At 50.7% G+C, this 143,521-nt stretch overlaps 5 protein-coding genes across 5 annotated transcripts; 2 read left to right on the forward strand and 3 right to left on the reverse strand.

Annotated features, from left to right (window-relative positions):
- Window positions 1-2,884: 2,884 nt before the first annotated feature.
- Window positions 2,885-30,446, forward strand: LOC122394031 (alpha-1,3-mannosyl-glycoprotein 4-beta-N-acetylglucosaminyltransferase B-like; the record flags this gene model as incomplete). Its single annotated transcript, XM_043390569.1, has 12 exons — window positions 2,885-3,096; window positions 4,192-4,416; window positions 5,423-5,469; window positions 8,090-8,308; window positions 8,690-8,781; window positions 12,363-12,493; window positions 13,549-13,656; window positions 21,818-21,916; window positions 22,267-22,361; window positions 23,942-24,078; window positions 29,046-29,161; window positions 29,441-30,446. Coding segments are annotated over 12 exons (1,502 nt in total), but the record flags the coding sequence as incomplete, so codon positions are not given.
- Window positions 30,447-30,804: 358 nt separating this feature from the next.
- On the reverse strand, window positions 30,805-91,159 carry LOC122394040 (F-actin-monooxygenase Mical-like). The gene is made up of 28 exons (XM_043390591.1): window positions 90,932-91,159; window positions 87,180-87,413; window positions 78,748-78,849; window positions 75,378-75,585; window positions 66,594-66,800; window positions 64,425-64,681; window positions 63,531-63,788; window positions 62,284-62,489; window positions 60,966-61,213; window positions 59,873-60,135; window positions 57,772-57,909; window positions 56,109-56,249; window positions 55,820-55,966; window positions 54,468-54,775; window positions 54,118-54,127; window positions 52,089-52,242; window positions 51,546-51,682; window positions 50,951-51,123; window positions 50,310-50,494; window positions 49,846-49,982; window positions 39,453-46,044; window positions 39,006-39,226; window positions 38,630-38,750; window positions 36,726-36,822; window positions 36,215-36,327; window positions 35,769-35,948; window positions 34,888-35,002; window positions 30,805-32,272 (listed from the first exon to the last, which is right to left on the reverse strand). Exons 2-28 carry the CDS (start codon window positions 87,351-87,353, stop codon window positions 32,182-32,184), a joined length of 10,983 nt encoding a protein of 3,660 aa, XP_043246526.1. The 5' UTR covers window positions 87,354-87,413; window positions 90,932-91,159; the 3' UTR covers window positions 30,805-32,181.
- Window positions 91,160-98,664: 7,505 nt separating this feature from the next.
- Window positions 98,665-106,789, forward strand: LOC122394024. The gene is made up of 5 exons (XM_043390562.1): window positions 98,665-99,275; window positions 103,773-104,010; window positions 104,361-104,540; window positions 105,478-105,588; window positions 106,375-106,789. Exons 1-5 carry the CDS (start codon window positions 98,817-98,819, stop codon window positions 106,593-106,595), a joined length of 1,209 nt encoding a protein of 402 aa, XP_043246497.1. The 5' UTR covers window positions 98,665-98,816; the 3' UTR covers window positions 106,596-106,789.
- A 3,214-nt stretch (window positions 106,790-110,003) lies between these two features.
- LOC122394026 (myotrophin-like) lies at window positions 110,004-117,888 on the reverse strand. Its single transcript, XM_043390563.1, has 5 exons — window positions 117,731-117,888; window positions 111,683-111,764; window positions 111,397-111,507; window positions 111,125-111,208; window positions 110,004-110,662 (listed from the first exon to the last, which is right to left on the reverse strand). Exons 2-5 carry the CDS (start codon window positions 111,749-111,751, stop codon window positions 110,576-110,578), a joined length of 351 nt encoding a protein of 116 aa, XP_043246498.1. The 5' UTR covers window positions 111,752-111,764; window positions 117,731-117,888; the 3' UTR covers window positions 110,004-110,575.
- A 1,896-nt stretch (window positions 117,889-119,784) lies between these two features.
- On the reverse strand, window positions 119,785-132,100 carry LOC122394027 (proline-rich protein 36-like). Its single transcript, XM_043390564.1, has 8 exons — window positions 132,038-132,100; window positions 129,038-129,154; window positions 128,509-128,757; window positions 123,142-128,442; window positions 122,350-122,893; window positions 121,895-122,001; window positions 120,688-120,816; window positions 119,785-120,262 (listed from the first exon to the last, which is right to left on the reverse strand). The coding sequence occupies exons 1-8, from the start codon at window positions 132,098-132,100 to the stop codon at window positions 120,113-120,115; spliced, it is 6,660 nt and encodes a 2,219-aa protein (XP_043246499.1). The 3' UTR covers window positions 119,785-120,112.
- Window positions 132,101-143,521: the final 11,421 nt, after the last annotated feature.

Raw genomic sequence — 143,521 nt, forward strand, 5'->3', positions numbered from 1 at the left:
GGTGGCTGAATGGTCGGTCCGACTCGGTGGTGACTAGTAAGGTAAATAAAACATAGGAGAGGCTGGGCTGCCTCTACAGCCTGTGGCAAAATTTGGAAATGAAAATAAGTATGCAGTACGGGCGACCTGTAACTTCATCCCAGCTCAGTACTACAAGGGGGGGGGGGGCGGACTACGCACGCACGCACAAGTCCGAGCCAACCGGCTGTTACATAACCATTGAAAGTGTCTGGCAGGCATATGATGCATCACACATGTGCGTACTTTTGTCCAAAGTGCAGGAACCATTAGATTGGTCTATTGTTAGTGGCTGACTCAGCGTCTCTGTTTCCGGCCATCTGATTGTGTTGGCAAGCCACGTGCATTGTGCGTGTGGCAATAATGACATGAGTTTGGTAGGTCTTTATTCACTAATGATTTAAATTAGTTCAATATTTCGCAAGTTGAACTGTTATTTGGTAAAGCTCGGGTCACTATTTAAATATTTGGCATGGGTTAATGAATAAGCCTTGCAATATATTCCGCTTTTTAGTTGTACTTTGCATTTGAAAATTTAATTATCTTTTCTTCATTTTGACTTGCTATTTTCCCAAATATTTTGTTATTTATGCTAGTTTTCTTCCTTTGTCGAAGTGGTAGCGCCTACATTTTCGTCGAGCGCTAATGTCGAGCAAGCGCAATGGCTTTGATTCCGTTGTTTTGTGCTGTCTGTGTCGCAATATGTTATCGTCCTGCATTTTCTGTTTCTACCGTTGTTTTTCCTTGTGCAGCTCACCATGCTCAATTAACTTAATCTGCCCTGTGTTTGCCATCATGCTTCCAGTGTTTACCATCACCAAAAGTGGTCGGTATTTGTAGGACAGGTGTGTCGTTGGGCGCTCGATACCCTGGGGATCGGCCCGCTGTGGGTCGGGGGGGGGGGGGTCGTACGACGTGCGTGTGGAGGTATCCGGGTGTTGGGGGCGTGGTCCCCCTGTTGACCTTCAACCGCTGACTCGTTAGTTATTGGTGCTGATGGTGGTGATTGTAGGGGGGGGGCGTGAGAGCCGAGGGAGGGCGGGGCTGACGCCAGTGACCCGGGATCGACCAGGCTCCAGTCGACACGTCCCATGCGCTACTACCCAACCCGCCCTACAAATCCTGGCTTAGTACGAGCGCCTCTGACACGCCGTGGGTAGTGCACCACGAGTGCCTCCGACGCGGCGCAAACGGCGCGCCATGGTCGTCTCCGGCGCGCCGGAAATGGAGCTGGCCTGTACTAGCGCCGCTGGGGCTCGGCTGAGCCGCGCTCGATCGAGTGAGAGGAATAAAGCTGCCGCCCAGCCGAGCTCAGCTCCGAAATAAAACGGCGACGGGAGCGGGACGGCGCGGCTGTAACTTCAGCCGTGGCGCGTCAGCGCCCCCTCCCGTCCCACGTCCAAATGTAATTGCTTTTTATAGTTATTAACGAATTAAACCTCAGATCCTATCGAAGGGATACTCCTTAACGAAATTAAATGTTATTGGTGCCACACAATTACGGAAAAAGTGATACTCTGTGTGGGCCATGGCACTGAGCTGTGCTATGTTATTGTCAACCATTGATCGATATGTCGGTACTATGTTGCACGGTGCTCGTCGTGATGTATTGAGGAATTGGAGTAGGTGTCAATCATAGTTGATTGCTACATTTCGGTAGGTGTCAATTGATGTATTGATGCATTGGAGTAGGTGCCAATCATAAGTAATTGCTACATTTCGGTAGTTGTCGTGCGTGTTTTATTGATGGCTTCAAACATGCGATATTTCATTTCCTTATGCTTATGCTGCTAGTCTTGGGAGTAGGATGGTGATAGTAAATTATGTGCTTATTTTATCATTTACTTAATGGGGAGGGTTTAATGTTAAATTGAGCACTGCTATTTATGGTAGCAACAACTTGTGATCAGTGTTTCAAAGAATGTTATCCGCGCGTTCTCCATCTCTGTTCCCATAAATGAATGTTTGAAATGGTCACTCTGAAGAAGCCACAAGAATGAAATGTCAGTCTCTTTTATATAAATTCTGTTTTCCTTCATTTTTCTAAGAATTTTGAGCAAAGTATTTCATCGATCTCACTATAGTTTTATAATTATCAATGAATTAAACCTGAGATCCCATCGAAGGGACGCTCTTTTACTAAATGAATTGTTATTGGTACCACACAGTTACGGAAAAAGCGATACTACGTGTGGGCCATCACCTACCTACTGTGTGTCATCACCTACCTACTGTGTGTGTTGACACAATTATGAGCTACTTATCTGTCGTACCTGTCTGTCCCTTTTCCCAATGCCTTTCGACGAGTAGCTACGGACGACACGTATTGATTCTTCTCATAATCGTGGGATGGACTGTGGGTCCGTGTATATTGGCTGAATACAGATCGACTGAATACAAACGAATTGGGCGGGCGGGCGGCACTGCCACTGTATTGTAGTAATGCGAGGGGCGAGCCTGTTGTTGGCGTGTCGTCGTCATACATGCCGTGAGGCTATTGGCGCAATGGCGCGCATAGCTGGGTAGGTGTATGAATATGTCAGGGCTCACATTGTTTGGCGTTGGTAAAGTCGGGCATTTTTAATTTGTTTCCATTGGAGGTGTTATTTTAGTTTCTTTGATTCTGCATTATTTCGGTAAAAGTGAACCTTTGCGTGTAGCCTGACGGATTAGTTTGCCTACTGTGGCTGGTGCAGTAGGGTTGACATTGATCAGCGCTATGACGCTAGCCCATCTTACGTTGTTTGCTAGTGCGAGTGGCCCTTGCTCGTGTGTTCCTCCCTCATTCATCCCGATGCGTCAGCCCGCCGTCATACGCAATCATATCCGCTGTCGCTGTGCCAACATTGCCAATCTCCTCCCTCAGCTGTGAAAGCGCCGTCCCAGCAGCAGCAGCGGCAGCAGGAGGAGGGACCTCCAGTGCTACCTCCGTCGCAGCAGCAGCTGGCGCAGCTCGCGCCGCCACATGAGCTGAACGACACGACGACCCCGCGAGGTCGGACGGTGCCCGGAGCGCTGCCAGCAGCTGTTTCCGGGGTGCCGCTCACTCATCTGCAGGAGATCAACAGCGATATGGAGGTAGGCAAGCTTGATGTGACACGGGAAGTGCACGATATATAGGACGCGGTGCGGCACTTCTGGGACTTGTCTTAAAATTTAAGCGACTTCCTGTAACATCAATAATTCAAGCTGGCATTCACAGTACCTACTTGTTATGGCCGTGACACCGTCAGCATTTTCCGAAACTTCCAGCAGGCACGTACAGCCCACCGCTAAAGTAATGTAGGGTTTTACCAATCTCAACGATTGGCTTTGACTGGCGATTGTTTAATGCGGAGTGATCGAAAAGAAGATGTCAATAGCTAAAGTTGCAGCTGCAAGGGTGACGATACATATAAGCTACATTCAAAGTTTCATTGTAGTCTGGCTAATCGTTCCTAAGCTTCAGAAGCAGAACATACCCATGACTGAAACCCCACATTACTTCTGCTGTGGACTGTACCTAGGATTTGGCCAAGGGGGGGGGGGTGGAGGGAACGGAGGAATCCCGGGGGCCTCCCCTCTACAGAGGGCCTCCTTTCTATTGAGAGCCTCTTCTCTAAAGGGGCATCCTCACTACAGAGGACTTCCTACCTACAGAGGGCCTCCTCTCTACTGAGGAGTTAGATGGACCCTAGCGGTCAGACACAGACACTAGCGGCTATTTACAGGAGGCCCAGAAGGACCCTAGCTGTCATGCTGGTCAGAGGGCTCTGATTGTCCTGACGCGATTTTTGGGATTTCCGTGAATTTCGTTCGCCTCGGACGTGATTTTGGCCAACGTAGGCCTTCGGCCCGCGGGGGCCCTGATTCCATCCGGAAGCCCTGAAAACCCCAAGGGGGGAGGCGAGGCGCCCCGTCCGCCGTCTCCCGCCCTGGGTACGTCCCTGACTCCCAGTATTGATGAAATATCGCAGGATGGGGATTTTCAATGTTGAGATAGAAGTGGAAAGTACATGTATGTATTTTGTGGAAAGTGGAAGTTTAAGTGCGAAGTGTATGTATTTTTATTGGATCTCGCTCTTTATCCAAATTGATAGATTGTGTTATACTGCTGCCCGCTCCATATTTCTCCTGACAACTATCCTGTCGGCTCTCACCCAGCCTCTAACCGCTCACCTCTGACCCCACCAGGTGCCCGGTCTTCTCACCTACCTACCGCACCTGCTGGGCCGGCCCGACGCGCTGACACCGGCGCTACACGTCAGTCAGGGTCGGCGGGACGTGACTGTGGTCATGGGACTGCCCACAGTCAAACGTGAGGTGCAAAACTACCTCATATCGACACTGAAAAACCTCATCGACTCTATGTCTGAGTCGGAGAGGCTGGAGACGCTCATTGTTGTCTTCATTGCCGAGGTGAGTGAGTGAGTGAGTGAGTGAGTGAGTGAGTGAGTGAGTGAGTGAGTGAGTGAGTGAGTGAGTGAGTGAGTGAGTGAGTGAGTGAGTGAGTGAGTGAGTGAGTGAGTGAGTGAGTGAGTGAGTGAGTGAGTGAGTGAGTGAGTGAGTGAGTGAGTGAGTGAGTGAGTGAGTGAGTGAGTGAGTGAGTGAGTGAGTGAGTGAATCAGTCGAAATTTTTCTGAAAGTTTTAGTAGGCTTTGCAATGTGCTGAAGTCAATACCATATTTTTTTTTTTACCTCGTTTATTTCCCAGGCGTGATGCACTGCTCACCTAAAAGCCTTTTTTGCGGCACTTTGTTAAATTGATTGATGTTTGGTTCTCGTGCCGTTTTCTGTCCCCAGTGACCAAGTAGTTCCACAGCATTGCTGTCAGAATGCGACAACATACGTCATTTGCGTTGTACATTTGCGTGACAAACGTCGGCCTTTTGCCTGTAAATAACCATAAAGCTACATTGCTGAGCACGCAACCTCAAGGCTAAAGGCTCCCTGTCATGCGCCGCACCCGGGCCCGCTGCCCTTCTGTTGGTCTGTTTCTATGACGCTTGGATTAAAGTCCTGTAATTTTTAGTGTGAGATGTGTGTTGGCGCGTTGTCATGGTTTCCTGCGTGTTGAACACAAGCTGGGTGGGGGACTGATAAACTATGAATTTCCAATCTGAAGCGTCCTGTATCGCCGGCTCGTAATGCCGCTATCTTGTTTCAGAAATTCGTAATAAGTCTGGCTAGAATGAGCCGTTCTGCAGTCGCTTCCTGACAACCATTGTTTCTTTTTCTTTGATTGTGATGTTTTTAGCATTGGTGTCCATAGCTACGCCATAGCTGAACCTTGGGTCGTGACTATATTTTTTTCAGCGACGTTCCGAGTGTCGCCGTTGCTATTCTATCGCGTTGTGAAGCGTTTCCCGTCTGTCCGTCCCCTCCACTCCACTGCTTGCATCATAATCTGTTTTCGTTCCCTCAGACGGATGCGGAGTACTGCAGCCGGACGGCACAGGAAATCCAGGACAAGTGAGTGATCACGATAGGCCAACTCTCGGCGTTACACTCAGGGTTCTGTGGCTGTTTGGGAGTGATGAGGTCGGACGTGACTGCTGCGTCGGGCCGGTAGGGAGGCGGGCGTGTTTGGGATACGGTGGTTTACCGCTTGTTTGATTGGCGGGCCTCGCGTGCAGTGCCGTCACCACCTGGGAAGTTTGTTGTATCGACCCGTGCTGGCCGTAGGCCGGATGCGGCATCACCTGTGCCAAACAGCCGGGCTCGACGCCATCCGATTTCTCGGAGCTCGTCCCTCATCCTTGTTCCGGCTGCTGAAAACCCTCCTCTGTTTTGGTACGTCGCTAGTGCCGCAATACCCCTCACTTCGGTATTATTCCTACATTACCATTACGACAGTCTCCCCACCAGCGTCTGACGTGGGCACTGGATAGAACAGCGCCCCGATTGTTTCTATGAATGGCCCTGCTCGACCCGTTCCATCAGTCGCCACTACGCTGAGGGACGGCACTGCTGTGTCAATGAGCACCTGCACGAAGCTGTTAGCACCTGCCGGCGATGGTAGTTCCCTCTGAATGAGTTCGCAGCTCTGGCACCTGGTTTTTGGTCGATGAAAAGTCCGCAAAGCTTAAACACCTGCAAGAGGTTTAGCGCGGCAGTGAAGCGGCCGGCGTTTGCGGAATTGATGTGAACCAAACTGAAGCGGCGAGCAAGTCTTTTGATTGATGTGGGCGTGGGGGAACTTTACATTTTGGATAACGGGACAGGATGAATGGAACAGTTTCCGATGTTCGTGCATTGTCAAAAGGGTTGTCGAGGTGACTAGAGCAGTGCTTATAGTTCCTTGTTTTCGATACAACGGCGCTGATGAAGTCGTAGAGACGAAACCGGTACGCCATTCATGTAATTGTTTTTTGATAATTGTATCGTGAATTTCATAAGGTACTCTCAATACAATAGAGCAGTGCTAAATGTTTGCCTCGGTTGGTATGCATGCAAGTTGAAACAATGGCTGGTAGTGGTATTAATTTTACAACTCCCTCCTGCAGTTTGTCCGTCGCTGTCATGTGCTAGAATATGAACGATGGTATGATAAAACGGCGGTGTTTGTGTTTTAGTAACACGTAAAGAATCTGATTAATCTTGCTAGGAATGACGCTTGTCACGGTGTTATACGCTGGTTTACCTTTAGCCATGAAATTTGTAGCAATTACATCCGTTATGGCGGAAATCCTCATCAGTGTATGTGGGAAATTTAGTGATCGAGCAGTCCTTTGTACCGGACAGTTTTATGCTGATCCACTGCGATAACTAGTGCATTCATCGCTCCTATACCGTGAAAAGGCAACTTAGGGATTGAGTGTTGTGTATGACATCACCGTTAGAAAGTACCCTAACGTGCAGTCGGTCGCGCATTCAGTCACATGTGGGAGGCTATTGATCATGCAAGTCCGCTGCTAGCCTACTTCGTGCCACTCAGCATTTTTGCCCCACGAAAGTTTTGTATTCCCTATAGAACCCTATGGAAATGTTCCGTTTGCACACATGGTTGCCATGCAACAGATTGCGTGTGTTGCAACGTTTTGTCTATAGGCCTACTGGACCGTAGTCTTTGACCTTTTTATTCTGCACTGCCGGTGTTTTCATTGAAGGCCGGTGCTTTGAACGTCCATGGTATGTTTTCATCGCTGGCGCTGGAACACTCGGCCAACCGAGAAGGCGGTCGCTGAGCTGGTGTGTCGGTAATCGCTGCTGACCCGGCGCTACGTCCCGCCCCCTCCCTCCATCCCCCTCCCCCCGGTCGGCGGCCCGCTCGCAGTCCCGACATCAGCACAGTACAGGGGCGGGCCGCCACAGCGGTAATAACACGGCTCCCACGGCATTTTTATGGACGGGCGAGCCGCCGGCTGCCGGACGTCCTGCTCGTGAATTGGGCCCGTGAGCTGACGGCCGATCGTGACCGGCGCTCGTGGTCGTGAGCTCGTGACCCGGGGTCAGGATTGGAGTGGCTTAGGGTCACGGGAGGTTGATGAGCAGACCTCAGACCGGAAGACTGGGTTAGTAATATTCCTGCCAGCTGGTCGAAAAGGCCTATGCCTATCGGTTGAGTTGGCTGGTCGAGGGTGAATTGACAGCATGCGTTCTGCATGTAATGCCGGTCGGAGAATTCAGTGCTCAGTGCTTGAGGACTGTTTGATCACAGGGCTCAGGTTGTTGTGACGGGCCCGGATGGCTGACAGTGCGTGTTTTTGGTGGGTGCTATCGAACGCCATACAGTATGCGGGTGACTCTGCTCGACGATGGTCTATAATTTGCGTGTGTACTGTGCTGACCCAGTTTGGTCGAGGTCAATAAGCCAAACAGAATATGTTGCCAGTACCGCCCATTTTGTCCTTCCCCTTTTTACAGAATGGTCGCTCCTTTCCGACCATTCCTATGTGTTGACTGTCGTTACACCAATCATTCCCCATAGATTCCTCCCTTGCTGTCTTTCGGTCACTATCCCCAGTCAACTATTCCTACTGATCTTCCCTTCGACCATCCCTTGTTCCTTGACGGACGGTCCCAACCTCCTTTTTTGTTTTTGCTTGCGATTTCGCTCGGTTATTTTAGAAACTTGTCGTTTCCCCGGCAGGTTTCCGGCCGAGGTAAAGTCGGGTCTGGTGGACATCATCTCCCCGTCTGCCGAGTACTACCCGCCCCGGGACTCTCTGCGCCGCACACTGGACGATCCGCTGGAGCGCGTCCAGTGGCGCACCAAGCAGAACCTCGACTTCGCCTTCCTGATGATGTACTGCCGGCCGCGCGGCGTGTTTTACGTCCAGTTGGAGGATGACATCATGACCAAACCCGGGTGAGTGGGGCGCGGGGAGGGACCGTGAGGTGTGGTCTTGGTGTGATCTTCAGCTGGACGACGTCATGACCAAACTTGGGTGAGCGGGGAGGAGCTGGGACCATGAGCTGTAGAGGGTAGGTTGGATGACGTCATGACCAAACCCGGGTGAGTGGGCGGGGGACTGTGGACAGTGGAGGGTGAGGCTGGATGTTAAGTGAAGTGTGTCGGCGTGAGTAAGCTCGCCCACAACAAACTTGCTTTGTATACATAGAGCTCATTCAATGTTTTTCCTACTCGCATACTAGCTGTCAATTTGTATTTTGAACAATTCTAGATGCGATTGAGTGGAGCTTACTATTTGACATTTTGGCAATGTTCTGACCATGTTTTTCCCCACAGTTATGTAACAAAAATGAAGGAATTCGCTCTTCAAAAGATCTCAGAAAAGAAAGACTGGCTTCTTCTGGACTTCTGTCAACTTGGTTTTATAGGTAAGTTTGGCTCTCGCTTGGTGGCTTCCAGCTACCTATGCCTTGAATTGGATGACACTAGTGGACCGATACTCTGTTAAGTCTTGCACTTAACTAGGCTCGGCTCCCTATTGCGTTGCTTTGCCTTTTTGTCCGTACGACTGCTGTTATGCAACCGCTGCTTGTATGGCACACCTTAGGAAATCGGCTACCTCCAACTGTGTTCTTAACACTATTGGGGGCTGACTTCCGAAGCAGTGACTGATTCGCTATGACTGATTTATGAGTGTCGGACGTTAAATACTGTACTCCACTTCGCGTGACAATCGCAATCAAGGCGATACATTGCTATCCAGCTATCATTCAACTGGCTGGCGTCATGGCCAATGATTGTTTCCATGGTGAAAATATTGGACCTGTTATGTTCTGCTAGTGTTAAACGGTATCCCATTTGTAATGGTATTTGTATTTCGGTTATCGGACGGAGAGTCGATCTGACACTCTTCCTCTTCCTGCTGCATCCATCCTCTCAACCATCCATCTCCCTGATGCAGTTGCTTTATTAGTTAAACAATATGTTAGTTAAAAAAGTCACATCCAGCTTCCTCTATAGCTTTGCATTCAAATTGCCAACGAGTTCGTACTATCGGGAAAAGCCGGTGCCCGCTCCGCTGTTATGTGGACTGTTCGTACCACTGCCGTTCAATCCGCTTCCGCCCCCTTCCTTCCCTCCCTCTCCCTCTCCCTCTCCCTCTCCCTCTCCCTCTCCCTCTCCCTCTCTCTCTCTCTCTCTCTCTCTCTCTCTCTCTCTCTCTCTCTCCCTATCCCTCTCCCTCTCTCTCTCGCTCTCGCTCTCTCTCTCCCTCTCTCTCTCCCTCCCTCTCCTCTCCCTCTCCTTCTCCCTCTCCCTCTCCCTCTCCCTCTCTCTCTCTCCCTCTCTCTCTCTCTCTCTCTCTCTCTCTCTCTCTCTCTCTCTCTCTCTCGTTCGTTTACCGCCTGACACGTGAACCACCGAGCTGCGTGTCACTCCTGTCAGAGCCGTCAGAGCTGTGATGGGCGCGGCTGGGACTGGGGTGACTGTTGAAGGTGGGGCAGGCACGCTGCCATATGTGTCAATGCCGATGGTTTTGACGGATAGATTTGGCGCTACACGGAAATACAAGGGGTGCGTTTTGTAGATGTAAACTAATTTAGTCTTCTTAGTGCTTGTGCAAGGAGCATTTGTATTTTAAAATACTTTGTGAATGACCTCTCCTTGAAATTGTATGTAAGGTAGGACATGTATTTTACCATAGATTGATCCAAATAATTTTTTGAATTATGAAGTTTGAATGTGATTTGACAAAGATCCGTGATCGAAAACTCATCATTTCTGTATTTGACTTTTTGTAAAATATATATCATACCTAACATACAATTTCAAGGGAAGGTCATTCACAAAGTATTGTTAACTAGGTAATTGAGTTGTAATTGAGAAGTGCAGAAGTATTGCAGAAGTAATGGTGGCTTAGTAGTAGGTGAAAAAGACAATAGTATCGGTGCGCCTGTAAATACAAATGAACTAGCAAGGGCTCATTGAATAGAATAGATACTAGGGTTACCCGCGTGCTCCGCAACGCGAAGGGGGGATTTTTTGACCTGTGGGTATTGGGTTCGTCTGTGTCGATTTGGTTGGTATCCACTTCGTTCGATTGCTTTTTGACGGCCAAGCATTTTGTAAGAAAACAAAAAGATACATCGCATCGAGGTGCCCGTGTCGTATTATCATGCGTTCTACTTTAGAATGATTCGAAAACTGGCGTGAAATCTTTTGAGGGCCATCGCAGGGTATGGCCATCGATGAATTTCGCTAAAAATGGCAATGTAATGGTTTGGAACATTTACATTTTTAAGAATACTGTTGCCCGTCATGCAAAAATGAAGAGTGAATATTGGACAGAATTGAATGCTCTTTCCAACGGTGCCATTTTTAATTGCCAGAGATATCAGATCATGGAGCAAAACCCGTGTGATTAATACAGTGACACAAAATTGACAAACACCATTTTCTCCCGTGATTTGCACCACCTTGATTTGGATCAATCAGCTTTTCACAATTTTTATATGAGAGGCGGTACATTTCTCTTGCCAACAGGCGCTGTTCCAATTTGCTCCGTTTAACGGTCACCTAAAAATAAAATCAATTCCAAAATCCTTCAAAAACCGCATTTTTTCAACAAAAGTGCCCTCCCCCGGTGCACGTGGCGCGTGCCATCCCCTGCACCGCACACCATTCAATAGCCCGTTCAATTCTGTACACGATGCTGTTTTCCCAGTGCCGATCGGACCCCTGGTCTCCAAGAAATCGCACCTGGACCGGACCCGTGTCGGCCAAAATTAGCCGTTTTCGCCCGATTTTGCAAGCCGATTTATACATGTAAAGTCTATGACGCAAATTTGCACTTTTTGAGCACGCGCCACACGCTCACTATCAATCCGATCGAGCTGAGACCCCTCAAAGGCACGTCGCGCATCCTTGATCTATAAGTTGTGCAAATTTCACCGGGCTAGGTGCAACGGTCTGGCCTGTAGTCCACGCAAAGCACCACCAAGTCGGGACCTCGGTAACGGACAGACGCACCCTCCTCAAATAGTAATATAGATGCAGTGCAATTAAGGTGAAGCAACGCGCCGATAATGCGTAGCATGGCGAATCACTCAGTTTTATCTGTTTTATGTGACCGGTAAAGGCGGCCGCACACTAGGCCATTCGGCGGGCGACATTCCGCAAAAACGCAATTCCGTAGCGACATTACGCTTTCGTGGACGCCGAATCAGCTGCCGAAACGACAAAATTACCAGCCGACCGGCTGCCAGCCAGCTGTCCGCGGGTAGAGTGCGCATGCGCGCGGACAGCCGCGGAGTTGCGGAAAAAGCTGGACCGGTTCAGCTTTTTCCGCGGCGACGCCGCGGACACCCGAAATTGTGGAACTTAAAACTCACCAACTATTGATGGAGCAGCCGAGAAATAGATTTACTTGATGAAGTATCGTAGCGGCACTTCTTTCCCCATATTAGATTGTTTTATACACTTCATTGGTTATTCTAATAGCAGGTTGCTTGTGCCTCTCCACAATTGTCTTTAGGTTTCTTGCATTTGTCGACAAACACGGTTGTTTACATTAATCACGAGCTTTATTTTTTTGCAACTTCCTCCAGAAATTATGTCAAATTAATAGATATTCAAAACTTTATTGTACAGAAACATAGCATAATCGCATTAAATAAGCAAATATTGTATTTGCTTAAATGTTTTTAGTTTGCATTCGTTTATATTTATCATAAAATATCTCACATAAAGTTCCTGAAAATACTAAGTAGAAAATCGCACCGCCGAATGGTCCTGCTGAGAACAAGCGGAAAGCCGCTGTAGGAATGTCGCCCGCGACATTCCGCTTTTGCGGAATCTCGCCCGCCGAATGGCCCAGTGTGCGGCCGCCTTAAATGATGTTTAGATGTTTTGCTCGGTCGACATCTACATCTCTACCGCTAGGCCTATTGGGCTAGATGTAGAGACATGCCATTCAGATATCGACACCCTAATGTTTATCTTTTCTTTTCAGGGAAACTATTCAAGACCGTGGACCTGTTGCCTCTTATTCATTTTCTGGTGATGTTCAACAACGACAAGCCCTCAGACTGGCTGCTGCTTAACCTCGTGCACACCAAGGTGTGCCGCTTCGACAAAAGTGCTGTAAGTGGTCGTATGCCGTTGCCCCTCTGGCCAGTTTTGCACTGTAGCAGTTCAGTAATTCGGCGAAGTGTGTCTGCCCGCATGACGCTGGCTGGAAGTATGCGAGGTCTTTGGCATCACGCTATGGAAATAGGTATCATCTGGCACCACGATTTAGTGAATGTTTCGCAATTGTGGGCATGCATGTTATTGATCACTTAATTGCTTTTTGACTATACTGGTTCGTATAGCGGTGTGGACATATAACTGTCCATTTTTCTTTACTGGGAGTTATCGTCTTCTGTGCAAAAGGCAGTCATTACTGTCCTTTCGCTATTCCTAACTTGCCGCGCCAACCGTCAGTTCGCATGACCCCATCATGACCCCATGTTGTGCAAGCTCCGAGCTCGCTGACACGCGTCCTGCAGTACGTGGACCTGGGTCGTTTGTCGTCCGTAGAATAGCCTCGCCCTATTGACCGTGCCCGCGGTATGGCGCTGGTTCAGACTGCCACTACCATGGCCTCTGAGGCCCCTGGTCGCGTCGGGCGGCCCGCCGAATATCCATCGACCTGGCTGTCCATGCGGCCGCCTCTGCCTCGTTATTCGAACGGATCGTGTGTGATGATCCTCATAACAAAACTATGGTCGACGAGCGATCGCTGTCGGTAAATGGACCCGCGTTATGTATTCATAACGCCTCTTCTACTGAGCGACGTATGAAAGCGTGGGGCGGTCGGACAGCCATTCGATGGTCGCGCAAATAGCAGTGTCGTCACTGACCGCTGGCACGAATGGGGACATTAATTTCTTATATGTCTGTGACCGCCAGCAATTGCATTTGTTTATGGTAGTTGTTGAGGCCGATAAATAACAATCCTGAATGTGTGGCATCGCGATGGCTTGGCGGGCTTCATTGAAAAAGGCTGATGGCATTGTGGCTTGTGTGTTGTTGGATTTTTCGGATGCTTGCGCTTGAGCTCGTAGGCTATCAAGCGCCTTGATACGAGGCATCCATGCTTTCTTTTAAGCTGTTGTGTGAATGCAAACTGATGTGTTTACGGTTTTGTTTTACAGAAGAAATGTAAGGAGGAAAAGGACAAGGTTTGGCTGCATTACAAACCGTCGCTGTTCCAGCACATTGGTACCCACTCGTCGCTCAAGGGCAAGGTGCAGAAGCTAAAGGTACGTACGCAGACATTCGCGACTAACTCTCCGATGCATGGCTCCGCTGTACTATGGGTCCGTCCTGGCTTCTGGTGCGCCTGCTGTCCTATCCGGTATTTGTGTAACACGGTAAAGTCACGGATGCTGATGATAATGATGATGATTTGTAGTGACAGGGCGCACCAGCAACGAGGCTAAGTCGCAAGGTTACGAGGGAGTGGTATAGGTCAGTGACCAGCTACTGTCGTGATTTTGCACCATTCCGTGGTGTTGATACCGAGTATGTCGAGGCGGCCGAGGCGGGCACTCAGCAGCACTGAACAGGCTCAATGCTGATGAAAATGGAGCGGGGTTACGTGCCCGACAGGGAATGTTTCGACGCTAGCTGCTTTATGGTATGCTTAAGTCGTGTTAACGTTGATGAATTAGGTCGCTGTTGATGAAAAAGCGCCTTCTTATCAGGTCACGGAACACAGTGTCCTCAAGTCATAGCGCGTAACCAGAGAGCCAGCCTGTTTGTTCACGCTATTTTGCGTGCAAGTTTCGTGATGTATGCAACCATCACAACAATTTGAATTAAGTGAAATTGAGTCCAATAGTTAGTCTGGAGAACATGCGCCTTCGAGAATGATGTCGCACTGAATTTATCCCGTGGTATCGACTGGCTCGAAGCTGGCACGGGGCGCGAGGACAAATTCGCTGTGTTTGCCAACTTTAGCTGCAGCTTGGCGTTTATCCCGATCCAACATCTCCCCGAGCCTGCCCTAGGAACTCCACACGGCAGTGACCTGGCCTTAGAACAGTGGTCTGGCATGCAGACTGACAGGGGGCGGGGTGGCAGCGCCGGTTTAGGTCCCTGGCCCATCAGTGTGATGGGGTGCTCGCGTGTCGTGGTCAGGGCGGGCTCGTAGGCACGATATTCCCTGGGGAAGACGGACCGGCCCCGCAGCTGCCACTTCGATGTACATTTGGTACGTACCGAGGCCAAGGTGGCTGTTTTGCGAGGGCTGCGTTGCCCGATGAACATTGCCGGATGAGTGGAAGCTGGCCATAGTGACACCCCTATTCAAATCAGGTGATGCGACTGATGTTAACTGTTTTCGCCCCGTGTCGGTTCTGCCAACGGTGTCCAAACTGGCGGAGCGGGTGGTATGTAATCAACTGGTGGAATATCTTACATTGCATAATGTTATTTGTCCGGAGCAACATGGCTTCCGTAGGGGTCACTCCACGGAGTCTGCTATGCTCGACGCTGTCCAATTCATAATATCGGAAACTGACAAGGGGAAAGTGGTGTCAAATATTGCGGCCGATATCTCCAAAGCCTTTGACAGCGTCGAGCATGGCAGACTCATGGATAAACTAGGTTGGCACGGTGTGGATGGGCACTGGTTTTCCGACTGGCTTGACGGTAGGCGTCAGATAGTAAAAGGGGGGTCACACCTCCTTCCTGTCACCCATGGCGTGGTACAGGGGAGCACTTTGGGAGCAATCTTGTTCTCGTTATTCACTAATGATGTCGCTTCCCATGTCGTTTGCGATAAAATTGTAATGTATGCCGATGACTCGCAATTTCTCAACAGTTTCAACAAAAACGATATGAATAGTCATAAACACAAAGTGGAGGATATGCTCTCCATCGTTCAGAACTGGTATGACCAAAACGGACTTAAAATTAATCCGGCTAAAACCGAAATGATACTTTTTGGCATGCCAAAACAAGGCATTGGTGGCGACATTATGGTGAACTTTGCTGGTGCGCAGGTGCGGCCAGCAATCAAGATGAAAGTGTTAGGCGTCACATTGGACCCCGAGCTGAAGTGGGAGGACCATGTCTCGATGGTGATCCGGAGATCATACGCAACTTTGGCAGGGCTGGCGAAATTTTCCCATTCTTTACCCACCGCAGTTAAAAAGTTCATTGTTGAGGCTCTGGTCTTCCCACATATAGCGTATTGCCTTACTGTTTGGGGTGGGTGCAGGGATGTCCAGCGGAAACGAGTCCAGAAGGTGCTGAATCATGCTGCCCAAATCACTACCTCATCACGGCGCAACGTGCACGTCACACCGTTGTTCGCTGAGCTTAATTGGCAAAAGTTAGACAAACTTATTGTGGAAAAGGATATTCTCACGATTCATAAGATTCTAAAAGACGGAACTTATTCCGCAAATCTAAAAACTCTTGTCGAGTCCCGCGCAGACATATCAGCACGCAGCACCCGGGCCGTTGAAGCTGGGCAGCTCCAGCTACCCAAGGTGCGCACTGAACGTGCCCGGCGCTTCTTTACCTACCGCGCCGTGGCTAGCTGGAATGGAGCGCCACCAGCTGTCCGGGAGGCGCCGACCGTTAGGCAGTGCAGGAAGAATATCAGAGAGAATGCGTTAGTGTGATAGTTTGTGCAATGTTTATATCTTAGGTGTCATTGTTCGTTCGCCTTTTAGGTCGTTTAGTACCGCTCCATTTACTGTCATCTTTTACATATATTTCATGTACCTATTGGATGGTGATTTAGCTTACCTCAACATTTTATAGATGCTGTTATCGTGGTATTTTAATATTCTTATCGTGTTCTTGTATTTTACTTTTCTTTTTGTCTTTTTATCTATGCCCGAGATGTGAGATGATTTTCATGTATACTGACACTACAACGTAAAAGCCACTACGTGGATGTTGTAACGAGCCTAAATAAATAAATAAATAAATGCGTTCATATATGATTTATTAGGTGGCGCCGTGTTTGGGTAATTCCTGCACCTTGGCCCGCTGTGGATTTGTAAGTACGGATTTCCTGCTCTTGAGGGGGTCTTTAGCTACTGTAGCACGCACGGTTAGTGCAATATTTCTAATTGGGTGCTATGGAAATGCTGTTGTTATGGAAACTTTGTGCGTTTTCTTATATCCCTGTGCTTCAGGGTGCCTTTATTTAGCATTTTGGACGCGTGAAACACAAATATTAAAGGTAGTGTGCCAGCTTTCTTGGACCGTATGGAGTTAATGGCCCAGATAAGGAGAACCGGATTTTTAGAACTTATCCATACCTTCAAAACTCATGGAAACGTCTTAAATTCTTCAAATTTTGAGTACCCCAGTGCGAAATTCGCCCCGACGGGTTGTCGGTCGTACCCCAACCACATTTCACACCACTATGAACAATAAATGCACACACTGAAATCGCTATTACCGATATGCTCATCCAATCAAGTTTCGATAAACCCGTTCATCATCATCTCCTGCGGTTTCGAACACGCCTGTTAGGTGGCTTCTGATGCTCGTCGAGGTCGGAATTTCCAAATACGCGTGGTGCGTCGGGCCGCGCGCTCTGACTTCGGCCAAGAAAAATGCGTCAGCTGATCATTGTCATTTCTGCCACTTGCGTGTGGTGAAATGGGGTCATAACTTATAAGACGGCTTTTTCATATCAATTATTTTACATAAAATCATATTTCAAACCATAAATAATGTTCGACAGCCAAATAAAAGAAACAATACCAATACGGGCTTACAGTTTAAGGCTCGACATTGTGTTGTCTACGATTAGACAGCTGATAACTCATTCCCGTACGTCGTATGGTCGTAACACTATAATGACCTTTGCTTATTGTCACAAGTGCGCCGCATTCGCGATTGTTGCCCGACGCCTGTTTGCAGGTGAGCCCACTACAGTTGTTATACATATCTAAAAACCGAAAAACTTTTAGGCGAAAAAGGCACTATTCCAGGCCCATTTTTGATTTTTTTGCGATATTAGGTAAAAACAGAAGCTTCTTATCCTAGGAAAAATAAAATGGGAAATCTTTCAAAGGTGGCACACTACCTTTAATTGTTAATGTTCTCCGCCTAACCTATGCAATAGCCAGTTGAATGAATAACTGTTTACTAATATAGTGATCGAACAACTTAACGCTACATAGGGCACGCGCTCAGGCACGCGGCTGTGCAGAGCCCCTGAAAATACATCCATGCACGTTATAAGCTGTGAACCGTTCCAGCTTAGCTTGGTAGCTGTGTATATAACAACTGCCGGTCCTAGTCTCTGCCTCATACCGCTTGGCTGACCGCTGGTGACCCGCTGACCCGGCGTGACCCCAGGACCGGTCGGGTCCGGCCGCGCCGCCGCCGCTGTCCGCCTCCGAACAGCTGCTCCACCTCAGAATGCTCCAGCGCAGGTCCCGCGCCCGAGAAACGGTGCGGTCCCTCCTGTCTGGCTTGCTTTTGCTGTGTGCTGCTTTGTGATGATTCGCCTGCTCACGCTCTGAATGCTGTGTGATGACGTGCGAGGTGGTCCAAATATCGGTCCTTGCGATGACCCACGTATGATGAACGGTGTGGTGACTTGTGTGTCTTCAAAAACTGAGTGAAACTGAGTGCACACTCAAGTAGTCGTAAGGGTGGCTCTGTTTCTGTGCACCTTTGCACTCATATTCCTCACAAAATGATATTATATTTCTGCACAGAAGAGAAAGCTGTATTTTTTACTGCACATAACTCGTTCACCTTCAGCTTTAACGTTCCATGATAAGGTCGACTGACTGCTGGCCCCGAACGTGTAGTTTTGATATTCTACTCACATATTGTCTCAGAGTGATGTTTGACCGCATTGCTGTGTGTTACCTATTTTTATGAACGCGTACTTCTGATTGGTTTGCGGTTTTATATTCAGCACAAAGGCTGTTGCTAGTTGTGTTGCCAAGCAACGCGACCATCACTGACACTGGATACCGGCAACATTGTAATCCAATGGTTCTCGATCCCTGTATAACGTCAACTGTTTTTGATTGGTTGTCATGGTAACCAGAGACGCGTGGCTGGTAAGCAGCTCGGTCAGTAACTGATGAAACTGTCGCACTCGAATTATTGCTGGCCGGTTGGTATTCACCGACGAATGAAGAGCAGAGAGGTCACGGGACCATGCTCCCCATGTTCATGCCAAACTTGTATCAAAATTGTGGATATTAACGTCCCTTTCTGTGGCATGAAAAGGTTGACCTTAAACCTGTGTATAAAAAGAAGAACTTATCCAGAATATCCAGATTATATTGTCAATCTGATGTATTTTCGCCATCAGCCTGCTGAATTGTGAAGAATGGCTCAAAAGAAAATGCCAGGGATATGAAGGAAGCTGGTTACCGATGACTGAACTTACCGAATGCGCACCATTTTATTCAAAGCCGTGCTGTTCGTTGCTGATATGCTTAAAACGCTTTCACACCGACAGACTTACATATGCGGTGGCTTAGCGTAACCACTTATACCTCATTTCGACCACAATTTGCGCCATGTTTGAAAAGCAAGGCACGCCAAAATTGACGATTTGAGTGACGCCTTTTTAGCTTTAATTATGCACAACTCTGGTAACGACCAGCAAATTAAGTGTGTGGTCGCTACTAAGGTGTATTCTAAGCCGTAATGCGTGAACTTAGTGCTACCACGGCCCTACTTACTCACATTAGATGACACCAACTTGTCAACCTATATGCTGCTGCGTGGACATTTGCCCATCGATTTTACTGCTGCGTGGACATTTGCCTATCGATTTGAATAGGTATGCTGCTGACTCACTTTTTATATGCATAGCTTCTTGTGCATACATGGTTCCACGTCTTTCAGCGTCGCTCCAATGACCTAATGGCAAGCCTTGCACAGCGGGTTCGAGGGCCTTGTACACCTTGCCATACCGACTACCGAGCCACGCCGTGCCGACCGTGCCGTGTTTTAGGTATTCCCAAGGCGGTATTCCAAAACGCCCGCGCACGGGTGTCGCTGCGCACTGGACGTGCCACTCAATAGCTGCCGTTGGTGGATGTCAGGGTTACATTTAAACGAGCTGCTGCCGCGCCGGCCGAATTGCCGGCTCACATGCTCACGCTTTATAGCTTTTAAGTGTCCTAGTGCCCGATGGGAGGTTTCCTTCACTCAGTGTGCTGGGTATTTTTGTCGGGGTTAACCCTCGCCGGACCTATTGGTTTTCTACATACGCGCCGGCCGGGGGGGGTACGACCCCCCTCGCCGTTTCGCCCCTGGTGGAGCTAACGCGTCGCGGAAAAAGCGAGCGTGTGCGCCGTTACGAGACGCAGAGATTGGTACCCGATTTTAAGGTCCTAGGTCAACCGGTGACCTCTGAGGTCAGGTCAAGTGCGCCAAGGTACGGTTCAGTTTTTGGTGAATAACTTCGCAAAAACGGCCACAGAGACGCGATTTTGGCAGCATCGTGTTCGCCTCGCTCAGGCGCGTCGAATGATATACTTTTTTGTTCGGATCAGGTCAACTTAGGGTGTTTACCTCAGGTCACGGTCAGGTCAGCACCCCCAGGTCACGAAGTTGGTCGAAAGAGGTCATGTCGCATATCATTCGATTCGGCAGGTCTTCCTGAGTCCATTGGTGGCTTTTCCACATAGCTGGCTCAATTTGCTCGGGAGTTATTGACGAAAAACTAATATGACCTTGATGACGTCATAAATGACGTCACGCAAGGTCAACAAGGCAAAAGTGAGGCATCTAACCTTGGAAGCAAGGAGTGCATCAAATCACGATTCTGTGTGCTTGAGATAGTTGGAGGTCGTTCCCGATGCCAGAATAGCAGTTTTCATTTTTCCCCATTGACTTATAATGGTGAGGTCACGAAAATGACCTGACCTCATATGACCTTTAGGAAAAATCCGAGATATACAAGTTGTGAGACTCGTAATGGATACTAGATCCTGAAAGTTTCATTTCCCTGTGAAAGCTCCTCTGGCAGTGAGGGCGTTGCGCAGTTGCCACATCTGGAGGTCGTGCAGAGGTTCACTTATGACGCCATAGGTCCGTGACCTGACCTGACCCGAAAATGCGGTTGGTGTCAAAAGATCTGGCTTGAATCAAAGGTCAGGTATGCCAAGTTTCAGCTCTCTATCGCCAGCGTGTGCGGAGCTATAACGAAAAAAAAACCTGGGGGGCGCCCCCCCCGGCTGGCGAGGGTTAACCCGCGCCCCGCTGGGCTATTCAGCCATACGCGCCCTGCTGGGGGGGGGGGGCAGATTCTGCCCCCCCCCCCCTGTCTAACTTCCGAACCGATGGTCGTAGAAAGACGGGGAAAACGGCAATCGAAAGCTCTCAACAAGGCGGATCTTAAGAGCCCAAATTTTTTTGCTTAAGTAGGTCAGAGGTCAGGTCAAGGTCAGGTCAAGGGTACAAAATGCAAGTTTCTACAGTATCGGCCTTGCACCGTAGTTGCCGAAGAATGGGCTGAGACTGATTGCCCAAAACGTGTTCTTAGACTACCAAGACAATATTCGTTGCACACAATGTCATTCAAAGGTCAAGGTCAAGGTCAGGTCAGGTCAGGTCAGGTCACCAAAAACAAAATATAGAAAAGGGCATGTGCGACACATGTTTTATGGGTCATTTTACTCATGGAATTCAATAGGCACACTCAATAAGTGATATGGACCACCTCTGGATGAATTTCAGGTCGAGGTCAGGTCAAGGTCAGGTCAAGTGAGGTCAAATTTTGAAGTTGGTTGTTAAGGCCTAAAAAGGTGTCTATCCGATGCAGTTTTTCACGGCGAATCGAATGGTGGTATTTTTGTTTCTGTACGAGGTCTAGAACTTCCAAAAAAATCATTTTTCATTTTTTTTGTGTGTCATGACGTCATAAAATTTTGAATAACTTCCACATTTTTGAACCGATTCTTCTAAAAATTGGTATGTAGGTGCACATAGACCACTTCTTTGACATATATTCCGGTTTTTTCGATAAACTCAAAATTTTGGATTTTATAAATATTTTCCCAAAAAAGTCAGTTTTTTGGAAAAAATTTGGCCAAAATTCAAAATTTTCAAAAAACCGAGATAGCCATTTGATAGACAAAGTAGAATCACGTATAACCTTTTTTGTTACGTCTTGATTCCTTTAAAACTGAAGATGTTAGCGGCGTTTGAAATTTTGCCGTTTTTGAGGCGAAAATGGCGAACATGACGTCACTAAAACGTCAATTTCTCAAAAATTTTCCGACGGATTTCGCTCAAATTTTCAGGGAATGTGTCAAATTGATGTATGATAAGGTACTGAAAGTTTGACGTCGCTGGCGTAACGCGTTTAGAAGTTATTGGCGAAAAACGGGAGGGGGGCAGATTCTGCCCCCCCCCCAGCGGGGCGCGGGTTAAGTGATTGGCACATGACATCTGATTTTGTATCGACAGGACAAGCAGTTTGGAAAGGTGCAGATGTTCAAGGCGCATAGCAACCCGCCGGCCAGGGTGGTCTGTGACATAAAGCCACACAAGCAGTATACTCTGGAGGTAAGTGGGAGCACATGGACGGAATAAAAAGGTACTTACCAAAAAACTCTGGAGGTAGTGTTGTGAAACGTGATCACTTGGGAAAGATTGGAGTGTTCATCGCCCGTCGTGCATCGCTCGGGATAGTAGGGACAGTTTTAAACACCTTGGATACGACTATGTAATTCCGTTACCTATTAAATACTAGTTGCTACTCCAATTGTCTATTTATGGAAGGTTCTTAAATACGTCCTATAGATATTACGGACCCGATTTAAGAACCTAGCTCTCAGCTAAAGTCGTCTTCCCTCTGAGTCTTCCCTCCCCCGAGATAGCCTATTGCTCACCCCTGCCCCTCTCTCGGCGCACAGAGGGCGTACCGGGGAGAGACGTACTTCTGGGGACTGTTACCGCAGCCCGGGGACCACCTGGAGTTTCACCTCACGCCGCCGGTTACACTCACCGGGTAGGTAGCGCCGTCAGATTGCGCTGAAAACACTCTGCCGGTGGGGTCGGGATAGGGCGGAGAAAATGTGCTTGATGTTTGATACATGCGTTTACCAATTGTGTTTTTCCTTGTGAAGCTTACTGGTCAGGTGTGTATTGCCTTGTATTGCCTTATCAAGCGACTTGACTTGTATTGAAGCGACTTGTATTGCCTTATCAAGCGACTTGACTCATATTGAATAATTGAAGCGACTTGTATTGCCTTATTAAGCGACTTGAATTGTATTGAAGCGACTTGTATTGCCTTAACCCGCGCCCCACTGGGGTCTGTGTATAACACGCCCTACTGGGGGGGGGGGGGGGCTATTCATAGCCCCCCCTCCTAACTCCGAAACTACTGGGCCGATCGTCAAAATTCAAACGGCGTCTGATAGCCCCGGAAAAACTGTCGAGCGAAACCTAATTTCATTGACCTCGAGGTCACCGATGACGTCACAGGTCAGGTCAAAGTAAAAATTATTAGCACTTTGGCTTGTTCACATTTTGGGCTCTGGCCGCCGTCTTACAAGTCAGGTCAGGCTCATTTTTGGTTTCCACACTCGTGAACAGATGCTCTAGATACCTTGAGGGTACCAAACTTGTACTTTGATTTTCAGGTCAGGGTCAGGTCATCACAGGTCACGAAAATATTATATCATGCGTCGGTCACGTGACACATGTTTTATGGTCCATTTAGGCCATAGATTTCGAATTTGATGTCGTCTGTGTCATTCGAGGTCATTTTGAGTCGAATTTAGCTTAGGTCAGGTCACTTTCAGGTCAAAAAAGGTCAAATTTTGAAGTTAAAATTTTTCAACAAAAAAGGTGTCTATTGGATGCAGTTTGAGCTCAGGAACACGATGGTGCCATTTATATTGGTGTACGATGTCAAATACGTTCTGAAAAAGTGATTTGAAAAATTAATAATTGTGAATTTTTTGCAATAATGCGTATAACTTGGCCATTTTTGAAGATATTTAGCTAAAACTTGCTAGAGTTAGTCATAATCATGCGTTCTGTCACATATATTCCGGTTTTTTCGAAAAGTCAAAAACTTTTTGAAAAAAATATAAAAATATAAATTTTGAATATTATTATATAAAGTTTTCGAAATTTTCAAAATTTTGAAAATCCGAGATAGCAGTTTGATAGCGCGGTCAATTCTGAATCCTTTCATGCAAAGAAATTGGATCTAGCTTAAAAACTGAGCTCTTGAGCGATTGCCGTGGTTCAATGTTTTGCGTCGAAATCGGACGAACATGATGTCACTCTGACGTCATTTCCGGCCGACCTATGGTAGCTACGAAGTTCAAATTTTGACACAAGGTGTCGAATTGATGCAGCCGAAGGTACTGAAAGTTTGGCGTCGATACGTCAAGCGGTTTGGAAGTTATTGCAGAAAAACGGGAGGGGGGGCTATAAATAGCCCCCCCCCCAGTGGGGCGCGGGTTAATTAACAAGCGCGGGAAACATCAGTGAAGTTGTTGACTTTTATCCGTCAGTATATTGACTTGTTCATGGACTGTGAATGAATCTGACCCTCCCTGAACTCCGTTTCAGCTTCATGTTTCAGAGTGGCAATGTGGAGCACCCCTCTGATCGCTTCTACAACACCACTGTTGAGATTGTGCCGGCGTTAGCCGACCACGAGCTACTTAAGCGGTACAAAACTACTTCAGACGGATACGCAATAATTGGTAAGTCATATCTACGTGTAGATAACTTATCACCGAATTAGTTTAGTGACCGAAGGCTAATCTTAAACCCACAACATTTATACAGGGGCATCACGTCATATCACGTCATCAATCATTCATCCCATTGGCTCCCCGTCACATCATTCTTCCTAGTACTACTGACACAATGCCTCGGGCAACCCCTCCAGTCACACACTGATCAGGTTCACTCTACAGTCACTCCATACGGCATGATTCATTCACACTCACATGACCGCTGACTACACCTCCACCTGATTATCAGTAATCATCATCATTGTTCATCATCAACATCGATACACTCGCTTGGCACACTCTGTCCATACAGCTCTTCCGGGGCTCTTCTCACACGTGTACTACGCCGCAGTACGGTTTGGCCATTCCGTTCTCGTTGGGCTTCCGTAACCTCACTCTGAGCGTCCTCCCGTGCACCGCTGAACGTCTCACTCGGAACGTCAGCTGCATCTTCACTCGTCTCCACCGGTGCTCCCGTATCGGGCGGCTCGGGAGGCGGGGGGTCAGTGTCCTGTCCCGTCCCCGACACCGAACCAGACGGCTTCTCGTGCAGCCGCAGCGTCCTGATCTCTGACAGGCAGTCTTCAGGTTCGGACTCACAGTCACTCATACTGTCTGTGTCGCCACCCTCCTCAAACCGTCGTCGGACGCAGCGCACATGCCACGGGGCACCATCCACCTCCACCAGTGGTGCCGGTAACAGTCGGGTCACCACGCCCCGCCGCGACACGTCCGTGCACCGCGTCGGCTGACCTCGGCGGCGTATCCACACGGCGTCACCGACCCGGAACGCTTTGCGTGCACTCTGGAGGCCATCGCCCACTTCGGACACCGCTCGGCCGGGTTCGTCGATGTTCAGCGGGAGGTCGTGGCCAGCGCGCTGGAAGACACCTGCTGCAGGAGCGCTGCTAGGATGCATCCCGTCACGAGGCGTGGCGTTATAGCGGTGCACTGCTTCCCCGATTGTACAGCCTTGTCGGGCTGCCATCACCTTGACTGTCCGATGGTGGCGCTCGACGATGCCGTTGCCGCCTGCCTCGTGCACCGCCCGGAAGCGCAGCCGGACGCCCCACCGCGCGGCGAATGCCGCCATCCGACGGCTGCGGAACTCCGTGGCGTTGTCCAGCAGAAGCTCTGCAGGCGCGCCTCTTTCCAGGAAGATGTTTTCCAGCTGGTTCGTCACCTCAGCCGCATCTGACCGGCGCAGTAGTCGCCAAATTCCATACCGGGATGGTCCACAATCAATAACAGTCAGATAGGACCGTTCCCGGTAGTGCGTAACGTCGATCGCCAGCCGTTCCCACGTCAGCGGCACACTCAGTGACCCTTGCTGCCAACGTACCGGTGCTGGGTCAATGGACTGGCACACATCACACTGTTGGATCACGGCGCGCACTGCCGACCGGGTGGCACGGGCGTCTTCATTCCGCCGCACGTACCAGAGGGTCCGACGGACTCCCTGATGTCCAGTACTCTCGTGCACTGCGCGTATCCGTGCGGGGTCGACATCCGGCCGTGGGTCCGCGATTGCCGCGGCAGCCACCGGCCGTGCGGCAGGCTCTGGGTCCGGTGTTCGGAGCCACTCCTTTGGCACACGAGTCAGTGCATCCGCCAGGTTGTCTGCGGACTTCACCAGGACGACTGTCAGCCTCAGGTTGAACTCCTCCACCAGCTGACGGATGACGTCGATCCTCCGGCGGATGAGCATCTCCCCGTGTGCCTTCGTCCGCAGGCGCGAGCGGCCGGTCAGGGCGTCATCGATCCATTTGTGGACCGTAGCCGAGTCCGTACAGAGATCGATGATGGTGATGCCCCAGGCGATCGCCATGTTCACGCCGCTGAGCGCCGCGTCCAGTTCAGCCATGTTTATGTGCATCGCCGCCTTCGACTCAGGCCGTAGCCAGCTCGCATCCTCCACGACGCCACCCTCGGGGTCCTCCAGGACGACACCGGCAGCGATAGAGCTAGCGTCCGTCCAGACCACCAACTTGTCCCCCTTCAGCCGCCATGGGCCTCGAGCCGGGTCACTGTCGTTCAGTCGGGCCACGACATGATCGACCTGCCCGCGCAGCCCCACGTCCTCTGTTGGGTCGTCCCATCCTGCTGTTAGAGCATTGACGCGCCGTTTGAGCCACGCGGCCGCTGGTCGCAGCCATCCCACCACTGGCAGATGGGACACCAGCTGACCACACCAAGCAAACACAGCCCGACGCGTCAGCACTTCCGGGGGCGCCGGCACTGGGTTGTCACGACGCCAGCACAGCTCTCCAGCGACCGCACTCACCCGCAGTCCGAGCAGCCGTGCTCCCTCCGCCGCCCGCTCCGGCGGCTTGCAGTCCAGGCCGTACCGGGCGAAGTGCTCCACCACGTGGTCCGCGTTGACGATTTCTTCGTCCACCAGGAGATCGTCCACATAAGGCAGCACTCCTCGGGCCACCACTTCATCCTGGAGCAGGACGGCTCGTACCACGGCCTTCATGACAGCCGGTGCGATGCTCAGGCCGAATCCGATGCGAGTCAGGCAGTATCTCTGACCTCGCACCTCCACCGTCTGGTACGGTCGCAGCCGCCGATCCAACCGGAGCTGAAGGTACGCCTTCCGCAAGTCCACTACAGCAATGCGAGCGCCATGCCGCCGCCAGCGACGAAGCTGATCGGCGCAAACGTCCGCATCTGCAGTGTGTGCGATTATGTGACCATTCAGCTCACGGTAGTCCAGGACAGGCCTCACCTTGTCCTGATTTGGCTGCGGGACCGCCATCAGAGGAATTAAACCTCGGACTGGGCCATCCACCCGCTCGTCGTACGGCTGCAGCCATCCTTCCCGGATCCACAGCTCCAGCTCGGCGTCATATGCTGGTCGAGCTTCCGGCGGCACGGCATACTGGGCGACCTGGTTCTGCAGATACTCCGGGCCTTCCCCGTCTGCCCACTTCCATGCCACCGTCCACTCTCCAGTTTGTGCCTCGAACCGGGCCGAGAAGTCTGCTGCATCCAGCGCCAGCCCCTGGGGGTCGACCTCAGCCGCCGCCGCCGCACAGATCCGCACGTCTGTCGGCGTCCTCAGGCTGATGCCACCTAGGGCCGTGATGCCCGACATGCCCAGCACCATGTCCACTCCCAATGGACGATCAGGCACAACAAAGGCTGCGAGCGTCACTCGTTTGCCTTGGCACTCCATGGTGACTTTGGCCGTCCCACTACACCGCAACGACCCACCGTTCACAGTCCTCATCATCACCGTCCGCGGTGTCCACTGCTCACAACAATCCTTGTGCACGAGCGTGTCTGTGCAACCAGTGTCCACCAATACACGCCGCTCACGACCGTCTACCTTGCTCTGGATCACCGGGAGGACGCGATCTATTGCTCCGGGGACAGTGCTCGCGCTGACACGTCCCCCGAGGCGTTTGGGCAGGCCGCGGCGAGATGACCCTCAGTCCCACACGTCCAGCAGCGTCTGGGACGAGGTGGGCGCTTCGGTCGCTGCCGCCGCTGCTGCCGCTGTAGATCATTGTGAACCACCGCCACAGCTTGCGTCTGGTCATTACCAAGCACCGCCCGTGCGCGGGCGACTGTGCTCTCCAGACTGAGTTGCTCTGACCTGGTTCCTGCTCGGATTGTGTCCGCCACGGACGCCGGCAGACCGTTGACGAAGGCAGCTACCAGCTGTCGGTCCGTCACGCCGCCGAACAGGGCAGCATAGCGGCGCAGACTCGCCAGGAAGACATCAGCGCTCTCCCCCGGCTCTAGCCGACGTGCGACGAATGCTGTGTGAGCCGCGAAGTCGTCCATGGCGAACGCCTTAAACAAGGCGTCTCGTGTCGCCGTTGCTGACCGGCGGTCCACCGCGGACAGCTGTGACCACACGGCGAAAGCACCACCTTTCAGCCGCATGGGCAACACCTCCGCCGCCGACACACCGCGGTACTCACAGAGCAGTGACGCCTGCGTGTGCCATTCGACGACGTCGCCGCTCCCGTCGTACTCGTCGATGAGGCGAGGATCGAGTCCAGCTCCGATCCGGACCTGCTCAGATCCCTGCACCACAGCGCCCGTCTCTGTCGGTGTGTCCATGATAATGCCGAAATGCCGAAATAGCTTGTAGAAGACGTAGAAGAAAAGATCCGGGCAACACTTTGGTAGACCCTATTCAGGTCTAGCGGTCCACGACGACTCAACGGTACACGAACGCACAGATCGTCGTGGACCGCTAGACCTGAATAGGGTCTACCAAAGTGTTGCCCGGATCTTTTCTTCTACGTCTTCTACAAGCTATTTCGGCATTTCGGCATTATCATGGACACACCGACAGAGACGGGCGCTGTGGTGCAGGGATCTGAGCAGGTCCGGATCGGAGCTGGACTCGATCCTCGCCTCATCGACGAGTACGACGGGAGCGGCGACGTCGTCGAATGGCACACGCAGGCGTCACTGCTCTGTGAGTACCGCGGTGTGTCGGCGGCGGAGGTGTTGCCCATGCGGCTGAAAGGTGGTGCTTTCGCCGTTGCAAAGTGTCTCTGTCCGTGCTTTGACGTGAGTGAATGTGTGAATGCTGTGAATGTTTAGATTAGTAACCGCGGATACGGATTCTGAGCAGTAATCGCCACGCACTTTCAGAATGTGGATCGCTCATGATTGTTCAATACAATACAATACAATACACGCTATGAATCCACCCCACCTAGCACTGGTCTCGCTATCATTGCCTCTGCACTGCATGTCGCTCACATTTCAATTACTAAGTAACGAATCCTGTACTAGCATCCCTCGTAACCACTTTCAACTCACGAATGCTCCAACTCAGAGCTGACTGGCCCGGCAGCTGTAGGCAGTAAACTCCACGCCCGCTCTGTGAGTCGCAGTAAAGCACACCGATCTCCCTCGGAATATGACCCGCCCGCTCACCGGCGCCGTATCCGGTGTCCTTTCAGGTCAGTTTGACGACCAGGGGGTGGCGGCCGGCTCGCTGGATCCCACGTGGGGGCCGATCCGCTCTCTGAGGCTCGCCGTCCAGGCAGAGAGCGACAACTGGGTCATACTTAGTGAGGTGAGTGTAAAAATGGCTTTGTCTGAGACAGCCAGCTAAAAGAACTGTCCCTCAGTGAAGTCAGTGCATTAATCCTAAATATGTCGCATTTCTCGCATTCCATAGCAAATACCTACGTAGAATTTACCCTCTTCTTTATTGATGCATTGTATCATGTGCCATTTTAGCACTGTAAGTAGTTTGTCCAGCCATCGGATTGGTCGAGACGGCGTGGTCGCTGGTCTAGGCTTCTGCTGCGGCTGTACTATCCCCTTTCAATGAGCCGTTCCATATCGGCAGATTCACCTGAAGAGGAGCTAGTGACGCTGGAGCTCGGCGGAGCCGCCAACCCTCTGCTCAACTGCGCCAGCCGCCCCGCGCCGCGCCGCTCGAACAGTGCCTCGCGCGGCAGTGACGGTATCGGGGACGGTGCGGAACCAGTGATAGTGACTGCGTCCAAGGGCCGTCCCGGCGAGCCCAGTGAATACACGTGCCTATAGACGGGACGGGTGGGGGCAGTTCAGTACCTGCGGTGAGAGAATACGTACCGGCCACACACCCGCGCGCGTTGTTGAGTGTTCGCCAGTTTATTGGAAACGTTCTAACTAGTCGTTGGTTAACAGTACGAAGTATTTAAGACTGCAATAGACTCTATAATATGGGAGATGGATAAATGGTTTGTGGAACCATTAGCATATTGGTTGTTCCATCCGCCTGTTTACTTTTATCTCGCCGTTGACATGAGTGAAAGGTGGTGCGTTTTTACGTAGCTAGATCCGCTTAATGGAGGCGCTGTCTATTCGTGAGCCGCTTTATAAAAGCCAGTGTACGTCAGTGCGACAATAACCGTCTCACCAAAACGAAGCTGCGCGTCTGTTGTCTGGGGTCCGAGTTTCCGCGAATGTCTGAGAGCTTACGTGTGACTGTGCCTGCCTGTTGCGGCCGGTAGGTGTGTTGGGCGTCTGTGGTGGCAGGATACTGCCGCTGTCTTGATCCAATCATTCCTCAGTGTCCCGCAGCAAAGCCAACAGCGAAATCATTCCTACGGTGCGGCGCGCGAGTCTTTCCTTCGTACTTAGTGACGCGAGGATGTGAAAGGTGCAGCTGCTGTTGGGTGTTGCTGCGCTGTATGAGGCTAACAATTACGATGGTTGTTGCGTGTTGGAGTGGTGCGCGTAGTTGGTTGTCTGGTGGCGTTAGCGTCGGTTCCGCCGAGTGCCATAGTGTCCAGGGGTGTCTCGTCCAGGGGGAGGTAGGCCCGGCCCACGCCACCCGTATGTGCCTCGAATACAGCTGCCCAGTTCTTGTTACTGTCGCGTGAAGGTGATGAACTGCAGGAGAGGACTCGGAATTTGCTGAGAAGCTGTGGGCGATGAAGGTTTTTTTTAAGTATAGTTCAAATGTTTGACTGGGCAGCTTACTGCGAGGGCCCCCAACTGGCCGCGGCCGCTGTCACCAACTGAGCTACGGTGTCACCAATCCCCGACCATCCCCGTCAGGGATCTCGCAATGCCGAGCGCGGAAGCGGCTCGAACCCGGGCTCCCGCCGCCGGGAATCCCACGCTCGACCAACTGAGCTACGGTGGAATCCCACGCTCTACAAACTGAGCTACGGGAAGGCCTCTACCAGTCACATTCTGCTCTTCCGGTCTAACCAACTCTACTGCTAGAAAGCTCGTGTATTAAATCACTGTTAATTACCAACTATTATATAAAATCACATTCACTCACACAATTATCTCAGTTGTCAGTGGATGAGATATTTATCCAACATAAGGACACCACGGTCTATCCACACAGGCCCTCAAACGGGACATAGCAGCCTGCTGCTCCCACAAATGGCAAGCTCTGAACCAGTGCCTGTGTCTAATGCCACCCATTCATTTGGCAAGACTGCAGCCGTCTATTGCCAGTCCAATCTCTTTTTCATGTTCCATCACAGTGAGTCGGCATTCAATATCGTCTATCACAATCACATACATGCATCAGCGGGACATGCAATCGATCGTTTCAAACGGCTCAGTGTATGGTATTGACACAGCGTTGATCACTGAACTCCAACATGGACCCAGAACTCGTTAGTAAAGCATCCGCACAACTTGGGGGTGCCCGCAGTTCAATTGCAGAAAGCACAATGGTCTCACAAACACACCGTTTGGCCTCTATCAACAAAGTAACGTACGACAGCATCGGTCCACCGTTCGCTTTCACCGTGCGACCAACAGTGACCAACAGTTAACGTTGACCCCCGAGGTCAGTGTTGGTTGACCTCCGGTCGAGTTGCCGCGGGTAGTACAGAGATCATTCCGGCTCGACAGCGCTAGGCTGTCCTCTCAGCTCTGGTCCAGCCAGGTAGGTCCTAAAGGTTATACATTGTAAGCTGTGCTTGTATAATATACAAGCACAGCTCGCGGAAAATAGTAGCGGACAGCAGCAGCTGGCGTCGTTATGAGATAGAGCTGTTAAACAGAATGTGTGTGTGGCTGAAACCGCAGATGGCTATTGGTACGAGTTTCCCGATTGCATTTGATGCGCGCAAAAGCTGCACTTTCGCGGTATGCCCATAAGTCCCGTTGCTAGTGACAAAAGCCAGCATATGAATGTCAATCGCAAGAGATCATGATTTACAAGATAGAGCGTCATAATGTAAATGAGTTGTTCTTGAATCGGTGGCTTCGAAACGCAAGTACACGACTGCTAAAAATAAGCAAACGAATTGATTCAGATGAAGGGTAGATGATGCCTACAAAAAGCGCGCAATATAAATCACTAACAAAGCATGCAGACATTCTACATAGTATTCAACACCAATGAGCTTTCCCTCGGTGATCTTGCCAACTCAGTACCACACTACTATTTCTCGGCTTTGGTAGCAAGAGCCACTGCAGTCTTGCAATCATCATCTTAGCGATCGCATTGCTTCTATTCACAGTGGCTAACCAGCGCCCCGTTTTCTTCTCTGGTATGACGCTTTTCGTGTGATAAATCGACGTCTTTTCGTCCTTCCAAAGTGTGCGGTGTAACGCTAACGACCGTCTCCACTAGACGGTACTCTCCTCCAGCAGGGCCGGCGCCGGTGGAGCGGCCAGTAGCTGCTGCCGCGCCTCCGCTGACTCACACTCTGCCCGCAGTCTGCCGACAGAAGGGCGGTGTCACGGGGTGAGGGGGCTGGAGGGGTGTAAAACAGTGCCACGGGAGAGGCGATCGGCCGAGTTAGAACGGTGTCAAAGGGGTGGCGACGGGTGGGGTTTTAGGACGGTGACACTCTGGTGATTTGAGTTGGAACAATAGTTTATTGAGAGTAACATTGAAACAGCGAGTGTTATGGGGCATGGTAGAGCGGCGCTCGACGGCTGACCTGGAGCGGCGGTGGGTTGGAGTTAGAACGGCGTCATAGGATTGGAAGTGATGCAAAAACGATGTCACAGGAGGAGTGGTACATGGAATGGTTTAAATAAGAACGGCACGGGCCAAAGCGACATTTTATAAGGGTGTCACACCAGGGAGCAGTGTTGAACGGTGCCACGGAACGGGGAGTGATGTTAGAACGGTGTCACGGACTGGTAAAGATAACGGGAACATTGCTCTATCCGGGCATTTATGATTCAGATACAAATCTTGAATGAGCATAAAAAACTCGTCACTAATTTGAGTGACAAATGAAACACCAACACGGAAAAACCACAACGGCCTCACTGTGCATGATACAGTAACCAGTCAGCCATCACATAGCGGAGCTAGTACAGGAGTGCTGATAAAGAATCTGTAAGAATATGCAAAAGAATCCCCAACTCAGTGTCATATTCATGGGGACGGAATTTAATCAAGTAGTCCAAGTAACGTATGCACAGTGCACACCAATCATGCATAACAGTCTTGCCCGACTTTCTAACTCATGGTGGAAATCAATAAAACACATGCAGGCGAATATTTAAACGAATACAGCCGAATATTTAATACGGACGGCCGTCCCGGTCAGAAAGCCGTCCGTACCAGGACGGCTGTCCGACCTAGAAGCCGGTTTCAAAGATTTCGAAAGATATCACTTCGAATACGAGTTACAACGCACACGAGTACGCCGCTCATATGGGTACACTGAAAGAACCTTCAAAGTGGATCATATTTCCATGCACTGCCCAAGGGGTTCACTACACGGGAGGTAATGCGTGCACTTCTACGTGGTTAGTCCTAGCTACATATCGTGAAGCCAACAAAATAGGGGAGAGTGGGGCAAAGCGGCCACCCTAACGTTTCTAACGATGCCGACGCTTGATTTTTAAACTTGGAAAGATTCTTTCTATATCAATGTGATCCCTATTAAATTGTCTTTTATTCCAACTGCGTTTCATTTCTAAAGGCGTTCACATATGGGAGATATTGACAAAACTTTAAACCTATAGCATATTGGCCACTTTGCCCCATCCCTGAGGCAAAGCGGCCACTGGCGACTTCTCAAGTCCCGATATGAGAAACAGAATAGTTGCCTCATGCACGACTAGGGTATTTGATGGTGACAAGGTTTAAGGGAAGATGGATGTTTACTTTGTTATCTTCCCACCTATTGCTAAACAAAGAAAGAATTTTCTTGGAAAAACATTTAATTGCATAATTTGGTAACTCATGTAACCGAAAAGTGGCCAAGATGAATGCATGACGACACATTTGAATATAAATAATGTTTTTATCCAGATGGAAACAACTTATGGCCAATTGGGGGCTGGCCACTTTGCCCCGGCCGCTTTGCCCCGCGCATACCGTCCGAGACAAAAATACTCCAGCTCAGCTATTAGTGGGGTAAAAAGCATTAAAATTGGTAGAAGGCATGTACGATAACCACGCAATGCATGGACAAAAACGCTTATAAAAATTCCAAACGGTTATGGAATAAAATAACATTTAAAAATTGTAAACATAATTGGTAACCTGGCAGGAAATGCTTTTCCGTGTTTCACAGAACAATGGCGATGGGCCTGAAACCCCGGTCTGGCTCATTCGAACGACCGCAAAGAGAAGTATAATTGGAAATCATAAATTGGAACTGACGCCAGCTGTGGAGGGCTAAAACGATGGATGGCCGCTTTGCCCCGGGTGGCCGCTTTGCCCCACTCTCCCCTACGTATCCAATGCCTGTTAGCTAATAGCCTATTTCCATTATACATCTGTGCTCGCTGGAATATCCATTTCAACTTACGCTTGTCCGAACCAAGTCAAAGATCCTATAAACAGCCGGAGAAACAACGGGTAAATGACATTGCCGAGATGATTGGAAGTGGCACATGATGTGCAAGTTAGCCTTCTATACCACCGAGCAAACGACACAGGAAACATCAATCAAGTACATTGCAACTTATGCGTCTTCATTTACGTCCTTTTTATATCACAGGAGATACGGATGATCTCGCGATGCGTGTGATAAATAATAGGGGTAGGGATCATGGAGAGCGTGAGCGAGTGGAAGAACGGATGAGGAAGGGTAGTTGAGCTCATGTACGATGAATGATAAAGTGCTTTCCGAAATAAGTAGATGAGTAGCAATGAGAAAGCATTTGTGAGCGAGGTAAGTGAGTGAGTGAATGAGTAAACTGCGCAAGCGATTTATTAATTGACTTATTGAATGAGCTGAGTGACAAACGCACGCGCCCTGTTCGTCTGGCTTCCATGGCTTGTCTGAGGGCCCGCCTCCGGTCTGAGATTTATTGAGTGATTGAGTGAGTGTAACTAAGTGAGTTAGTGAGTGGCAAACTCACGCGTCCTGTTCGGCATCCATGGCCTGCCGGAGCGCCCGCCTCTGGTCCGATATCTCCAGTAGCGTGTTCACCAGCTCTCGCTCACGCTCGATGTCCTCGGCGCTCTTCTGCGGCTCTGGAACACGGACACGACATATTCGTGATGACGGGAGCAGACAGGTGATTTTCTGAACAATAGTGTACGAACGGGTAGATTGTCTTTGTGGATTACGTTTGATGTCAGTAAGCGAATAGCAGTCAGTAGACAGCGGATAATGGACAAGCACGAAGTCCGCCATCCGTAACACAGAATAAAGCGTCAAATGCATACATAGGCCACTAGAAGAATTATGTATGCCCACGCATGAACATACACAGGGCAGGATAAAACACCATTCGCCATTATGGAAGCAGAAAGTTGAGCACGTTTCAATGACGCAGCAGCCTCACATGACGTCATGCATTCAATACGTCCACCTTAAGTATCAACAAACAAGTACAATCACCTAATGACAATCGATCATGGTAAGCCCCCTTGCTGGAATTTACCGTGTAGCGCGTCACAATGCGACTAGTCCGCGATGATAAACTGTTGGGCAGTGAACTATGGCCTGAATTTATTGAAAATCGATAGATCCGCTACTTAAACGGTATGGACTCTAAGATCTATACGAAACAAGGGCTAAAATATTACTTTGCTTCAGGTTCGTATGCAAACGTGGTTTGTTTTGTCCATCGTCCCGCAACCTACACATGACCAACGTCGCCGGTTCTGAATTGGTATTAGATTGCTAATGTCTGAACTCTGCACATAGCGCCGCAGCAAATTGAAGCTATCAGACACACCAAACACTTCAACACACATTAGTGTACCAACCAACACAGCATATATTAATACGTACCGGGCGAAGCCATGCGCTCCCTCAGCTCGAGCTGCAGCCGGTCGTGGCGGTCCTCCAGTTGCAGCTCCTGAAGCTGCAGCTGGAGCAGCTGGTCTCGGCGCACCAGGAGACTCCGCTCGTGAACCAGGGCGAACCAGTCGCGCATCAGGGCAGCGTCATCGGTTAGCTCACCGCAGCCGTCTGAGAGGGAGGAAGAGGGAAGGGAGGAGGTAGGGGTGAGCAAACGGGGTTCAAACATAAGTCTCCACACAGCGGAATAAGATGTATTTGAGTAAAACCATACAACGCTAATCCCTGCTTGTAAGGAAATAAGTACTTAGCTATCTAATAATCCAGCTGTTATTGAATATCTCCCCGGCCAAAGAACGTTGATGACACCTTGCTCAAATCTCCACGGGCCGACTCACACATGACACGTTGCACCGTCGCATCACGATCCGACTCACCGCTGGTCTCGCCTCGTATGGTCTTCTCCAGCTCGTCGGCACAGAGCTGCAGCTCCTGCTGTCGGACTTCCACCTCGCCCAGCTGTCGCTGCAGCTCCTGAGCACGCTGCTGGCTGTCAAAGGGTCGCGGAAGACACAGTCAGCGGGCACTTTGAGGCAGAATAGGGTCAACATTGTAAGATGGAACTTCTATGTCATAGAGCATAGAGGCACGTGGGCACGTCGGTATGGAGGGCATGGAGGCGCCCAGTCACGTTGTCTTCTGATGATTCAGCGTGACGACTCAAAAACTTTGTAAGAAAGCGGGTTGTGTAGCTAGGCTCCAGATTGACGAGGCTGGATTTACTATGAAAACTCCCCAATGACCCGGCAGCTACTTGGCTCAATCCCTTTTGACCCCATCATGACCAACCCACGTGACCACTGTTCCAGACACATGCCCTAGCTATATTGGACACATTAGTATTTCACTGGCGCCTTTGTGTTAATCTGTGACATCTAACCAGCTTACCGTCTGATCTCGGAGTGGCGGGCGGCTCGGCCCGACCGAGACCGACGCGACAGGGTCCCCTCGGGCGACGAGCGACCGCTCGGGGTCACCTTGGCCTCTGATGACACGGAACAGGGGCAGTGGGGTCACGCAGGTTCAGAGTGGTGTCAGCAGGGTCACACAGGGGTCAGCGAGGTCACAGGGGTCGGTGGGGTCACAAATAACTCAGTGCGGTCACATTAGGGTTAACGAGGTCATACAGCGGTCACGCGGTCAGGAGGGACTGGGGTCAATGGGGTCAGCCGATTAGACTTGCCCGGCCTCACAAAAGTTACGATATCACTCGAATGACCAGGGCGGAGGGCTATGGGGGTCGCAGGGTCACATACAGGGTTGGCATTTTTGCCGGCAAAAACTAGTTTATGCCATTTGCCGGTTTAAACCGGTTTTAACCGGCAAAAAGTGGCAAAAACTAAGAAATATCACAATGCTATGCTTGGACATGAATTTGAACATGAAGCATTTTAAGGAGAATTCGGTGAAAGCTTTATGCTTTCAAACAGAAGTGACATTGACCATTGAAATGCTTCATAACTCAAACATTTTCATGGGCTTTCCATAAGGAGCTAGTAAGATGCCTTTTAGTGGGGTGACAAATGAGCCAGTGCAAGGGTGACTGGGTGAGTCCTGCACAATCAGAAGTGCGAAGGGGCATCTGCCACTGATATGCGCACGGCACCGCATGGCACCTTACTTACCGTGGCTGTCTTGCCCCACTCTCCCCTACATGGAAATACGTTCCGTTGTGGATGTCTACCGACATGCATAGACATTTTAAGCAGGGATAAGAATGAGGCAGCATTAGAATGTTTAGTGCATCTATATAACTACCAGAAATACATTTGTACATTTCAAATCCATTCCTAACTAGAAGCGTTGTAGGTTTGGCCATCTGAGTTTTAGCCAGTTTTTGCCAGTTCTTGCCACCAGGGTTTCTGCCAGCCGGTTTAAACCGGTTAAAACCACTGGCAAAAACCAGTTTTTGCCACCCCCTGCCAACCCTGGTCACATAAGGTCACAAAGAGAGCGGAATCATAGGACAGCAAACTGTCTCGATAGATCGATTAATGCATGCCAGCGATGTCGGTCCTCGGAACAACAGGGTCGTTCCTTGTCAAAGATAATTGAAACATAATTGAAGGGATATTTTATTGCCGTCGACAGGGAACCCTCATCGATTGTCAGCTGATGGTTCATCTATGATGCATGCCGAGCGGGCCGTATAGTGCGATTAAGTGACAAGTAACGGTGCACGTTTACGTTTCATCGAGAAAGGTCGCCACAAATGTCGAGCCTGTTCGCCGTAATAGATGTCTTACAGGTTTAACACGCTTATCATTAGACATTAGAACCACGAATCCATTCCGTTGGTATGTGATAGTGAATCGTAAAGAATGTTTGTGGTAGTGTGTTGTTGGATCAATTTGCGACGCTAAATATACAACGTAGATCTGTGAAGGAATCAAGTGGGGTGTGAGCAGGCCTGAATTTGGTTGAAATGAGGTAAGATCTGTCGTACATTGCTACAGACAATAAAATTGTTGGGGACTAATTGATTGAGAGCAGCTCAGATTCTTTAACGCCGCAACGTCCCTTAGTCCAGAATACCCATCGCACGAACTAGAAACCACGATGCTCCGCAACATTTAGCCAATTACATGATATATTCTATAGACGCGTCAGGATGCAATGACAAACATTTTTCATCGTACCACGCAATCGCGGACGGGACACAGACTATAATAAATGCTATAATAAACTATAATGTAATAGAAATAAATAAAGGTTATAATATAATAAATAATATAATAAACACAGACTATGATAAACCGGACCGGCACGCCCCAAACGGCGCAAAACGTTACCTGGAGCCGCCTGTGACCGCTGTACGGCGTCGGTGATGGACGGACTGTCTGTAACGTCGGCAGACACCGGCGTTCCTGGCGGCGACAGCGACGGCGACGCAGACAGCTTCTTGTCCTTGTCCTGGGAGAGGGCGGAGAGCGTAGTTGCATAAAATAGAGTTTATGTCGGGGGTTACGCTTCAAATCGCGAAGTCCGATAGCCTGGATCCGGTACATTTTATTTCAAAGTTACATACGAACAAATTTTGAAAAGTAGCTTCACACGTCAAGGACTATTGTTGACATAGCTGATACTCCAGTTTTATACAGTTCAGAGCACAAAGCAGCATTACACAAAAGCGATGACTAAGTTTTAATAACATTGTTGATCACCGACCTTGCTCTTCCTGAAGCGCAGTCCGAGCCGGTTACGGAGCGGAGTCTGTTTAACTCCTGCCGCCACTGCTAACGGGCTGGGAGACGCAGAGACGTCTGTCGCGGAGGGAGGAGAGGGTGCCACCGCCGCGGCCACCTCCTTCTTAGAGGGAAGACTGGAGTCCGGCCCGTCGTCCTTCTCTTTGTCCTTTTCTTTCTTGTCAGTTGAATGTCGGAACATGTCTGCAAAAATAAGATGACATAATGACATGCAACACCAAACCTGTGCAATGTGCATAAGACATAAGCCTCTTACGCTTCTCAATGCTGGTAATAAAACTATATGAAACGACATTTATCGGGGAACTCGTAATTATACAAATGGTGCTAAAATCTACTGTTTTAAGATAACCAAGGCGCTCGTAATTCTCTTTGAAGAGGTTCAACATCGCATTGCCAGCTCACTCACCTGAAATGGTCTGTATGATGCTTCGCCGTCTCTCCCTTTTCTTCTTCAGATCGGAGGATTCCTTCTTCTTTCGAGTAGTAGGCGTGGATGGTTCGGTGAGCGCCACTCGCGATCCAGACGCCTTCCCATCTTTACCATCGGGTGCAGTCTCCTGAGTCTGCTCCTGGGTGGAAGGCTCGGCCGGTTCACCGGTTCTACTTGTCGAGAGCAGATCGCTAGACTCGTCTTTGGGAGGTGATATGCCACCAGAATCCACCGACCCTGGAGAAGCAATTGATGGCTGTGATGGATGAGATTTACCATTGGGCGATGTATCTCGCTCTGGCGACAGTTTTTTATTCGAGAGGTCGGCCGCAGACACAGCCGGAGTTGTGTCGGTAGATGATACCGCGGTTAGTGCCGGTGTTGAGGACGCCGTTTTACGATTTGGAGACGCAGCCATCGACTTGAGATCTGCTGAATGTGCTTTCTTCGTGGTGGATGGACTCTCCAGTCTCGACGACACACCCAGCGCCGATGTTTCACTTTCCAGTGAACCATGCAGATCAGACACAGGCCTAAGCTCCTCTCCGGCAATGGCCATCGTCCCACCAACATCAGGAGGCATTGACAGCACGGCCTTCCTATCCGCAGCACTGTGCTTCTTCCGGCGCGGGGTGCGCTGGTCGCTGGCCCGTGGAGGCCTACGGGGAGGCGAGAACAGGGCACGAGCTGCGGCAGGGATAAGGGAGAGTCGTGCCGAGCCTCGTGTCTTGTCCGGCAGTGGCGGCGGCTGATCCACCCTCTCCAGCTGGTGGGGAGGCTCGTCTGCAGTCTCAGACACAGGCTCATGTGTTGTACTTGGTGTTGTCTTAGTTTCATCGTCCTGCACTGCTGATGGAGAATCATCGATGAACGGAACCACGGGGCTGAAATCGATGATGTTGTGCTTTGCCGCTTGCGCCTGTTCAGCTCCCACGTCTGGCTTCTTCTTCTCAGTCACATCGCTTGCCTCCGGCTGGCTCCCTTCCTCAGACGTTGGTATAGGCGGAGGAGCGGGTGGCATCAGCCGTCTTGTCGCCGTCAGCGGAGGCGGCGGGATGACTTCTCCTTCCTCCTCCGGTTCTCCATTCTCTTCGACGTCACTCTTCGGCACCGGCGGCGGCAGCGGGCGTACACTCGGTCCCGACGTCCCCAGCAGTGCCGGGGAGGTCACCCTCTTCCTGATCTGTTTCTCTGGCGAGCGTCGAACGCGACTCAGGACAAGATCACGAATCAGGCTTTCCTCTGGCGGTCTCTCCTGCGCCGGCTCCTGTGACGTCGTCTGAGCCAGGTCTTCTGGAAGCCTGGAGAGCCGCATTGGGGCTCCGGAGAGCGCCGAACGGGGAGGAAGAACCAGCGAGGGTTCGGTGGCACCGCGCCGCAGCAGTCTCGCGCTGACCTCCTCCACCAGAGGAGATACTCGGATCTGTGCAGCGCGGGGCGGCCGGACGAGTGGGGTGGTAGGTGCGAAGGGAGATGTGGGGGTACTCGGTGGGACAGGGATGGGCGGAGTGGCTGGGGCGGAAGGAGCCGAATGCTTGGTGGGTGAGGCTGGGGTAAGAGGAGATGAAGATACCGTTGGTGATGGGAAAGCGGCAGGCGTTGTAGATGTAAATCGTGTAGTCGTGACTGCTGTACTCCTGGGAGCAGCACGAACATTCTTGCCCGTGTCGGGAGTTGTAGATGACAGGGGCAGCGGCGGTAAGGTGGGTCTGGTGGGTTTTGCACGCGATGAAACTACAGCGGGGGTCGTTCGTGTAGTGGGCGAGGTGGGCGAGACGGGGGAAACAATCGACCCGGGCACAGCCGATGTGGCTGATGGAGCAGTGGTAACAGTTGAGGCTACTTTCGATGTCAAACAGGACAACGCAGTGGCCGCATCTGCGCTGGTGATTGGAGGCCAAATTCTTGCCAGAGGAGATACCCGAACAGGCGCCGGCCTCGTCTTCTGCACGGCAGCACTGACGTAGGCTGACCGTAGTGGGAAGTCCGGTAGACCGGGCGGGACAGCGCCGGGGGTCGGCACCGCTGGTGCTGCTTGTGGTGCTGAAGACACTCGAGAAGACACAGAAGAAGCCGGCGTCACGGTGGACACTACAGAGGCCGCAGAGAGTTGTGTAGAAGTTGACGGGGAAATACGAGCGCTGGAGCGAGCCGCCGGTACAGGGGCCGCAGGAGTCGCCACTGGAACTGTAACAGGCGACGTCGTGGGAGTTGCCACCGGCACTGGAGCTGCCGGAGCGCCAACAGCAGTCGCCGCCAGGACCGCAGCGGGAGCGGACAGAGCAGGCAGCGGCTGCGTGACACCCTTCCTCTCCGGCGTCTGACTGACCGAGACCGGTGGCGGTCCTGGCGAGGGCTGAGGTTCGAGCTCACTGACCGGGATCGGAGGTGGTCGGGTGGCTGGCGGTGGTCGGGGGATGGGCGGCGTCTCCCACTCCCACACTGGACTCTGCTCAGTGTTGGGAGTCTGGTGGATGAGCCGGTAGAGAGCAGAAGAGACAGGAGGTTCTGGGGTCTGTTCTGTATTTGTGATCGGCGTGGGGAGAGAAGTGAGCGGCGGCCGAGAAGATGCCAGTGGAGTGCTCGTGGCTCCAGGTCCCTTTGTGGACGGCTGATCTGGAATCTTGGCTTTACTGCGTGCAGACGCTACCAGTCCGGCTCTCACAGAATCACGAACAGGTCTAGTTTCGTTGGACCTGGCAACAGTTTGTACCGCACTATTTTCTTCGACGGATTTTATTCTCTCACTGAGTGTGGGTGCTTTAGAGTTTGCACTCTTCTCTGATGACCGCTTCCGGCTCGAAACGATTTCAGTTGTCTCGTCTCCACCAAACAGCCTCAGTTCCGGCAAAACATCGTGCTTTGGTGAATCTTCCGCTGAAGTGCTGAGAGGGCTGAATGCGTCACTTTCATTCAACTTGGATGGAAGCACATTCATTCGTTCCCTTTTAGCTGGGATGTTGCTCAGTTCGTCGCTGACAACAATGTGCTGAGCTTCACTCGCCTTGGATTCGGTGACTTCCGTGGTTTCAGACTGCTCATGAGGCCCCCGATCATCGACCTTAGAGCCTCCCTCAGAGCTCATCTCATCAGCTGTTGAAACCATATCCTCCCATGAAACGCTTTCGTCTTCATCCATGGTCGCTTCAGCTGCGGTGGGTCTCACATGTGGTTCTTCGCTCATCACTGGCCGTGTCTCTGTTACAATAACTTCATCCACATCAGGCTCCATCTCTATGGACAGATCCTCCGGCGTCTCCGTCCTTCTCCGTTCCGGCGTCGGAGACCTTTGTTCCTGTTGAACTTGCGTCTCCCGCCTTTCTTTCGGTGACTCCGCCTCTCTAAATCCCTCTGACGTCTGTATCCTCCGTTTCTCCGGCATCTGCGCGCTTCTCCGTTCTTCTGGTGACTGTGACCTTCTCTCATCTCTCAGCCCATGTGACCCTCTCCTCTCTTCCGGAACCTGCGTTTCTCTTCTTTCTTCAGGAGCCTGCGCCTCTATCCGTTGTTCCCGCCTTGCCTCAGACATCCAGCCTGAAACCGTTTCATCCACCTCTCTCCATTCATCCACCCATTGTTGGTTGAACTCCATGCTCGCTTCGATTCTCTCAGGGTCGGTAACGATCTTCCGCTCGGTCTCTGCTGGTTCGTGACTGTCTTGTGTTAGGTCGATGATGGGAGGAGGTGAAGCCGTCGAACCTGCAGCTGGTGATGGCACTTCTTCGTGAGATTCGATTGCATCTGGCGAGGAGTCACGCAATGCAGGCGAAACTTCTCGAACTGGTGGAGATACCCGACGTCGGCGGCGGAAGGTGATGAAACTCTCGTCCAGTTTGAATTGTGGCGATTTCTTTAAAACCGCTTCTTCAGAAGCTGTACCATTCGCTTGCTCTTCGTCTCGCTCCGATTTTAGAATTCGATTTTCCTGGTCCGAAAACAAAGCATCTTCGTGTCCACTGAATGCCTTCCGAGCCGGCTCTTTTTCGTCCTCCTCTGACATTGATTTCTCATCAGGTGGAAGAGCACATTCCTCCGGTCGCAAACCACTTTCATTCCTCGAAACTTCTGCGGGCGTAGTATCCAGCGACGTAGACTCTGCCGTCTGCCAGGCAGTCTCTTCGTCGCCCGACTCCGGGGCCTCTCTGGAGTCCAGAGCGGTGGAGTCGGCGGTCACCCACGCGGTATCTTCGGCGTGTTCTGGAGACCCGGGAGGATAAAGGTTGCGATCAGTGGACGGCCGGTCGTAGAGATCTTCGTCATGATAAGTGTAGGAGTCAACGTCTGACAGATCAGACGCAGCGTTGCTGTGATGGGAAGAGAAGTGATCATTGCCGCTCGGTGAAACTCTACGTTCCAATTCAGTAAAAGACGCTTCGTCGTCGGTTTGCTCCTTACCATTGGCTGTAACTTCGGTGATGGTGACGTTTTCCCGACCAGAGCTTTCGTCTTCTTCTGAGAGCTCTTCATCGTAGTCACCGTCGTCACATATATTGTCGAAACCTCGCTCCAGATTGGTTACATCTACGTCATTCAGGAGAGCGTCAAACTCGAGGAAAGTGTCTCCTTCGCCGGTACGTTCTTGTTGATCTTCAGGCTCGGATGGAGTTATAGGCGAAACATTCTCCTCACCTTCAGTATCGCTTTGGCGGTGATAGTCGACTGGAACGTTCAAAATTGTAGCTTCCTCGGCATTTTGAGCACTACTCAGACTTCTCTGAGGCTTTGTATCAATATTTTCAGTTTCCATCAGCTCATCTTCATTACCAAGCATTTGACGCCAGCGCTGCTCTAAAGCCACATCATCAAACTCTTCGGCACCAGAGAGTGACAGATGAATGTCGTCTACATCATCTTCTAAGGGGTCCCTCACATCCAAATCACTGAGGTTCTTAGGAATGTTTTCATGGGAATGCCTTGAGTCCCTTGAGTGTTCTCCCTTGCCCTTTGAGCGAATGTTGCTGCCACTCTCAACGGAGCTAGCATGTCCGTCTGATTCGTGATTTCTCCTGACCTCCCGCTCAGAATGTGTGCTCTCCTCTTCACTCGAATGCATGGCCGCATCGTCGTCTGGTCCCGGCAGGCGCACTTCTACGCTGGTTTCACAGCCAGATATTGCCTCGCTTGCACTGTCTGCCTCGGCACTGGAAGACAGCTTGTCTGGACTGGACAATTTATCAGCTCTATTCTTGCGGGTTCTCAAATAAGTGGCGTCCCGTCCCTCACTGGATCCAGACATCACGTCGTCGTCTCTCCCTGTAGAGCCCCGTCTGCGGCGCTTTTCTCCATCATCCCACTCTTCAGACGAAACCCTGCTCTCGCTCTCCTTTCTTGTGGAACCGACGTCCACATCATCCGATCGAGTCGCGTCTGACGTAGCTCCAACCTCCCGATCACGCCGTCCTTGCGCTCCAGATCGCCTACCGTTCGACTTGTTGGCCTCTTCTCTGGCCTTCCGTGCCATCCGCTGCTTCATCAGGTTCTCCTTCACCTGGCGTCGCACTCGATCTCTGGCCGCGATAGCCGCAACGCGATTTCCACCGCTTCCCCGCCGAATCGGCGCCGATTTGCCCAACTTTCCTGTATCAGCTTTCAGATTCGGTTGCTCCACTGCACCCTCGACTTTCTCTGTCATGAGTTTTGCCGGTGCAGAGGTTTTCCTCTCCGGTGGAGAGGTACGGCGAGCTGCCACCGGTCTCAGCGCTCCGTTAGTGACGGACACTCTTGGAGCTGGCTGAGGTCGAGTGGGTAGTTTGCTCGCAGACGGACGCGTCACCTCAGCTGAAGGCTGCCGGGTAGCTGCTGGTTTCCTTGTTCCCTCGTTCGCCGCATTTTTAGCTGCCTGCTGGCCCTGATTGACACGACCCGTCGCGGCGCCGATGCGTGAGCCCAGGTCGGCGGCTGAGCGGGACCTTGCTGGGCTCACAGCGGCCGGTGTAGAGGACGGAGAACTGACCAATGACCGGCGTTTCAGCTCGGCGGAATTCCGCCACGCCGCGGAATCGCTCGCCGGAGGACGCGACCGCTGTGCGGAGTTTCGCCTGATGTCTCGTGTCGGTTTCGCAGCGGCATCTTCGGAAGTCGCGAAGGTGGTTTTGTTTGGCTTCTGTTGCACCAGTGTGCTCACACTGACCCTTGCAGTGGTGACCGTCTTCCCCGAAGCAGGTTTTCCAACACCTCTCCCGATGAGCGACGATACCGGCTTTTTTAAAACAGGGATGGACCCCGTAATTTTCTTCCCGATATCCTTTCTTGGCGACTTTTGTTTTCCTTTCTCTTTCTCGCCTCCTCTGCCTACATCCGCAGCTTTGCGCTCCTGACTCGACTGGCGTTTTCCGGAGCCAGACCCGGAGCCGGATCCGTGCGAGTCCCGCTCGGCTCCGATAGGCTCCGGTCGGAGTTCGGGCAGTTCGGGATCCGGATCCGGAGGTCGCTCGGTGTCCTGAACGACGATCCGGGGCGCCGCTGCTGGAGGAAACGGAGGGCGCAGCTCGATCTCCGTGTCGGATGCGGCCGAGGAGGAATCGCCGGCCGAGCGGCGGGACTGGGAGACGCGCTCCGACCCAGAGACCTGCCGGAGGAGAGGGGCAGGGCGTCATTAGTGAAACTGAAGCGGTTTAAGGTGCTGCGACATGATGGCAATAATTCGGAATATGGTGACAATGTTCTGCATTAATGAAAGAAGCTAGGTAGCGTCTATCATGACATTCAATCAACTAGACCAGTGGTCGGCAGGTCATTCGGGGTCGTGCCCCCTTTTTGGGCGCCAGGCAGGGCCATTACCCCCACCTATCAGACCCCATTGCTGACACAACCAAGTTTACTGAAATTCCATACAGTCCTGGAACTCTTTGGGTATTTGTGCATTTCCAATGCATCAAGTTTAAAACATGACACTTCCTCCACAAAACATTTAATGCCTATATCCTATATCCTAATATCCTAATGCCTATATCAATTAAGGGGGAGGGGAGGGGGGGGGGGGGCACTGCTGACTTTTGGTCCCATTCTTTCCATGCAACGCCCATAGGGCTAATGTTAAAATGCAAAAATCAAATGGTGCACGGTGCCCCGGTGCCCTCCCCGTTCCGCCGCCTATGCTATATCCCATTTAACCCTTGTACGTATAGGGGCGGCGGGTGGTTTTGCGTTAAAAGCTCACGTAAAAGGCATTGGATCACGACCAAATTGTACCCTCGAGCCCATCATATTTTTTTTTACCAGCCCGGAAAATATCATGACCTGAGACCAGTTTTACCAACAGAAAAATAACCGCCTGCCGGAATTTTTGCCTCAAGACCGCTTCACATACGGAGCGTAAACGCGATGGGTTTGTAAGCGGATAGGGCTGTACCGCTTACGCTCCATATGTGAAACGATCTTTAGGCAAAAATTCCGGCAGGCGGCTATTTTTCTGTTGGTTAAACTGGCCTCTGAACCCATAATGACCGTTGGCTTATGAGCTTTTTCTGGAGATCATCTTGAGCCATAAACTCTCACTTCAAGGAGTTATAGCGGGTCCCGATTTTCTCGACACTTGTCATTGCCCTCTTGAATGAGACAGAATGACCAAGGACCTTAAAAATGGGCAGCAGCGGCTTCCTATCGTCATGGGTAGCACGCTCGTCTTTTTTATGCACAGCTCCATATCAGAGTCCGAGAGGCCGCGGGGGTCCGATCGACTCCTCCCCCTTACGTTAGCGGCTGTTGAAACGCCAACAGACGGGAGACGGTCAAAAGTTGCAGCTGCTTTTGTACGACTGTACGGAGGGGTGAGATGGTGAGGCGAGCAGGTACGTGAAAATTGGTATCTAATCAATGTGTGCTGACTGCTGTGCCTTTGGCCTGGGCTAATCTTTGAACCCTGGGATGCAACAGTCACGATTGCTCCATCACTGGAGCTACAAACTCTAAAAAGATAGGCTTTCTCAGAATCCCTCATTACCCCCACCGAAAGGGCTCCATTACCCCCAAAGGGGGCATGCCCCACCATTTGCCGACCCCTGAACTAGACCATTTCGAAGTTAACAGCAATTAACGAAGAAAAAATCGTATGCACTTTGAGCGTATCGAGTAGCTCGACAGTAATTACGGGCAAAACATGCTAGAAGCGCTTATTATGCCACGGCAAGTTATTTCTTAGAATGCAAGATGTTATGTTGCAGATAAATCAACAAAAAAAGACGACATATTGGCAAACTGCTGCATAGCATGCAGGTGACATGCTATTTAAAATACGAGCATGACATATGCCGCCATATAGCCTCATTGCTGTGCGCCCCATAACACCACACCCAACACACCAACAACATAAGCCAAGGGTCCATGCGAGCAAAAAAAAAAAAAGATATACTGTGACGGAGCTACAAAGTGACATAATTTTGAAAAAGGTGCTTGGTATAAAAGGGGTGAGGTTTTCTCGGAGAGCCAGTTTTCTGTTCCATTACAGCTGGTAAACGTACAATTACGCTCATCAATTCGGTTTTCGATTGATACAATCGAATGTATCAATGTTTACGTAATTCATGTGTTGGGCGATATCGAATTGTGGAAACGTAGGCACTTGGCAGGTGCCCACATCATAATGCTACTTGTGCCAAACAGAACGGCATAGTGCGTTTTTAGAATGACAACAAATTAAAAACTATAAATAGGTAACAGTGTGGCATCCTGGTAATAAATCGGTTATTCAGAAGGAATAATGGAGCATGCCATCCGCGTAGAGGAACTAATATGCTGACGTCTTTTGTAAGCATTGTACTTGGTTGCACTTCAATTTAGTCACACTTGTGTTTTTAATCTCATCAAACCGGGCACCAAAGATGCAAACAATTAAACATCGGCGATAGGCAGTCAGTACAGGACACCAAATTACAATATGAAAACGTCAAACATGCCGTAGCTACATGCCGTGTCACCTGCAAACTCGCTGATTTTTGAAGAACCGTTTCAGGTAAAAAGAGCAACGATAGAAAAGAATAGAGGGGCATTTGAACGAATCAAAATTGCATGTGATTTGTTAATTACTTAAAATATTCATATGAGCAACAGAATTTATGCTTCGGAAAAATATGTACAAAACACAAGTAAAGAAAGCAGACTTCTGCTTTTCAGACGCAGTGGCACCATCTACAATCCACAATCATCCACAACAGGGGAAAACTTAAAAATGTTTGTTAAGCTTTTTCGATAACCGGGTAACGGTTAAATAATACCCTGCCAATTTGCCCTCACTATAAAATATGATTCATTGGTTTTCAGATTGTCTAAATCACTTTTCATTTAACCCGGCGGCCGCTGGGCCTCCGCGCCACCCGCCGGCCGCTGGGGGGGGGGGGGGGGGCATATAGTTGCCCCCCCTTTACTTCTGCGACGATATCGTCGCAACGCGAAGAGATAGAGAAGCGAAACTTTGCACACATCTTTCTGAATACCTAGCCGAGGTTGTGTCCAAATTTGGTGTCGATCCCATTTGAAGTGACGTCACAGTGACGTCAGAAGTGAAATTATAGATTTGCGACTCTCATATTCCTCACGATACATCAGATATATGGGACCGAATATAAACGGTCAATTATTGGTCAGAAACTAGATGGAAGTGTAGTTAGATGTTTTAGGATGACAGCAGGTGCTGTCTAGTTCATTTACAGTTGAGTTTCATGCTCAGCGTCATCAGAAACGGTCCATATCAGAAAACGGCAAAACTTTATGACGTCACTGTGACGTCATCTTAGGTGCTACAACCACCAAACTTTCCTCAAACATTGCCTAGGTATTCATTTGAAGCTATGCCAAGTTTCACGTTCGTAGCTCATCAGGTTTCGGAGATATTTCACAAAACGTAAAGGGGGGGCAACTTTATGCCCCCCCCAGCGGCTCGTGGGTTAAATCAATGCAATGAAAAAGAGAGCATACATGGATACTGGGATAGGGATGTAGCAATGCTATAAGCTGTGGCGGCGACGGCGTACTGGGAAAAGTAAATCGGATAATTTGTAGTGATCTTTCTGCGCTGTGGGCTGGCTGAGACAATACTGAAATGAAAAGCGAAGGTAGTAGTGTTAGTTTATCGTAAAGATGGGAACGAACTTCACAAAAAGGGATTAGACAGCTTACAAGATACATATATGAAGATTTCGCGGTACAAACATTGTCTACAAAATACTATGCAAGCAAAACTTCATGAAAATATAGCAAAGGACACAATTTGCCGTCAGTGTGCACTGCACAGCTGAGCAAAACCTCAGGAAGATGGAACTGGCCTGCAATGCTGACCCCGCAGCCCGCTATGAGTTAATGGCATACTGACGTCACGACTAGCGGGGTAGTTATGAGGCTCCCCTTGTCGCCCGAACCTCCGAGTGTTGTTCACCTGAGGTCCCTGGCCGTTGGTCCGTTTCCGGGGACTGTTGGACCGCAGTACGTGCTCTGTCAGACCGTCCTCAGCCCTGCGTCTCAGCCGCTCAGATACCTCCTCTTCTGTCTCCGACTGGTGGCCGGTGTCAGAGGCTGTACGGGCAGAGTTGTGAAGGGGTCACTAGTCACTACACTTTGAAAACAAACGTGGGAATTCATGAACACAAGGATATTTCTTCCATCGAGGCTACGTTAAGCATAAAGCGGGCTAGGCATGATAATCTACGCGATCTACGCGCCAGTCCACCAGAAATCGCAGGCGAGGTCTTATAAGGTGTCATAAAGGACAGTTCAAAAGCCAAAACACTGTATCCTGCACAAGCAACTCTAATGGCCCTTCAAAATGTTTTCCTTACAGCTTTGTAGCCAGTGTCTCATTCAAACAATCACCCCACGCCTCCCACCGACCCGTCGACGTACCGTCCCCGGCTCGTTCGACGCCGTCCGACTCGTATCGGTCCGAGTCCGGCTCGTGGTCCGACGGTCGCCGCTCCGGCTCCGGCTGGTCGTGCAGCCGCCGCCACCTCTCCGCCAGCCTGAGGACCTCCTCGTCGTCCAGAGCGGGCTCAAACTGGTCAGAGTCCGGCGAGCACGAGTCGCTGTCACTGCCGGGAGGAGGGAGAGGTCATAATGAGATAAGGTTAAAGAGAGAGGTTATGATAATCGAATTTTTCTATTAAGCTTTTTAGCTGGTGAGTTTAAGCACCAAAAGATACATGAGACGATCAATTTACAACGGTAAGCTCCCTTCAGCCCACCAACGCAGGAAAATATCTTCCTGAGAAATTTCGTTGTCAATGGATTAGCATGCTCATGTGGTCTTGCACGCCCTAAAAACTACGGTTAAAACTATAATTCGAGCCATGATAAACTTAGACAAGCAATTTGGACAAGCAACATTTAACCTCGCTCCGTCAACTGCATTATTCAGTCTTGATAGCGGCACCACGGTAAAGTTTGTACAATACACATCTCACGATCACCTTCCTGACTCATCCCATACACCTCAGCAGTCAGCAGCATACACCTACCCGTCTACCCTCCTCTCCCGATGGACGGACCTGCAGTCGGCGCCACTGAGCACCTCCTCGGTGGTGAGGAAGTTGCGGTCCGTCCACTCGTCCTCGTCAATCTCCGAGAGCAGCTCGTCCTCCGACATGGGGTCACACACGCTGTTCTCGAACTCTGCCCTCTCCGGGGTCACCCCGCGCAGTGAGAGGTGAGAGCGCATCTGCTGTGGACGGGAGGGAGCGGGAGGGTGAGCGGCATTTGAATTGTGAGGAGGTAATACGCTGACAAAATACCCTACCTCAGTGAAAATTTACCGACAAAGGGAGAAGTCAGCTCTGTGAAAAAGAAAAAGGAAAAGTTTGCGCAAGTGTAGCTTCCAATCGTTCGACAAATACGTGCAACAAAACTCGGCAAAGAAGGGAAGTGAAGAAGTGGAAAAGTTTGGTCATAGCGTGGGCGCTGTAAACAAAATGCGTTTGTTGGGAATTGTCTATTCTAGGAACTTGTTTGAGTCATATATATGACCCAACCGACATTCAAGCGATAATAGCCCGAGTTCGTAAATGTATCGATCCAAGTGACATCTCTTGCCATTCCGTACTCCCTCAGGTCACGGTTATCTCACCCGAGCCACGCAAGTCTCACCTCTGTGACGGGAGAGGGGCATGGCGGCACGGTGGTTGTTGCCTCACTCTGCTGGTATTTGTACTTGACCAGCGAGTGGAGGCCGAAGTGAGGCACACAGAAGAACCGACCGGCATCAGCGTCGTACTCGTAGTTGCCTGTGGGTTGGCGTTCAGCACGTGAGCTACGTTGCTGAGACTAGGAACATGACTGTGATAGACTGACTAGGTAGCATCGTGTGAACATGGTAGATTATCGCATAGTTATAGCATTGACCTTGATAATGCACTAGGCATTGAGCGAGGCACTGGATGAAAAAGTAAAATAAGCGCATGATTAACTACGTTCACGATCTATATCGATTTGTGAAAAGGGAACGGGTACCTGATGCCTATTTATGAATTAAGAACAATTCATAGTTACCAGTCTCTACTGCCTTGGCCTGACGTATGATATACATCATGCGACCTCTCAGTGGACCCCGCCCATAAAAGTGCTCAATGTGGGCCGCATTGAGAGTGAGACCACACTAGACACCTAAGCTCGGTTCAGACGTCAACTCACCTGGTTTCAGTGTCACACTGCAGTACTCGCAGCGGAAACACCTCGGGTGGAAGCACTTCCCCTGAGCCACCATCCGGTCTACGAGGAACACGCGCTGACCGCAGAAATGGCACGGCTCGTGCGCCGCCGCGCCTGCACCCTGGTGGCGGCAGGCCTAACCTTCAGTTCAGTGGCGCCCGCCAGGCGGCGTCCGGAAAGGATGTCGTCCGTGCAGAGTTGGAGGGTTAGCTGCTTGCTTGGCCGAGAAGCGGTGTTCGTTTGTACAGAGGATCGGTTTGAGTCGGTGGGCCGAGGCGTCAGTCGATGTCGAGTCGAGTCACTTTTTGCGCAGAGTATCAGCGTCTTAGTCTGGCTTTATGACTCGGGCCTCCTGTCGAGTCAGGCGTGCCTCCTCACTCGATGTTCAATTGTTCGAGACAGAGAGACCAGAGAGAAGCTAATTACCCCGCCTATAGCTATGCATGCGGCAAAATACGCATGATGTAAGCTAAGCATCGAACTACGCGCTATATTCAAGCTACAGGTCGCGCTATGCCGTGTGCAAAGTGTGCACTATGTGCTATGTTCAAGCTCGTCATGGTCCCATCGTCTTGCGTTAGTCAGAAACTCCGTCCTTCGTTTGTCGATTCGATTGTATTTAAGTCACATGCAGCATCATACATATAGCGTCAAAGTCGATATCGTTTCAAAGTTCGTATCACTTACAATGAATGTCCATTGTCCAGTGTCCACTGTCCAAATATGTGAGTGATAAACATAGTCTGCAAGCCGAGAGAGGTCGTATCTCATGTGTTACTTCACGTTCATGGCGTTTCCTATGATGCAAGTCAAACTATTATGTCAATGGCAGAGAAAATCAAGCCATTTGCAACCTAGCGAAAGCCAACGTTCTCATGTAGGCCTTAGTAAGTGTGCGTAGTTTGGCGTTTCATGCGTGTTAAACGTTATAGCAAGTAGTTGCTGATGCGTTTTCAGCCGAATATAGCAAAGTAAATATAAAAGTTGTCTGTGACGAGCGTATCCCTGAGCTCATGTTAGTCCGTATGGCGCATAGATGTGCAGAAGACGTGTTCGTATATACACCTGGCCACCAGCCCATCTCAGCCCGTGTATAATACATCCACCCACGACAGGTAGTTCCGTGATCCACCGCACCGCGGCGCCACCGGAGCCGCTACTGAAAAGCCGTGCCATGGATGAGTGGAGAGAGCATAGGAGCCCAGGACAGAGTGGCAAGAGGGGCGGCGACAGGCGGGCAAGAGAGCTAGCCGATGATTATTTGGTGTTTTAGGACGCACCAGCAACGAGGCTATATGGCGCCCAAACAAAAGAGAGCTAGCCGACTACACTGGAGAGACCAGGCGAGGCAAGTCGAGGCAAGGCTGAGGCAAGACCGAGGCAAGACCGAGGCAAGACTGAGGCAAGACTGAGGCAAGACCGAGGCAAGACTGAGGCAAGACTGAGGCAAGACTGAGGCAAGACTGAGGCAAGACTGAGGCAAGACTGAGGCAAGACCGAGGCAAGACTGAGGCAAGACCGAGGCAAGACCGAGGCAAGACCGAGGCAAGTCGAGGCAAGACTGAGGCAAGACTGAGGCAAGACCGAGGCAAGACTGAGGCAAGACCGAGGCAAGACCGAGGCAAGACCGAGGCAAGTCGAGGCAAGACTGAGGCAAGACTGAGGCAAGACCGAGGCAAGACTGAGGCAAGACCGAGGCAAGACTGAGGCAAGACTGAGGCAAGACTGAGGCAGGCGAGGCAGGCGGGGACAGAGCGGCAGCCGGAACCGAAGCATACCAGAAGCTTAGTCCGCGATACCAAAGCAGGCCCGAGCAGAGGTTAATACATTTATTGGTGTAAAAGAGCTGTAAAACAACAACATTCGATAACATCTGTCATATCTCTGATAATATCACACACGGAAAGCGTATGGTTTCATATCGCGGAGCTCACATAGAGCAATGAAGCTATATCTACTTTTCGTGTGAGCAGGAACCACAAAACAATCCGTCGATGGCTAACAGTGTTACACCGCACCGACTGTGGGGCCGAACGCCATGGGGCGCCGCCAACATCACAGCTAGCTGGCGCACAGGTACACGGGGATATATCACGGGGATCCGCACCCCTGGCGGCCCGAGACCCGACCTTTGTGACCCAAAATCTGTCGGTCCTGAGAGGGTCACAACCTTCCGCCGCCGAAAACTGCCGATACAGCCTCCGGCGAGCCGACTCATTCGAATAACCTGACTGAGCAACTGAGCTAACTAACTGAGCGACTGCTGGGCCTATCTACTGACCAACTGACTCTCAACTTCAACAGTCTCCCAAACACGTGACTGACCCTATCACTGGACTAGCGACTGCCTGCGCCTCCAGCTATCCCTCCAGAACCCTGAGCGCATCACCGACCACAAGTGTAAGCGCGAACATGGCCAGCGTATAGCACACGCACGCTACTAGGATAGCGCGCAGTCGGCCGAGCGCAGCACGCGCAGAGCTGCGCAGCCGCACCAGCAGGCCAGCCGGCGCGGCTGTTCGTACCTGGGCGGGCGCGGCGGCGGCCGGCCGGTGACTGTTCCCGAACCGCGCCGCCATGGCTGAGACGTGGTTCGAGCCGCGCTGACCGTAGTCGAACCGTCGGAAAGGTATGACGTCTCCGCCAGATAGGCTCTGAATCGTCTGGAACTGGGGACAGCGAGATGGGATGTGGGTTAGAGCATCTAGAACTGCGGGGCGACGGAATGGCATATGGGTTAGATTTTTCTGCTGCAATACTGGTTAGATTAGACCATCTAGAACTGGGGAACGAAAATGGGCATGGGTGAGAGTCTCTGTAACACCGGAACACAAAGACGGGGGGGCAGAAAGTAAGATGCTTTGGAAGTAAAATGGTTACATGTGAGTGTATGGAGCGTAAGCTTGTCGGTATAGAGAGGGATGGTAGGAGAGGGATGCACATATTTGAGGTTCACAGCGACATGACCCATGAGTGTGGGCAGAGAGATTAGCTGCGTTTTACTTTCACATGCTTTTTGTTCCGTACCATTGTTTGCTTTCTAACGCAGCGGGGCAGTGGCCATAATGGGATTCCCAGGCGATAGTGCGGTACGGTAACAGTTATCGCACCTTTCACTGATGTTAGACCATTATTTAGTTGAAAGGATAAGACTGGGAGAATAGGGGACACAATGCACTTGAATACTATCAAACGCAGGGAAAATAATGGCAGCCATTCAATCGACAATGTGCGGAATTTCAAGAACGACATGATTGTGGAAAGGTCAAAAGGCCAGAACAATGCAGCGCATGTCATGATGTATACCGACGTGTGCTTTGCCACCCAGCTGTTCTAAAATCCCGGCAAGCAAATTATATTTTACGTAGAAAATGGAGTTAAGATAGATAAATTAGCGGCATGCGCAATGCACACTACTAATTATGAACATCCACAATTCACTTATAAAAATCACTTTCGGCAGATACAACACAAACCGTTCTGCCACTTCAGAGAAACAAAACAAAACATTGATCGCATAACTCCACAACAACTCAGGTCACGGTTCCCTCTGGAACTCATCAACCAACATCCACCCTTCACTCCGAACATCAGCTATTCGTAGCATCGCTTTCCTAACCTGAAAATAACCGTCCCGGCTCCGAAATAGCCCCAGTCGGACGCCCATGACTCAGCCAGCCGTGGGCGGCAGGGGCCGGGCCGGTCAGGCTCACCTTATCGTCAAAGGCATCCCGGTTCCACCGGGGTACCGGGTAGTCTTTGTCTCGGTTCACGAACGGCCGGCTGTTCTCTTCGATTTTCTTCTCGATCTGCTGCAGGTTCCAGTCCTTTTCGATTCGTCCGATGACGCGAGACACCGGCTGGGGAGATACGGAAAGAAAGAAACATAAGTGGGGTTCGTTCTTCAAGCCGTCTAAAGAAAACAATATTGTAAAATATCACATACATAAATTTTAGCTGACCCAAAATAAAGTGAAAAAGTAAAAAATCAACAGCCCTCACCTTCGGTTTCTTATCCGGTGGCTGGTAGGTGCCGCTGAACTTGGCCTCCAGATCCTTCACTTTAGAGGCGAACTGCTCCTTCTTCGATAGCTCGGGTTCCGCCTGCTTCGCGTTCTTCTTCACTTCCGGTGTCATCCGGCTCTGTGAAATGTGGCATAGCGTTAGTTACAGTGAATCAGAAAACCAGATACAAGAGGTACTGGTTGCGGCTTTTGAGTTTTGACTCAATGTCTCGAGGAAGTAGCGGTCAAAGACGCGAAATATCTTTCTTAGTCAGGTAACTCGTGGACGGGTAAATGATGATTCAGCCTATGATCAAATCCAATGATCCATATAACACAGAGTTGAAGGATTTCCCGATTAGTGACAATTATACTGACAATGAAAAGAATAAATCTAACAACATATGCTGTCGATTCAAGGGGCTAAAACGTAGTCATGCGTCATGGAAGAAAATATAGACGGCATCAGGCAACCAAAACAAAGACGTCCGGCAAGCAGCCAAATCTGTCAAAAGCATAACTAAAAGACTGTTAGTTTCGCACGTGTCTGAAGCCAAACTCACAAATCACGATAAAAAGTCACAACCGGGCTGCTTGGTCATCTCGGCCAGCTTCGTTAGTCCAAAATCCAAATAAACACATTAAATCCAAGCGCTACACAAACTAGCCAAATACTACTCAAATTCTGGACAGGGATACCACGCACAAACAATCCTCACAGGCCGAAACACCATGTCTTCCAGTCTGCTGCGTCGTGACGCGAAGTCTGCCGCCGTCTTCCTGTACAGGTGCACCGTGAAGTCGTCAAACTCTCCCTGCTCCTGATCCTCAACTGCTCCATTCAGCAAGGTCGCCTCCAGATCAGCTTTTCTTTGCGCCAGGGACCTTAGTCGGCGCCGCTCCCAGTGCACAATGCGACTCTGCTCTTTTTCTTGATCTCCACCATTAGCCAAAGTACGCTCCAGGGCGGCCAGCCGGGACCTCAAAGAGCGACAGTCCAGTCTCGAGTCGTCTCCATCCTCTCCGCCGGTGGGAGACGTGACTCCCGACGCCGACTCTACCGACTCGATTGACTCGAATGACTCCATTGAGCTCATGCCTCGGAAGGCTGCCTCGACGAGCGCCATTTTGCGACGGTCGACGGGCGGTGGTGGAGGACGGGGTGGAAGGGGTACAACAGGAGGGACCGCGTCCCAACTGAGACTGGAAGACGCGCTGGTGGACTCCGGGTCCTGTTGCTCCTGCTGGCGGTCCTGTTGGTCCTCCTGCTGGTCCTGTTGGTCTTCCTGGTCAGGTTGGTCCTCGAGCTGGTCCAGCTCAGCCGCTGAGTCCATCGAGCCTGGCTGACTGGGGCCGGCCCACTCGCTCTACGGGGTGGTACGGCACGGTGCGAACCAGCCACACTGGTCAGGACGGTCGAACACAGCGAAAACAAAATGAGGACAGCGTGAGACTCGCTTATTCGGTTACTAATTCCGGGTACCTAACTACTGAGCATAAGTTTATCCACGAACAAATGGACAGCAAAGCATATATTCATAGACCCGCTTTCTACCTATCATAAAAACCGTTTGCCAAACATTTCCACTTAACTACCCGATTAACCATCCCTCCACCCACCGTCTTTCATCTTCCTTCTCTCCCCCGTCCCGAGTTCTCACCGATTTCTGGTGGGCCGCGTCGTTCTTGCGTTTTCTGTACCGTCGCATGGTGTCTCCATTGGCGGTCTGGCGGCCTTCGGGTGTGTGGCGGATTGGAGACGCTCGCTGGGGCGAGCCGTCCTCCCCACGCACCATCTCCTGTCGCCAAGGGTCACAGTTAGAGCGGTGTTTATGTATAAGCATTTTTGTTACAGCTGCGATCGCTGTGGTATGTATAGTTGTCAGAGCTCCGGTCAGGTCAAAACTGCGGTGAGGTACCTGCCAAAGCTAAAGCGGGGTAGCTGTTAAAGTCACGGTAGTCACATGAAACTGTTTTAGCAGGGCGGGGCGGGCAGAGATTCATTTGCTAAACCATCGGTAGCCAGAGTCTGTCTGACTGTCGCACGGTCATTACATGACCATTAGCTAACCATTACGGCAATGTACGACCGTAAGTGATTAATGGCTTCCTCTGAAGGCTGCAGACGCAGAGTGAAGTTGGGTATCAATTCTGATGACGTGAGTCTCCACAGGAAATTAAATTCGAGCCAAGTATACTGAACACAGCTGCTTCAAGCACTCCTAGATGCCCTACTTACTTATGATTTATTTTTAATTATGAAATAAATCAAGTCTCTCCGAAGCATAAACAACAAACAAAATAATAACGCGACGCCTTAGAGCTCGTAGTAAATCCCTCGTAGTTATGAGCACCTGGATGTGATTTTTAAGCTTTATTCGACAGGACCACCTGTGCATTCCTAACGGATTTTCGCAGCACGTAAAGTAAAACCAAAACAGCTGCATCGTAAACAATCCTATCCTCACAAATGCCTCGACAAGGATAGGTATAAATAGAACCAGTAAAACGCCTTTTGGGCGAAGAACGAGCGAGCGAGATAGTGAGCCCTGCACGTGCAGAATGGCGGGAGGGTGCTTCCAACGGGCTTGTGCAAAGCACCCTTCTAACCGGTCGCTAGCGGTGTACCAAATTTGAACGCAATCGGCCCAGCCGTTCCTGAGATCTGGAAGCGGCATTCTGCACGTGCGCACGTGCAAACGGGGTCCAAAGTGACTTTTGCACGGCACCCTACTAACCGGTCCCCAACCGTGTACCAAATTTGAGCGCAATCGGCCCAGCCGTTCTCGAGATCTGGAAACGCCCCCTGCACGTGCGCACGTGCAGTAGCACCCTAACCGCAACACATGGGAATGCATTGCCTGGTGGGTGCCTACCCCTATGCCAAGTTTCAGCGAAATCGCCCCAGTAATTACCGAGTTACTGAAATGTGAACAAATTTGGCACCTCATATTGTTGTATTTTGCACGTGCAGTGGGGGTCACTCACATAGATGAAGAGTATCCGTCCTTTGGTAGAAGGGATGCAGCTACCTTATAAAAATGACCGCAAGACAATCGCTCAAGCCGCTGCTGAGATATGGGCCTCTCAAAATCACTACTTTTGCAAAACTGCTTGAACACCCTTGACTTTTCACGTGGCACGTGCCACGACGGTCACTGAAATGCATCAAAAGTAGTCAAATACGGGGTAGAAGGGATGGGGCTACCCAGCAAAAAAGACCGCAGGCCAATCGGTCCAGCGGTTGCTGAGATATAAGCCTCTCAAAAGCGTTACAGGCCGGGCCGGGCCGGGCCGGGCCGGGCCGGGCCGCTCATACTGAGATTTTCCCGTTATATTGAAAAGACTTCGCTTCGCTCGCTGCGCTCGCTCGCTCGTAATAATCCACTGTCAGCAACAAGGCAACCACATATGTTACTTCTAAGGATATAATAATTCACAAGACCAACGAAATGCGACTTACGTCATTGTCAATTACAAAGTGGACTTTGAGTAGGCAATAAAAGGCGGCCTTTTAACATTCGGTATATGTTTAATAGAAATACACGTGGTCCGGAGTAATGATCAACATTTAATGCGAGAACAACTTATGGCAAAAGTTTTGCAGTTACTTTTATGACAAATTATGCGAGAACAAATAACACTTTGTATGACATCTTCTACTTAACATTTTACTATTCTAACACCGCCAGTAACACATCTCCTCTCCGAACCTCATCAGACCACTAACTATGAGCCAGGCCGTGGCCAAACGACACTAACCATGAGCCAGGCGGGTCGGGGCGGCGCGGGCGCCGGCGGAGCTCCGTGCAGCGCGTCGTACACGCGACTGAGGAACTCCAGCAGCTCTTCTGGGTCGGCCTCGCCTTCCGCCAGCAGCTCAGCGGTCAGCCCGTGCGGCACCGGCAGCTGGGAGCTGAGCAGCCGCAGCGCCAGCCGCCACCGGTCCAGGGGTTCGGAGGGTACAGAGCAGGGCTGCAGCAGCTCCGGTCGGTAGAGACGCAGCAGGCTGCAGATAGCCTCACCTGGAGATACAGGCGGAGAGATGTGGAGGGTGTCAGGAGAGAGAAGAAGTAGAGTGCCGATAAAAGCCCGAGAAGAGATGAAGTGAGAAGAGATGAAAATAGTCAACATCCAAATAAATCGCAATCAACAATGTGTCTTCGGAAGCAGCCGATGGACCAGTGGCTACTGGCTATCAAAAGTCAGTAGATTACACAGAGTGGGACAGAAGGCCCAAAAACAAAACCACAGCAAAACGCTTGTAAGTTCATAATATCGAACAGTAACAGTAACAGTGACCTAATATTGACCGTCACGTGGAATGCACCACGCGAGATCACAACACACCCACTACACACACCCGATGTGGGCCGAACGTCCCGCCGAGCGGGCAGATAGCGGAGAACTGACACGGGCCTCCCAGCCGACCGGTAAAACGCTGGCTACCCGCCCGTAGTAGGTCACTAATGTCTCCACCCATGGCTCCGCGTCCAAAGTCAACAGCGCCAGAAAGGCGGCATCAGCCGCCGAATATATCTAATAGACGTCCGAAATGACGCTAGAACAGCCCGGAAATTGCAGACCCCGATAGTAAGTGAACTGACCCACTAGGTAACAGGCTCATAGCCAGAAAACTTCATGTTTCAGACAACAGAGCATTACTCTCCCTCTATCAAATACCTTACCTTACCTTATCGGTTATCGGGTAATAAGGCCACTAGGCCTGGAGGTCCCGCTCCCATCGAGCGTGTATGATAGGTAAAGGCGAGGCTCTTAATACTACCGAACAATGCTTACCCAGTCCCGCACAGCCCATCCCGATGTCTGTCTTCTCATTAAGTTCATCACCTACCTGACTGGAAGGCGTCACCGAGGTCTGCAGCCTCCACCTGAAGTCGCCGGCGACACCAGCGGAGCAGCGCAGCCGGTTCGATCGGTCGGTACGGTCGTTTGTGCGGGGGGAGCTCCGGCTGACCGGTCTGCACGGCTGACACGGCCGCAGCCAGGGCCGCCTCGGCAGCCAGACACTCTGGGGAGTCTGTGTCGACCATGTGCCGGACCTGGTGCGGCAACACCGACTGCAGGTTCAGGTTCGGGTACCTGTCGGGAGGGCGGAGGTCAGGTCACCGGCCACGGGAGGGTCAGAGGGTGCACCGGTCAGGGTCAGACGTCACGACTAGTTCAGGTCAATACTCGTTATGAGGTTAAACCAGCCACCAAAATTCGGTCCGGTTTGCAGTAAGACATCAAGGTCATTGGTCCAGTTCGGTCAGAGCAGATCAGCAGAGGTCCAGCTCACTGAAACGCGCCTAACAAGAAGAAGTCGTGACCAGCAAGGAGAGAACAATGCAAAAGTAGCAGAATGCAGTTGAACGAATGCAACGGATATGAGTGCCGCAGCAAACTTGGACTTCGGAACACACCGAGCCAAGCAGGACATGCCACATAAGCTGCAGTGCGTCCAAGAAATCCGAGCAATGTGATTGTTTGCATCCTGCTATGGTACTGTCAACAACCGCACACAAAGCGAAGCTAGAATGCTCCCTGAATTCCACTACCGGCTAACAGGTCGCGTGCAAATCAACAACCAATCAATGTCTGTCTGACTGGATGGGTGCACTGGGTAAAACGTAAATGGACACATCCTGCCGAAAACAGCTCTCAAAGCGAATGTTGAAGGCAATACCGTGACTAGTACCGCCACAACATGGACGATTCTGGTAGGAGACAGTTGTGGCCGTCCAGTAAGAAAGAGGACAGCAATTGTTGACAAGTGGGTGGACAGGGTCAGAAGGTTCAAAGTTGAATCAGACATCGATCGGATGGGTTCATAGCCATATGGCCCGCAGTCAAAGACGGGAAAGGGGCACAGAACATGGATATGCGACGTGACTATGAGGGTAGTTTCGAAGTATAACGACTTAATGTGTAACATTCAACTACTATTCACCAGCCACTAAGCACGTCCCGCATCGCGCACCTCTAGGTCTTGCTTCTCACTCCTCTCTCCCCCCCCCCCCCCCAAAAGCATGCGAACGCAAGACAAAAGCGCGGTGAGTCTACGGTCACCCAAACTTCGGGCTACGAGGTCTCACTACAAATCTACATATGTACAACTCCCCACCAAAGCGGAAGCCATTCCACTCTCCCAATTCAGACTATTCACTGACCTGGTGCGCGGGTCCAGGCTGTAGCCCCCCAGGTCGCTGCTGAGGTTTTTCGGTGTGGTCTGCGCCAGGAGTCGATAGGTGGACTCCCGCTCGGCAAGACACTCGAGCGTCGAGACGCGCGGATTGGCCCACGAGCGGATCTGCCATCCGGCGTCAAAACAGGAGAGGAACCCACGCGCGCATCCGCTGCCGGTTGGCCAGAAGGGCTGTGGGTGGAAAACGGTGCGTGTCAGACGGGGGGCAATCAGGGGCGTCATCTTGGGTAGGGGGCTTACGATATAACGATACACTGATACTAGGGTCACCAGCACGGGTTAACGATAAACAGAGTGTGACAGTTGACTATCTAATGATTGTGACGTCAGGCTGTCGAGAAGGCGTGAAAGGTGTGGAGTTTATCAGCATTATCGCAAATCAGAGTCTCAGCGTTATCTCGGCAGCTCAGCCGTGAAGAGCTTGATATCTCAATGGTGAGAGATACAAAGCGAGGTGCGGGCAGGACGACGAGGTTACGAAATTCCACATCAGCAAGGATGCGTGGATAAGGGAAGTGCGACCGAGTGATTGCCAACAAAGAGGAGATCAATCTCACGCACGAAATCCTACAAAAACGCAGTTTCGTCACACGGCACAAGGACCGCATTGCATCACTAAGAAAGTGTGGGCGTTACTGAACAAAGGTGTAGATAGAAAACAGAGCGCCTCAAAACAGCGACACTGGCGATGATTCGGTCCACTGCCCTGATTTCTTGTTATGCTTACAAAACATTGTTATCACTCGTTTACTTAGTCATATCTGAAGTAAGTCACCTTGATCCCCGGAAGGACGCGAGGGTGTGCCCTATCATCGGCTCAGAACGGGCCGTGACGTGACGACGACGTGCAACGGGTTGATAGTGAGCGGAACGGGGGCAACAACGGCTAACAGCGAACGTGTCGAAACAAGAAACACGGACGGTAGACGGTGATACACCGCCCACTGTGTAGTCATCATTCGCTGACCGCCGTGTGATGAACACGTTGAGCTGGCACGTGCGGTGTCCAATATCGTCGACGAACATAAAAACGACAATTTTGTCAGAAGTAATTATAAAAAAGATCAATGATATTCACTTACCGTTTAACTAACAAGTAACACCATAGCTTTCCGCTAGCATAACTTCACTTCTCCCAGCCCATCCACCAAAACTATTCTCATCCTACCATCAAACCTAACCCCAGTGACACCTAGCCTCGCGATCACCCACCTCCAGAAGGCTGTCTCCCACCAGCTGCAGTAGCAGTCCGTGACCATGCCGTACGATCGCCGTGCTGGCGTAGCACGAGGCATACATGCACGTGAAGTCAAACATGGCCAAGTCCTCCAGGCCGTAGTGGTTGACGGCGAATTTGAGCTCGGGCAGCTGGAAGTCGGTGGAGAAGTCGGCTGCCTCTCGGGCGAAATCCATCAGTCGGGCCCGGTCGATGTTGGATGGTGACAGAAGCTGACCTGTGTCCATGTAGTCCTGGGGATGGGAGAGGCGGTCAGTGGTGGATGGAGGATAATAGTGGGTCGACAAAATTGATCAGTCTCTCTCTAGCTAAAGCTCATCCAAATGGCAGCCCAAAGATTATATTGAGGCCTTTTTTATCGATGCAATGAATAAGTGCGTAATACATGTTGGAAGCAGGTAGCCATTGTCATACATGCATATGATTGATATGAAAAGGATCATTTGACAAATATTTGAAGATGCATTGAAGCTTAACCTCAGACGGAAAGCAAGCATTGCATCACTAAATCAATGCAAGGTTGCGCCTTATCTGCCGCACTGCCTTGCACTCAATTCTTATCGAGTCAACTGTCTGAAGGCGGCAAAGTCTTTGATTGACAAGACCCACTCAGGAAACACTTGAAGCTCAAAGGACTATAGACAAAGATGGTCGGAAGCAAGAAAACCATACACGTGTAATGTGTATCAATAGAATCGCGAAACAATATGGCTTACAAAAAGTCACTTGTTACTTACGTCCCCAAAAAGTGCAAGCAACCACAAAACGACTCAAAACAAAGCGTACTAATCGAACATAAGCGCTATCCCATCTCGAACAACCTTCGAAGAGGCCCTGAAAAACCAGCGGCGCCCCAAAGCGTAGCTTACCTGTAGTATGACGCCCTTAGCCAGCAGGCTGTGCTTTTTCGCCGTCATGACGAAGTAGTGCGTCTCGTCCTTGTAGTAGACGATGTTCTCCAGGTCGATCCCAGTGGCGGCGCTCAGGTCCTTGAAGAACTTCTGGTTGAAGATGAACGCCACGCCCGAGATCTCGTCGACGCGTGCCTCCGCCTCCGTGTGACGGTTCACGAAGTTGGCCGTGATGGCGATCGCCAGCTTGCCGCGGAACTCCTTGCGCCGGAAACCTGGCGGTAGAAGGCAGTGGGGACGTGTTAGTGCTTTGGACGGGCTGCAACTTTAGATAGGTATTTTTACTTCGGGAGCAACGGGTCGAAACATTTGTTGAGAAACATATAATGCGGTAGTTATGCCACATTTTAAGCACAGCTGCCATGCCAGGAAAAGCTCATAGCAATCACATTATATATAGTAAAAGCGGTGCCTGTTGCAAAACAGAACTAACAAAGACATTTGTCGCAAATAAGATCATCTAAACCACACCCCAGTTTCTAAAAATTGCAAAACAGTGACGCATTGTCTTGACCATGAAACCCTGCCCATGATCATATTCCCGACTGGTTCCGGGTGCGCCGCACCTGAGTAACAGTCCGTGAGGGTCAGCATACCTGTCCACTCCGAGCGTGTCCGCAAAACAATGGCGCGCGATCGACACCTCACCCGCATTCCTCGGTTACCACACCGGAACAGGAGCGGGCCGAGCTCATGACAGTCGATACGGAAGCTAGCGAAATTGAGAGGAGTGTCGGCGTTAAACCCCCGAGGAGAACGAGGTTATCATGAAACAAAACTGAGCTCCATGAAGGGACGTACCGAGGATCAGACTAGTTGCAACTGCAAATAAGAATTAGCATTGCGTGCTCCTCCAACTGCCGAAAATCATGATGAACACTTTCCTGTTGCATTTTGCGCATTTCGCTGAGTATTTTGACGGTACAAAAACGATCTTTTGCACTTTTAGTGCGGGCTCTAACATACATGACCCGATAAATCGTTTAGCCAGCCGGTGGTGTCATAAAAACGATAGCGTAAAATAATGTTACCGAGGCCCTCCACTTTTTCCTTTACCATTCACGGCTATCCGTGACTTAGCATTGCATCAGTGATTCGAACCAGCCGATACGTTCGGCCCTGCAGACAAATGCATTTGATGTTCCGCGCAGAGGGTGTCTCCTTTGCCCGCCCATATTTGGTTTGTCAGCACCACGACAGCAGAAAGAAGCCATTTGTACCGCCCGACCCTCACTGCACGCTGTCTTACAGATGCCGTGGGAGGTTTCCATTACGCCCGACGGCGACCGAACATTTCGCAACAGTCGACTTCCGTGACTTTGAACACACCCCGGGCACGCGATCGGTGGTCATTCAGCGGAAACGACCAGATCCGTAAACAGACGCTCGAGTACACACCACTCCCGCTATTGTCACTGTCTGCACGTCCCGACAGACTTCCGCCTTCATGGCGTCACTACAAACACAGAGAGTTTCGCTCGTCTCTCACCCATGGGTAATCAATAACCCACCGATAATGCTAATCGCTTTGGATACGTCGCTTTCGCTGACCCTCTCTGCGCTGATTGAGCTACGCGTCTCGCGTGTTCCCCGAGACAAACTGCATACTTAAAAACTTGTGACGGACATTAATCCACCAGATTTGCCTCACCCCGAGAGAAAGTCGCAGTGTGTCCCGCAATTTGAGGAACATCCCCATCTGACGGTGGTCTCGCCAAATGTCTCTCCGCATTTACCATCCGCGCTGGGGCATGCATACTCAACTAAGACCGCCGGCCTCGCTGGCCCCAGGCCCCACGCCAGAGCCGTAAGCCGTGCAAGTTGGTGAATGCAGATGAGGGCAAATGCAGTCCCAGCGGCAAAGACGAGGCAGGGACATACCATGGGACCATGATTGTACAATGATTATATGACTATAGACGGTCTTAACCACACGCTTTTGGAAGGAACTTCTAGATGTTCGTCTTACGTCTGTTTCGTCAATGTTGTGGCCAGTGGTTTGGAGCATCCTCGAACATGGATGTTAAAAGGGACCCATTAGGAGAAGGGACAACGAACAAAGACATTTGTGCTCCTCTGGGTCCCCCCATTATCATCACGCATGTTTCACTCACACGCACGACTCACATTTGAAGGTGTTACGTTTGCCGTCGGCCCCGATGAGCACATCGAACTGGAAGTTTGCGGCGGGGTGGTCGGGCGGGCTGAGTCGCGCGCGCCAGCCGGTCTGCTCGTCACTCGGCTCGATCAGCTCCTCGAAGCCGACGTTCTCGTGCACCTCGACACCGAGCAGCAGGGCCACCTTCAGCAGAATGCACTGCAGTTGGCGAATACCTGAAACGTGACAGATAAGTGTGAATATGTAAACAGTGGCCTCGGGATTGAAGGGATAAGAAATAAACGCTGTACAAATGTGGTAGAGAAATATTGACTACAGCAGACCATCCATTGCTATTTGACTGTAAGACACATCACTATTCAATATGAATGTAGGCATTCGTGTAACTTGGTCCAGGTGACCTACAACGGATGCCCAAATCGGCATCACGCTGATATGCGCTGATATTGTTCGAAGCAGCCGTAAAATATCAGCACATATTTTACTTCGACAGTTCGACACAGAATTCTCGCCAAAAATGTCATAAGATGCTGGCTCTGGGGCATACCAGCAATCTGAGTAGCCGCAATTTAATGACTTAAACTCGTGTGTGGTCTAGAAAAGTCCCCGGACTGACGACAGCACCGCCATTGTTTCAGGCCAGGCCAGCCCATTGACATATTGCGGTCTTCAATACGACCACGGTCAAACCAAAGCGCACAAACCCCTCCTCCGACATACCAATTCACTGACGGCATAGTTTCCGGCCATCGCATATTAGGACATGCCCGTCATTATACACAGTCGCACCATCATCCAACTCCAGTACAGAACAGCGCCCGACATGGAAACTTCGTGACCAGAGTGTGAAAATACACGGAAAACCGACCGCTGGCCTTCACAAATTGTTCGCAAATCTTAGTGATTCTCCCTGGTTGGCCAGTGCCTACAGTTTCCTTCGCAGTGATAGACGCTGCTCAGACGGACGTGCCATTTCACAATCGCGCTGGCTAGTTGGCATCCAAACGGCGTTCGAGCGGCGAGCGAGCGGGCGAGAGGGAGGGCGAGGGGGAGGGGCGGACGGTGGAGCGGTCACTCCGTATAGTCAGCTGATACAGGGCTCAAGGTGTTCGTGGAAACGCGCCAGCTGATCGGCAGTCGACGGCCGTCGCGTCGGTAACAGAGACAGAGTGAAGAGCAGGTGGAGAGAGTGGAGAGCGGGCGAAAAGTGACCGAGGGAAATTTGATAGACAGTGGCGACTGGCGAAAGGTGTTGATTTACAAATGGGGATTCAAGGAGGCCCCGCTAGTAAGAACTACACAGAGGCGTAGACGTCTCCATCTTTGGGAAACGCTCCCCTCGCCCTTCGCCACAAAGTTGCAGCCACGGTTCTGCACCCCGCGTCAACAGAATCCGACACCAACAGCAGCGCGCTGGGGCAGCCTGTTTCAGGAGCCGTCTGTTTTGGAATCGAGCGGTGTGGAGCGGGATAGCGGCCCGCTGCAGTCTGAGCCCGCACCCCAGAACGGGGCACAGCCGTCGATACGCCCCGACCCGGACACGGTCGCCGCCACACGACAGACCGAGCGAGATCGTGCTACGGTCGGGTGTGTCTGAGAATCGCTGTCAGAGTGAAGCTAAGGTTGCAGCTCAAGCGAAAGCTTTTACAGCTGTGCCGTCTTTGACACCACAACTTGAGAAGACATGCTGTGTCGATCCTACAATCCTACATAAAGCAGCCAGGGACATCGGAAATTCGTGAAGGAAAGATAACCGGCTGTTCAGGTAATGCGGCTCAAGGATGATGATGTCACGGGCAAGGTTGAATATAACTGTTAAAGCCAATTAGGCGAAAGACAAACGACAGGCATGATGATGACCGGGATAATCTATAATAAATAGCTGAAAATTGGTTAATCCTGATTCCTTTGGCATGTGACGTGCTAACTTAAAAATTGAACGTCAAAAGAAGCACCTTGTCCTACATATGAAGTGCTAGCTTAAAAATTAAATGTCAACAGATGCAAGGAGAATGAAGTGCAATGAAAACTTTGTGAACTGAACATACAAAAACGAATCCCTAGTCAGCCTTCGCAGACAGAATGAACAGTATTTAACCCAATCCGATTAAAGTGCTGCAGTCCGCCAGGGTCAGAGAGTGAAACTGTGTCGTCCAGACCCGTCTCGGCTCGCTCCAATCCTCTCCACACAGACTGGACGGCCGACGACAGGCTCAGCCGGGGCTGAGCTGAATGGCGACCTTGGTAGCCAGCCGCAGTGCGAGACGAGCCATCGCCGGAACCCGCGTCACAGTTGGAAGGTGCTGTCATCTAAGCGGTGGTCTAGGTCCAGTGATGGGAGGAGCCATCACTGTCATCGATGTATTTCAATGACCATTATTGTCAGCCCATGACAGTTACTGCCACCAGCGGTCTTGTGCGAGAAAATCACTGCGCTCGGCCGATAGTGCATTCCTTTATCGGTGAGCACTATATTAGCAATTCGTAAGCAATGTGTGAGGTATTCGTGAACAGTCAATGGGTATATTGTCATCGATGAAACTGATGAAATATCACGTCCCTCCTCGAACGGCCAGCTCACAGCGTTACCTCGAACACTGAACCACACGCCCAATGCTTCGCACGCGTACACTGCAAATCGTGCCTGCGAAACTCCCGTCTGCTGCAAGATAAAACACACGCCACCGATCGTGCAACAACACTTTCCGATGAATCACTGCAGCCGTGCAGTGGTCTGGGCGTCACAGACCGGCAGACCAGCGCCAGACCAGCGTCTGGTCTGTCGGTGGTCAGGTCTTGTCGGTGGCTGTCGACCAGGCCGTGGTAGCGAGTCGCACAGGAGTCGGCCACTCGCCCGGCCACACACGCCAACATCCCAATTTGGATCGGTCCCCGGTCCTCGGCAGGTGATCTACCCCTCACTCCCTCCCCGTCCCACCTAGACCGTTTATTTCACGGAGGGAGGCACCCATCGGTAGTCGGTACCCTGTTGGATGACGGTTTCGTCAGTTCGCTGGGTCATCGGTCATCAGGAGCTCCTGAGACGGCTGCGAGACATCACTCGTCGCTAACACGGTCAAGCGGTGTCCGAACTAGCTCCACCCCTCGTCCTGCCCCTCCCCCCCCCGCCCAGCCCTCGACCGCCCCTAGCCCAGCCAAGTCCGGCGATCGTCAGATAGCGTCTGAGGGACCGATGGGACCCGCCCGCAGGTGCGGCACGGGCGTGGTGACCGTGCCACCCGAAATATGGGCCGAGGGCGCGGTCATAGTCAGGCTCCTTGGGTCACACATATCTGGTTGAAGTCAAAGACGTTAAAGGATGTGCCAGAAAGAGAATGCGAGGCAATTGAAATGGTGGAGCTAAATAAGCTTATATTGTTTTTTTATATGAGCTCGGACTCGAAACAGCATTTGAAACTTTGAAACAGCCTAATCGCTTTATAAATGTCTTTGGATACGGCTGCTCTCTGGCAGTCAAAATTAAACGTCCTAAATCACGAATTAGTCATTAACAGGCCCATGTCTCCCAACATACAACTAATTAAAATGTGAGCGATCGTTGGCTTTAAGAAGCCCAACTCCAATTAACAAGTGGATAATCCCTGATGGCCCAGAGTGATATCAGCCAAACGGTTTGCGCTACTAAAGACACGGTACCGTTACCTTACCGGTTCCTTTCAGCACACAACACGAATACGTCATGCAAACTCCTCTTTTTACACAGCAAGAGCCACGCGGGACGGTGAATCGTTCACAAAAAGCCGTCCCATCCCAGATTGAAGCTCAGTTCATCGTTTCGGTTTTGCGGGCACAGTGAGCCGCACCTCCCGCCGTCTTCAAGCCCAACACAGCGGCTCCCCGCAGCGGTGACCGTTCAGCTGTGAGTAATGACGCCTGTCCATCAGTCGGCGCCCTATGGCAATGGCATTATAGGACCACTGCTGAGTGTCACAGCTTCGGAGAGAGCACCATCAATATGTCAGTAGCAACGGGCCGCACAAATAATTGGAGTGGGCTTTGGAGTCGAGCGTGGTGAGATGCATGACGCGTGATTCAGTTGGCCAGGGCTGGTGCAGTTAGAAACCCACCCAAATTTTACTTACATTTAATGAAGGGCTCGCCACACTCTCCAAATTGGAGCATATGAGCAATGAATCTTAGAAAACAGCCCCAGTGACCAAAACCCGAGGCAACCTGTACCCACAATCAGCGCAAAACCTCAAGGCCAGGGGCATAAGTTCCAATCATTTCCACGAAATCCCCACGCGGCTGTGTGGAATCCACACGAGCCCGATAAGCCGCCGGCGATCGCGCCACTAGCCGCAGTAGCCAGCAGCTTATCCACAGATGTTGACAAGCAAACACCGTCGCAAACACTGGCTATCGAACGCCGCCGTCCGGTAGCCGCGGCCACCAGCCCGTATCAGTAGCGTCTAACCGAGTTTAATCCGGCGCAGACTAGTGCCACGAGAGCCCAAACGATCACCGTCAGCCCGCCGGGCCTGTCCTAGAAACTGCCCAATTCGAGGCGAATATCGACCCCGAAGAGTAGGACAGCCGTCCCACAAAACCAACCGAAGCGGATCTAATAGCGTCCTGAGCCCGATCATGTGTGAACCAGCAGCCCACATTCAGCGATATACAAAAGAACGGGGTCATCCGTCCGGCACTGCTACCTCGCTGCGACTAGAGAGTGGAGATAATCAGCCAAATAGGGTAATCACGGGGTGAATGAGGTCCTGCCGGCCCTCTGGTATCAGTCGCTGATTGATCAAACAGTCGATACTTGACGAACTAACGGGGAGACAGACCATGATAAATGCATGAAAATATCTGACAAGTAGCCAGAGGTTATTCATAAGTATCCCGAATTAGATTTTAGAGGGAGAAGTGTCCGCAAAAGTAATGGATATCTGTAGTCTGTTGGACTCAAATTTGTGCCGTTAACGATTTGGAAGTGGACACGGGACAACACGAGTGCGTGGTAACTATGTATAGACAAAAAAGAGTAACGGAAACAAGCAAATACAACGGGTGACAGACGGACAAGACCAGCCACCAGACGGCTATACAATATACTCACAGATCAAGGGACAGACGATATAGACAGACGGACAAACATTTGAACACATCAAGCTACTCTGACAGATCAATAATCCGTCAATCGATACCGTCGCTACTAGCGCCTGTCAGTCGAGTGAATCCCTAGCGTCAAACATAAAACCCAGGCCACCCATGCACCTTGCGAGCGCAGACGCAGTGACATCAGAATAAAAAGTCGCCGAGCCGGGCACTATGTATACGGACCCGCAGGAAGGCAGTTCACAGAAAAACAGGGGACTCTGAGGCAACGCGTCGCGAGGCTGTCTGTGCTCGGCGCGTGACTCATCACTCCACGTGTGGCACTTGTCGCAGACAAACCGCAAGCGTGATGACGCAGACCAACCGCAAACGGCAAGCGGAGCAGTCGGGGCACACGTGATAGAAACGGAACACGTGACATAAACGGAAAACAGCTGGGGTGTCCTGAAGCCCTCTGCGTGGAAAGAAACTACGAAAGTGTAGCGATATCTATTCGCCATACGCTTTGTCCCTCCATACCATAGTTCGCAGATGATTCAACATCAGGGCCGGCGAGTGCAACATCAGACGAGTCCGGACTCCGGATATACCTGCAGTGAGTCACCCCGCGCCATCACCCCTTCCTCAGCCGCATTCCGATCGAGGCAAGGTTACAGAGAGGTGTTTACGCCGCTCGCAGAGCTGCCAGCCGGAACAACGTGATGGCTAGACGGCAGCTGTGATTTCGACAGTATCGTAGCACCGCCGTGCAGACGGATAGAGGATCAGCTGCAGCTCGGGAGACCTGCAGCGAAGTCGAGAGAACACAGCTGGCACAAAAGCGAACCAGCACAGAGCTCACAGGTGTGCCCTTGAAAAGCCGCAAGAGTTGTAGAGAAAACTAGAAGCAGAGGCGAGATTGATCCGAATTATACGAGTTGCAACGGATGTGGTCGTATCTGAGGTCCTAAGCTGTGCCGTGCCGTAGGTACCCAGCTGCAAGTTGCAGACCGTCGCGTGACGCTTACAGAGCCGGTGATTCGCTAAATGATACCGGTTTCTTATCTTAAACACGATCGCTCATGGTCACCGGACGCCGGCGAAACAGGAGAAAACAGGGAATTGGGATTCAGACCGGGTCTAGACTGTCACCACATTCACCACACTGACCTGAGGAGGCCCTATGGTGGTCGGGGTTATCAGGGCCGCGTGATACCGCTACGCAACCGAATAAGGCAATATCTGAATTTTTGTGTGCGAATGAAGCCTGACAGGTTGTAACCGGCAGCTATTTTTTATGAATGATGATAATGGTTAGATGGATTAAGAGAGATTAAGCCAACGTTGAATTGTATCGCAGGTAATAAGTCGTAGTAGCATTTTCATTATTTCGAAACACTATCGGATTCAGCGATTAATAAACATAACGCTCCTGACACATTAACCTCATGAGTCATGAGCTTAATATTTTTTTCTTCAAAATTTCATAGCCATTCGAGTTGCCAAAAAGCATATTAAAGCTAACAAACGTCAACAAACTTCTAAGGCATGCATCAACCGTAGAGCTGAGCCACCACCATTACCGTTCGCCTTCGCCCGATAAAACTAACAGCGAAACAGAGGAAAGCACGTTACAAAATTAGTCGGTTTTGGCAGAGGAGCTACATCCCACGTGCCGGGGGCGTACCAAGTGCCGCCTGGCGGCAGCCTGGAACGAACTATCGTGAGCGGAATGGGCCACGGGTTACAGGAGCCAGGGCCGAGGTAATAACCCGAAACGTGCTGCTAGCGCACGCGCCTCCAAGAAGAGAAACAAAGACAACATTAATCGTCCGCGCTATGCGGAAAGTCGCCAATTCTCTTCATCAGAGATTGAGTGGCGTGTTTAGCATATCAGCATAACCATTAGCGCTGTTTTCGTCTATGAAGCAGCGCAGCAGATCATCGGTAAGATTGAGCAATGTGTTAACCATCCTCACGCTAGCCGTTAGCACTACCATCATTCAGCGTAACTGCGATCACCAATAGCCATGCACAGCACGACCAGACCACTTCCAGAACACCGAAACTCAATTACTGCTAAATGAACGCCCCTCACGACGTCGTGCACGAGCGCTTTCGGAAACAAATGAGGTGTAAATGGAGCTGGAAACTCCCGTGCGATTTGAAACGTCTCAGGGATGTTACTGAGACGGTTAATCTGCGCCGGGCACAGCTGCCCTGATCCACTCTCCAGAACAGCCCTTAGCGACGCTCGGCCAGTCATAGCTCAAAATCGAAACCATCAAACAATTTGCGGCCATGCTTTGACACAAAGTGAGACTCCTCCAGTTCTGCAATGGGCCAGGTGATCACAGAGCTCAAACAAACAGAGATCAGAGCGGAATCGGTAAACAAACAGACCTTCCGTGGTCGCTTCGGTTCGAGTTGGCAGTGGCTACAGTGTGGAGACTGATTGTAGCAACTGTGGGCGGATGCCGGACGCAAGGTGACTATGCCGTTCACTGACCTCAGAGTTCCAGGAAACCCAGACTCATTAGCGAATATGACTCATCTAAACGTTTTTGTCTGTTTATCAATACGATCCGCAGCTTTGGAACGGTATCTACTACTTCAGGAAGGACTGCCGTCGTGGTCGTTTTCCGCACATTCCATGACCTACGTTCGATTACCTTACCTAACCAAGCAAGCGATAGTTGATTTCGTAATTTTGCAAATGTATCTCAACCGGACGGTCGTCGTCCTCCAAATGACACGCACTAGCCAACTTCTTCCATCACTGTCAGCCACTGTCATTCTGAATCCCCCTGATGCTTCATCTCTCCGTCTCAGGCAGCCTGGTTGCCAGGCATCCGAGCCAAAATGGACACCAAGCAGAGCTGTGAAGCCTCACAGATCCTACACAGCGTGGCGCGTGGCCTGATCGCAGATAGCGGAAACGAACCGATGCCAAGTTGCTAGGGAAGCAGCCAACACAGGAATCACATTGCCATCTTGATGGCATTGGATTGAGATCGTTCCTATCTGCCCAAAAAGAGCGCAGTCATTCGCTGAAATATGCTAATAACTAGTCGGACGCAACACAGAAGCACTCGAGGCTGGCAGCTGCCTGAATATGATGTTGCTGCATTAAAATTTATCTCATTATTCAACCACTGCACGACACAGCAGCATCTACAATCTAAAGCTTGCAACGAAACTATCATGACAACACATTTAAATAGCGCTTCCAACGGCCGTTTCAAAAATGTGGACAAGCACGCGAGACTTCGGTAGCTACTTGTCATGGACGGGGAACAATGAAGACCGCCAGTCTCTGGCCAATTAGGAGTCAACTGGTACACCCGAGCTGCATATTAAGTGGGCCCTGACCGGCCGAGCGGCTTCTACATACCACCCCGGTCATGCATAACTCATCGCCTGCGCTCGCGCTGCTAACCCGGTCCCGACCCGACTTCGAAGACCGTGTCAGCCACCCGCTAAGGCACGGGACAACGTCCGGCCAGCTGCCAACGTGGTAATGGTGCACCTTCCCTACACCTGACCCTCTGTCAGCACTCCTGTAATATGGAGAGTGGGGTGCTCCGAAGTGTCGACCTTGACAATCTTGGACAATGATGGATAAAACTTGTCTACGCATCAACCATTTCTTCCACCTTTGAATCCATTGCACACCCCTCCCCGATTCATCCCATCCTATTCCGTCCCGTTCGAACAGCCCCGTGACTTACTGATATGATCGATGGCTCCAGCGCAGAACTTGCCGAAGAACTTCTTGGCGCCCAGTGCCTTCAGGTCGTGGATGACCATGGGCCACAGGTGGAGCACGTTGTTCCGGCTGAAGCGGTCTCTCTTCTCGAGCACGACCACCTTGGCACCGAGCAGCTGGGCCTCGATGGCAGCGCGCAGACCGCATGGCCCGGCCCCGATCACCAGCACCTGAGGGCAGCGCGACAGGTCAGAAACGGTTACACAGGGTCATTATAAGGTCAATGAAGGTCATCGGAGGTCACTGAGGGTCACCATACGTTACTGAACGGCCCAATACGGTCACTGAATGCCATCCAAAGTCAACAACGATCATCGACGGTCACTGCTGAGTGCTGAATAAACTTCACTTTCTTTCTTTTTTTATTGGCATAGCGTCCACAGGCAAAGCCCCACTTACGGATGCAGTCGCACACTGACAATAACAACCACTCACACACACTGGATGGAAATAAATATGAGTGATAACACTGATCAAAATCCAAATAAATTAACAAGATGGCAAGAGCCTAAAAGTAAACCGATAGGCAACAGCCTAAGAATATAGAAGACATGAGCAAAAGCCTAAGAGAATATACAAGTGTAGGCACCTGGCTAATAAGCGAGGCTAAAAGTATACTGACATGAGAAATCCCCTAAAAGTAAACAGCACAGGCAATAGCCTGAAATCCTAAAAGAGTGTAGGTATAAGCAAGAATGACAGTGGATGAAATAAAAAGACAAAAAAGACGAAAAATGAGCGTAGACAATGACACTGAGAATAAAACCGGTAACGGCTAGTTGCTACATGAGGAGCTATATCAATGACCTTAGGCTAAGTATGTTCCCTGGTCGTCAGCAAATTTGGCTATCTCCGACCTTAGCCTGCAGCTAGGCATAAAGAAGCACAAATACAAAAGCTTGCCCAGTTATGACAAAAGAGCAGATCACCAACGGCCATGAAAGGTCACTGACGGCGATCACATCTTTTTATGGTCATTTGCAACCACCTAACCTACTGCCAATACCTGTAAGTCACCAAAGCAAGTCACAGACGGTCAGCGTCACGACAGTGATCAGGGGTCTAGTTTAAGTTATGGGTCACTGCCTATCGCTAAAATTAACCGTTGCATGCGCAATGCGTATACAGTACATTTGCCAGAAGACGTTACTGAAAGACGGCAACGACATTAAAGAAACGGCCACTGACGCAGATGAACAATTTATCGCTGCATCTCTGATTTTTCTCTTTTCTTTTTTGCAAAGCACGATTGACTTCAGGGATTTTGCGATAAAGACAGGCAATGGAATCGTTCTTGTGACATGATAAACAATTATTACGGGTAATTAGGTGTCTCATGAGCGAAAATGATACATGAGTACAGCAGCACCTGACAATTACTGGGTCAAATCCTTCATGGCTGTGAAGTGGTTAGCATCCAGAATAAAACTCGCGTTAACAAAACCCGTAGTTCAATCATTTGGGCCAATGGCTGATTGGGTCAAAGTAATGATACGAGCAACTTTTAATTCTTTAATTTTTTTTTTTTTTGCTAATGATGTATTTGGCCGCATGTTTCCCCTAACGTGAATAGCACTTCCAATCAGGGCTGCGGAGTCGATGGATTTTCGGCGACTCCGACTCCGACTCCGACTCCGGCTTTCAAAAACCAGCTCCGACTCCGACTCCGGGCAGAATTGTCGACTCCGACCGACTCCAACTCCCGACTCCGACTCCGCAGACCTAGCAGGGCTGCGGAGTCGACAGATTTTCGGTGACTCCGACTCCGACTCCGGCTCGGGTTTCTAAAATCGACTCCGACTCCGACTCCGACTCCGGTCACAACTGTCGACTCCGACCGACTCCGACTCCGACTCCGACTCCGCAGCCCTGCTTCCAATACTCCCGGGGCAAAATATCGTCAAAGCGTTACAAGTGCTGTCGTTGGTAAAAATATTACCGATGCCTTTACGCAACCTACTTGGAAGGCTGGCAACAACTCGGCGTTTTATGCGAGTTTATTTATGAGCTCCTATTATAAAGTATAATCTGGGCAGCGAGGTTCCGGGAAGCATACCGTTCTGCATTTTAACAACACGAGTTTGACCCATAGGCCGCAACTGCGGTCCAACCTTATCGTCAGGAGACCACAGAAACCAGTCATTCAGAAAATATCTTCCTTTCCCGTCCAAGATCGAGACAAAATCACCGTCTGCGCGGCTAGATTGCGGAGAGATGGACCCACGAGAGCCGTGCTGCGTTCATCCATCTCGTGGATCACGCCGACAAAAACCCACAATACGACAGGTCTGAGCGACGTCGCCAGCCAGCGATGGGACAAGATAGCCCCGCCGCCGAGCCGCCCGGCCCGACCAGGCACGATAAAGGTCATGGCTCGACCGATGACGTCAGGACGATGACGTCATGAGCGCGTGCCTAACGGGATAGCCGCTAAGAGAAGAGGGACACGCAGCGGGACGGAGCAGGACGCTCGAAGTTGGCTCCTCAGCAGCCCTGCCAGCCTCCGGGCTTCGGACGACCTCTGGTCGCAGCAGTGCGCAGTTCAGAGCCGACAACGAGCGCTGAATACAAAGGGACATCGTCGGCCCGGGCTGCCCGCCGCGCCGGCTGGTTAGCCGCTATAGACACCGCCGCTGGATGGTGTATGGCCCGCTGCTTCCCGCTGCGAACACGCATCGCCGTAATGAGCCCAACATGGTGGTGATTTGTGCCCTCTCAGGCGATGAGATACGCCTGAGTGAACCACGCTCATACAAACACCTCTTAAATACCAAGCTCAACAAGGCAAGGCGACAAGCGTTTACAACGAACCATCAGACGCGATGCGTCCATTGAACGCGCCGGGGCCATCGAACGCGACCGGATTCCACAGAAGCTCACTAGCTGACCGGTGAGCTGTGACGGTCATAGAGTGGCGAGCGAGTATCGCCGGCTATCGCTGGGGGGCGGATGGGTTCGCTCGTTCACCGTCCGATGGACCCGAATCGCCTCCAAATATGGGCGGCCCGGGCGCCGGGAGGGCGGGCGACGCAGCACCAGCGAGCAGCGGCAGCGGCAGCACCAGCAGCTGCTGCTGCAGCGGTAGCGGCGGGTCCGCGAGCGCCGGTCCCAGAAAGGAGAACATCAGACCAGAGATGTGGATCGGTACACCGAGCCCGACCGTCGCCGGTCACACTACCGAGAATGGCCGCAAGGTCGCTGAAATTCGATACCGGCCCCGGCTGAGGTCACGGGGGTCCGGTGCGCAGAGCTCGGTTCTGTGAACAATGTAACGGCGTGGGGTAACCGGCACACTCCCCGGTGGTTTAGCACTTAACAGCTTCGTGACATACCTTTGTGTCGACACAGGCGTATCCTTGGTTGTAGCATTTGTGCGATGCCCTCTTGTCGAACTTGGCTAGCAGGCCTTGTGCTTTCCATGACTGAAGGCTGGCCTGAAACAGACGTAGAAATGAACAAAATTAAAATGTGTCTAAAACATACCTAACTAAAGAGAGGAAGGAAACCAGACAAAAAAATCAGCTCAGTCAGCCAATACTGCGCTATGTTGCTCAAGAAATAAACACCTTCGAAAAAATTATATGGATCAGCTATTGTCACCGTCGCAAGTTTGCAAACATCACAGCATGCCCAAGTCATAATCATATCCACCACAAGTCACGAATCTCGGCAGTCAACCATCCTTCCAGAGTAGCTCGTGGCCCGAACCGTGAGGCAAATCGACCATCAGCACTTCACATTAGAAGGCAGAAGCACAAACACGCCCGAGAAGATCGTATTAATCATGTCATGCTTTTAAATGAGGCAAACATCAAACCATGAGAGATGAATCCGATTTTGCGGCGAGGGTAAGTAAATCGTGACACTTTGATATTGTTTATGCACCAATAACCACCAAAGTAGCACATTAGGGGCACCAACCAACCACTGCCTATCTATTGAAGCAAGCAGCGAATCACGATCTACTGTTATCAAGATCAGAAGAACAGTTCATCCGTTCCCTCAGGGGAGCGGCCGATATTCAAACGGCGTGATAAGCTCATCGCCCACGCGTCCTGCCGCTCCCCTAGCGCTACCCACGCTATACACATTACACACCGCATCGTTATCTCAGCCCTTCCCACTATTGGGAATCAAACGGGGTCAAAGGGACGCCGTTCACCGGTCATTGACCCCGAGGTTCGTCTGTGGGACGGTTACTATCATCTGACAGCAGGCGCGCCGAGTCATCCGCGAGTCATTTCAAATGACTCGGCTGGGGTGTGAGCTCATCGCGGAAGCAGCTCCTCTTAGGTGGTTTGGTTTCCGGAATTGTATCAAATGTTCAGTGACTCACGTATTTATGACAAGACGCAATCTGCACTAAACAATAGCGCTTCGTCACAACGTTCCACACTTTCAGCACTTCAGCAGAAGCGCTATTCTTATCATAATAGCGTCAATATAAATTCCTATAACTGAAATTGTCCCTTTTAGGCAGCAAAGTTGAGTAGGTCTTTGGCTTACAGATACGTCACTGAAAGAAGGCCGTTTTCGTAAAGGCTGATCTCGTATAATGCTCGACAGGAAGTTACGATAGTTACGAGGCGCCAAAATCTTCCATAAAATCTTCCATATTGACAAGCTGGCGATTTTCTTTTTCGTGAAACGCTTAAACATAACTGACCCCCTCAAAGTACCTACATCAGCCTAAATTATATAAATTACAGGGTGGGCCAAAAAAAGTGTGTCACTTTTCAGCAGTAATTTCTCGAAAGTGGTAAGAGATACGAAAAAGAAACTTTCACAACTTAAAGAAAATCGTTTGACAAATTATATGATACCAATTTTATGGAAAAGTTTCGATCGAGCTGACGTTGCCATCGTCGATTTAAAAAACGGGATCTGTACGTCTCTTTATTTGCGCATGTGCTCGAAGTGGGCACCGCCAAGCTGAAGGCCATCTGAACGCGCTCCAGGAAGCTGACGCTCACCCTCTCCGCGGTGTCTGCTGTCACTTCACGCACGTACTGCTCGACGCTGAGACGCAGCTCCTCCGGGCTCCCGGGTTTGTTGTGGTAGACGCTGTCGCTGTCCTTGCAGGCTCCCCAAAACCAGTAGTCCAGCGGGTTGAGGTCAGGACTGTGAGGAGCCCACTGCTTTTCGCTTCCCTTGGAGATCACGCGGCAACCGAAGAGCTCTTGGAGCAGCTGCAGTGTCTCTCGGGCCGTGTGCGGTGGCACTACATCTTGCATGAACAAAGCTTGTAGCGTGATCACCAAGAGAAGCGAAAAGCAGTGGGTTCCTCACAGACCTGACCTCAACCCGCTGGACTACTGGTTTTGGGGAGCCTGCAAGGACAGCGACAGCGTGGGTCTACCACAACAAACCCGGTAGCCTGGAGGAGCTGCGTCTCAGCGTCGAGCAGTACGTGCGTGAAGTGACAGCAGACACCGCGGAGAGGTGTGCGTCAGCTTCCGGAGCGCGTTCAGATGGCCTTCAGCTTGGCGGTGCCCACTTCGAGCACATGCGCAAACATAAAAGACGCACATATCCCATTTTTGAAATGGTGATGGCAACATCAGTTCGACTAAGACTTTTTCATAAAATGGGTATCATATAATTTGTCAAACGATTTTCATTAAGTTGTGAAAGTTTCGTTTTGGTATCTCTTACCACTTTCGAGAAATAGCCGCTGAAAAGTGACACACTTTTTTTGGCCCACCCTTTTTTTCCTACAAATACGCGGAAAACTTATTTGTAGACTAAATAAGTTTTCCTGTTCTTTGCACATCATTTATAAGCAGCTGGAACATGAACAAACATTATTGGGTCTTGAAAACACTGTGTTTTAATAAAGTGTTCACTTGACGAATGTCGCACTGTGCTGAATGCTGATCTCATTTCGAATCCATATAATAAGTGACAGAAATCGGTAAGCACCAAGCCAACGTTGGCAACCCCTTATTTCCTCAAGCTCATCAGTCCTCGGACATTGTTAGCTTTAAACGGGCGATAAGTGTTTTCCTCTTTTCTGTCACCTTGCTTGCAGTCAGCTCTGTTTGCACTGAAAGTCAGTGCACCAGCCGCAGATACGCTGCATTTTATCTCCCAGCCTTTGTGGAGTAACGAGCCAACAGAGTGCCACGTGGACCACCATCCCCCATCTCAACGACCCAGCGCCAAGTCTTTGTGACCACAGGGGATGGCCGGCCGCGCCGGCCGGATTGGCGGACCGCCCGGGGGTCAGGGGGGGGGGGTGCACCTTGTCACCGGTGTCTGGTGACCCGGTGCGGACGCCCCCCCCGCCCCCCCCCCCTCTCCCGGAGAGGGTGTGACGGGGTGGCCAACTAGTCTGAGAATCTGGCCGGCCGCCCGGTCCCGAGAGTCGCGTCCCTTCTGGGATGTCCCCTATCAGCGGCCTTACCGCAAGCTCGCAAACACACATAGTCGCGGAGACTAACAAAGAGGCAGCATCGAGAAACCCACACAGAGTCTGGAAGCAGCCCTCGGTGTGCCAAACTCACACGGATGTGACCGTCTCGCCCGGCTATGAAACTCCCAGGGGACGGCGCCCGTCAGCGGGGAGTCTCAATGTCTGGCAGCGCCACTGTCTGAGGTGTGTGCTGGCTGGTCGCCCGCCGGTGTCGACCCACTCAGGTGGAGGAGACTCCTGGCCGGTCGCCCGCCGCCCACCGCTCCTGGCTGACCCGACCCTTCCCCACCCCCTCCCCTCCGTCGGGGTCGGGTACTGCTGTCCCTGGCTGACCGCCACGGATTAGACACGGCCCGTGACGTTCACCAGGTCGTGACGGGTGACGGATGTGACGGACGTCACGGAGTGACAGAAGGCCGTGGGTAACGAGCGTGACGGTCGGCGGAGGAAGTGGTCACGCGGCCTGTGTTCACTGGTCACCGGCCGTGCGCACCTCAGACCACCATGCTTCAATCCACCAAACTGTCAATTTCCTCATACAAGGTCAAGTACCTACACCGCTTCTGTATGTATTTTCTGAATGTATGGCTTGCCCATGAATATATCATCTAAACACGGTGGGATTGTTATATACGATGCTCTCCCCAGCTGTAACTCGTCGGTAGTGCATGGACGGTAAATAGCGCAGGGAGCCTCCACTATAGGGACTGGGAGTCTCGATGACGTGTCCGTATCACAAATGAAGGTGAGTCAGCGATGACTCCACTGAGTCATTGATCACGCCATTGATAGTATAATCACAAGATCGAGTTAGTTCGACTACTGCGACTCATCGGGAGATACATGTTGGAAAGGCAGTAGAGGTTCTCCAGCAAAGCAATTGAATTAAGTTTTAGTTATTTTCCGTTGATTTGATTTCGGAGACAAATGATCATTGAACAGACCTACTGTAACCACAACCGACTTCTCTTCAGCTCTACCCTCTACTCCCTGACTCTCGAGCTTACATAGGTTACCTAGGAACCGCTCTTTTATGTGTCTTTCTCCGGACCCTCCCACGCGATAACCACTTGACCGCTCTCCGACCCTCCCGTACCATTCCGTACGAGTCCGTCCATTGCCGGACCCCGGGGTTGACCACAAAGAGTAGCGACAGACAAAGGCGGGCCACAGGCCACCTCACCTTGTCCACAGGGTCACTGCGCTTGGTGAAGGTCAGGGGCGAGGCTGCTCCCGCAGAAACGTCGCCGTAGTCGAGAGCTCAGTAGCAATCATGCAATCAACATGCTTGATTTTTGACAGAGATCAGCTTGGAGCAGCCATCTAGACTTCTCCTAGCAGAAGCTACCCCTTATTTAGTAAATGGCTTGCCCGTGACAAGAAATCACGTGGCATGAGAGGTCTGCAGTGTCCGCTGAGGTAGCCGAACCAAGTGACTTGCACACGGATACCGCGTTATGGGCATCTAATGGGAGTGACACACGGTATCTGGCCAGGGCGGTACCCGTGATGCTGCAGCTCCAAACAAGGTTGTCTGTCGTGACCACCCAGCCCAGAGGTCAAGGTCGGGTCACTACTGCACGCCAAGCTTTATCGTCATCTATTCCATGACTCATGGTGCGAGAGGAGAGGGTAAGAAAGGAGACAGAAATAACAGAGGACAGAGAATAAAAGAAGAGGATGAGGGATGGAAAGAAACAAAGAGAGAGAGAGAGGGAGAGAGGGAGAGAGAGAGAGAGAGAGAGAGAGAGAGAGAGAGAGAGAGAGAGAGAGAGAGAGAGTCATGTCAATATAAAAGAGTCAATATAAAAGAGCATCCTTCAACGGGTTAGTTAAAAAAGAAAGTTGTATGTGAGTGTTGTCCGATGTCCAGTCTTATAGACGGCGTAATCCACTCGGTTTCCGTTTTCACCTGTTTACGACAACCTGGCGCAATGATTGGTGAGAGACCTGTCGGCGACAGACAGCGGTCTGAACCGGGAACAGCTGACACGTGCGACAGGAAGGGACGGCACCAGAGGCGGTGGTGACAGCGCTCGTAAAATGGCCGGAGAAACTGGCGAGGACGGAGGCACCGGCGCGGGCTGCGAGCTCCCCACGCGACCACACACCCGTCCACGCCCGTCCAGTGACGGCGGCACGCAGGAGAAAATCGCAGACGGAGCCGCGGGGTGGTCAGAAAACGCCTCACCGCCGCCGCTTCAGACGACGAAGGAGGGTTTCGAATGACGCAATTCATCCCTCTGAGACCTACGCAGTTCATCGCGGAAAAGAAAATCAACGCCAATTTGAAACGAGGCTGTATGTATCTACAGAGAGGGGCTGTCTGTATCACGAGAGGAGAAAACACCATTCTGAAGGGAGATGATGATGTTAAGAAATTTGAATGAGGATTTAAAGCTGAGACGACAACGTGATGACGCGACACATACAGGAATTACAACTGTAACGAGATCATTCATATGCATGTTTACGTCCAAGCTTCATCTAAAACCTTTTGTGTCGGAAGACATTGTTATGCTTTAGAGCTGACACACTTAGCCGCGATCATCTAGGACATGCCTGTTCCGCCCATTCAGGCATTAGATAGGCACCCTGACCCTACTTCTAACAGCCGGTTTACAGCAGGCCCATATGCATGTGTAAACACTACAGGGTGCGTCATAAGTTCTGGTACACTTTTTCTTTTAGTAATAAAAAGAGTTACAACAGGTTTACAGAGTTGAGTATTTCAGTAGAGGATCTTTATGAAGTTAAGTCAAAGCACGTGTGATATCATGAAAAAATATTAACTAGATGAGCCTTAATTAAACAAATGGTAACTGACCGCCCGACAGCTAAGTGCACACCATGCCGCCTTTCTTCCTAACAAAGAAAGTTCGCGGGGCCATCGTCTGCATGAAGATGGCGGATATCTCGGTAGCAAAGATATGTCGCACGCTTCGCTGCACGCGGAATCGTGTGTATCGGATGTGGACCCGGTACCAGGAGACCCAGAGTACCGGAGACCGATTCCGTTCCGGCTGCCCCCGGTCCGCCCACACGCCTCAGCTGAAAGCCGCGGTTCGCAGCCGGATTGTCCGCAACCCCGAGCGTTCCATGCGCCAAATGGCCCGGGACCTTAATGTGTCCGAGCGTTCCATGCGCAGACTCATTTCTAAGGATATCCGCGTGAAAAGCCTCCGCAAGAAGCACGTTCACTCCCTCAACGCTGCACAGCGCCACACACGGAAGGAAAGCGCTCTCAAGCTCCTCCGGACCGGGGGCGGCCGGAACGGAATCGGTCTCCGGTACTCTGGGTCTCCTGGTACCGGGTCCACGTCCGATACACAAGATTCCGCGTGCAGCGAAGCGTGCGACATAGCTTTGCTACCGAGATATCCGCCATCTTCATGCAGACGATGGCCCCGCGAACTTTCTTTGTTAGGAAGAAAGGCGGCATGGTGTGCACTTAGCTGTCGGGCGGTCAGTTACCATTTGTTTCATTAAGGCTCAGCTAGTAAATATTTTTTCATGATATTACACGTGTTTTGACTTAACTTCATAGAGATCCTCTACTGAAATACTCAACTCTGTAAACCTGTTGTAACTCTTTTTATTAATAAAAGAAAAAGTGTACCAGAACTTATGACGCACCCACCGGAAACTACATAAGCCCAACTTTCGTGGGAGTAATCAATCATGCCACGCAAAATTAATCAATGTGGTAAATGATCATTGGGAGCGGCTTAATTCCGTGGGCAGGTCGTAGCTTCTTAGTGTCACAGTATAGCTTCTTGAAAAGAAGATAATCACAGTTAGATTGGTCTGTTTTAACGTCACCTATAGGTTCTTTATGAGCCTCACAAATTAGGAAGAACTCAAAAGCAAAAGCCTTTCCGCAAAGTCGCATAGCCTTTAAATATCAACTCTGCGTGGCAAATTGGCACCCATTTGGGACTAGGCAAAATATGTATGCCTGTGCAGTGTGCGAGGCGCATATCTGAGATATTGCACATTCCTGGCAGTAAATGGAGATACGATTCAGGATGTAGTCTGAGTCACAGTCACCGGGGACATATTTGTACCGCTATCAGATGCAGGACAACAGGCGAACAACGACGTGCATCGCATTCTCTGTTCTCCTTCCTTGAAACGTCAACGCTATCTGCAGTCTACCTACACCCTCGCATATTGGCATTGGGCATATCGATAAGAACTTAGGTAGGTAAGTGTCCGAAAGGAAAAACTTCTTCATTCGTCCTTGTATGCACAAAGACATCCTGGGCCTCGTTTCATAAAGCAAGTCCGTAACTTACGCCGGTTTTTGGTCTTGTATTGCAAGTGCATGTGAAGCGATGACGATAGTTTGAATCGTTGAATCTATTTATCTTGCAAATAAGAACAGAAGGGAGAAGGGGAAATAAATTTATCGCTTCACATGCGCTTGCAATACAAGCCCAAAAACTGGCGTAAGTTACGGAATCGCTTTATGAAACGAGGCCCTGTTGTATGTAGACGTAACCTACGTTCTGTTGTAGCTATCGACTCAAATAAAAACAACTTGATGCAGTGGAAACATCACTGAGAATTGGAAAACCCGGAACGTCGTCACCTTTGCATTTGATCTCTTGTGAAGCGATTAAATACAATGCTAAAATGTTCGTGCACTACGAGGTTCCTTCTGGAATACAGCAGTTCATATGCTCTTCATGCATATAGCTAGCACACTAACTATACCCGGCTGTACCCAAGATTATTTTACTACTCGCTGTACCCAAGATTCTTACAGATACCTACGCTGTACCTTACGCTGTATCTTTACAGCAGTTGTAGGAAAGTCATCCCTTTCTCGGTGAACTCATCATTATAGCGGCGTGGCCGTCGTAACACAATGGCAGCTTACCGCTATTGTGAGCCGGTTTGCTAAGTAGGATACTTCTTACTCGGTACCAAGGTCAGATGAAGAAACCGAAAACACGCCACCGCTGTTACAAAACAACGGACAGGATCGTCTATTTTTGGAGAATGCCTTAGTTTATCCACGTTAAATCTTGAAGAGGGTCGCTTCAAAACATTTAAATTAAGCTAGATCCCAAGATGAAATTGTTTTTAGGGCCTTGGATGACCGATGAAACGTATCAAAATGCTTGCTGTTACAGTGCTGTGGCAATGGATGATGTGCTAAAATGAATCGTTGTTTAGCGAATGTAATATTTTCATCCAACCCCTTAAAGTAAACTAATATGGATCTCATACATCATCCGGCTCTCAGAACATCATCATTCACCACTAACTCTCTTCAGCCCTCCCGACTACACTTCCCCTCTCTTCTAAGTATACCAACTCAGCCGATCACTCGTTACCCACCTTCAGTCTGGGGTAGAAGTCGGGGAACCTCGCCGGCCTCAGGTCCAGCGCCGTGCACAGTCGCCGGTAGTGTGTGAGGATGCTGCGGAGCGTCTGTGCCGCGCACAGGTGATCAAAGTGATCGGACGCGTGGCCCGGGTGGGTCGCGTCCGACGGAAGGCTGCTGTGAGGCATCGCGGCGGCTCCGAGCGGTCACAGAGACGGGGAGCGACTGCCGACCGACCGCCACGCATCCTGGAACACACGTCGGGAGCGCGAGTCAGGGCCGGGATAGAGAGATAAGGCGACGCTATCGACACCGCGCCGAGCGCAGCGGAGTCTCCGTATAAGGACGGACATACGAGCCGAGAGTACACGTGTTTACTAATACGTGTGGCACCCCACGCGGCGCTCGAGTGCCGGGGATGACGAGGTGAAGGTGAAGGTGAAGTGATACTGACATCCGTCACAGGATATTATCTGTTGGATTTTAGTGGTCTCGGGAGTCAGGAAACATCAGACTCATGGTTGCGCAATGCTTGTTACGTTGTCACACTCAAAGCTGACCATATTCGGCCAGTGCTCTAACGTTTGGCATCGTGGGCTTGGCTACACTGATAGAAGGGAAATACTTGAGAGTTGAGACAGCTTTACAGGAAATTGAGATCGTATTATGATTTGAGTGTTCTTGATAGGAGTACCAACACCCAATGAATCAATGACTAGTAAACTTGTGTCAAGGGCAGATAACTAAATGATCATATCTATCTGTAGGCTTATATGGCATGATGATGACATCACGGGGGAGATGACCTCAGGAAGGTCATCCCGGCCGCAGCGGTCCATATACGGTTACTCGGCAAACATCGATCGTCAAGAGCCACTGGCCACGCCGGGCTCTTACTTACTGGCCGGCCGGGTCGGAGGGACAGCCACTCTGTCCATACGACTTTCGCCGAAATTGGAGGCAGTTTCTCGACATAGACAGACGCGAACGCCGGCCGGCCACTCTAGCCCGCAGACACACATACACACAGCCACAGGCTGGGTGTGTTAGCAGCCGCCGGCCATAACACTCGTTTTCACAGCATGGGGAAAGAAAACGCGCCTTGGGTCTAATGGACCGTGCAACTGACCATGTGAAAGCAATAGCTGTGCAGCGTCTAAACGAGCAGAAATCGCCGAATTAAACTACTGCTGTGGGCTCTGGGTCTCGGCAAACCACACCAAGATTGTTAGGCGATAGCAGCGTAATTACACAGCTGGCACACCAATTCAATTTCACGCTAACTTCCACGTTAAAGGCGATTTCTTTTCAGATACTGGATCTGGTGAGCTGATTCGCCAATCGTCAAATGAAAAAAAGAGAGCTACCTACCTTATTCAAGAAACAAGCTTTTGACTATATACAACCTACATGACCAGTCTTCTGCCACAGCCATCCGTATAGCTAGGTATTTTAGACCGTCAAGTGTCAGTAAATGTTATTAAGTAGGTAAGCTGCTTCCCCAAGCCAAGCTGGTCCTCAGGATATCTATCCAGTCATAACTCAAACCAGCCACCTATCTATTCCATATTCGTCCACGACAGTGGCCTATCCAGCCATCCCTCCAGATTACCAATGTAACAGCCATACTCTCCTCCCTCATCCAGCCAATATCACAACGGCGACCTTGTTGTCTCCCAAGCTACTTCTCAAGATGGCGATCGAGTCATCCCTCTAGTCAGACCTCGAGCAACCCCTTCAGTCACCTCTCCAGTCATCCCTCCAGTCATCCCTCCATTTATCGCTCCATCATCCCCCCAGTCATTCCTCCAGCCATCACTTCATCCATCCCTCCAGCCATCCTTCCATTCAGCCCTCCAGTCATCCTCCATCCACCTCTCTAGGTCATACCTCCAGCCACCTTCAACCCGTTTCTCTATGCCATCCGGCTCCAGTCATCCCTCCATTTATCGCTCCATCATCCCTCCAGTCATTCCTCCAGCCATCCCTTCAGTCATCCAGCCACCCATCCCACCAGCCATCCCTCCAACCATCCCCTTATCCCTCGAGTCATCCCTCCATCCCCCCCCCCCCAGCTATTCGTTCAGCCCTCCAGCCATCCTTCCATTTATCCCTCCAGTCATCCCTCTATTTATCCTCCAGCCATCCATCTAGCCATCCCTACAGCGATTCCTTCATCTATCCCTCCAGCCACCCCTCTATCCCTCTCTCCATCCCTCCAGCCATTTCACCAGACGGCCGGCCGCTACCTGGCACTCAGTTCACTGCTCTGAGTTGGCAGGCGGCGCTCGTGCCATTAACCTTATTGCCACACGGCTCAGCGTTGGACGACTTCCCATGAGAACAGAGACGGTCATCAACTCAGGTGTTGTTTGCGCTCTTCCGTCAAATGTCAATAAACAGGGTTGATGAGCATGGAGTGATTAAACTTAATTAGCACAGAGGGGTGTTCACGGGCACCACGCACTGCTGCGTGCGGTGTGTGCGGTACGTCCAGCAGGCGTGGGGGTAGGGGATGGGTAGGCGGCTCTGACGTCACGGCTGCGTGCGGTGGACGGTCCGCTGTGGCCAGTCCCGACCGGCCACAGCGGTCGCTGTGTGCGGTGACGGAAGGCTGACGTAGGGACGCAGTGGGCGGAGCTTGGAGGCTGTGTGCGGTCCGATCGCACACAGGGTCCGTGAACAGCCCTCGGGTAGCGTTATGGGAGAGAAACTCGGCTGAACAGTTTGTCGGAGGAAGTAGAGAGGAACGGTTATTTCCACAAATTCTGGAGTGAGATCGCGTAGAAGCAGGCCGGTACCTACCTTTTCAGTGATATAACGCATCTTTAGAAGCAGGACGGTACCTATTGCCTTGTTACAGCCGGGGATAAATGGGAAGTCAACGGCAGTGGACGGCTGTCGGTGTCGGCTGGATCCGCGGACTCCGGAGAGGAAGGGGACAACCGATGATGGTTGCGCGTCCAGTGTCCGCCGTCCAGCCCTCCCCTCCTCCCCATCCCCCAAAACCCACCCTTTTGCGGCCGCCTGTGTGTGGCCCGTGTGTGACTGGAGCATGAACGGCGAACGCTGCCGTGATTGGAGAGGGTCGAGAAAGGGAGACTTTAGCATAAATGCAAGTTGGTATGAACTATGAGGCCAAAGGAGGGGCTCGGTCGGTATTAAATCAAAAGGATAAAGAATATTGGAACGCAACATATTCGATTGAACCCTCGACGAATCACAAACCAAATTTCGTCGAGCGCAAGCGCAGTATTTGTTGTTGAACGACTCCAAGCCAAGTCGAATATGAAACGTGCAGGCGATTTCAGAGCACGCACTTCTACACATTGATATTATTGGAGAATATTCTATTGCATTCACACCACGTTGACCACCGGTGTTATGTCACGAGCGCGCTGAACGAGGTCTATCCCGGGTCCCAGCCCCAGGTCCTCCGTCCTTTCCCATTCTGATTCCTGATTTTATCATCCGATGTCAACGCTCAGCCTTCCGACTTTTTTAGGGAAACGTGACCACGATTCGTATCGCCTGTCCCGTCGTTCGTTCTGCCTCGCGTTCAAGGTCAAGGCGGATCGAGCCGATTTCTGAAGTTAATGACAGTTTGGACGCGGTGCGACAGCGAGGCGACACGGCTTAGATAAAGCCAGGGAGGTCCGACGAAATCGGCAGATGTCTAGCCGGTACGAAAAGCATCTGTCAACAATTATCGCTTCATCCAACTCACACATTCAAAACACAGAACGCCGGACCGGTTTGGACCCACCTGCGAGGAAAACCACTTCAGGAGCTCTTCACGAGCGTCGCAAACTCATCGGTAATCGCATAGCTGGCACGGTTTGCGCACTCTGTCACTGAAACACACCTGTGCTGACACTTCACCGCACAAAACCTCACACCATGCGCGGCACCCCTCACCGCTCCGACACTACCCCACGACTCTAGCCGACCGGCCAGCTCCGCGTTCTGACGCGAGCGCGCCCAGCGGCGACCCATCAGCTGGTTGGCCGCCGAAGGCCCTGCATAGTGCTGACATCTAGCATACATTGACACAACTACAGCTTACGCAGATAGTCGGAAGGTGAGGTTAGTGGAGCATAAACATGGACTGGGTCGTATGCCTATAGAATCGGGATTCGGGAATATGAGCGACACACCTATCCGTGCTTCTATCCTCAGGAAACTGAAATCCTTCTCCTCCACACCGCAACCCCCCTCCGGGCTAGACAGGCAACTTTATCTCATGCGGGCTGCTCCCTTGGAGCGGCACCGCTGCTCCCGAGGGAGCGCACCCCGTAGCCGGGTGCAGTGAGTGCCTTGCGGCTGGGTGGCCTGTCTTCGGACGGGCTCAGCCCCGGCGACTCACTAGGGTGCCTGCCCAGACCAATGTCTCCCCCTAATTCCTATCATCCTTCCGGCTCTGCAATGGTCTTGTCGACCGAAAGGGCCTAACCCAACAAAACAAACAAAAAAAATATGAGCGAAATGTTTACTGTCAGGTAACATGTATATCTTCACATTTGCAGGCTCACGTTCACCCACCCTCATCCATTACGGGGATTTGCTCACCCTAACCCTCGCCCGTAAACGGCGATCTGCCACCTTCGCCCATGCAGGGGGGGGGTTGGTGCGACCCCCCCTTGGCGTTTGAAAATGGAGCGTCGTAGAGCTTAGCGGAAAAGACCAACGGATTGCTCTCGCCGAGATCTCGCGATTGGTGGTATATTTTTTGGTCCTAGGTCAACATTTGACCTACTTTTGACCGGTCAAAGGTCAAATTTTCGGAAAAATAGACTTTTTTCAACTTTCGGCGGCGATTGCGGCAAAACGGTGGGAGATATCGACTTGAAACCTTCACTATCGTGTTCCTTGATCAATTCTCTATCGTTTGGTATGTATTTCGTTTCCCTAGCTCTAAAAATGGCGCGTTGGGAGCGCCGGAAGTCGGCAAGGTCACAGTCGGCGGCAGAAATTCGAAAAATCAAAATTTAAATTTTTGAAATCTGATTGTATTTTTGGATTTGGGAGGTCCATTTGCTCCCTATAGAAGCTAATATTGCTGCATATTCCCATTGAGGTGACAAGAATTAGCAAAATAGTGGTTCGGGCGCTTTTCAAAAATAGTACCGGACGCTGTTCCTCTTGTGACGTCATAGCTCCGTGACCTGACCTGACCCGGTCAAGTTTCTTATACCATATGATAGCCAATACTTGCCCCAACATGCATGGGAAGTTTCATCACGATCCATCAACCGATCTCCGTACCACCGGCAGGAAACCTCGGGCGTTGGCACTCAGTTTGTGAAAATCCGGCCGGAGGCTGTTCCCTTTGTGACGTCATAACTCCGTGACCTGACATGACCCGGTCAATTTTTTTTTATCAAAAGATGCGCAAGGTTTGCCCCATAAGGTACCCAAAATTTGGCGGCGCTGCGCGCCGCCGTTTTTGCACTATTTCCGAAAAACCTCAGGGGGGGGTTGCACCAACCCCCCCTACATGGGCGAGGGCTAATAGGTGACTACTTAATGATCACCACCACCCACCCTACTTAATGATCACCCATTATCACTGCTCCTAGCTGTTGCAGCGACGCCCTGACAGTCATCACGAACCCTCCACCCAGCTCTGAGGGTTTGACTTTGGTCTAGGGTCAGCCGTCAGCTATCTCCTAAAAAAGCCGTAGGCAGCACTTCTCCACGGGTAATTAGTTCATGACTGTTTGAGTGACCTTATTCCAGATACCTACCTACCTACCTACTTTTGATTAGACGGTTCGGTTGTTCGTCACTGTAGAAATATATTGCTTAGGTACTCTGAATTCCTTCTACCATCCCGCTATAAGGCAGAAAATCTCCCCCGGGTCACAACTTTGATTATTTAATGCCTATTGGTATAATTGTTGACAATTTGTCAGTTCAACACCCAAAAAATCCAAAGCCGTTTCTGCTATCGTTCAGACTCGCGGCCTGTCAGTCCGACCACCTATTTGACATAGCTGTTAACATCTGCCACGTGCTATCTGTCAAATGATGACTAATTACCTGCAGGTCGGTGCGTCGCTTTCAGAAGCCATCCCACCTCCGGGTAGGGTCATAGGCGCAGGGTGGGTAACTGGTTAGGGTCATATCAATTCGCCCACAGCCACCATCGTCGCCTAAACGCTGGCCTGGTATTGTCGAATTCGAGGACGTCGCAGTCTAAACGCAACGCGGAGATTCCCTAGAGTGGCTGAGTCCATAGGCGAAATAATTTTTAGAACATCATCTGAAAGCATTTAACGACTAGCGACTAACGACTGTACACGGGAGACGACACATGGGGGCGGAAGACACCAGCTTATGTTTCCGTCCATAGATGGCGCTAGTGACAAACGCCTGTATGCAGGCTGTGCCGCACTACATCGGTAAATGCGTGTATGCAGGCTGTGCCGCAATTACATCGATAGATGGCTGAAGGCAGGCTGTGCCGCATTACATCCGCAAACGCCTGAATATAACTAGGCTGTGTCGCATTACATCGATAAACGCCTGAATATAACTAGGCTGTGCCGCATTACATCGATAAACGCCTGAATTTAGGCTGTGCCGCCTTACATCGGTAAACGCCTGAATTTAGGCTGTGCCGCATTACATCGATAAACGCCTGAATGTAGGCTGTGCCGCATTACATCGGTAAACGCCTGAAGGTAGGCGGTGCCGAATTACATCGACAAGCGCCTGAAGCTGAATGTAGGAGGTGCCGCATTACATCGGTAAGCGCCTGAATGTAGGATGTATGAGTCTAGCATCTGCATTCTGCCCGCAACGATTTGTTTCAAGCGTTTCATTGAAGAAAAACTGTCCAAATACGCACTAAGTTGTACCGAGGCGACTACCGAGTACCTAAAAATCCACATTATCTACTGACAAAAGCGCTATACTTAATTAAACCGTCTTTATCTCTAGAAAACACTCACTTTTCACAAGAAAATACCTATGTGACAGTACTTAAGCACACTGTTTACAGTAGAGTAACAGGGTTAAGGTTTGCCTTCTTTTGTAAAGTGTCCCTCTAAAAAAGGCTAGGTAGAGCGTCGTCAAGCCAGCACATCTAGCGATGAGTAATGAGCCGCATACATATGATACATTCCACAAGTGTCCCGGCCAGTGTGACCGACAATGCGTCTGAATTCTGCGGAAGACTGGACCACAGCTGCACTCAGCAACTGTGCTGGCTCAGGCTGTTTACAGGGTGTCTCACAAAAAGTGTACAGATTTAAAATGAAGATATTTCAGCATATAAGCACGCGCTCACGTCAAATGCAGGCTTAAATTGAAGCTTAGCTCGTGCAAATTTATTTGACATACAATTTGTTAGTGAGAGTCATGAGACAGTTAACCCGCGCCCTGGTGGGGGGGGCTATTTTTTGCCCCCCCCCTCCAGACTTTTCGATATATCTCCAGAACCGCTGCGCCGATCGTCACCAAACTTTCAGTACCCTCCCGGACATCAATTTTACACATTGTGACCAAAATTTTTTCCAAAGGCTATGATAGGTTGGCCGGAAATGACGTCAGAGTGACGTCATGTTCTGCCGTTTTCGACCCAAAAAAGGGTTTCGCGGGAAGAGCTGTCAGGCCTATAGCTTTGCAAATACAGAAAAATGATAAAGACATAAAAGCTGTAGATTGGACAGGGCTACAAAACTGCTATCTCGGATTTTTGAAATTTTTGGATTTTGACCCCCAAAAATCAAAAAATAGATTTTTTGGATATACTAATCAAAAAATCCAAAAAGTTTTTTGAATTTCGCAAAAACCGGAATATATGTGATAGTCCTTACCGCCTTCCATCCACATACCAAATTTGAGATTGATACCTCCTTTTTTGGCGAAGTTATAGCGAAAAAACTGTTCAAAATTGATGACGTCAAATTTTCAAACTCAATTTTTAGCAATTCTAGACCCCGTAGCGCAAAACAAAGACCACCATTAGACTCCCCGTGACGAGTTGCATCGAATCAATACCCAATTTATGCAAAAATATCAACTTTAAAATTTGACCTTTTTTGGCCTGACCTTGACCTGACCTTGACCTGAACTTCACCAGAAAGTGACCTAAGCCGTACCTGATAGTCTTATAACCAACACCATTGAGTTGGAAATGAAAATTGGCCATAAAACATGTATCACACAACCTTAGTAAAGTTGGGCTCATGTGACCTGACCTGTGACCCTTGGTGACCTGACCCGTGACCTGACCTGGTACTGCTAGTGATCTCTAATAGCAACATATCTACTAGGCAACTGACGCCCTACCGCTGATTCTCGACAAAATGCGTTTTCCTCGGTGTTATAGCGCATTCCCTATAAGACCCGTGAACGGTGAAACATTTCATCTTTGACCTGACCTGTGACGTCATCGGTGACCCCGAGGTCAATGAAATTTGGTTTCCTTCGACAAATTTGACAGGCCTTTCGAACGCCGTTTGAATTTTGCGGATCCGTCCAGTAGTTTCGGAGATACGAGGGGGGGGCAAAAAATAGCCCCCCCCCCCACCAGGTCGCGTTATAAACAGACCCCACCAGGGCGCGGGTTAAGTGAAGAGGAAAGGAAAATAATCGTGAAATTTTACCTTCAAACCGGTTCCCTGGTATTGACTCAGAGGAAATTTAGGGCTCATTTCCCTACAATAAGAGAGAAACCGCCGGCAAACACAATAAAACGGCTTACTGAACATTTCTTGGCTCACGGAACAGTCGGAAATCAAAACACTGGAAACAGCGGTCGCAAGATAACTGCCCGAACACCTTTGAAAATCGGACAAGTCATTCGGCGAGTTGAGGAAAAGCCTGGAGTGTCCGTGCGGCACCTTGCGCAACAAGTTGGACTCAGCCGCTGTTCCACGCATCGGATTCTTAGGAAGGACCTGAAGCTTAAGGCATACAGGCTATCAACATCTCAAGAGCTTTCCAAGTCTGATTGCCTACAACGGTTGGAGTTTTGCCGTTGGTTTTTTAGGAAAGTGCTCGTCTTGCCCCAGTTTCGTCGGCAACATTTGGTGGTCCGACGAGGCACACTTTTACCTTCACGGCTTACCTAATCGTCAAAACCACAGACACTGGGGCAAACACCCGCCAGAGAAGACTTTGGAAGTCCCATTACATTCTCCAAAAGTGACGGTCTGGTGCGCGCTTAGCGCCCAGGGCATAATCGGACCGCTCTTCTTTGAAGACGGTGACGGAGAACCAGTGACGGTGACTTCAGACCGTTATCTGGCAGTGTTGAAGCGCTTTTGGCGGTCTCTCAACAGCAAATGCGCGGACACCATTTGCCTGCAATGGTTCCAGCAGGACGGCGCTCCAGCGCACACGTCAAGAGCCACGCTGGCCTAGCTGACCGAGCGCCTGGGAAGCCGGCTGATCTCCAGGCGGGCCCCCCACAGCTGGCCACCCCACTCACCCGACCTCACCCCCATGGATTTCTATCTATGGGGGTATCTGAAGGATGTCGTGTACGTGAAGGCGCCGCACACGCTAGACGAGCTCAAAAAGGCCATCAGAGGAGCCATACGCGGGATAACCATGGAGACATGCGCCCGTGTAGCCCAGGAGACCATGAGGCGCGCCACCACGTGCGCTGAGCGCAAAGGCTGTCATTTTGAGCATCTAAAAAAATGAGCGCAGAGCTAGAGTATGGGAAACTGATTCGGTATGTGAATATAAAGACGTGCAAATGATATGCGAATAAATTTGCAAGCTTTGTGCTTTCCAGCGATATTTGTGTTTTTTACGTATGTTTTTAACTTACGGAGCTATTTACAAAACAAATATGTACACTTTTTGTGAGACACCCTGTAGATGTAGGCATGGCTTCTCGGTTTCGACCGTTGACTAGCTTTGAGTGTCATGTTTTTCTCGGTGAACTGTTTGACATATTTTGAATATAACTGTTTAAAAAAAACATTAAAATTACCAGCTGTTGTGTATGGTCATTTTTCTTCGACGATAAATTTTTCAACGTAGGTACAGTCCACAGCAGAAGTAATGTGTGGTTTCAGTCATGGGTATGTTCTGCTTCTGAAGCCTAGGAACGATTAGCCAGACTGCAACGAGACTTTAAATGTAGCTTACATGTATCTTCACCCTTGCTGCTACAACTTTATCTATTGACGTCTTCTTTTCAATCAGTCCGCATTTAAAAATCGTCGGTCAAAGCCATCCTTTGATATTGGTAAAACCACACATTACTCTAGCGGTGGGCTGTACGTCATACATATAAACTATAAAGTAACTGTTCACTTATGTTCCCACTTCCCACCTGCCAAGGGTCATATAAGTCGTTAAATTGAATTGTCACCAGTACCCACCTGTGTTATTGCGAATCGACCAGTGTCGCTTAGCCTGTCCCAATCGCGTGTTGTTTCTGCTGATTGCCGAAAACTGTTTCGTGTGTTGTGCCACATTTTCGACGGCCCAGTTGGGTGGGCGGTGTGGCCGCAGTCGACAGAACGCAAACAGAAGTGGGCAGCCGACCAAAATATACTTGGCAAACGGCGGCCTTCTGTACCAACCGGAGTGAGGCAGCAAACGTACTGTAACACCGCGAGATAGCCGTCCCAGTCCAGCCTTTCCTTTGCCTTTTTGATTTATGATGCATAAACGATAGAAGGAATTTTTCGTAATATAAATGTGATAGCTCTGTCTGCCTGCCTGTGTTTGCTACCCTTTTCTCCCGTCGCCCTGTCTCTTTTTTTTTCTCTCTCTCTCATCTCTCTCTCGCTCTCTCCCTCTCTCTCTCTCTCTCTTTCTTTTACGTAAGGCATCTTTTGAGGTAAATTTGGTGTACATCGATCTCACTGATCCCACTTTTACTTATTCCAAACAACGTGAGAATCTGCGGCCTCGTCATACCAATGCCACCCCTCGTTCTATTCCGACAGTCGGGCGGTCCTCCGTCCACGACAGTATATACACTGACATCGGCACGACGCTGGCCGATTCCGCCAAGCCTGTTTGTCTCCTCTCCTGACATACGGTGGCCACTCTCCTCTTCGCTTACACGGTGGTCGACGGCGGTAGACAGCGCTGGCGGAGACATGTAGGGAGCGGTGAGGTGAGGGCGGATGGTGGGTGACCGACCCTCTGTTGAAGGGTATAGGAGGCGCTCGTCGGAGCTGGCGCAGCTCACGACCCGTCGGAGGCCGGACCGGGCCCAGCTGGGGTTCGGCAGTTGTTGGTGGGCGGGCCAAGTGAGCGGTGTGGCCACGTCTGTCGTGGTTAGTCGGGTCAGTGAGGTGCTGCGGATCGGTGGCTAGTTGGTGAAGGACAGAAGCTGTTGATAGAGAGAGAGTGTCTGAGCAGTACTGAGGCTTCTTGGTGAATCAAAACACCGAAGCAGAGAAGTAAACAATTTTCTTATTATCCTGAATTGAAGTGAAGTGAAGGAAGTGGGGTGAATGTTTCATGGAATGAAGCACAAATGTGAGAATAAGAATGACTGAATGAACAAGAGCATGTGAAGGGGTTATGAACCGTGAATAATCCATTTGAAAAGACATGTAAAGCTTCAGCCCACTCGAAAAAGCAAAAGATGTCTTTTGAGGACTAACTGATCATTGTCATCTGGCTGACCTGACCTGAACTTTTTCGACCACTAGCAGTCGCGTACCATGAACTTTCTGTACAACCGCGGCGGCCGGTCGGGCGGCTCGGACGGCCACTCGCCGCTCTCGCTCGGTCGAGGTCGGGTCAAACTGCAGCCGCGTCGACTGCGGTCCGCCGCCGCTGCCGCCGCCGCCGCCTCCGCCGCCGAACAGGAGGCGTCTGAGCGTGTCACGCGCACACACCTCTTCCTGGGGTTCGGCGGGGGCGGCGGCGGCGGCGGCGACGGCGAATCGCGGCCGCGTCGCTCGGGCCTGGTCGGCTGGCTGACCGGCCGTGGTAAGAGGAGGACCAGCCGGTCACGCCAGGAGGAGGAGCAGGCTCAGGAGCCGCCGACAGTGACTGTGGTGCCGCCGCCGCCGCCCGACCCGTGTGAGCAGGAGCTACTCTCCCTGGATCAGCTGAGCCAGGACTGCTTCATGGTGCCCCACGCACTGGTCCACAGGTTCCTGCCGACTGGGCACAAGGTGAGAGAAGTGACGCGACCAAACGGACACTTGTAGTGGGCTGGCTGAAAGGCTTATAATTTTTTATTTTTCTTGACTTTGGGTGAACGGTGTCATTGTCGCATGTGTCAGCTTGTCACTGTAATGACACCCAAAGGGCCAACTCAGGCGGAGACAATCACATAGCATGATTTGGGGCCAAAACCCAGACCACCGAAATAACGAATACATTGTTATTAACAATTGAGAAAAGGTAGGAATAAAACGGCGATACTTCAAACAGGTAAATAAACGTTATCCAGTACGATGAGTAGAGAATTTCAGTGCATTTGGAAGTCCGTCTAACTTCTACCGATTGAGTCACTTAACACAATAAAACTGCCTAGTCACCGTGGGCCCATCCATCGTTCATTGAATTCCATAAGTGAGGCCTAAGCCAGCCAATGGCCTGAACTTGCCCCAGCCCATGACGAACAACACTGTTCTCGTCAGAGAACTTCAAAATACACTGGCTGTAATAGCAAGCATGACCCATCACAGTCAAGTATACATATATTCCTAACATGACTTTGACTGACATGGCTCTGTGTGTGTGTTTTTTTTTAATTACCACGGTGTCAGTACCCATGGGAAAGAGCAAGAACTTACAAGCGTGTCGCTCAAATTTCTATTCTCAAGCAAGCGCCTGTGACGGGCCGCCCGAGCCAGGCATCGTGTCGTGCGGCACAGCATACCATCAGGCGCTTACCACCAGTGCCATCTAGCGGTCGAAGCGTGAAGTGCCGTTGGCTCCCCGCGTGTGGACATTGGCATGCTGGTAAAAAGATGCATCCACGTCTGACGAAACAACACACCAATAAAAATTATTTTCGCTATTTGCTTGGCATATTGGGCATGTTTCGTAGCATCGAAATTTCTTGTTTTCAAATCTAATCAACAGGGGAAACTGAAAAATAAACGTGAGTGATAAATGTCAAACCACATTCCGTTCCGACAAAAAGAAAACTTTAATGCAAAATTGAACAAAGACGCTTCTCGATTCTAAATGAGAAAACGTCCTAGCGATGAATGAGGCATGAAAGAGCACAACAACATATCAAAATGAACCGTGAGAAATTGTCACCATTCTTTTGGCCACGATGTAATTTGTGGACCACCATTCACTTTCGTAGCCAATTCTCATTCATTAGGGTGTCTGGTGAGAACTGACGCGTGAAGCTCAGCTTGAAGCAGCGTAAAATAGACACGGGAAAAGGGAGGGAGGGAGACGAATGGTTCCGAGATTTCGAGTTCGAACGTACAGCCCTCAGCAAACTGCGTGGTAGGTATTCTTTTTTCGACAAAACCGGTAATAACTCAAAGACCATGTGATCTGTCGGTCGGAATTCATTGCAAATAGAGGCACCATGCTCCACTCCTTCGATTGGGTCTATCACTAAACAAAGTATAGGTATGCTTTGTGTGGCAACAAAATGCAACAGTTTGTTTTGGGGGCAAATATAAACTTTTGGGTTTTGTTGCCAAACTTGATGGAAAATGAACACGATGATAATGCCAATCTAAGGTGCGGAGTCTCGCGCGTCTTGCTGTTACGATTTCCGAGTGACCAATAGCATAGTATCCGCGATATTGTCGGTTTTGTCGAAAAAAGAATACCTAACACGCAGTTTGCAGAGGGCTGTACATACATACCTATGTAGTTTGGTGCACCTCTGTTAAACAAGACGGTATTCTTCAAGTGTATTAAACAGAGACTTCTTGAGTAAAAACAGCAATGTCTAGACAAATTGTACGGCACATTATTCTCAGCTGCACTGCCACTCTACATAATCTAGCCATCATTCTATCGGCCTGGGTCTGGGTCAGACCGGCCCAGTGACGGACACCAGTGCCACGCGTGACTTCCGCGGCGGCGCAGCGGAGCGACCCCTCACTGCCGGCGCCGGGGGCGTGACGGACAGATCCGCCGGCTGCCAAACTCTGGTGACCGGGACGGCGCCAAACAACAGACACCGTGACGTGACGTGACGCTGACGGCGACCCGACCCGGTCGACACCCGAGTCGCTGCGTTCCGCCGCGAGCCGCGCGCCTTCCGCTCAGTAGAGCGCAACCAGCGACCCTGCTCTCCTACAGGAATACCCCCGGCCGGCCCGACTGACCTATTTACAATAATACGTACCCCGTCTGGCGATGGGTACCGATAAGCAGAAACAACATAGACCACACCTGCCCCGATCACTGATAGTGTCTAGCCATCAGCTGTGGCAATGTCTGATGGCACACAGTGCCGTACCCATTGGCCCCCGGTCTGAGGAGCTTTGAAAGCCGTCGGATCGGCGGCCGAGGGATCCAGGCGGCTGGCAGGGCGGGAGGGAGTGAATCTCGTCCGGACCGGGAGCCAACACCGCGCGTCCGCCTGCCAGACCACTCTCCAGAGTGACACCATATTTCACGGCGAGCATAAAACAATATTCCTTCAATAGCTGAGAGGTCACTCTTAGGTCGACAGACCATAAATCCTTCTGCCTGTCTCTTTCATGTTCGTAAATAATTAGCATGCAACCGGGTTATTAAACATAAACAGAAAACGCCACATTAGCTTTCAGTAGATGGGACATCTTTACCTGTAACTCCTTTTTTCATGACAACTGAGACAATTATGTATCGTAATAACTATTTTAATTCAAACTACATATATACAAGGTACTTATGATAAAGCACCGGAAAATATTTATCTACAATGTAAGAAAAATAAATTTTCAGTTCCATATAACCAGCTTCCTCCCTCGATGGAGCATCTGCACTCTGCAGGCTTCTATCGCGTCTGTATTGCTATGGCCTTGACTGCATATGCATTTTTCAGTCACATTCATAAGATTAAAACGCCATAAGCGCCCCTCGACATAAAACTTGCGCTAAAATTGTGATCGAAGCAATAAATAAGTTATCTAAACACTGATATCAGGCTGTGCACGAATGACGGATCTACATTCTTCTTTTCTGGTAACTACCAAGGATCCTTTTCTGAGGTTCACTCTGCAAAGTCGCAGAAAAACGTTTCGCTGACTCATGTAAAGTGTAAACAGCGTCATTTGAACGCTAAGCCGACGACTGTACTCCGTTAGCTTTGTCACACCTAAGATAGGCTCCCACGTTGTTATTTGCTCCCGGGTTAACATAAACCGGTTTAACGTAACTTTTGCATCCCGGCCAAACTTGCCGGGTTAACTGTCCCACCGCTCGAGACTGGCACTAGGCTGGCCGAGCAAAAAAAAGGATAGTCTACAATCCCGCATCTGAAACTGACTGCAGCTCCTGTCACAATACCGTAACAGCTCATCGCGAGTTCCGTCACAGTCCGTTACGAACTCCGTCACACCAGATTACCAGTCCCGTCACAGCCGTCACACATCCCGTCACGCCACGGTTCATCACATCCGTCACAGTTCATTGCTTATCCGTCCCCGGCTATCCCCACCGTTCCCTGATGAAGCCGTCTTCTGTCCTCCAGCAATCAGCGGCTAGCTCATATCTGACAACCATAAACACAACTGGCGACGTTTGGCCGGGCGGACCGCAAGCAGCCAGGTGCCAAGCAGTAACGCTTGTCGCGCCCAGCGTCCAAAGAACATATTGACCTGAGTCGAGCACCGCAGCCGACCGCCAGCGACCGTGTACAAACGACGACGGTGACAATCAGTAGAGAATGGGCCGCGAAATCACCACGCTGAGTGATTTAAATTGGGCTTAATTATCTACCGCGTGGGTGGAGTGCGAGCTATTTTAGAGCGAGAGCCATGAGCGAAGTGAAGGCTTCGCATAATAAATCAAAGCAGATGAGGGTTAAATAAACTTTGAGTGAAATGGAGCGGGCTGCGACAAGACGCCAGCTCAGATCTTCTTGGTCGCCTGTCAGCGGTCGAGCTGCGGGCTGATGCGCTGACGAGAATGGGACGCGAGAAGGCTGGCGGCGCGGTCGACTCGGGCAAGGGAGGGGTGCGGTCGGAACTAATCCCGAAGGGAAACGGTCGGGTAGATGACCTGAGATATTTGTCACTGGTCCTGTTGACAACCATGCGATACTACAGGCATATTAACTAGCCATTGCTAAATGTGTATCAACTTGGGATGCAAGCAGACCCGTTGTAAATTTCAATGACTGACGATTTCACCCATCCCTGCAGTCGCCAAGATTTCCTCCGGCACCAGGCCAACTCTGGCCTGGCATTCTCCAATCGACTCTGATCGCAACTGATCTAATCTAAATTCTAAACCCCACTCCATCCCCTCAGCTACCGACCTCTCCTGAAAGTCCCGTCAGCATCTGACGTCCTCCAACACACAGCAACTGCAACTGCGTCTGACAACTCCCAACAGCATTCTGACCTCGACCGCAACTGACCTTCCTCACAATCCAGCCGCACAACTGCCGACCAACTTTGGAAAACCCCGTCGTCTCTCCAAGCAACCATTGAACAAACCCCGACCGACACTGACCTCCCCTCTCCCACCCCCAGCTGCCGACCTCTCCCCCGGCGCGCGGCCAGCGTCTGCGGATGCACGAGACCAGCGACCCGGACCTGTCGGTGGTCCTGCACGTGCTGACGCCGCTGGAGCCGGTGACGCCGCCCAGTGTGCTGGAGCCCGTCAGCCCGCTGCAGGTCCAGCTTACCGCCTGCCTATCGCTGCTGAAGAGGGTGGCTGCCGCGGGGAAGACGAGAGATGCGATACTGCTTAGTAACCTGGAGAGGACCGGTGAGAAGTAGATATTGTAGCGATGTGGTGACTGGTGACTGGTGACTGGTGAGTGCTGAAGGTGTGAGGGTAGGACGGGATGAAGGAGTTGGGCGGAGCAAGGGAGTGGGAGAGTTAAAGCCGGAGTGGAAAGAAAAGCTGCTTGGTAGCGAGATAAACAATTGATTGATGACGCCTAAACGGCAGCAACTCGCAGCTTAAATATTGCCGACGATATTTCTAAATGACCATTTTGCATGATATCGAAAGTGCAATCAATCATCTGTATACGATTCCGCTGGTCCGAGAACAACTAACATGGCTTCTCACGCTCATGGGCGACTATCAATCTCTCTCGTGTGGTCCCACAGAGCCGTTTCCGTTTCTGCTCTACTACACGGTGGCTAAGTCGGGCCGCGCCGCGCAGGAGGTGCTCTCGGAGGTGCGACACGGCGTGCGGACCACGTTCTCACCTCTGCAGACCACCCTGGTCGGTCAGCACACAGTGCGGCTGTACCAGGAGGTGGCCACCATCGCCCGGCCGCCGCTCAGTGAGTCATGGATGCACGGGAGAAGGTGTTGGAGGGATGACTAAGGAAAGCGACAATTGATGTCAAGATTGTGACTTTATTACTCAATTGATGTGACTTCTAACGAATCCTTTGGTCTTTGGTAGTTTCATCGTCAAGCTCAAGATAAAAATGGTTGGCTACTCAATCCAGAATGACTAAAATAAGAATTAGTCCAAATACATACAGCAAAGTGGACATTTAGCTACGCCAATAAGACACACGCACATGCATCGGCTGTGCGACTTTCAGGTCCGTCCATTGTCCGATGGTGCGAGTCCTCTCATCTTGTCTCCTACAAAGAGCAGAAAATACTGCTGGCAAAGAGACAAAGCAGTCCGTGAAATCGCATCTCGCCTGTCACATGTTCAAACGCTGCCAAGTTGGACGTTTTCGCTCCGAGAGAAATACTGCGGAGGCCTGAAAGGCATATTTCGCGGTTGATTCTAAAACATTACGTGAACGACAAAAATGACTGGCGTGTTATTTCCCGCATTATTTACGTAATTCACACGCTATGAGTTTAGAAGCCATGTAATCTCAGTTCATGCTGTATGTCTTCCGAACCCTGACCTATCCAAGAGGTCACTATAAGAGGTCACACTGCGTGACGTCTCGCTCTCTCTTCTCTCTCTCTCTCTCTCTCTCTCTCTCTCTCTCTCTCTCTCTCTCTCTCTCTCTCTCTCTCTCTCTCTCTCTCTCTCTCTCTCTCTCTCTCTCTCTCTCTCTCTCCTCCCTCCGTCTCTTCTCTCTCTCTCTCTCTCTCTCTCTCTCTCTCTCTCTCTCTCTCTCTCTCTCTCTCTCTCTCTCTCTCTCCCTCCCTCCGTCTCTCTCTCTCTCTCTCTCTCTCTCTCTCTCTCTCTCTCTCTCTCTCTCTCTCTCTCTCTCTCTCTCTCTCTCTCTCTCTCTCCCTCCCCAGCCGACCAGCGGCGTCCCAGCAGTGACCGTACCGGCTACATCATCTCTGTGTTCCGGGTCATGGAGGGGGACGACCGACACAGCTTCGAGCGCGACTGGCCCAGCTGGACCGGTGAGTTCAGCTTCGGTGACGACTGAAAAATACGTCAGATAATTTATGAAGAAGCCGTTCGGTGAGGCGTGAACTTCAAGATATTTACTTTAGGTAGTTGTATAACCAAGCTGTCCGATTGCGACACCAGCAACTAGGAGTTGAAATCGGGTAAAATGTACAAATAAAAAACGGGCTTGATTTAGCCAAGGACGATTAGTCCAGAGGCCATTCCACAATCACTGTACGATTGCGATGGAAGAAGAGCTCGAACGATCCTCTTCTTGGAAATCCTGTGTAGTGCATTTTCCGCTCCCACTCTTGTTAGTTATGATGAGCTTTCAAGCCATGGCGACGGTCAGCTCAGGAGGGCCACAAGCGCAAAAACGTCTGTAACAGTTATCAAACCGTCGGGTATATCAAATACTGACACATGTAGGCACCAATCTAACCCGATCTGACATGGGCAGACAGATTTAGAGCCTTCTCCCAGTGGCTTGGGGCCTAGAGTAACATACTATCCATATCACTTTATTTATTACTGACAAGTTTCGAGTCGTGGATATTTATTGGGCTGCGTTATCCAAACACAAGAAAATAAATTTAGTCTGAGCGATCACCCGTCAAGGGTCCAGAAAGCACATGCTTAGAAAATGAGAATAAAATCACTTTGTCATATTTATGGATGCGTGGTGTTCGTCGGCGTCCGCTCTCACGACAAACATGCTGACGCAAAACTATAAGCGTCCATGGCTCAAGCATACCTTTCAGTGACAAGCCCTTTCTCACACCGTGCGTTTCCTATAGGAGCACGACTTCTGTACCGGACCATCCCGAAGCGGGCGGGCCTGCGTCGGATCGTTCTCCACAAGTCCTACGACTCTGACACGGGGGACATCTTCTACATTCTCAGCTGCGAGTACAGCCGGCTGTTAGACGACGTCGTCTCCACTGTGAAGACGCTGCCGGCGCTGAGGGCGCGACTCATCGGTTATACTGGCATCTACAAACCCATGGCGGTGCTATGAAGGTGGTAGGAGAGGGGTAGGTTAGTTCTCGTCACATGTGAAGCTGTTGTGGTGGTTCTAGTTATGCTGATGCTATGACTACGGAAGTGTATCGGTATGGAAAGATAAAAACATTGACTTGTTTTGAGGGTAATATTGAACCAATGCGCGGTGAAAGGAGAGTGTGTTCATCGCCACTTTACAGTGACGGCAGTGTGAATGACTGTCCATTGTGTGACCAGTGGCGGATCCAGGATTTTCACTGGGGAGGGGCTGCAGGTCATAATTGGGCGCCACGCCCCGGATGGGCGCCATAGTCGCATCGTATTGGCGCTGAAATATTGGCGCCCAGTGGCCCTGACAAGAGGCGCCCAGGATCAGTATGTACAGTGACACCACACGATTGGAAATATCGGTGCGGAGCGTACTGAAACGACGTTATTCGACTGATTTTTGCATCCTAGCAGGGCATATTTTAAGGATTTTTTACTGCGTCCCAAAGGTGGCATAGGGCACATGCTTCGATCGGAAAGGGCACATACCACATTGCAAGCGAAATAGTATATAATGCAGGTGAGATACACGTGTCATTGTGTTATGTGCCGGTGGAGGGACAGCAAGCGGGATATTGGGAGCGGGCTGTGATTGCTTTTGGCCAGTCTCGAAATTCGCCCAAGTGCCGCCCCGATGGCGCTGGCCCCCGGCACCGGCGCGGCGCTGCTGACCCATGGAGGGGGGGGGGGCTGATAATTAGTTGAGCCGGAATTGGGATAGAAGCCGGTATGGAATTGGGATAGAAGCTCAGCGAGACTAAGGGATTGTGTGGTGCCTTCGGTACGCCCCTCAAAATCACCCGTGTATGGCCCTCAGGGCCGCCGGTTATGAAGCCTTTGGAGGCACTGGTGTGGGCCCTCACAGGTGCCGGTGTGATGCTATCAGAGGCATTGGTGCGGGGCCCTCAGAGGTGCCGCTGTGGGCCCTCAGAGGTGCCGCTGTGGGCCCTCAGAGGCGCCGGTGAGGGTTCTCACAGTTGCCGTTGTGGGCCCCCAGAGACACTGCAGCGTGGGGTTGTCACAGTCGGGTGTGGGACCCTTAGAGCTGCTGGCTCGAACCCTTTACAGGCCGACAGGGGCTCTCAGAGACCGACAAGGGGCTCTCAAGAGGTCTGCGGTGCCTTTGGGAGCCCTGTGGAGTCCTTAGAGACCAGCAGGCAGCAAGGTACACTCAGACGCCAGTGGGGCCCTCAGAGTCGTCGGTGTGGGGCCCTCAAAAGTCACCGGTGAGTGGCCGTCCGATGCGGCTTCGGCGTTGAGCCCCCAGAGCCGCCGATATATGGCCTTAAGAAGCACTGGTTTCGGGACCTCATTCAGGGGTGCCGGTTGCACTCAGAGGTGGCAGTGTTGGGCCCTCAGCTAGGCACCGGTGTGGGGCATTCACAGCCGCCGGTGAAGGCCCTCGCAGGCGCCGTTGTGGGGGCCTTCAACCATTGGTTTAGGGGGTCATCGCAGGCGTGTGTGGAACCCTTAGAGCTGCTGGTCCCTGATAGGCCGGTAAGGGCCCTCAGAGGCCGGCAAGTAGCCCTCAGAGATCGCCAATAGGCCCTGAGAAGCCGGCAAGGGGCCCTCAAAGGCCGACAAGGGACACTAAAAAGCTGGTGTGGGGCTCTTATGGAGAGAAGTGTCCCGAATCCGGTCCCGAAATCCAGGCCCGGATTTTCCCGAAATCCGGGCCCAGCACCGAACCGGCAGCAGACGGGCCCTTAAGACGGGAAGACAACAAGGTATCGGGTTTGAGGACACTGGGCAGGGCAGAGAGGGTCACAGGGCCTGAATGCAGAGCAGGGCGCAGGGCCTGAAGGAAGGACAGGGCAAGGTACAAGACCTTAAGACAGGGCACTGGGCACTGGGCAGGTCACATATCTTTGGGGTATAGTAGGGCAGGACATAACAAGGTGTACGACCCAAGGATAGGGCAGGGCACAAGGACTGGAGAGCGCATGTATGTGCTTAGGTGCATAGTAAATCAGGGCACAAAGCAATCGTCATTATTGTCTTATTTTAGTTTTTCCCTTTTTATTACCTATGCCCGTTTTAGTTTATGTGCATGTGGAAAGTGTGAATGTCTTTTTATATCACTGCATTTCACAACTTGACTGATGGCAAGGAATAGCCACTATGAGTGGATTTGCCTGAATAAAAATTGGTAATTGGTAAATTGGTAATCAGAAAGGCAACATCTGTTGCATAGTAAAAGACCGAGGCATGCTAATTATTTTTGCTTGCACTTTTCCGCTGAAACCGGGACATTTCAGTGTGGGACGCAGTGGTCCAAATTTCGCGAGGGCTACGTCCCAAAGGCAGGGGGGACGACGCAGTCAGTATGTTAAAATATGCCCTGCATCCTAGTCCTAGTATGCGGCACTCCGATGAGTTGCGAATTGAAAATTGGCGCCACTGCGCCTTCGGCGCAGTGGCGCCAGTTTTCCTTGGGTGGGGGCGCCCCCGCAGCCCCCCCCCCTGGATCCGCCACTGTGTGTGACCGAATGTAGTAGCCGACGTTCAATTGCTGAGAGACATTGCAATCATTGAATATGTTCGTGTTAGCCAAGCAAAAGCGATCGGTGTTTTGGGGCAGTGCAAAGAGAAACCAATTAGGCATGTAGGCATTATGTAGTCATGATAAACACGAGACGGCGCTGCCGTTATTACACTTGTAATAAGCTCAATGGGTCATGCTCAAAGCTCATCTCAGCTCATTAGTTACTTCAACGTTTTTGTTTCTTCTAAACCTTGGGCCCCAGACCAAGGTCTAGAAGCCCAAGACCCGCGCTAGAAATATAAAGGTGAGCAAGGGTTGAGCTGTGTTGTCTGCGAATTAGCCCAGATCTTATACTGCATACTGTAGAGATGCAAAGTGTACAGTGTTGAGGTTATTGTAAGCTGAGGGTGATTGTAGTTATGTCGATACCTTCTACTGAGTCACTGACAAACAATAAACTTCCCAGAGGCCTGACCATGACTCTGGGCTACACCCAGAACTGACATTTGACGGCCCCACTCGAGCTGCTTCGTTGCTCGCTATTTACTGCCGAGTCACCATGCAAACCGGGTCAGATATCAACAAATCTGAGATAGCAGTGGGCCGTCTTCTTCCTGTAAATCGCTCAGTTGGACAGTACGGAGCCACACAGCCGGAAAGTGACCGCGATATTTGATATTTCATACAACGCTATTTGATATTTCGGCCATGTCTAACCGAAAGCAGGACATCCGAAGTGCAATACACGGAAGGAACGCTGTCAAGTATTCGGATTCCTGGTCCCATTCCACCCACAGCCACATTCGGTCGAAAATAGTACCAATCTAGAAAGCAATATAAAATGACAGAAAATCATCAAATCCAAGCACTATAATATCCGAAACAATGATCCACGAGTACCTAGTCAATGTATTTCCGCACCTCCATGCCGGCAATAGCCGTGCGTGACGACATAGCCGTCATCGCCTCGGTCGACTGCACCGGATCCGACCGTAACGTACCTATCTCAGCTTCCCCCACTCCCCACCCACACACGCCCGGGGCGACGGAGTGGCGTTCCGCGGCGCGTGACACGCGGCGCACTGCCCTCCGTCCGACGCACAGGACGCGTGCAAACACTCCCTATCTGATGGAGAGGCCGGATGGAGGCCAGGCCCGGTCCCAGCCGCCCAGGACGTCCGGCCAGGCCACCTCCACCCCCTCCCACAGAGTCCCCACGGACGAGAAAACACAAACACAATCATGGAAGAGGACGATTGACGCTCACACGGCCTTAAAATAAACAATCAAGTAGTGAATAGCACGAGTACCAAAAAAGTGTTATTACAAAGAATAGCTCTATGTTTCATCTGGCTCTCTTCACATCCCTCTGCAAGCCATCCAGTTCTCTTAGGATCGTCAGCGATCACACGGGGCACCAGGGCACCAATCACAGAGCACAAACGGGCTGCCGAGGCGCCCACCTACCGCAGCAGCGCCTTGATGTCCGCCTTCTCCGCAGCGTCGATATAGCTCGTGCCGTCCGGCGTCTTGCCCGACTTGGACGCACCCTGAAAGGAGACCGGATGGGGTTGATACGGATAACGGCAGCAGTGAGCGGCTTGAGTGTCAAATAAACAAACACAATGCCAGCGAGGACTTGACGTAGACCGGACGTGTGACGAGCAACTTTTCATCGACCGCATCAGAAAGAAAAAAGTGAACTTCTTCAACGGCAGGGGAGCAACAATGTCCTGGCCATCCTATGAGACTGCGTGTTCAATACTTAGAAATGGAAAGAATGACAAGGCTTTTCACCGAGAGCGAGAAAGCGAGCCTTTTTAAACGAGAGTTCCAATCAAGGCAGAATGTTTCACGCTTCATGTTCTAGAGCACAACAGGGATGGGCTAAAAAATGGTATGGAATTTAATATCGTATCAAGTGAAAGCTGCAGCCATCATAATCATCACCACCGTTGAACAAGGACCGGGCAATGAGATATCTCGCATGTAACAGCAGTTCGGGTGTGTACCTTTTCCAGCATCAGTTTCACACAGTCGGTGTGGCCCTCCCAGATAGCTGCTAGTATCGCCGAGATGCCGTGCTTGTCCAGCACCTGGAAACGAATCGAAGAAAAATTAGTACTGGAACTGATCGTGAGGCCACATAACAAAGAGAATCGAAATGAAAATAACGTCAACTCAGTAGAAAGAGTCATAATATCACTGCTGGGTGACGACGTGCCAACACCAGGACCAGGAGCACGCCGATTGTGTCCCTTCCTGTCTCAACACCGATACTTACATTGAGGTCTGCACCTTTGCTGAGGAGATATTTCAGCACCTCGAGCTGACCATAGTCGGCGGCATAGTGGATCGGGCTGCGACCATCTATTGGCGCATTCAGGTCCACTTTCTGGCAACAGGAGATCAAGAGATAAAGACGGACATCAATTTATGGCGCAATAATGAGCAGAGAGACTACACAAACTATGCAGATGATGCTAGAAGATTATCATGAAATGAAACCAGCCTAACTTGTTTTGAAACATAGCCGTCATTAGAAACATAATCGCACATCATAGCATTACCTTGGATTCAACAGCCTCCTTCACTTGTTCAATGTCTCCATTTTTGATGCTCCAAACCAGCCCACTCATGATTAGCTGCTATCTGAAAATTCAGGAAAAAGCATTAGCTTGCATTACATATATAGAAAGAAGTGTCAAAACTGAATTATTCAAAACAGATTTGCATAACAATGAAAATCACCCATATTCAGTCACACTCATCACTAGTATCCAGTGGTGGGCACATTGATAACTCCTATGGATAACGAATATCGAAGTCGTTATCGAAGTCCCCGTTTCGGTCAATCGATAACGACAACTTCATCAAATACGACGGGAGCATATTAAGGAATAGTTCACCTTCAGCATGGGGTTTTGAACTGAGATAGCCGTTTTGTAGACTGAGCAGTGAGCACTGAAAAAAATGCTATTCGGAACGTCTTTCGTCCCAACAAGCTCTGTCGCCAAAGATATTTAAGTTTTTCGACGAATGTTTTCCCTATTTAAGGAATATTTAAGGAAGTAAATATTACTTAGAAGCTTATTCCTTTCAAATATTTTATCCTTTCGACTTTGTTCTTTTTTGAAATTATCGTCATCGTTATCGCGTTATCGAAGTGACCGAGTTGGTTATAGAGTTATTGTTATCGAAGTCGCCGACCTCGAAAAATGTTATCGAATTATCGCTATCAAAGTCGGGGTCAAGCTACGAGTGCCCACCACTGCTAGTATCTGTGTGTTCTCGTAAGGGACTACAATAATGCACAGCTACACTGGTGAGGTACTCTATTTCCACCCAAGGTTCAGCAAAATGGGCAGACCTGGCAGGTGGATCCAGCCAGTTTACAACTGATGATACGTTGGTTACAATCTTCCCTAACCCATAATCCATAATCTTCTATTAATACAATCTTCCAACTTCCAAGCTATGCCTATGCCAAAGATGTTGCTAAAAAGTGCACATCTAAGAGTTGTGGAAACAGTACAATGCTGACAGCTACCCTTTTATAACAATAATGTTTCTGGCATCCTCTTGGGCCTGTGCAGCTTGAAACTGATGCCCCATGCCTATTTTGTGAATTACACAGAAAACCACAAAGTGGGAGCCAGCAAACTGGTGCCTGGTGGCATATTTAACTATACTATAACGTATGGTGGAAACTGTAAAACAGTCTTTGGTAGTGCAGGCTAGGTGACTGGTGAGGTTCTGTTATGTGAAATTTTCCAACAAGTGGAAGGGCCAGCAGTAAAAAGATTTAGATGATGTTAACTGTTAAGTATATTGAATAGTTAGAAGAATGTACCATTTATTATTATTATTTTTTATATAAATTTAGTCCGAACCTTTTGATGGGAAGGATTCACAAGGACAGAGCCACCGCTAAGCGAAGCTTGTTGCGATGACCCTGCCCTCTACCCTCCGATCGCGTAATTCCGATTCTATGGCAGAATTTGGAGTCCAAAGTTTAACGTGCGCACAAAGCCGCGCACGGCCGGTCCCCTCGCTGACTTCGCCTGGCTACGGCCTGCCACCAACCGCAACCATGCCTGTCAGGAGGCCCATAAATGTCAAGCGCCCGTCGCGCTTCGAACCTGGACTGTCATAACCGGGAACGCGTGCTCTCACCACGCGGAGTCCAACGCTCTAACCAACTGAGCTACGGGACCGGCAATATTATGCAACTACAGGAGCATGAGAAAGCAAATGCCAAGCTTTCATAAATTCAAACTTCATCATAGGTACACCTATGCATCTGCTAGTGCAAGAAATGCACAAAAAAACAAGCAACATGATGCTGATAGCTTGCGCTAGATCAATCAGCCAAGGTTTTTGTTGTGTAAATTTTGAATCTAGTAATGAGGACTTCACTCTACCTACTGACCACACAATTCCTTGTCTATGACAGAATTTAGAGTCAGAAATTAAATGCATGCACAAGGCCACCAAACAAACAACAACAAAATACATTTATCAAACATAAGATGGAATGAGCAGCTATGCACGGCTGGTCCCCCTCAGCCCTCACTGACTTCGACTGGCTACAGACAGCCTGCCACCAACCACAACCATACCTGTCAGGAGGGTTATAAACATCAATCAAGCACCCATCATGCTTTGAACTCGGGTCCCGGACTGTCATAATTGGGAACACTTTCTCTCACCACGGCCACGCAGTCTACTGACAGCTACTGGACTGACTGAGCTGTGCTATACCTATTGACTTTGAACACTGATTTAGTATTGTACCTGATCATGAGGAAACTTTGGATAATAATGATCAAGACCAAGATCAAGACCTATCTCAAGATCAAAGCGATTTTTTTTACCTTTAATAATTTGATATTTTTAAACAAAACATTCACATATCAGTTGGGCAAACTAGACCTTTGGAATCAAAATATGGAGGCATCAAAAGATTGATTCCTTATGACCATATTTGGGCATAAATGCAGACCATTTCTAACTTACCAATCGCATAAAAATAAAAGAGTGTTTCCAGAAGGAGCATGCCTGATCTTGAACAGAAATGCTGGAACTATCTCCTAAGCAAAATAATATTACTCCTATCACAACAATTTGAATTCTATAGGTCAGTGGCGCAGCCAGGATTTCATTTCGGGGGGGTCATCGCCTCCAAAGCGGGCCCCCTAGTGTGCGGGCCCCCCACCCATTTTTCAGAATCTCTCCATATTTCATACACATTCTGCTGAGCGGGCCCCCTTTACCTGCACGATAACCCTGAGCGAGTTTGAATCAGAACATTTGGATAGAACAATAGCTCGGTAATCACCCGGTGTTCAATTTTTGCGCAAATTGACCACGACAAAAATATGTTCTATGACGTAAAAATTCGTATCTTTCGAGGCCGAAATGTGCCTCTTCCGCAATATGCATAGCATATATGCAATCGGAACTGTTGCCTGCTTCCGTCGGACAATATTTAACTAGTCCCATGTGCCTGTTCTATGTGATCTATTGGTTGCTGTAGTAAATTGTGCCATTACTCTTCTTCATTACGTGAATTCGCTCACAAGAATTTTTAACCCTCGCGGCACAGGGGGAAGGGGCTGATGCCTGATGCAATCCCCCCTAAAGTTTTTTTTCGCAGATAACTCGCGTAAAAAGCGGCTGATCGCGAGGTCTTTCAGTACCCTCGCGTTGATCAATTTTACACCTACCCTAGAAATTTCATGACCCTGGCCCAAATGACCTAAAGGTCAATTCAAGGTCAAATTCCGACCTAAAGGTCGGAAAGTAGGCCAAACCTGGCCGACTTTCCGAGACCATGTTTGGCCAGAATCGCGGTTCGGCGTATGCCGGCTCGCATTAGCGGCGCGTTTGCAGTCCTTTCGTGGTTTCAAGCGTTCAAACATGTGATTTGATGTTGCTCCCATGCATAAGGGTGGATGTCAATGTCACCTGAAGGTCAGGTCAAGAGAAACGTACCGCCTCTCATGGAAAAATTATGAAAAGCTAATTGATCAAAAACAAGGTGGAACAAATCGCTGAAGAAAATGGCATTTGTTCATGACTTATCTACTTAATTACACGGGTTTTGCTGCATAAACTGGTACGTTTGACAATTGAAAATGGCATAGTTGAAAAGAGCATTCAACTTTGTCCAAGATCCATTCATCGCTTTTGCATGAAGAGCAACAATATTCTTAAAAATATAAACGTTTCAAACCTCTACATAGCAATTCATCGATGGCCTCCATTTTTCAATAGGTAGCCTACGTCAACCTATGCTATAAAATATACTTAGCATGTTCTAAAGTAGAACGCATGGTTATCAGTTATCACTAGACACGAGCACCTCTATCATTTTCTCTGATGTTTCTTGTCCTTGGTTACCAAAATATATTGTACTGTACTGTATCTGTACTGTACCTCGATGCGATGGATATTTTTTCCCAAACCAAAATACTTAGCCGTCAAAAGGCAATCGACCGAAATGGATACCTACATAACCCACGGACACAAGACCAACCAAACGCCCACCGATCGAAAATACCCCTTATTCGCGTTGCGGAGCAAGCGGGTCACCCTAGGGGGCCCCATTCACCCGAGGGCCCGGGCCCTATCCACACGGGGGCCCGAGCCCTATCCACACGGGGCCCGGGCCACGTCCACCTGGGCTCCGGGCCCCATCCACCCGGGGCTCCGGGGCCCGTCAACCAGGGGTGCCGAGCCCCATCCACCCGGGGCCCGGGCCCCGTCCACCCAGGGACCCGGACCCCATCCACCCAGGGGGCCAGGGCCCGTTCTCCCAAGGGCCCGGGCCCCATCCACCCAGGGGGCCAGAGCCCGTTCTCCCAAAGGCCCGGGCCCCATCCACCCGGGGATCCGGGCCCCGTCCACCCAGGGCTCGGGGCCCGTTCTCCCGGGGCCCGGGCCCCATCCACCCAGGGGGCCCGGCCCCGTTCTCCTGGGTCCCGGGCCCGTTCTCCCGGGGGCCCGGGCCCATCCACCGGGGATCCCGGGCCCATCCACCAGGGGGCCCGGACCCGTTCTCCCGGGGTCCCGGGCCCCATCCACCCGGAGCCCGGGCCCCATCCACCCAGGGGGCCAGGGTGCGTTCTCCTGGGGGCCCGGGCCCGCTCTCCCGGGGGCCCGGGCCCATCCACCGGGGGCCCCGGGCCCCATCCATCCGGAGGCCCGGGCCCGTTCTCCCGGGGGTTCAGGCCCCGTCCACCCGGGGCTCGGGGCCCGTTCTCCCCGGGACCCGGACCCATCCACCGGGGGCCCCGGACCCATCCATCGGGGGCCCGGGCCCGTTCTCCCGGGGGCCCGGGCCCGTTCTCCCGGGGGCCCGGGCCCCATCCACCTGGAGCCCCGGGCCGACCCCTCACCCGTGGTGTCCCAGTAGGCATTTCTCGAAGCGGGCTCGTCCAATTAGATTACGACCTCTCTCCTCTCTCTCTCTCTCTCTCTCTCTCTCTCTCTCTCTCTCTCTCTCTCTCTCTCTCTCTCTCTCTCTCTCTCTCTCTCTCTCTCTTTCTCTCTTTCTCGAGCGGGCCCCCGACAGAAATTTCGGGGGGGTCAGCTGACCCTCTGACCCCCCCTGGCTGCGCCACTGCTATAGGTAGTGAAAGGCAATCAAGGAATTGATTCACTTTAAACAGATAATCATAATATTGATTCCCTATCAGCTGGCTAATCATTATTTTGATTCACAGGTAATGTTAACAGATAGGCAACAATGACTTGCAAGAATACAGCATTTATCTTGCTATTATTCTCATTTCGTGGTATCCTCAGCACCACAACAGATACCTATAGCATTGTTGTACTTTACCTTCACTACATTTGATAACAATTCACAATTTTTAAATGTCAAGAATACAAAAACTGAAGCAACAGGTAAAACCCATATAAATAATATAAAAGCACTACAACAATGATAATTAGGGGTTTAAAAATTTCATTTTGCCATTTTACACTAATACTGATTGTTTAGTATGTGATTCATGATACAAAAATAGCATACAGCGTGATTTCCTCAAAACAGCTTTAGGTGATGGACAGTGGCTCTGTCTTTTTCCCATTCACAAGGCCAAAGGGACAATTTCTTAGCTTTGAGGTAACACTTTTTGCAAGCCTACTACATTTTTCTACCTTTTTAAAGAAAAATCTCACCGTCATGGGCCTTTTTTTCAACCGTAACGGTACATTTGAAGTAAAAAGTGTACCCAAATGAATCAAAAAATTGATTCCATGCCCATATTTGGTCATGGCTCCTCCCACCAGAATCTAATTATTGATGCCTCCATATTTTGATTCCAAAAGTCTAGTTTGCCCAACTGATATCCTTTTTGCTTGACATTTCTTTTTCAGAAAGCATGCTGTCAATGACTTTAATATCCTGGCTGAAAAAGTAAAGATGATCTACTTAATTTTTATCTAACTGTTCCGAAAACAACTAATCATAATGCTTTAACCGTTCAGTTGAGGTTTTTTATTTTAAAAGCAATTTAAGCGAAGTACTTTTTGCTATTGCTATTTTTGCTATTACTTTTTGCTACACATGCCCTTAATTACAACGACATACACATACTGTTTCCTACCTGTTCCTTCAGGATATAAATATGCGATGGAGATAAAATAAAATGAACTTTTCAAAATAATTCGGAAATTGCCGGCTCCTTCAAAACGAAGAGACTACGCCCAGGGGCCTTTGAAGCGAATCTTCAAAGCCGTGCTCTTTGAAATGTCTCCAAAGGTAAGAAATAGGGCGTTGCCTAGCAACTAGCAAACGAGTTGCAGGTTTCCCCACCGTCGCCTAGCAACTTGAGGATAGCGCTTCATAGTCATTTCCTAGAAAACACAGCGAGGCAAAGGGCGTTCACCAGTTTTGTATCAACTGCGCAGCTTTATGCATTCTTCGAGATTACTAGCTCGCGGCCACAAAATTAACCCGCGCCCTGCTGGGGGTCCTGGATTTCCACGCCCTGCTGGGGGGGGTGTTTGAACACCCCCCCTTGTAACTCGGCTCCTGGGCCACGTAGCGATACGCGGAAGGCGGCGTTCGAAAGAGCGTAAAAAATAATGACGAAATTACTTCGGTCAATTTTTTGGTCAGGTCAAAGGTCAGGTCACCAGAGGTCATTGAAGGCAAAATTTTGCCGATTTCCAGGTCGAATGTCGAAAATTTCCAAGAAGCCAACGCATAACTCGGGAACCAATAGAGCTACAGCGCCGCGGAAAAACGCATTCGATAGCCCTATTAACGCCCTTTCTGAGTAATTCTCTCAGATTTGACCTAACGTCAACGGTTTTGCCTGCAGGGGGCAAAAACTGCAAAAATAGCCGATTTTTTCGAAAACAGTTTTTCTGCAATAACTTTTGACCCAAGCCTTTTACGAGCTTACTTTTACCGGCATCGTGTTCCTCTCTTCAAGACGCATCGAATGAACTATGACTTGACCTTGAAAGGTCAACTTGAAAATTTGACCTCAGGTCAAGGTCATGACCTGACCGGAAAGGGTCATGTTGCATATCAGTCGATCCGTATCGTCGAGCTGAACACATCTAAGGCGTTTTCATCGCTCTAGCATGCCTCTATCAAAAGTTATTTGCGAAAAACTGTTAGATACCATTCGTGACCTAAGATGACCTCAGGGCATAAACAGGGGTCACGGACACCATTTTCAAGCTCAGTGTGTCTAAACCACTTGTAATTCGGTGTTTGGGAGTGTTTATAATGTCTTTCATCCAAAAGAGGCGCATTTCAATTTTCTCCCATTGACTTATAATGGGGAGGTCGTAAAATTGACCTCACCTTAGGTCATCGATATCAAAATTCTGAGATATACATTTTGTACATGCTATTGCTCTTAGCAATCGCTGAAAGTTTCCAAGCGATCGGTCACTCGGTGTAGCTATGACAGACATTGAAAGTTTTTATGAGGTGAGGTCACTTCAAGTGACCTGGTGACCTGACTTTGAATGACCTTGGTCTGAAATTTTCACAACATGTGTAGAATTGATGTATGATAAGGTGTACCAAAAACGGCGGCGCTCCGCGCCGCCGTTTTTGAGATATTCGCGAAAAACCACAAGGGGGGGTGTTCAAACACCCCCCCCAGCAGGGCGCGGGTTAAGAATTGAGCATAAAACCGTGTAGAAACAAAGAATCATATCTTCCTTGCTTGAGCGGCTCTGCAATCATGAACCGGCTTGAAGGTGCCATGCGCCATCAAGCCAAAATGTAAATGCCATGGCAGGTGGCTTGAACACGAGTGCTTTCCCTAAATGAGCAACGCCCAGCGACGATTTTGTCCAACGTGACCGCCTCGACTAATAATACTAATGAAACCGAAAGGCCCTCTGTAATCAGTGCCGAAAGACGAAAGTTCGTCTACCAATACATGAAAAGTTTTCTCAACGGCATTCACTTTTCGACGGTCAACAGTAACATTGTGATCGTCTCCCAACAGGATAGTGCTGTCAAAGCCAATTGTTCGCGCAGTTATCTCGACGCTTATAAAATGCCTAACAGTTCTCCACTCGCAACCCGCAGAGTATCAATGTGTTGCAACGGAATCGAATCCTGATCGGCATACCCCAAGCTCTCCTCAATGTGAATCATTCAGCGGTTTCCCAATCCAACTTCCAGACACGATTTTTGTACATATGTATTTCTGGCCATTTCCAACTGTTGGCGCCATGTTTTGGACTTGTCGGTCACATCACGATGTTCACAGAGTTCACATATCTCTGCGATGAAGGAGGGCGAGGTACCAGCGCGGTCCACCACGCCACATACCACCGAAGCGGCCGCGCCGCGCCGCGCCAACGTCCACAGCTAGACACAGTTCATTCACCAGCTCGCTTACATAGCACTGTGGTACACCAAGAACGCTTCGATAAATCTAGTAACAAAGCGCAATATAAATAACACTAATCAAAAAGCAGTTATTTCACGACGGGTCGGCGGAACACAGGTGTCACACTTTGCCCTTGACGGGCGTCGAAGTACTCGGATTCGGCACCGTGACATGGTTCTTTTTATTAAGGTATTTGCACTTTTTCACGTAACTTATGATGAGTGAATGAATTTTCTTCGGGTTGATTTCGCCTGACTTGCTGTGACAAATCTGGAGAAAAACAAGAATTGTTAGGTCGAAGTCGTGCGGGAATGATGTATGCAAAATGCGCCCGATACTGTCTGCAGAGTGCAGAGATTATTTTTTTATCTGAAAAATAGTGAAACAATATAGGATTGCAATAACGACTTTTGGGGAAGATCCATTAAAAGCGCACAATACGATGGTGATAGTTTTCTTCAAAAGTTTCCAAGAATAAGGAAGTGGATGAATGAAGCATGCCCAGAAATCACAATAAGCAGCAAGAGAGCGTTCAAATGATCAAAAAGCGCTGCAATAAGCCGTAAAAAGGCTACGACACGATCAGATACATGCTAGGATGAGCGGGCTATTGTATCAATGCTGGAGCTAGTCTGACTTACAGCGGTTACTCGAGACATAAAAGCGCGGCACAGTAGGCTAAAACATAGACTTGCCTTGGGGACCGACTTCCTCAAGGTCTCCTTGTACTGCTCCTTGGTGATGGTGCGCTTGTGATAGAAGGGCTTCAGCACCAGCTTCACCTCCTCTATCACACGCTCCTGGCGGTTTAGCTTCTTTAGGAACTGTGGACAAAGATGTGTCCGACGTAAGTCAGCATTGTCTGACAGGTGAGTTGACAAACTTGTTCGACCCCCACGGGTTAAACAAGTGAGGGATCCCCACCACCCACAGCAGGTGCACCGAAATATGATACAAATAGCTAAGCCCTAAGTGTAGCACGCGCCTCTGTAAGAACTTCCCATTCCGGATAAAGAATAGTTTTGTCGAAAGAACCACATTTAAATACACTGATGGTAGCAAAATGAGGGAAATACATAAAGCGCTGTGAAAGTCGCAGCTGCAGAAGACTCGTGACTTTTCGTCTCGTCAGCATGACAGCGTAATAACTGAAGGCTTGCATTCAATGATTGGTTGTTGAAAATTAACCAAGTCATCTAGGAATAACGTACCTAGGTTATAACTATGAAGTTTATAAACGTTATCTAGAATAAGCTTATGCGCAACAGTGATTTCAAAAGAATTATTCACTCAGTAGATAAAAAATCGTACGCAGTAACACTAACGAACGAAATAAATAGCAACAGTGAGCTAGCATGCAGTGACTCGTAAACCCATCGATGTACAATTACACAAACGTGCGTGAGGTGGCTGACATCGAACAAAGTACATGGAGCTGCAGGGTTCGATCGGCAGACATAAATACGGGGGTGAGACCATCACAAAAACATATGAACACTAATATGAGCGCCGTATTTACTTCAGTTAGTGGAATCTTTTAATTAACATTAGGTAAAATTGATCCAACGAGAAAAAAAAACGATATGGTAAACTAACAGAAAGTGTCAATGAAATGTCTCCCTCGCTTACTGGCTACTACTCAATACAGTTTTCCCGAAGCATGATCACCAACCTACATAGAACAGTACAACACGCCAATGCATCTACCACCACGCCGAAGCCTGCCGTGATAGCCCCTGCAGGGCTCGTCTCCGCCGCTGTTGGGTACATGAGCGGCCGTCCAGACCGGGATCTCGGGATGGCGTCGCTCGTCCCGCTGAGCAGGAAGTGCGGTCCGGAGTGACCCAGGACCGGACTGCGGGGCTGGTAGTGACACTAAGCACTACCAAGCGTAAAGCGTACCTTTTCCTTTACCTGCATCTCCACAGCCGAGTTGGGTACGTCGTCGACAATCCTTAGTGCGTCATCGACGTCGGCGGCGGCCGACCCGGCGCCAGCCTTACCGCCCGCTGCAGGTGGCAGAAGGGGGTCAACGACATGTCGAGCGATTCCACACCTGACCGGCTCGTTCACACAAAGATCAACGATCATCTGACAAATCTGAACTGATAGCCGAACTTTCAGAGAAAAGCATGTAATAAAACCGCACGCTCTAAACAACAATAAATGACACTATACGCTTCAATATGTCATTGTCATAGCTGTCGTTTCTAGGTTATTAGGTACTAACCCAGCAATATGAACTGTTTCACCCTAAATAATGCAACCCTGAAGAAACAGCCACAGATTCAGTCTAACACTACGCAGCTACGCAATGGCCAGGGACCACGTAGCAGCACCCCTTTCCCTCAACTCACTGCGCCTGCCCGCCCGGGCGCCGCGGGCCGCCGGTCGCTGCTTCCCAGCCGCTTTGCCCGCTGCCGCCTTCCCCGGCACCCCTTTCCCGGGCGCCGCCCTGGTCGGGGTGGCCTTCGCCGGTGTCGCCTTGCCCCGGCCCTGTGCGCCGCCAAACATCGCCTCGAACCGATCCTTGGGATCCATACGACGTCCGGCGCGGCCGGCGGCGCCCGGCTGCGGCGCGCGCGCCGGCCGCGGCGGCTCGAACAGGTCGTCCCCCTCGCGCGAGTCGGGCGAGTTGGGCGAGTCGGGGGAGAACGGCGAGACGTCCATGTCGATCACATCTGCCGAGCCTCGCTGGCCGTTCTGCGCCGCCGGCGGAGGCGCGGTGGCGGTCGCCGGCGCGGCCTGCGCCGCTGAGCTCGAGGAGGCGGCCGGGGCGGCCGAGGAAGCGGGCAGACTGGGCGGTGGCCGTGAGGTGTCGGGTAGCACGCTGCTCAGAACACTGCTGAGCAGGCTGGCCGCCGACGGCGGCGGTAGGCCGGCAAATAGACTGGTCACCGGCTGTGGGCACAACGGCTGGCAGGTTAGAACAGCAGCTAAGCACAGTCGTGAGCAACATGTCATGAATAAAGCAAATTCCTCACAGCAAATGCGACATTGCTCACAGCCCCTAACGTTTAGCAATACAGAATGGCAACTGCATCAGCTCGCTCGGCTCAAATATTGCGTCTGTGGTAAAAACAGAAAATTATGTTCGGAAAACGGCTATTTTAAACGAATTGAGTGTATTCGCTGATTCAAATACTGACCGCTGCTGCCGGCGGTGGTCGTTTTTCCGCCTCTGCCGGGTGGCGTGGCTCCGGTGGTTTCTCCGCGGCCCGGTCGCGCTGCTCCGCGGGCGGCAGCGGCGGTGGAGGCGGGGAGGGCTCGGCGGCGGCCGGCGGGGGCGGCTCCGGCGCCGCGGGCGACGCCGCCAGCTCGGGACTGTCCATGGCGTCGGGCGACGGCGGAGAGTCGGGCGTCCCCGACGGCGAGTGGGTCGGCTCGAACGGGTCGTACTGGTCGCCGAACTTGGCCTCGGAAGCGTCCGGCGGCGGCGGCTCGGGCGGCGTGGTCGGGCCGCGCGGCGCCGCCGCCGACGGCTGGGTGGTCGCCGCCGCCGGCGCCGCGGCGGCCGCCGTCGTCGCCGCTGCCGTCGTCGCCGGTGGCGAGTCTCCCTCGTCGTCTTCCTCTTGCAGCGGGTTGTTGATCATCCTCACCGCCGCCAGCTTGGCGCTCAGCGAGAACCGCACCGACGGCTCGGCGGCGGCCGGCTCCGGCGGAGTTTTCGGGCCGCGCGGACTGCGGGCTGTCGCGCGCGGGGCCGACGCCGCTGGCTCTGCGGTCGCAGCGGGCGCCGGCCGCGCGGCAGGAGCAGCAGCGCGGGCCTGCGCCGGCCGCGGCGCCGTCGACTCAGTCTCGCCGTCTGAGTCGGTGATGACGATAGGCTCGTCTCGCCGCGGCGACACCTCCACCACCTCGTCCAAATCGATCAGGTCCGGACTGCGACGCTGCCGGCGGCGCGAGAGGCTGTCAGAGCGGCGGTGACTCGGTGCCGGAGACTCACTCGAGTCGGACGAGCGAGACCACGAGCTGGAGCGACTGCCCGAGCGCGAGCGGCGCGGGTGTTTGCGCGGTCGCTCTGACGACCGACTTCTGCTGCGGGCCCGCGGACTGGCTGCCTTGCCACGAGGACTGGGCGCCCGTGGTCGCGGACTGAGCTGGTCCCGAGAGCGGGGACTGGGAGTCCGTGTTCGGGCACTGGCCGCTCGACCTCGCGGACTCGGCAGTCGAGCCCGGGGACTGCGGGGACTTGGCGCCCGGACTCGCGGTGCGGCCCGCGGGCTGGCCGCCGCTCTAGACCGCGGGCTCGGACTGCGGCGCTTCCGTGGCGGTGTCACACTGCGAGCTCTCTTGCTGCCGCGAGCCGGGCGAGGCGACAGCGAGCGGCGCTCACTGCCGTCCTTGTTACGCTCCGAGCGCGCGCTCTGCTTTGGATCCTTGTTCTCCTTTCTGGCATCTCGCCGCTGCCGAGCCGGCGAGAGATCGCGCTCCTGGCGACCGGCACGCGGGGGCTTGACTCGCTCCTCGCGATCGCGACGCGGCAGGTCTCGGTCGCGATCGCGGACTGGCAGTCGCTTGTCTTTGGAGGGAGTCGGGAGGTCCCGAACTCTGGCCGGTTTGTCCCGCACCGGGGAGAGTTCGACGGACGGCTCGCGATCCTCGTGCCTCACCAAGCGGCTCTTGGTACCCAGCCGGTCGCGGGACTCTTTCGAGAAGTTCACACTCACCACCAGGTTATCACCGTCCACAATCACCGCCTTCGAGACGGGCGACTTGAGGCGCTTCTTCCTCTTCTTTTTGTCGTCTTTCTTTTTCACCTTCTCCTTCCTCTTCTTTAGTTTCTTCGGAGCAGCGCCCGGCGACGGACTGAGTTTCCTCTTCCGTTCTCTGCTCTTATCCTTTCCCTTCTTCACAGGTGACTGGGTTCGTTTATGTGGCGGTGTGGGAGACAGCGAATGACGCGGATGCGAGTGGCGCGGATGCGGATGGGCGAGACGCGACGGCGAGTGGCGCGCAGGCGAATGGCGTGCGGGCGAATGGCGTGCGGGCGAATGGCGCGAGTGACCGCGCCGTGGCGGAGAGCGCCTCTCCCGAGACCTTCGTCGGTGTTCGCGGTGACGACGTCCCGGCGAGCGGCTGAGCGTGCGTGACCGCCGCCATCTCTGGGCGGCCCGGCGCGGCGAGCGCGAGCCCGCTGAGCTGGACGAACGCGAGCGCCGCACGACGCCAGCCCGCTCCTGATTCTCCTGAGCGCGCATTTTCCGCTCCGTGATCACTTTGCGGACATCGTACCGCTGAATGTCCCGCTTTTTGCCCTTCCGTCCACCGTCCGCGGGTGGTGAGCGTCTGGTCTCCTTTCGCGATTCTCCAGTCTCTTTGGATCTGGCCGCCGTGCGGCTGGCCGGCTTTCCATCACGATAGTTACGCCCCCGCGTGCTGCGGAACTTCTTCCACCCTACAGCGTCCCCTTCCTCATCATCATCCAGACCAGTGATGGTCTTCTCACTCACGACAAAATCGCGCACTTCTTCGTCAACGTCTGGCGCGTCGTCGTCATCGTTGATGGTCGTGGGACCGGCGGTGGCCGCGTGGCGCGCCGACGGCGACGCGTTGCCCCTGGACGGGCCCCGTACGGGCTCCTCTCCGTCGGAGGGTTCACCGCGCGGGGGCGGCACCGTCAACGGCGGCGGCGAGTCAGCGTCGTCGTCAGCCGGCTCGTCGGCCGATGGTGGCTGCTCCTCCACGATCTCTCCCTCCTCGTAGTCACCATCCGGCGGTGGCTCATCAGCCGGCGAGAGTGGCACCTGAGCGACAGCGTCCGGCGGCGGCGTGCCGGAACCAGGCGGTGGCGACTCTTCTGGGCGCTTCGGAGACGCCACCGGTGGTTCAGGTGGCAGGTCGGAGGGAATCTCCCCCTCCTCGAAGTCGCCCTCGGGTAGATCGGCGTCGTCGTTGTGTTCGCTGTCGCCGGGCTGTCGCTGCAGTACCGACTCTGCCGCCGTCGCTGGGAGTGCCGGGGGCAGGAGGACCGGTGCCGGTGCCGGCGGCGGCGGCGGGGTGGGAGGCCTCTCTGACGGTATCTCACCCTCCTCCATCCCGTCGTCAAAGCCGTCCTCCTCGTTGTCAGATATCTGCTCTGTGCCGAGACAGAGCAGCGGCGCCGGCGTGGTCGCGGGCGCCGCGGCCGGCCCGACGGTTGGTTCCGCCGCCGTCGGTGGCGGCGTCTCAGTCGGAGTCGGACTCGTCTGCTCCGGTTCGGGGGCCGGCGCGGGCTCCTCTGGTTCCTCCTGGTCCGGCCCGAAACTCTCCGGCGAGGAGATGCTCTCGACGGGCAGCAGCTTCCAGTCACCGGCCGGCCTCTGCGAGCCATCAGCGGGGGGTTCCGGCGCGGCCGGCTGACCGGCCTCGTCACGTACCAGCTCCTCGTCGCTTGAGACGTCACTGGCGTCTGCCACGCCGAGCGCGCTGTGTCCGGCGGCCGGCTCAGCGGGCGCCGCAGCGGACCCACGCTGCGGCGAGCCCACAGACTCCAGCGAGTGGATACTGGTCGGGGACATGACCGGAGAGTACACGGGAGACGCCAGTCCGGCGGCACCGCCCACCACAGCGGCGGAATCACTGACAGCCGCCCCGTCAGGGCCAGCGGCTACAGCAGGCTCTACTTCATCGCCGCTATCACTGACACGTTCGTGGCCTGGGAGAAGACTGTGTTCAGAAGCTGCCTTGGAGCCACTAACAGTGTCCGAGTGTTCTGAGCTTTCAATGACGACAGGGGACTCCTCACCACTATCGCTGATATACTCATGGCCTGGTAGAATGTTTTGTCTCATAGCTGCCTTTGAGTCACTCGCTACATCTGCCTGAACCGCATCGCCATCGCCAGCAGATGGCTCTTCACTATCGCTCACCCTTTCGTGACCTGGCAATAGTTCACATGGCTCAGCTGCCTCGGAACAGTCAGAACCGTCTGGACGTGTTGAGCTTTCAGCAACGATGGAGGATTCCGTATCGCCCATATCGGATGCGACGGACTCGCGATCCTCCCTGGGATGAGGCTTCTCTCCCGAGGTGGCACGGTCGTTGGATATCAAGGCCTCTTCCGCGGGAAGATTATCCACAGAGCCCATGTCAGAAATAAAACCGCCAGAAGCACCGCTAGAAACACCGCCTGCTACACATTCTTGGTGCAGGGTGGATGTTATCTCACTTACATCATCCCCACTCTCAATGAGTCTTTGGTTAGGACTAAATGCTTCTTTCTCAAGAGTTGAGTCGGCCGGCCTGTCCGGCTCAGACTCCGCTTCGCACAGCTCGGCGTCAGCGTCCGCATCACCCTCAGCCACGCTGCCAATATCATCTGATACCACATCTGCCGCTGCCACAGTAGTGGTACTATCAGCGGGATCAACACTCGGCGACTCTGGTAGGTCAACCACCTCCGACTCGGGTGTCCTCTCCGCCATAGGAGACTCTAGTGGGTCAGCTGCAGGTGCCTCAACACTCGGTGACTTTGGTGGGCTGACCACTGCTTCCTTCTCATTCGGCGACTTTGGTGTCCTCTCAGTGGTCGGCCACTTTAGAGGATCAGCCTCGTCTACCTCCGCGCTAGGCGACTCGGGCGTCCTCCCCGCGGACGGCGAGGGCGTCTCCTCCGGGGTGGATGGTCGCTCCTCCGGGGTGGATGGTCGCTCGACTGGGGAGGATGATCGCTCCTCGGGCGTGGATGGTCGCTCCTCCGGGGTGGATGGTCGCTCCTCCGGGGTGGACGTCCGTTCCTCCGGGGTCGATGGACGCTCGACTGGTGGGGTGGATGGACGCTCGACTGGTGGGGTGGATGGTCGCTCCTCCGGGCAGGATGGTCGCCCCTCCGGGGTGGATGGTCGCTCGACTGGGGAGGATGGTCGCTCCTCCGGGGCGGACGGCCCGTCCTCTGGAGTGGACAGTCGCTCCTCCGACGCCCGATCCTCCTGGATTGATGGCTGCTCCCCTCCGGGCAGCGGCGTCTCACCCTCTCCGTCTCCGTCAGCGCCATCAGTCCCGCCGGGCGAGCACGGCTCCGTCTCCGAGCCCGGCGAGTCACCAGCTCCGTTCTCCCCTACCTCACGGTCCTCAGCCATCGCATCGACATCATCGTGTTCGACACCGTTACCGGCCAGCGCGTCCTCGTCCGATACATCGTCCAGAGAAGCAGGACGGTGCCCACCCGGCGATAACGCCGGACTCTGGACCCCTCCGACCGGCGGCGAGTCGTCCCGCTCCTGCGGCCGGCCATCGGGAGAAGTCCGCTCGTCCCCCACACCCTCGTCAGCGGACACGTCCTCCAGGTCGTCCTCCGTGCGGCCCGGCTCGGCCCGCCGGCCGTCGTCTATCACAGTTTTCAGAGCGGTGAGTGGCCGGCCGCCGACGTCCGCCGGCGTCCCGTCCGCTCCGCCGGCCGCCCCGCCGCCGGCGCCCTCGCCATTGATGACGCTCGTCAGGCGTGTGTCGGTGCCGCCGGCGGCGCCCACCTGCTGGTCCGCGCCGGCCGGCGGCGGCGGCGAGCGGTCCGGCGCGGCGCCACCGGCCGGCTGTACCCCGGCCGAGTGGAGCACGGGTGGCGGCCGGTCGGCGTGGCCGCGCAGCAGGCCCGGACCGCCCGCGGCCGGCGGACGCGCGCCGCGCCGCCGCTTCAGCCGCATCAGGGCACAGTCGGCACCCACACGGCGCCGGTGGCGCACAGTGGCCACCGGTCCGCCGCCGTCCCAGTCGCTCTCCTCACCGGAGGAGCCGCCACTGCCCAGACCGTTGCTCCACGGACCGGACTCCTGCTCCGCCGCCACCACCTGCGAAAACGACAGAGGGTGGCATATAGAAATGAACCGAACAGTTTAAGAATACTTTCATTCTAAAATCTCAACTTTTTCTGTCACTTTCTTGACGGCACTAACCAGCAATTCAATCATGCATAAACTTTCATCTAATCATAGATAAAAATGACTTCTGGGGATGTATTAAACATTCAGCAATGACACGTTTATGCAGTGCTAGATGCTACACAACAGCAGAATGACAGTGCAACGGTGCGATCCTGCAGCACGACCGCTCAGTCGCCGCGAAACGCACCGTGTCGGTCTGTGACGACACCGGAGCGGCCAAAGACGCCACCGGCCGTCCGTCCAGAGCGTGGTGAGCCGCCGCCGTACCGGGAGTCCATTCCTCCGACGGACAGGGAGCCGCAGGCTGGAAAAGGCATAGAGTTAGACAGGGGACTGCAGCTTGGCACACACGCATACAGCTACACAATGGGTAGCGGCAACCAGGAAAATAGCACATAGACTGGGCCACCTATTGCAAGAAAGGCATAAGTTGGACGCGAAGTAGCAGTCTAGCCCATTGAAGAACAAAAGCTAGAAGGTGAATGAGCTATTAGGATTAATTGTTATGGTTCTGAAACGACACCTAAGGCTTTATGACTTGTGGTAAAAAAAATAACATATTTGAAAACATGCAACTGGACACATTTATGAATGCACATCTTTTTACTGTTTATATTTTTTACTATCGCAGCTAATGTTCTATTTATTACATTTCATAGGCATCATATGTGTTCAATATCTAGACATAAACACACATACAAAACGAAAATATTTCATCATAAGTGTCACTGAAAAGACATGAGGCCTGTGACACCGCGAAATATTGTGGAATATTATTCCATGACGCATGCGCAGTAACCATCACCGGCTGGCGTAGGGGCGTAGCTTCCGAAGCATGACATCATGACAGAATATTCTGCTGCGGAACGACATGCCAGATGTTCGTGATTTGTTTTGCAGCTCAACGTGGCGCCCCAAGCGATTGAATTGTCAAGTGTTTCTCTCTTGTTGTGATGTAATGGGAGATGCAATAATGCAAATTGGTGACTTATCATCGTAGAGTACCTATTTAGGCAATGCCCACGTGTGTCTTATTTGATTGGTTTTCGTACGAAATCGGTTTGTATCAATGTTTGATATGTATCGGTTTGTATACTTTATTTCTGTCCATGACAGGCGATTGCCACATTTTATGCCATTGTGATGTCACAACCAGCAAAATATGTATATCATGCCAGGTGTGAAACAGGCCTCTGAAATCTGTGAGCACATTTGGCACATGTTTCAAACATTGCTGAGAGGAGATTAATCAAGCCCAAGGTGTCTTGGTGAAAAATTGAAATATTTCAATCAGCAAATTATACCTGTTTCAAATAACAAATTTCTAGATGGACTGCCCAAAGTCAGGCAAAGCAACACGGCAATGCTTGTTACTTTGAAAGCTAAATCTGGCATAAATTGCTTAGGAGACTCTTTCCACACACCATTCCAGCTACATCCATCCAGCTACTTATTAAAGGCAATGAATGAATGAATGAACGACTGAATGAATGAATGAATGAATGAATGAATGAATGAATGAATGAATGAATGTAACACAAAAAAGTAAAGTTTGCAAACTTGACATCCACGGCCATTAACATACTAGGTACCAAATTGTTTTAAAAAGAGCCCAAACACGTTCGTGATGAGCAATATAAACTAAAGCAGAGAAAGACATGACATACCTTCACCCATAAAAGTGTGTGCATAAGAAAGCAAGTAGCACAGTTTCCACAGACATTCCCTGGCGAAGCACTCCTTGCTTCAAGAGGCTTCAGGCAGATGATGCAGGTGCACATTTGCAGACTTTCTTCAGTCAGGTCCAGCGGGTCTCTTGCTGCCAGTGTTTGTTCTGGAAAAGAATGTCAAACAACTTGTATTAATAACAATGCCAGCACAAACACAAGTCGCCTGTCAAATGTAGTCAACACCCACCAGCTGTTGAATGACAGTTGTTATGCAATCTTCAAATAAATTGAGCATTTCATTCTTCAGTACAATTCTAGCTTATGACTGGAACATGTTAATCACCTATTCAAGAGAAAAAATGAACATGTATTTTTTTTTGCAGAATATTTAACCCGCGCACCGACCCCCCGTCTCCGCCAACTTCGCACCGACGGGGGGGGGGGCGGATGACCGCCCCCCCTGAGATCTCGAGAACGAAGCAAGATAGCGACAAGCGGTAAACGGCATCGGATACGCACGGACAAGGTCTACAATTTTTACTAAGGTCATTTTCAGGTCAGGTCAAAGATGACGTCACATGAGTCGAAAAAGTCAAAATGGCGGCACTAGATATGGAGAGTTTTCTCGAATAACTTTCGAATTAGTCAAGATAGGAACAAACTAAGGGCATCATCGTGATCCTCTCGTCAATCCGCATCGAATGATATATATGTTGACCTCGAAAGGTCAAGGTCAAAGGTTGACCTCAGGTCACGTGACCTCGAGGTCATCATGTATACCTATCATTCGATGCGTCTTGACGAGCTGAACACAATGAGACCATCCGCGCGGCTGTATCTTGTTCCTGTACGGAGTTATTGACAAAAAACCTTGGGTGACCTTTGATGACGTCACATGACCTTACAGCTGCCCAATAGCAAAACAGACCTCAAGGTAGTGAAGGTTGGTCGTATATGAAGTCATGTATGGTATATGGGACCATTCCGACCCGTTTTAGTGGTAAAAACAGGGAGTTGATTTTTCCCCCATTGACTTATAATGGGGAGGTCGCGAAATTGACCTGACCTTAGGTCACCGACATCAAAATTCCGAGATATACAAATTGTAGCTACTAATGACCTAAATAACATCCTGCGACTTTCAAAGGCCTCCAACATCTACTGTAGCTCTGGCACGGTGACAAAGTTGCAAAAAAGTGACTTGAGGTTGGGTCATTCAAAGTGACCTGGTGACCTGACCTTAAAAGTTAGGAGGTTCAAACTTGCACATCATGTGTAAAATTGATGAGAGAATAGTCGTACCAAATTTCGCGGCGCGCTATCCGCGAAAAACCTCAGGGGGGGGGGCGGATATCCGCCCCCCCGTCGGTGCGCGGGTTAAATCTTGAATTTAAAACGAAAGTAAAAATAAAACTAGGTGCTGCCAGCCAACAGCATTATATTAGAAAGTTAAACAATGCAAAAAGTCCAGAATGAACAATGGAATCATGCACAGTCCAATCCAATTAGAAGCTTACCATAGCCATCAGCATAACAATCTGAATCACAATCACTTTCAGACAGTAAATCAGCATCTTCATCTTGTAAATCCCTCTCCATTTCTCTGAAAATCAAACATTAGGTTAATCAGGGAGATGGTGCCTGCAAAGCTCCTGCCTTGCTTAGAGTATATTAAGAAAATGGATGAACATTTGAAAAAGAATGAAAGAAAATGTGGGAGGCAGAAAAAAAAATCTGAAGTTGACTACGGAGCGAAGATTCTTCTTCAATTTTTACAGCAAGGAACAAGATCTGTTTTTATGTATTCTGGGATAATAGTGCATGCACTATTGCATTTCTGCAGATTCAAAGGTTAAAGCTGGAAGGCAAACATATATGAATGGGAGTGATGAGGAATAACAAAATATTTATACTTTGCAAAAACAAAGCACAGTAAGAGTCAAAGGCAAAACTGTTACCCTTGACTAAAGCACCTATTACCCGTCAAATACCAGAAACGGGTGTTAGGTTAAAGATGGGCATTAAGCAGGCTTATAAGTAGGTGTTTTGTAAGTTGTAAGCTGAGCTAAATTAGGTTTTATAATGTAATTTACCCAAGAAATGTTGTGAATTGAACTTTTTATGCTCATGAGAAACATGCTCCCTGAGACTGGGCCCCACAGGCCAATTGGCCGAAAATCTGATTACCATAAGGGAAGGTATTGAGGTCACAGGCCAATTCACATTGTTTGTGGCACTGGGCAGGTACTTTGCACAATTATTCAAAGAAAGCCAACAAATTTTGTGAATATAGACACAGAATATGAAAAAATCATTCCTAATTGATCATAGAGTCATAGAATTCATGGAACTCTTATTCACTGTCTTCAGAGAGAAAATCTGACAATGGATCTCTGAAGTCTTTAAAATTCAACAGAGCACAGGAACATCTTTAAAGGAAGACTTGTAAATTCTTTCCATCAATTAACCCGCGCCCTGCTGGGGGGGGGGGGGGTGTTTGAACACCCCCCCTTGTGGTTTTTCGCGAATATCTCAAAAACGGCGGCGCGGAGCGCCGCCGTTTTTGGTACACCTTATCATGCATCAATTCTACACATGTTGTGAAAATTTCAGACCAAGGTCATTCAAGGTCAGGTCACCAGGTCACTTGAAGTGACCTCACCTCATAAAAAGTTTCAATGTCTGTCATAGCTACACCGAGTGACCGATCGCTTTGAAACTTTCAGCGATTGCTAAGAGCAATAGCATGTACAAAATGTATATCTCAGAATTTTGATATCGATGACCTAAGGTCAGGTCAATTTTGCGACCTCCCCATTATAAGTCAATGGGAGAAAATTGAAATGCGTCTCTTTTGGACGAAAGACATTATAAACACTCCCAAACACTGAATTACAAGTGGTTTAGACACACTGAACATGAAAATGGTGTCCGTGACCCCTGTTTATGCCCTGAGGTCATCTTAGGTCACGAATGGTATCTAACAGTTTTTCGCAAATAACTTTTGATAGAGGCATGCTAGAGCGATGAAAACACCTTAGATGTGTTCAGCTCGACGATACGGATCGACTGATATGCAACATGACCCTTTCCGGTCAGGTCATGACCTTGACCTGAGGTCAAATTTTCAAGTTGACCTTTCAAGGTCAAGTTATAGTTCATTCGATGCTTCTTGACGAGAGGAACACGATGCCGGTAAAAGTAAGCTCGTACAAGGCTTGGGTCAAAAGTTATTGCAGAAAAACTGTTTCCAAAAAAATCGGCTATTTTTGCAGTTTTTGCCCCCTGCAGGCAAAACCGTTGACGTTAGGTCAAATCTGAGATAATTACTCAGAAAGGGCGTTAATAGGGCTATCGAATGCGCTTTTCCGCGGCGCTGTAGCTCTATTGGTTCCCGAGTTATGCGTTGGCTTCTTGGAAATTTTCGACATTCGACCTGGAAATCGGCGAAATTTTGCCTTCAATGACCTCTGCTGACCTGACCTTTGACCTGACCAAAAAATTGACCGAAGTGATTTCGTCATTATTTTTGACGCTCTTTCGAACGCCGCCTTCCGCGTATCGCTACGTGGCCCAGGAGCCGAGTTAGAAGGGGGGGGGGGTGTTCAAACACCCCCCCCCCCCCAGCAGGGCGTGGAAATCCAGGACCCCCAGCCGGGCGCGGGTTAAGGAAGTGAGCTGGACATGAAAAACATTGTGTGCTCATTTTCAAACAATTACAAATTTCTCCTCTGATTGAGCTAGGTACCTGACTAAATAGCAAAAAGGCCACTGCCTGTAAATAAATGAGAGGTCTTGCTTATAAGCTAGGTATTCTCATGTCATTTCAGAACCTATTAACCCGCGCCCCGTTGGGCTCTGCCGAGCAACGCGCCCGGTTGGGGGGGGCCATTTTGGCCCCCCCCCTAAGATCTCGAGAACCACGCAACATAGCGACAAGCGGTAAACGGCGTTGGATAGCCCCAACGGGGAACTACCTTGTGACCCAATTTTATTGACCTAGGTCAAACCGATGACGTCACAGGTCAGGTCAAAGGTCCAATTTTCACCGTTTACAGGCACTTCAAGAAATGCGTTGTAAAATCGAGTAAAATGCATTTCATTGAAAATCATCGATGGGGAAATGTTCTTCAAACACATATTTTGCTATTTGAGGTCACTGATACCAGGTCAGGTCACAGAGGTCAGGTCACGGGGGGGTCACAATATGAAAGTGTCGTGTGATACATGTTTTATGGTCCATTTTACATGACAAATGCGATTATATGGGTCAGGCAGCCTTTGGGGCCAGCTTAGATCACGTTTTGGTCAAGGTCAGGTCAAGGTCAGGTCAAGGTCAGGTCAAATTAGGTCAAATTTCAAAATTAATATTTTTGCATAAAATGGGTATCGAATCGATGCAGCTCGTCACGGGGAGTTCAATGGTGGTCTTTGTTTTGCCGTACGAGGTCTAGAATTGCTAAAAATTGAGTTCAAAAATTTGACGTCATCATTTTTGAACAGTTTTTTCGCTATAACTTGGCCAAAAAACGAGATATCGATCTGAAATTTGGTATGTATATAGAAGAGCGCTGGGACTAACACATATATTCCGGTTTTTTTTGAAATTCGGAAAAATTTTGGATTTTTTCAAAGTTTTTCTAAAAAAATCAATTTTTTGATTTTTTTTGGGTCAAAAACCAAAAATTTTGAAAATCCGAGATAGCAGTTTTGTAGCGCCGCTTTTTGTCTACTAGACCATATAAAGAACTTTGAAATTGCTTGATAACTGTAGATTTGGTGAGCGTTTCAAGATTGCATGTTTTTTGCTCATTTTTGCTTGAACATGACCTCAGTTTGACCTCAATAACTCCTGACCTAAGGTGACCTAAGACTTGAAATTTGGTGTGAAGGTGTCAAATTGATGCCCGGGAAGGTACTGAAAATTTGGCGGCGCTGCGCGCCGCCGTTTTCTTGCTATTCAGGAAAAACCACAGGGGGGGGCCAAAATGGCCCCCCCCCCCCCAACGGGGCGAGGGTTAACAGCTGGGTGATTAGTCATAAGGTGCCCATAGTTTGGTGGAATCTAAAAAACAGTGCGCCTGGGGGATTTGATCAAGGTTCTTGAAATTCGTTTGCACAAATCATGTGACAATTAGCCTGTGGAATACCTACAGCAGAGGGGGGAATTTATATGCAGTCACATGACTAAATATGCCTTCTGGTGCCCTGCTTTCAGATTCCACCCATAGTTCAGGTCCACAGAAAAAGCAGAGCCTGACATTCCGCAAGAGTGATATGGTATCTGACACATCATCTTGATTGTTATGCACATTCAGTGCCCTGTATTTTACAGGTATAAATGTACGAAAAGCAGTAACTACGGCGATACACATGGAGGTCCCCGCTTCAAAATTAGTTAATCCCTATAATATAGACATCATTCTATAGAGAAACTCATGTTTAGTAAGAATAATGTGGTTTCCAGTTATCTGATCGATAATTTTAAGACCAAAAGCTAACTAATCGTATTCTTACCACGATCTCGGTGGAGCCGCACGACGGTCTGTTGTCAACATGTCAATTGTTGTTAAATATTACGCAGAAATGTAGTATCTTCATAAAACCCAACACACTAGGGGGACTGTGGGAAACCGGGGTTTTGGGTGGGGGGGGGGGAGTACTATTTTTATGAAAAAGTGATAGATATACACAAATAATTTTGGAATTACGGTTCTGTATTTTTAATTTTTAATAGAAGAGAAATCGGTAATTTTCTTTTTCGGTAAAGCGCCTCACGAGATGCGCCAGATCTGTCGACTAATGATAGCGACTTTTCTGAAAAGTCTTCAGAAATGTCTCGTTCGTAAATATTTTCGTTCGTGCATTTTCTTTATTTTCGTTTTTTGATCCGTGCATTTTTTTGTCTGTACATATTTTCATTCTTCGTCCAACATTTCTTCGCCTGTACTGTACATGTTTTCGTCTGTGGCCAACTCGTGGCGAAGCAGTGCAGTGCCGAAGGCAATGCCTTAGGAGAGATTACAGGCAATAGTAAATCAAATATTTTTAGGTTAAATGGTTATGTATCTGGCTTCAGGCCGAAGGCCTGAAGCCTGATGCATGACCACTTAACCTGAAAATATTTGATTTACTATTGCCTGCAATCTATTCCTGCAAGTAACCATTTCCTTATCCGGTAGGCAAAAATCAGTAGGTTAGGTTAGGTTAGGTTAGGTTAGATTAGGATTCCCGGTAGGCAAGAATCAGTAGGTTAGGTTAGGTTAGGTTAGGTTTCTTAATGCCTGGTAGGCAAAAATCAGTAGGTTAGGTTAGGTTAGGTTAGGTTAGGTTAGGATTCCCGGTAGGCAAGAATCAGTAGGTTAGGTTAGGTTAGGTTAGGTTAGGTTTCTTTATGCCTGGTAGGCAAACTCAGTAGGTTAGGTTAGGTTTCTTTAAGCTCGGTAGGCAAAAATCAGTAGGTTAGGTTAGGTTAGGTTAGGACACCTCTTTGAATTTCATCGAGTAATAATCGTTTTCTCAAATTTAAAGTTGTCCGCGCTTTAGACATAACAATTTGAGAACCTTGGTATTGTTTGTCATTTCTGGCTGCGATAAAAAATTGTGCACGCGAAATGCATCTGATATTTTTGCAGCCTTGATTGTTTATTTGTTTATTGTGTTCATCCGCCGTAACCAGCATGGCGTCAGCGTCGGTTGCGAGGGGTGAGGTATGTGGTGTTTTGGGGTCAATTTTGCCAGCTTTAAATGGTAAGCTGTTGCATTTTACTGGCAGGGAATGTTAGATAGTTGGATTATAGCATGTTGTGATACTAATTGGATTCATATAATTAAAACGAAAACGCTTGGGGACCTCCGTGTTTCCGACCGTAACTACTGCCTAGTACAAGCTTTCACTTGGAAGGAGGCACTCTACACCTTCAGCTTTAAGATCTGAAAGAGCTGTTGCAAAAAATACCATTCAAACCAAGATTCAGTAAAACAGTACAAGAAAAGAGGCGATCAAATGCGGCTCTTGAATAGATATGCACAGATTCCAGACCTTATCAGTTTCAGATAAGTATTCACGGAAGAAATCAAAATAAAATACGAAAAATGGCACTGCCTTGGCACTGCAATTACAACGCATCGGCAATCAAGATACATTTTTGGCGCAGGGCGGCGAGCAGGACGCAGAGTATACTTGCCTGTTTTCTTTGTTAAGTCCAAAAAAAAAAACAAAATATCACTCCATAGCACAGATTTCATGTAATGAGCTGAAGACAATTATGCTAGCAGCTATCAATTCATCTGTCGTTTCGTAGAAATAAAACGAGAAAACGCGGTCCACAAACAGATCGCAAGCCTCCACTGATATAGTGACGGCAAGGAATTAAAAATAAGAACCTATTTTTTAGGTTTTTCAAACATTTTTTCATGAAATTATCATCCGAATGTTTCTGAAAATTCAATAATTTAGACATTGTATTGGTCTGATCTTGTGTCAATAATTGCTATATTACTCACTATGCCAGAAAGCAGTGGCATCTAGCGAGCATTTCTAAAACTTTAGTTCAAAATTTATTCGGCAGGTAGCAGAGTGGGGTGGGACGTGGGTACAGGAGGGCCTGCCTTGGGTACATACAGGGTGCGGCGAGTTGGTTGGAGCTTGTGAGTTGTGCTTGACTGTAACCGGACAACAAATCGTAAGGCAGAAGATCGTAGGAAGTTGATCGCATGCTAAAGATCGTAATGGATAAAGATCGTACGACACAATGCTCAGTCGTATGGACAAAATATCGTATTCGCTAAAAATCGTCAAGGAAAATGATCGCACCTATGCCAAAGAGTCGTTATAATAAATAAAGGTCGTACGACATAATGTTCGTATGGACGAAAGATCGCATTCGCAAAAGATCGTCGAGGTACCTATATGATCGTACGCTAAATGATCGTATGAGATAATAAAGATCGTACAGTCAAAATGTGGTATTCACATGGTGCACCCAACTCCAGCGCATACAAAGCTTATCAATTTCTGTGTTCGCGTACCTATAGTAAGTGGCCGTCGTAAGCTCTGCTCGACCATACATTGATGTTGTTTCAGAACTTAGGTGGCTCAATGGCACCAACAACGTTACAACGCGTTGTAACTTGTATATGTGCCGAATAAATGAATGTATGTGCTGCCGTTTTCAATGTAGGGGAAGCCGGGGTAACCCGGGGGGGGGGGAAGCCCGGCCACCCCGTTTCCGGCTAAATTATTCACAATAAAATGCTAAAGTGTTTGTCCTTTCAGCGTGGTAGCTGAGGTAACGCCAGCGTAAAAAAAAAACGTTTACAGTGAGGGGCAAACTTAAACAAAAATAACTAGGTATATATCAGTCGTGAAACCATATAGTGGGGAGAGTGGGGTAAGATGCCCAGGGTTTTGCAATGTCATATATTATTCGAAAATGACAATCGAAAAGCAAACACTTGGAGTTTCAACGGAAGCCGACATCATTTTTCTCCAAAAAATATCACACTTTCGTGCCTGAAATATGATAGTTTTTTTTTGGCTATCAGGCACTTTCCTGAAGAAGTGAAAGGGGGCATCTTATCCCACAGGGTGAAAAAGACGCCCCCTGGCGTTGGGGAAGATGCCTCCTGCACTGTAAGTGACATAAATGTGCACGTAAATCGCCTGAAAGAGTCAGTAGTCCCTTCGAGCCTGCAGAAGACACTAAAGGTCATCGTAAGGGCCCTCAAAAGTAGTCGTAAGGGGCTTCAGAGGTCATCTCAAGGGCCATCATAGTCCAGCGCGGCCAAATAAGCCTCCGTGGTGGCGTTCGGAGACCGTTGTGGGGCTCTTATAGGTCTTCATGATGCTTGAGGGCCCTCGAGCCCGTCGTGGGGGCCTCAGATGCCAGCGCGGCCCGTGGAGCTAGCGTAGGCGCCCTCAAAGGATGTCGTGGCCGTGAGGGCTCTCAGAGTCAGATGCCGCCCAAAAAGTCGCTGTGTGGGCCGAGAGACCGGCATGGGGAGCACCCGACCGTACATGGACTCTCAATAGTCCCAGGTCGGCTTTTGTCGCTCATCACAAGTATGTAATAAATGATTTGACGGGTTGCTTGAAGGGCGGCCTACGGATTTAGGGGACGTCTTTCTCCAAGGGCAGGTGGAATCTTCCCCAAGGTACCAAATTAACATTAAATCAGTACAATTCGTTAGCCATAAAACTACACCCTGAAACAAACTGTTCGGGACACAGTACACGCATGTTAATGTATCACGACCATAGCAAGGGACCTAAAAATTATTTACCTTCTTTGATATTTACAATGTTTTGACACCCAAATATTTTTTTGAAAGCAGCAAATAAAAAACATGCAATCACCAGCCAGCCGTTGCCCAACTGAGCTTCGCAAATTTTTGTGCAGTTAACAAGGCAGGCATCCGCCGCTAAGAACATTAATTTCCAGGTTCGATTCTTTGTTTCGCCGCTAGAGGGGGTGGGGCGTCTTTCCCACCATGGGCATCTTACACCACTCTCCCCTACCTATATAGAACAACGGTGAAATGTACCAAAGTCAAGAGAGAACACGATGATCCGGTGCTGCGCCCTTAACTCCCCCCCCCCCGCTCTCTTCTCCACCAGCTTTGGCTGGATTTCTGCACCGATGCAGTTACCCACAATGTTCCAGCCATTCCTACGCCCATGCTTGAGAGTCCGTTTGTGAAAAATTGTGGGGCAGGGGCAGTGCTCCCATACAGCACCAATGTTGAGAACTTTCGTATGATCAGCGCCGAAGAAATTGTTCTCTTCACGCGTGACTACTGACTATGACTATCAGCAGGGGCGTAGGCAGGGGGGGCCACTGGGCCATGGCCCCCCCTTGGGCGCCGAAGGCGCCCTTTGCGATTGGAGGGCGCCGAAGGCGCCCTCCAATCGCAAATACAATTGTGATATAATCGAATCGAAAAACAATCGCGACTGGAGGGCGCCCTCCAATCGCGAATGTGTTTACAGGGAAAATACGGATGGAGGGCGCCCTCGGAGGACGCCCATTCCAAAGACGCCCTCCAAATACGGTTGGAGGGCTCCCTCGGGCGCCCTCCAACCACATTTGTAGGCTGTAGCTCTCTAAGCGTAACGGTGGTCGCCTATGTAAGCCGCTGTCCTGTAAATAAGCGCCCTCTCACCCGAAGGCGCCCTCCTGTAGGTCGCCACCCTGCTACACATTGCCGCCCTTCTGCTGATCGGCGTCCTCATAATTATTGGCGCTCTCCTACCTATTGAGCCCTCATGTGAAATTTTGAAGGCCGCCTTTCTCCCTGTTGGCACCCTCTTGTTCAGTGCCGCCCTCCTACCTATTGGTTCCCTAGTCCTTCCTGTTGAATGTTAATCGGGGCCCTTCTCCTATTCAGTGGCGGATCCAGGGGGGGGGGCTGCGGGGGCTGGCAGCCCCCACCCAAGGAAAACTGGCGCCACTGCGCCGAAGGCGCAGTGGCGCCAATTTTCAATTCGCAACTCATCGGAGTGCCGCATACTAGGACTAGGATGCAAAAATCAGTCGAATAACGTCGTTTCAGTACGCTCCGCACCGATATTTCCAATCGTGTGGTGTCACTGTACATACTGATCCTGGGCGCCTCTTGTCAGGGCCACTGGGCGCCAATATTTCAGCGCCAATACGATGCGACTATGGCGCCCATCCGGGGCGTGGCGCCCAATTATGACCTGCAGCCCCTCCCCAGTGAAAATCCTGGATCCGCCACTGCTCCTATTGGCGCCCTCGTGTAGATCGCCGCCCTCCTAACCACTGGCACCCTCCTGTTGATCACCGCCCTCCTATCCACTGGCACCTTCCTGTTGACCAGCGCCCTCCGCACAGACGCCCTCCTGTTCGTGTCATCCTCTTGAGCAAAGGCGCCCTCCTCACCATTGCCACCCCCATTTTAATCGTCACCCTTCCGCTCATTGGCGACTTCCAGTTGATGACCGCCCTCCCACCTATTGGCGACCTCTTGTTGATCGCCACCCTCCTATTGGTGCTCTCCTGTTCCTCGCCACCCTCTTACCTGGTGGCGCCCTCCTGTTGATTGTTGATCGGCGCCCTCCTACCTATTGGTGCCCTCCTGTTGATTGTTGATCGGCGCCCTCCTACCTATTGGTGCCCTCCTGTTGATCGCTGCCCTTCTATCCATTGGCGCCCTCCTGCTGCTCGCCAACTTCCTACCTATCGGTGCCCTACTGTCGAAACTCGGGATGTTGATCGGGGCTCTTCTACCTATTAGTGCCCTCCTGTGGATCGCAGCCCTTCTACCTATTGGCAACATCCGTTGATCGCTGCCCTCCTATCATTTATTTACTCCTTTGGCATGTTTTTCAACTTAGTCGTTCTATTGCACATAGTTGATGTCTTGCCTGTGAAAACTGCCACAAATGAACGTGCATTCAGCACAATGAATGAAGTATCTATACCTACCAAAACTATCTACGCTCTACGATGCATAAAACACGTCTTTGGTCTTAACGGATTGATCCTACTTTACGTGCATCATGGCATCTATATGGATTACGATTAAGTATTGTCAACAGGTTCGGGCGCAACAGCAGGCATCTGAAGTTTCGGTGATTGAAACTGGTTATGTGGGTACACTGTATGCATCTGTGAGAAGGCTATGAAGGCTGGTCTGAGGTAATTTGGATGATGTTTACGCATCTCGCGCTCCGGTATCAATCCGATACGGTGATCTGGTGCGTAGATATGCCACCGCCAATAAACTTTTATACATCGACACCCATGAGCCAAGCTTTCTGTACAGTTTGTGTGGCAGCGGCCCGACCAAACCTTAGGTATTTTTTACACCTTCAAATTTGGTAAAAGAGCGAGAGGAGCTTTGAACAGTGATCGTATAAAAGGCGTGCCTAAAAAGCGGAGGAAAAGGTTGTTTTCAAAAATTTCGCGCGCCTTCGGCGCAGCATCTCAAGAACACTTGACCTTTTGTGACCTGAGTATAATAAATACACACGATGCAAAATCAATGCAGCACGACCTATACGAGGTTACGCAAAAAAAAAAACTGGTGGCATGGTAAAAAACGCCTCCCAACCCCCCAACCCCCACTGAGCGATTTTTTATCTCGCGACCGTATGGCGCCCTCCTTGGGTGAGGTGGCGCCCTCCAAACCCTTGCCCCCCCCCCCTTCGCGATTTTCTAAATACGCCGCTGACTATCAGGAACGCTTGTTTTATATCTATTTTGATTTATTTATTTATTTATTTATTTATCTATCTATCTATTTTTGTTTATTTGATGGGAGCAAGCTCTTTCGGCCTGAAAAGACCATTGCAGAGCTATGCGATGATGGATACCTAGGGCGTACGACCATGGGCTGTGCGGGACACCGACAGTGAGCCACGGAGGCGACACCATCCGGGTGGGACCGGATTATCCCGTTGGTAAGTACAGTCCGCCCGCCTCCCACACGGTCAACGCGGAGAGGATTTACAGGTCCTGGTGTGGACCCAGCCTCATCCACCTGTTGTCAGGTGGTGTGACCGCCAGCCCGGAAAGGGAATATGTGGGAGATGTGGCGGGCTGGTTCTGAAGAATGGCGAGGACGGCTGAGGTCAGAAACGCAGCCAGTTGAGCTTATGTGGGCCTTCTTCCGATTTGCTCATTCCAAGAAGGAATCAGCGCTGCAATGCCTATCAAATCTAATTAAGTTTAGCGGTGTATTGCACAATTTGTCGGTCTTATTAGTTATTATAGACGGTAGCAGCGCGGTTATGACTGTGAGGCAATTTGTTAAACGGTTCGGGTCGATCAGACTCACTAGAAAACTTAGGCGGTCTGAAACTGGTTAACACATGGCATGCAGACTTGAAATACCACTGATCAGTTTAATATTTTTGCTTTTCAGTCAAATACGGATAACATAAATTTACTGTCTGTTACGTTATCTATTTTCATTTTCAAATGGGATAGCTGTTAGCCCTCATCTCTGATGCATTTGTCCAATATGCACGACAG

This window comes from Amphibalanus amphitrite, unplaced genomic scaffold, assembly GCF_019059575.1.
Source record: "Amphibalanus amphitrite isolate SeventyFive unplaced genomic scaffold, NRLGWU_Aamphi_draft 000569F_arrow, whole genome shotgun sequence".
NCBI classification, from domain to species: domain Eukaryota; kingdom Metazoa; phylum Arthropoda; class Thecostraca; order Balanomorpha; family Balanidae; genus Amphibalanus; species Amphibalanus amphitrite.

Coding starts and splice junctions, on each gene's coding strand:
- LOC122394040 (XM_043390591.1), bottom strand. CDS start 87,353: ATGCCTCACAGCAGCCTTCCGTCGGACGCGACCCACCCGGGCCACGCG. Junction 78,850..87,179: donor ACTTCTACCCCAGACTGAAG/GTGGGTAACGAG, acceptor CGTCTGTTTCAG/GCCAGCCTTCAGTCATGGAA. Junction 63,789..64,424: donor CTAAGGGCGTCATACTACAG/GTAAGCTACGCT, acceptor TCCCATCCCCAG/GACTACATGGACACAGGTCA.
- LOC122394024 (XM_043390562.1), top strand. CDS start 98,817: ATGAACTTTCTGTACAACCGCGGCGGCCGGTCGGGCGGCTCGGACGGC. Junction 99,276..103,772: donor TCCTGCCGACTGGGCACAAG/GTGAGAGAAGTG, acceptor TCCCACCCCCAG/CTGCCGACCTCTCCCCCGGC. Junction 104,011..104,360: donor TAGTAACCTGGAGAGGACCG/GTGAGAAGTAGA, acceptor GTGGTCCCACAG/AGCCGTTTCCGTTTCTGCTC.
- LOC122394026 (XM_043390563.1), bottom strand. CDS start 111,751: ATGAGTGGGCTGGTTTGGAGCATCAAAAATGGAGACATTGAACAAGTG. Junction 111,508..111,682: donor AGGAGGCTGTTGAATCCAAG/GTAATGCTATGA, acceptor TCCTGTTGCCAG/AAAGTGGACCTGAATGCGCC. Junction 110,663..111,124: donor TGAAACTGATGCTGGAAAAG/GTACACACCCGA, acceptor GTCTCCTTTCAG/GGTGCGTCCAAGTCGGGCAA.
- LOC122394027 (XM_043390564.1), bottom strand. CDS start 132,100: ATGAAGATGCTGATTTACTGTCTGAAAGTGATTGTGATTCAGATTGTT. Junction 128,443..128,508: donor CCGTGCTCCACTCGGCCGGG/GTACAGCCGGCC, acceptor GCGGACCAGCAG/GTGGGCGCCGCCGGCGGCAC. Junction 120,817..121,894: donor AGATGCAGGTAAAGGAAAAG/GTACGCTTTACG, acceptor CTTTGTCCACAG/TTCCTAAAGAAGCTAAACCG.